This window comes from Nyctereutes procyonoides, unplaced genomic scaffold (assembly GCF_905146905.1).
Source record: "Nyctereutes procyonoides isolate TBG_1078 unplaced genomic scaffold, NYPRO_anot_genome, whole genome shotgun sequence".
Taxonomy (NCBI): domain Eukaryota; kingdom Metazoa; phylum Chordata; class Mammalia; order Carnivora; family Canidae; genus Nyctereutes; species Nyctereutes procyonoides.
In genome coordinates this window covers 67,824,904-67,969,082 of record NW_026575135.1, presented here as the reverse complement: position 1 = coordinate 67,969,082, position 144,179 = coordinate 67,824,904, and the positions used below count along the sequence as shown (strand labels likewise).

At 38.5% G+C, this 144,179-nt stretch overlaps 3 protein-coding genes across 7 annotated transcripts; 1 reads left to right on the top strand and 2 right to left on the bottom strand.

Moving 5' to 3' along the window:
* Nucleotides 1-40,649: 40,649 nt before the first annotated feature.
* On the bottom strand, nt 40,650-52,498 carry CDO1 (cysteine dioxygenase type 1). Its single transcript, XM_055301471.1, has 5 exons — nt 52,123-52,498; nt 49,092-49,169; nt 47,426-47,580; nt 42,374-42,543; nt 40,650-41,427 (listed from the first exon to the last, which is right to left on the bottom strand). The coding sequence occupies exons 1-5, from the start codon at nt 52,290-52,292 to the stop codon at nt 41,398-41,400; spliced, it is 603 nt and encodes a 200-aa protein (XP_055157446.1). The 5' UTR covers nt 52,293-52,498; the 3' UTR covers nt 40,650-41,397.
* Nucleotides 52,499-59,312: 6,814 nt separating this feature from the next.
* Nucleotides 59,313-70,812, bottom strand: ATG12 (autophagy related 12). Of its 2 annotated transcripts, XM_055301469.1 has the most exons (4): nt 70,365-70,803; nt 66,548-66,684; nt 60,848-60,910; nt 59,313-60,240 (listed from the first exon to the last, which is right to left on the bottom strand). In XM_055301469.1, the coding sequence occupies exons 1-4, from the start codon at nt 70,525-70,527 to the stop codon at nt 60,181-60,183; spliced, it is 423 nt and encodes a 140-aa protein (XP_055157444.1). In that variant the 5' UTR covers nt 70,528-70,803; the 3' UTR covers nt 59,313-60,180. The 2 variants fall into 2 exon arrangements, with proteins under 2 accessions (XP_055157444.1, XP_055157445.1); XM_055301470.1 differs by lacking the exons at nt 59,313-60,240; nt 66,548-66,684 and having other exon boundaries at nt 60,849-60,910; nt 70,365-70,812.
* Nucleotides 70,813-70,866: 54 nt separating this feature from the next.
* Nucleotides 70,867-137,599, top strand: AP3S1 (adaptor related protein complex 3 subunit sigma 1). Of its 4 annotated transcripts, XM_055301466.1 has the most exons (7): nt 70,873-71,054; nt 96,126-96,217; nt 99,425-99,536; nt 115,656-115,727; nt 127,761-127,868; nt 130,972-131,012; nt 136,881-137,014. In XM_055301466.1, the coding sequence occupies exons 1-6, from the start codon at nt 70,986-70,988 to the stop codon at nt 131,005-131,007; spliced, it is 489 nt and encodes a 162-aa protein (XP_055157441.1). In that variant the 5' UTR covers nt 70,873-70,985; the 3' UTR covers nt 131,008-131,012; nt 136,881-137,014. The 4 variants fall into 4 exon arrangements, with proteins under 4 accessions (XP_055157442.1, XP_055157440.1, XP_055157441.1 ...); XM_055301467.1 differs by lacking the exon at nt 115,656-115,727 and having other exon boundaries at nt 70,867-71,054; XM_055301464.1 differs by lacking the exon at nt 130,972-131,012 and having other exon boundaries at nt 70,874-71,054; nt 136,881-137,599.
* Nucleotides 137,600-144,179: the final 6,580 nt, after the last annotated feature.

The window sequence follows — 144,179 nt, the reverse complement described above, 5'->3', positions numbered from 1 at the left end:
GCTTAACGTTGAATAAAAGGGCCCATCAAATCATGGACATGTGTATTAGTTGGGTTTCCTCCAGAGAATAGAATCAATAGGAGATTCCATATTGTATGTATGAGATTTATTGCTGAATTTATTTATGTAAGATGTATTACAAGCAAAGTAGAGTATTACAACTAGCAAAGCAACTATGACATCCTAAGGGATGCAGTTAGTGCCATGGTACCCTGAAATGCGACCCAAAAAAGTCACATTTGCTGTGGCCTCAATGCTAGTTCTTAATTAGCTATGAGATTAGCAAAAACACTCACTAGTGTCAGAGAAAGTTGGAAATCATTTATTCCTAAAACTAGCTAGACACTTCCAACTTGCCCTGGAACATTTTACATGATAATTTTGGTTCATAGTGTTTTCTGGTTTTATTTACACTATGAACCAGTGAAACAGCCCATAGATGTGAAAGCCATGTCTTCCCTAGCCTACAGCATTATACATTAGGATCAAAGCCAATGAAAAGATAGATCCTATAGTTATACACTTGTACTTCTAGAAAGCATGGAGTTTTATTTTTTTAAAAGCTTTTATTTAAATTCCAGCATGGAATCTTTCCTGGAGATAAGTGTCAGTGATTGTCAAATGTGCTGAATATCACGTGTTCTCCGTCATCATTTATTTAAAAAAAAGGGAAAAAAATTAATGTTTTTACAAACTTATGAGGTCTTATTGAAAGTTATGAAAGATGTAGAATTGCTAGAAGAATCATGCAGTTTGGTGTAGTATAATGAACTGTCATTTTCTTTTGAAAGGGGGCAGAGGGAGAAGGAGAGAGAATCCCAGGCAGTCTCCATACCCAGTGCAGAGCCCCACCCAGGGCTGATCTCATGACTCTGAGATCATGACCTGAGCTGAAATCAAGAGTCAAATGCTTAACCGACTGAGCCATCCAGGCACTCCTGAATTGTACATTTTCTTAAACACAAGTATGGCTTCAATCACATTGTAAAATATTTAAAAACACATAATGATGAAAAATAAAACATAAAAGTGGGATCTTGCATTTCCATACCTATACTCCCACCTTCTTCTCCAGAGCTATGTGTCCTACCAGTTCTATTTGTAGGCATTAGAAAACAAATGTTTACATATATATAATTTTTCTATGTTTTTAAATATTTTATTTATTTATTAGAGAGAGACCGAGAGAGCACAAGTAGGGGGGAGCTGTAAAGGGAGAGGGAGAAGCAGACTTCCCGCTGAGCAGGGAGCCCGATGTGGGGCTCAATCCCAGGACCCTCAGATCATGACCTGAGCCAAAGGCAGACACTTAACTGCCTTTGAGCCACTCAGGCGGCCACATATATATATTTTATAAAATATCAATGGGATTACGTAGATGTATTGTTTCAAGATTTGTTTCAATCACTTATTAAGGTCTTGAAGACTTTTGCAAATCCATAAACAGAGATCTACTTTATTTTAGTGACTGCTTAATATTCCACCATAAGGAATATACCAGAATTTATTTAAGCACTCCTCTGCTTAGAAGCATTTAGGTTGGTTGGCTGTTACCTCTATTCCTAACAGTGCTTCAGTGTACGCTACATCAATAAGGATACCTTCAGCTGAAAGTGACAGAAACTCTGACTCAAACCACTTTAACAATAAAGACATTTTTAGCTCACAGAACCACAATTTGAGAGACAAAGCAGGCTTTCTTGCCGATGTATTGATGTATTGGCTCAACAAAGCCATCACAAAGCCAGCCTTTCCATCTCTCTGCCTCATTCAGCTCAGCATTCGATTCAACAAGGCTGGCTTACCTCTGCACCATATAAAATAACTGACAGAGCTTACAATTGCCAGTTCCACTTATTACCGCACAGTTCACGACAAGCGTGATTTTCTGGCTGACAGATTGCCCAATAGACAAACAGCGTACTTCTCCGTATAATGCCTTCCTGCTAACAGACTAAACCCTGACACATCTGATAGACTCTAGAGTCTCTAGTCCACGCCTTATTCAGACAAGCGCCAATGCAGATTCGAAGTCGGGATCGGATTGCTCTTATAATAAGATCAACATCTAGCGATCTAATGCACAACAGAGTCGCTTAACCCAGAGATGAGGCTCTCGCTAGCTTATCATGTGTAAGAGTTAGACAGGATTATTGCATAACAGCTGTCAGCACGATGTGACAATTTGTCAAACTCACTACAACGTCTTTAAAATATCGCGAGCGCGATACTATAAACATTCTACGCATATATTTGTTACACTCATGAGGACATGTCTGTTCTCTAGATAGGTGCGAGTCTACTAGGATAACCGTGCTCAGCGTGTGAATACGAAGAATATCACCATACGTACCCTGCCTTTGCCCGGTGCGATGCGCGTGTACTACTCGTGCGTGGAGTGAGCGATTGAGTGGGGGGGCTTAGGGCTCGGGACTTGCAATGAGGCTCTACGCGTCCAACACAGTATCCCTCATTGCCAGGTTTCTATCTCAATCTCGCCCACTCGACACTCTCACATCTAATCGCAATAATATATCATTTATTAGAGGATTAATAGATATAGTGCGATAAGGGGAGGGGGGAGGGGGGGAGGAGTGGGAGGGGGGGGCGGGGGCGCGGGGGGGGGTGTGTTAGGAGGGGAAGGGGGGGTTCCAGGTGTTGGGTTGTAGGGAGGCGCGGGGGGGGAGAGTTGGAGGGGGCAAGTGGAAGCGGGAGGGGAGTGGAGGAGTGGGGGGGGAGTGAGAGAGGAGACTGGCAATAGTATAGAGCGGGCCATCTCCACCAAACCCCCCTTCGTGCTATATTATACACGTAGTATGAAGTACACGTGTTAGGTTCAGTATAGGGGTTTATGTCAAAGATTATGCTCTATTACATAAATGGATTCTATAATGGCTTGATCATACTCTGAGGTCTAACATAATCTCATAAGAAACAAAAGGAACTCTTAAGCGCAAGTGTGTGGACTCACGAGCATGCGTTATTTAGGATTAGCACTGCTCTCAATATCCGTCCTTCATGAGAGTCTGGGTCAGCTGGTGATCGAGCTCAGACTTGATATTGGCTCATGCTCACGTGTACAGGAGTCGAGGTAGAAAGCACAACACATTAGACAATACATAGACAATAAATGTAGATTCTGACATAGCATGATTAGAGCAGGCAGATTAGATATTATGTCTTATGCACAAGGAGTATAGACACATGCTATAGGAACTGCGATGTCTTGCTGGTGTAGGTAGTCTTATGAATCTGTGATTTATGTCTACTATGCATATGGTGTTTTTGGTTGATAGAATATCTTAGAGTTCGCATAAGGGCGGTATATAATATATATGATCATACGGAGTGGATGCGTGATATGGTGGTCTATTGGTGTTATACATAGCGAGTTGTGAAACAAATGTGTGTATTTTAAGGTTTGATGGTATCGGGAAAGATGTGTATTTTTAGGATATAAAGTAAATAATAATTAGTTATGATGTTGATTTATAGTATGAGTTTGAGTTGTTAGTTACGATCATTGAATGATTAGTGTGACGGAGTATTGGTGATAAGTAGTTTAGTGGGTGTATTAGTATTTATGTGTTAGTAGAGGAGTTTTGGTTAAGGTATTGAGGCACTGTGCGTAGTTTGGTGCGTGTAAGGATTGATATGGGCAATGAGGTAGAGTATGAGATTTTGTTAGTGAGAGAGTCTAGGCAAACGATGGAGGGGATTATGGGGGTCATTAGTCTAGGAGGAGTAGAGGGATGGTGGGTTGGTGTGAAGGGGAGATGGAGTCTAGAGGGGGGTGGGGTGTAAGGGACTAGGTAACATAAGTATGTAGTTCAATGTGGATGAGAGGGGATGAGGGTGTGTATGGCGATGGTAGGCTTAGGAGCACGGTAAAAGTGTGTGAGGGAGACAGGTTGGGTGGTGTTGAGGGACTAGTATTAGTGATGTGTGAAGGGTGGATACTAGTAGATGGGGTGTAGGGAGGAGGGGAGAGAGTTTGTGGGGAGGTGTGGGATATAATATGGATTGGATGGTGGTGAAGTAGTGTAATGGTGAGTGGGGGGGGAGGGTGTTTGTGTATAAAGTTTCTAATAATAACATGTGGGAGATAGTGTGGGAGGATGGTGGGGGTGTGTGGGGTGTTAGTAGTGTGAGAGGGATTTTGTCTTAGGTGTAAGGTTGAGTTTTTGTTGTTATAGTAGGTTTATGATTTTTTGGTTATTTGGATTTGGGGGGGTGTATATGTGAGGGATTGTGGGGGGTGGTGTATGTTTGGGGTGTAATGATTTGAGTTATATATGAGTTTGGGATATGGTGTGCTATATTTTTTGAGAGTGTAGTGAGTGTAGATTGGTATGGTATTTGCGAGTGTGAGAGTATGGTTGTAGATTGATTGGGTGTGTGTGTGATGTGGAGTGATTGGTGATGTGTGTGGGGATGTATAGGTGTGTGGGTGGGTGTGATGTGGAGGGAGGGGGTTAGGAGGTGTGGAGTGTATATGGTGATTATATTATGTGGAATTAGTGAGTGTTAGAGTGGATGAAGTATTTTATTGGTGTGATAGTGTGAGAGAGAAATATGGTGAATTGTTGTGGGTTGTGGATAGAACTAGTTGTGGTTGTAAGTGTGAGGAGTTGGTATTTGTGATGGTTGTGGTATGGGTTTTGATGTGGGAGTGATTGTGGGGGAAGGATGGGGGTGTTTGTTGGTGTTTGGTTTATATTTGGTTTTGAGTGTAAGTGTATTTAGTTTGGATTTTTGTTTTGGGGTTTTATTAGATGTGTTAAGATAAGATGGTGATGAGGGTTTGATTAGAGTTTGGGGAGAATGAGAATTTGATATGAACTATGTTAGAAGATGACAGGAGGGTGGATGTAGGGAGTTCTATGAGTATTTAATTTTAGATCAATTATAATTATTGCTTTATATAGAGAGAATATAAGAGTAGAAAAGGAAATTATATATACATAATTTATGCTTCTCTATACGCTTATATTCACATAAAAATGAGGGGAGCAGTTTCTTCTTTGTTAGTCGACTAAACATGAGGTAGACTTCTAAATCTGTATAAACTTGAAGATAGGGTGTGATGCTAGATGGGGTGTGTGGGGAGGTTATTATATGCGTGGAGTAGAGTAAGACTCTATTACTAGAACTGAGAATATTATAAATAATGATATACGCTTGCTTTAATTAATAATACCGTTAATTAAAATTAAGTAAATAATATTTTGTTAGGGTAGCTATTCATGCCGTGGCCGCACCGCCGTTTGACCGCCCTGCACTCTTGCTCTAGGCGCGATCCTGGACGCACACCGAGATAGCGTGAACCCACATCAGGCCTTCGCAGTATACATGAGCTGCTTCATCCTCCTGCCTGAGGTCTCTAGCTCTCTCTCTCTCAATTCTATGCTAGTCACTATCTATCAAAGATAAATGAAACAACAAGACATCTTTCTATCTCAAAGTAACTTTTCCTGAATAGTGTACCTATACTTTTTGAATATTTAGATCTGACTCTGAAGATAATTGAGATACATTAGAGCTCAAAGAGAGGCGTGACAGTGTGAGATTACAGCAGAGACGGCAACGAACGTAAGCAGGGAACGATGTCTATAGCGGCAGTTTTAAGTTTAATAGAAGAATCTGTATATCGCCCATCATAGAGAAGGTGGGCACAAGAGAGAATCTATCAGTAGAGAGTCATGCTCTCCATTCTTCCTGTCTAGCATCCCTTTTTCTCAATCTCATTCCTTCTGCATTTCGATACGTAATCTCAAAATAATATATCGTTTAATATATCAAGAACTAAATCCTCAAGACAAAACACAGTAAGAAACGATATGCTAGAGAACTCATCGACATACCCACAGCTACAAATTGAGATCGATCATCACAAGGAACAATTATATACTGAGCAATTAACGCATTATTCATAGCGAACAGCTCACGGTGATTACGAGATCGTAGTTTCTAGCACAACACAATAACACCTTAGTCCTCATATCCATCTAGACGTCTATGACAGTGAGTACTCTGTCAACTAAAGACGCGTTCAATTCACACAATGTAATGCAACCCTCTGGTACTATCTAGTGTCGTCTCTATAAGACAACTAGAGCAGCAACTTTGTACAGAATCATGCTCAATCGAACTCTCCAATGCATCGGTTCAGTCACTAGTTACACCTTCATAAGTAGACGTTAAGTCATTTGACTTGTCTATTTACCTAAAAGGATAATACATTTGTGATATACTCTAGCCCGTCACACATGCCATATACAAATACGTAAGCTAGTTGAATTACAATATCTTGCTAGTATCATACTATAAGCTTATGTAATTATTTTATCATTATTACTTAAACTCGTTCTCAAATAGTACTTTTGTTAGTAGGCCATTCCTCCGCATCTGAGCACGAGCCTCGTCTACGTTATCCATCCCTAGCCGTTCCCTCCTTCCATAGAGGGCAAGCATCTGCAGAACATCCAAGTTACTATACTAGTGTTAATAACGTCCAAATATCTCATCTAGCCCATCTCTCTTATCACAGACTTAATGCTCATTTATGTCTATGACTCATATAAAGAACATTATTCACTAGAGGTTCTTATTTTCTTATGCGACTAATCTCTAATGATATTGGATCATAACTAGCATAATTGATCTCACATCTGAGCTATATAATTTAGCACGGTAAAATTACCGCTATAAATCTATGTTCCTCTCGCTATTATACAAAGACTACTTCATTAAACTATAGCTATATGAAAAGTCTTTCATTCAAGCGTAGTGATTTTTTTCATTCCTTATTAATATTATGACCTAAGTCACACACACACAACACACACCCAACACACACACAAACTACACTACTTTGTAAACACATGAACAGAAGACATAGCCAGAAGGTCGGGGAGAGGAGTAGGAGAAGACAGCTCACAGAGTAAAACAGAGCTTACTCGGAGCCCGACGATGGCATTTCGCAGCCTGGTCTGCACGCGTAAGTCTCCGCTGGGCGAGCAAAAAAGCTAAACTGGCATACAGAAACCAACTGCGCGCCTCATTGGGATCCTAAAAGTCCATAATGTATGACAGTTTTTTTAGTTGCGTTGATGCTTACTCTTCCCAGTATTACTGCTACAATAGTATACGATTTCCTATGCTAATATGGATGGCATCTATCTTAGTCAAATCAATTACGCTTTCTGTGTATACCACGTCTGTGCGATCATAGGCAACTTTCTGTTCCCTAGCACTCTTCTGCTATCAGGGTTTCGTAAGGGGGAGGGTTCAAGAATGTCGGACATCTTGAAGGAGATCCCCAACAAGCTATAAACATGTCTACCTGTAGAAGAAGTCCTATCTCGTCCTGCTGTAGGGAGATCACGCAGCCTGTGAGAGTACTGCCTCTGGTGTATTATCAGCACACTGAAGACAGTTCCATCAATGGTAGGATCAACGAGCTGCGATTGCTACTGCTCTATGTTGAATGCGGAGCTCGGAGAAAGTAGAGACATAATGAGAAGTCCCCAATCTGCATCCTACGCTAGCATTCTGCACACATGTAAGCTTCCCTAAATCTAATAAACTAGGTATCAGCAGACATCCTCGGTGAGCTCCAGTGCATCTGAGCAATCTCTTTGCATGCACGTCATCGCGTCGCAGGGTGCTGAGATAAGTCTCTATGCATGCAGGAACCATACCATCACAATGGGAGCTACTATCACCTCTTGACCTATGTTGCTCTACGCCTCCCTCACTGTGCTGTCTCTGCATAATGAATATAATTTAAACCTGTAATAGAGAAAAAAAAACTAAGGTCATCCTCCACTGCGGGTCTCTAGTAGCATCTGCAGCTGCAATGGATCTTAGGACAGTGTAGCTCGCCAGGAACTATGATGTCGTCAATTGTCTCACATAAGCGTAATTCAAGATTAGTACAGCACACAACATATTCAATTCCAGATATTATCGTTTCGTATGATAGCGATAAAATAGCGCTACAGCATAGCATATTTAATATCCAAGGACATCTTTATGATTGCATTCAGTGTGAGCTTTAGATCTTATGAAGTCTATTTAAAACTTGCTTTTGCTGGAGCTGCCTAGCGTGAACTACTATAGGATCTAATAAGATTGGCCTCTTGTGTACATGACTATGCTCAGGTCAATTGATACTCAGATACGAACCTGGATCCCAGCCTAGGAGTCAAGGCTTCGCTTTTCCTCCAATTCTCTCCCTCTGCCCCACCCCAGCTGCGTTCTCATCTCTAGCTCTCTCTCAAATAAATAAATATATTTTTTAAAATAGTACAGTGAGCAATAGAATCAATTTTTAATGAAAAAATATCCTACTAATGACACATATGAAATTCCTCACTTACTCGATATGATTAAATAAGGTCACACTACCATTATCAACACATACCTAGTATGGCTCATTAGTATTGTATCTATAGATTATAAGAGAGCAGATAAAGCAGTACTATAGTTATGTCTAATGAAAGGCACAAAAGAGTTACTAGCAGACACAGCAAAAGGTGTTTACGACTGCTATAGTCAGCACTCTATTGTTCTAAGCACACTCTTATCGAGTGTCGAGAACACTTCATCTCTACAACATAAAGAAAAACTACTGACATACCTCTCCTCCTTTATAACACAAAGCTAACAGCATCTAATTGATGCTCTGTTTATAGATATGGGGAATATATCTCTTATATATATCTATCTATTTTTAATGCTAATATTTATTCACAAGATATCATAGAATGTATGTTACTTTTCCAAAGCAACCCGAGGCGATCTTGACAAGTTTATTACATTCTTCTCTTATAAAAATTTTGACTGCAAGTCTTCTTACTCGCGTTCTATAAACTAGAGAGAGCGTAATGTGTCTTGTTATACTATAAAGCTAGTTATCCTGCTCTAGCATACAAACAGGCCCGTCAACACTAAATCAGCTTCACATGTGCTAATGTGTCTATATATGCACTTAGTCATACACTATAAAGTGCCCTACTTAAGATTGCAGGTTGAAACAAAACATTCACCACAAGATTCAGGCGATGGCACTGTGTGGCTCTGTAAGGTACACGTTGTAGAAGTTCAGATAGCTAGTACAAAAGGATTACCTGACTGCATTCAAGGGACGATGATCAACTCAGATCCTGGAAATAGTTCCTCGGCTTGTTACTTATTCCCATTTGTCTAATTGGCAGGGAAGGGTGGGGTTGTCTTTAACATCTCTCTGTGTGTGGAACCCTCTCGCTGATGACAATATAAAATTTCTACAAAAAACAAAGAATTACAAATCTCATGTCAGAAGTGAGACGCTATTCTTTTCATGACCACACGTAATTTGGCTGCTTACACCAGCTTACAAAGTCTAATACTGCATTACCGGCTAGAAACATCTAACACGATCTGAGGCATTTTCTTATAGGTCTCTCCATCACCTACCGCTGTTGGCTCAGCGACGAACCAAGCTAGCAGTATCTTCATGATTGGAACAAGTTAGTTAATCTTCTCGTACTCAAGAAAATAACTATCTTTTATGTTTTTAATATGTTTTTTACATATTATTCTCGAGTGCAGTCATAACAGACGCAGAAAGAGAGAGGCAAGAGACACAGGCGAGTGGACACGAACACCTTCGCTCAAGCAGCTATGCACCGGGAGATCCATAGAACATCGGCGACTTCAGGAGTACTCCCCGAGCTCCTCCAGGATCGTAGACCCAATGAGCGTGCACAAGGCAGGATACAACGTACATGCGGACACCCAGAGATTGTCCACAAGTACATAAGACAATTCTTGAACCAAAATTCCCACCTGTAGCATACAAAAACAGGCACTGTAAACATCATCTAACTTTACTATCAGTTGCACATGCCCAAAACTAACGCGCAATAGCAATGACTGCCTTCACATACCTGTCCAGCTACAACCCAATTTTACTTCTGGATAGGACCTGCCTTCACTGGCAAGTAACAGCTATTCATAACAACCTTAGTATTCCCTAGTGTCTCTACATATAGTGACGCACAATCTCAGCTACACAGCCAAACAGCTTCTGAGAACTAAGCCACGTCTACAGTGATACACACAATCCTGAACCGCAAGTTCGCTCTAGACCCAGATCAACAGAAGTCTGTGACAGTACTATCTATGCGTCTAGACAAACGGACCCCCTATTCAAAGTGTACCTCACTAACATAGAACACATGTTCTCCATAAATGTACATGGTTGAGCTGGCGCAACTACAGCTTGCCTTGCCAGGCATCTCAAGACTCTATATAGCCATACTCTGAGAATTGACTGCCTCATACTAGCTAACATTCGTCTCACTACTAGGCTGAAGCCCACTCAATCTCACAGAATGTCAACTAGTCCTTCCAAACCGCTATTTAAGACCACTCTGGCTTTCTCAGATACAGGTCTTACAGAGCACAGCGACCATATAGTAACAATCCAAGAGACATTTTAGTACAACTAGTGAGTTCTAAATATGCTGTATATTGTACCTTAGACTCGCCTATCGACAACTATGAACAGGCTGAATAGCCTACTGCGTGCCAGAAGCCTTACCTGTTAGTACAGACGAGTCTAGAGGCATTGTAATAACACATATTTTCTATGTGTATGATATACTAAGCACACAATTTTTATGATATTCTTAGCAATAAATATCATATCGACTAGATGAAAACAACTACTTAAAGTCAACACTATAAAGGGGTACTCACATAGCGCTGGCTCACGGTATGCAAGTGAGGAGTGTAACACTTGATTCTCAGGCCTATAGCTTGATGTTTCAACCCAATCGTTGGGCTAGAAAGCAGCATTACTCTTCACAAAATACAAACCATTATAAGATAAGAAAAGAATAACAGCAAAGCACACAAAGGACAGAGATTAATTCATTTACCGTGTCATTCTAACATCACCGTATTTATCTTAGAGAGCCTGGCACTGTAATCATGAGACCTACATGCAGCTCAACCCATACGAATTTCACCTCAAAGGTCACTGTAATCAGCGTAATCTTCTTGTAAGTACGCAACAGTAAAGATTTTAATCCCTCTCGCGATCAGATATCAATGGTGTACATTATTATTTGTTCTGCTTGGCAAAGCCTTACCGAAACCCTATCAGCTGCTGTATACAGAGTCCATGTATTCGTAGTTTAAGCTCATTTTGCTGATAGACCTGCGAATGGAATATGAGCCCATGGACCTCTAAGACTTCACGCAATCTCAATACATTAAATATCCACGCACAGTGCAATCGTTGTCGATATAACGACAAACTATAGTAATATGATCTTAATAAATTATGTCACTTATTCTGTAACCACAAAGCCCAAACACAAAGACTTATGATGAACTTCTGACAGTAGACCACTATTACATGAGAAACTAAAAGTCCTTTGAAGTTTCTGTATGATATCCAACTGTTCATTCAATATAAAAACTGTCCAATATAAAGCAGCATATACTAGCAGCTGAGCTTAAAACATGTATGATCACCTCAATTAGTACCAAAGAAAATGATAAAATGACATTTTTTTGATTTAATGAAATTCAGATGAAGATAAAATAATCACCTTCTACCATCTGTATCATTAGACATCCAGCTTGAATGAGTCTTTAAATGTACTGCTATCGGAAGTATTTTCTGATTTCAAAACTGCAAGCTAATATTCAAATGCCAGGACAAAATCTACAGCAATAATCAAAAGTGTAATAACTGCATTCATTACTACCGGTAATCAAAGATCAAAACGCCTCATCTTTTTGCAGCACAGCCACAGATGCAAATAACCACAATCCGAAAACATTTTCCTTTTGTTTGTGCAATATTTCCCTTGTGAAAGAGGCTTGCTTAGAAGGCCTTTGTGAGTAGAATCCCTTCTAGATGATAATTCATAAACATTAGCAGATTTTAACATGGACTCTCTTATAAGCCTGGAGTTAGTCAGATACGTTGTATTGATCTTGACACACACCAGACAGTTGTGTGGGCAAAGGTGCAGAAAAAGTTGGTTCAGAGCAGAGGCAGGTTCCACAGAAAGCACTGGCTGTCCTGCCCACATTCTGCATAATGCTATTCAAATAGCACGAGATGTTCTTTCTGTTGACAACTATCACGATATTGTTATGAAACCGTTCTCGTACCTCAGCAGTTATCCCAATGCTGTTAAGCAGCATTTTGTACTGGACCATTGAAGCGACTATGCCTATGTTGGCATTATTTACTTCTCTCAACACAGCTCTCAAAACAGAATTATTTAAATCTCTCTCTCTCTCAAAAAAAAAAAAAAAGGCTCTAACAAACCTATTTGAAGGGATTCTCAGTCTATCACTTAAAGTATACAATCACACTTTAATTATGAAGAAAAGGCCCCCCAAATTCTGGTTTGGGTTTTTTTAAAATATAAATATATATATATTTTTTAAATTTTTATTTATTTATGATAGTCACACACACAGACACACAGACAGACAGCAGAGACATAGGCAGAGGGAGAGGGAGAAGCAGGCTCCATGCACCGGGAGCCCGACGTGGGACTCGATCCCGGGTCTCCAGGATCGCGCCCTGGGCCAAAGGCAGGCGCTGAACCGCTGCGCCACCCAGGGATCCCTGGTTTGGGTTTTTATACAGTAGTCCCGCCCTCATCCACGGGGGTTAGACACATTGCAAGAACTTCAGTCGGAAACCTCAAATAGTACCGAATCCTTGGACGATAAAATTTGATTTGTAAATTAGGCACAGTTAGAGATTAACAGTGACTACCAGGGCCCCCGGGTGGCTCAGCGGTTGGGCGTCTGCCTTTGGCTCAGGGCGTGATCCCGGGGTCCTGCGATCGAGTCCCGCATCGGGCTGCTTCTCCCTCTGCCGGTGTCTCTGCCTCTCTCTGTGGGTCTCTTGTAAATAAATTAAATCTTTAAAACAACAACAGCAGCTACTAACAGAACTATCATAGCAATATACTATAATAAAATTTACGTAAACGTGGCCTCTTTCTCCCAAACTATCTTACTGTACTCAACCCTCTTGCGACGACGGGAGGCGATAAAACGGCGGTAAGATACGATGACGTGAGGGAGATGACGCGGCCGACGCGGGGGAATGACGTCACTGACGCGGGGTCAGGCTACTGCTGACCTTCTGACCGCCTTGTCAGGAGGGCCATCTGCTTCCGGTGGGGGCTGACTGCCTGCGAGGAAGGCTGTGGACAGCCGAGCCCCGGGAAGGCGGGCCTGGCGTCCTCAGTGGAAGCTGGAAGCTGCCGACTTCTTGTCCGTGGCCTTCAGCCAAGTGAAAGAAGAGCTGCCATGTTTTCACTGTGCTCCATCGCTTGTTTGAAGGGACTATTTGAGTGCATTAAGGAAAGAATCGATGATGAATTTGTCCTTTTCATTCCCAAGGCTGTTCCTGAAAAAGGCGACAGTACTTTTGAAGAGGAAAAGAAATTCCAGCTGGAAGTAGATAAATATTATGGCCCTTGTTGTGACTTGGTTTTGAAGTCGGTATTATCCTTTGAAGAATTTGATTCGTTTACTGGACATTACAAAATATTCTTCTAGCCCGGGAATAAGTGAATCCCGTGTATCATCAAAGAAGTAGGAAATAAAAATGGACAATTCTCTTTTATAGCAATGGACAATGTTTTTAAAGGTCATTGATCAAAAGATGAAACATAATCTGAAAGAATATAAAACAAGCTCTGGGGGCATCTGGCTGGCTCAGTCGGTAGAGTATGCAGCTCTTGATCCAGGGTGGTAAGTTCAAGCCCCAGGATGGATGTGGAGCCTCCTTAAAAGGCTGCATATAAATATGAACATACGTATAAATATGAATAAAAGCAAACTGTGCCATGAAAGACGATATGTGTTTCAACAAAAGAAATTTGAGGACAGTGGTCAGAATTTTAGTTTTATGCTGGCTTAATTTAATTTTACTTAAATTTTATTTAGCAAGCTGGCTTATAATGCTAATACCGACCATGGCTTCTCATTGATGGATGTGAATGAACAAAAGAATAAAATGAGCTGAATGTGACCACCACTGTACATGATATGTTACAATGTAAATGGAATATAGACTGTAAACACAGGAATTTTATAAGAAAATTTGGCAAAGCAAAGAACTATTAAGGAGAGCCGAGTCACCAGGGATATAAAATTAAAGAAAGTGGTATATAATTTTGATGGTTGTGACTTATTTCAGGTAAATAAGAAATAATTTTATAGTGAGGTGTCTCCCATGCAATATTTTTCATTTATTTAAGTGTAGGCATACATTTAGGCAATTAGACATCAATCAAATTTAAATGGGCATCCTGAGTTCTTATTTGCTAGATTTGAAACCCCATAGTTAGATCAGATTTAAATTTTCATGGAGTTTTATTTTTGTGTATGATATTTACACTTTATAACAAATTGTACCACTTTGTATATCAATGTGTACATTGCAGTTTTGCCCATTTTGGAAGACTTGAGAACACCGCTTATCTTTTTATTGATTACACAGGCTTGGTGTTATTTTAATCTTTGTTCTTGCATAATATCATTAGCAATATTATTATTTTTTTCATAATAGGATATTTTAATAAGAGCTTTATTGAGAGATAGTTGACATATCATATATTCTACCCCTTTAGTGTACAGTTCTATGCTTTTTACAATTGTTATAGATATGTACAACCACAACCACAGTCCACTTTAGAACATTTTCGGCACTTCAAAAGAAACTTTAACCCTTTAGCTATTGTTTTTGTCCCCTATCCTCCCTCACCACTGTCCCCAACCCCCAACTACAACCAGCCCTGGGCATCACTAATCTGTTTCCTGTCTCTATAAGATTTGACGATTCTGCACATTTCATATAAGTGGAATCATATAACATGCGATCTTTTGGACTGGGGTCCTTCATTTAGCATTATATTTTTAAGGTCATCCATGCTGTAGCAAGTATTCGTACCTTATTCCTTTGTATGGTCAAATAATATTCCATCCTATGGATATATCTGACGTTTTGTTTTTCTGTTCATCAGTTGATGGATACTTGGGTTGTTTCCACGGAGGCTGTTACTCAGGACTGGAATTGCTGGATCAAATGGAAACTCCAAATTGTATCATTTGAACTGCCAGTGGCTACATCGTTTCACATTCCCACCAGTAGTGTATGAGGGTTCTGTTTTCTCCACCTCCTTACCAGCTCTTATCATTAGATGATTTTTTTTTAATTCTAGCCATTCTAGTGAGGGTGAAATGGTATCTCATTGTGGTTTTGATTCGCATGTTTCTGATGATTAATGATGTCCAGCATCGTTTCAGGTTTATTGGTCATTTCTCCTTTGGAGAAATGTCCATTCAGATCACTTACTCATTTAAAAATTCCATTCTTTGTCTGTTTATTATGAAGTTCTAACAGCTCTTTATGTGGTCCAGCTGCAAGTCTCTCAACAGATATATTATTTCCAAATATTTTCTTCCGTTCTGTATGTGGTCTTTTCACTTTCCTGGTAATGTCCCTAGAAGCATCGAAGTCTTTAATTCTGATTAAATCCAATGCTTGCATTTTTTCATTTATTGATTGTGCTTTTGGCATTATATCTAAGAATGCATTGCCACATCTAAGGTACTACAGATTTACCCCTCAGTTTTCTTCTAAGAATTTTATAGTTTCAGCTCTGATGTTTAGGTCTTCGATCCATTTTGAGTTAATTTCTATATATTGTATGAAGTACCCATTAAATTTCATTCCTTTGCTCATGGCTATCCAGCTGTCCAGTGCTGTTTGTTGACAATTCTTTTCTCATTAAATAGTCTTGGCACCCTTGTTAAAAACCAGACCAGCTTCTGAGAAGTATGGGGGAAGAATCATATGATAAGAATTGGATTTTAGAGAGAGAGATTGCCTTGAAAAGATCCGTAGCTCTCCACTCAAGAAGACAGACTGGCCAATGTGCCTCCAAGAGGCCAGGAAGTACTGCTAGATACCCTGGGGCAGTTGAACAGAGCACATCCTTCTCTCTCTCTCTCTCTCTCTCTCTCTCTCTCTCTGAAGAACACCAGCCTTTACTGGTAAGAAGAAAGGGAGCAGGAAGCTCGTCTCTGGTCCTTGACCAAGGAAGGAGTCACGGCTTGTCCTCTTGTTCATCACAGTTCTACCCCTGCATCTACTTATCATTTGTGGCTTTCCCTCTGCCTAATGAACCTCCATAGCATAACTAACCCTCAGGGCAAGAGAGAGCCAAGAGTAAACAAAGAAATTCTCTTAATCTTGATGAGCCCTGCAAAATGTACCGAATTGTTGAATCACTATTATACTTTGTATACACTAACATAACACTGTATGTTCATTATACTTGAATTTAAAAAAGAAAGAAAGAAAACAGGGCACCCAGGTGTCTCGGTTGGTTGAGTCAACTCTTGATTTTGGCTCATGTCATGATACCAGGGTGCTGGGATTGAGCCCCACCTGGGGATCCCCAGGGAGTCTGCTTCTTCCTGTCTGCAGCTCCTCCTCCTTGGCTTGTGCTCTACCATTCTTTCTCTGTGTCAAATAAATAAATAAATAAATAAATAAATAAATAAATAAATAAATCTATCTTAAAGATCTTAGGCAACCCACCAGCCAAAACAAAACAAAACCCCCCAAAACAAAACCCAATAAAGAGCCATGGGAACACCTAGAATTGGGTTAACTTTGACTGCATTCATTTACTGGAAGAGACAGAAGAGAACTTTAATAAGAAACACACAAATAATAGATACGCACTCCCTCAAGCACTCTCTGGGCCAAACAAGCACTATTTTGAGGCTAAATTATTCAGTCAAAACATAAAAAGGGATGAAAGATGAAATTGAGAATCTCATTACTGGGGCAATGGTCAAGCAGAAGAAATTTCTCAAAACAAAGAACAAAAGTTTTGGTTTAAGTAAACTGAAGTTATCACCTTGAAAAGGTTTGGCGAGTTCCAGGCAGGGTTAGAAAAATTAATATGGGGGGGAGGGGCAAGATGGCGGAAGAGCAGGGTCCCCAAATCGCCTGTCCCCACCAAATTACCTAGATAACCTTCAAACCATCCTGAAAATTTACGAATTCGGCCTGAGATGTAAAGAGAGACCAGCTGGAACGCTACAGTGAGAAGAGTTCGCGCTTCTATCAAGGTAGGAAGACGGGGAAAAAGAAATAAAGAAACAAAAGGCCTCCGAGGGGGAGGGGCCCCGCGAGGAGCCGGGCTGAGGCCGGGGCGAGTGTCCCCAGGACAGGAGAGCCCCGTCCCGTCCCGGAGGAGCAGGAGCTGCACCAACCTTCCCGGGCGGGCGGAAAGGGGCTCGCAGGGAGTTGGAGCAGGACCCAGGAGAGCGGGGATGCCCTCGGGCTCCCGGGGACACTAACAGACACCTGCGAGCGCAGGAGAGTGCTCCGAGCTCCCTAAGGGCTGCAGCGCGCACGGCGGGACCCGGAGCAGCTCGGAGGGGCTCGGGAGCGGCTCCAGGGAGGGAGCTGCAGGGCGGGAGCGCGAATCCACCAGCGCAGGCCCCGGAGCACAGGGCGCCGGGACACAGCCCAGGATCCCGCCTCCCCCGGGACAGGCAGAGGCCGGGAGGGCCCGAGACAGCGAAGACGCTCCTGCCCCGAGCTGAGCAGATCAGCGGCCCCGCCCCGGAGCCTCCAGGCCCTGCGGACGGAGAGCCGAGAGCCCCGAGCCCCATAGTTCCTGCGGAGGCTGAATCCAGGCTTCCAGAGCTGCCATAGCCACTGGGGCTGTTCCTCCTGGGGCCTGACGGGGTAAACAACCCCCGCTGAGCCCTGCAGCAGGCAGGGGCAGAGCAGCTCCCCCAAGTGCTAACACCTGAAAATCAGCGCAGCAGGCCCCTCCCCCAGAAGACCAGCTAGACGGACCAGTGATACTCCCCCGTGTTCCAATACAGCTTGTTTTTGGCCACTCTGCACTGAGCAAAATGACTAGAAGGAAAACCTCACTTCAAAAGAAAAAATCAGAAACAGCCCTCTCTCCCACAGAGTTACAAAATCTGGATTACACTTCAATGTCAGAAAGCCAATTCAGAAGCACTATTCTACAGCTACTGGTGGCTCTAGAAAAAAGCATTAAGGCCTCACGAGACTTCATGACTGCAGAATTTAGATCCAATCAGGCAGAAATTAAAAATCAATTGAATGAGATGCAATCCAAACTAGAAGTCCTAACGACGAGGGTTAACGAGGTGGAAGAACGAGTGAGTGACATAGAAGACAAGTTAATGGCAAAGAGGGAAACTGAGGAAAAAAGAGACAATCAATTAAGGGACCATGAAGACAGATTAAGGCAAATAAATGACACTCTAAGGAAGAAAAACCTACGTTTAATTGGGGTTCCCGAGGGCGCCGAAAGGGACAGAGGGCCAGAATATGTATTTGAACAAATCCTAGCTGAAAACTTTCCCAATCTGGGAAGGGAAACAGGCATTCAGATCCAGGAAATAGAGAGATCCCCCCCTAAAATCAATAAAAACCGTTCAACACCTCGACATCTAATAGTGAAGCTTGCAAATTCCAAAGATAAAGAGAAGATCCTTAAAGCAGCAAGAGACAAGAAGTCCCTGACTTTCATGGGGAGGAATATTAGGGTAACAGCAGACCTCTCCACAGAGACCTGGCAGGCCAGAAAGGGCTGGCAGGATATATTCAGGGTCCTAAATGAGAAGAACATGCAACCAAGAATACTTTATCCAGCAAGGCTCTCATTCAAAATAGAAGGAGAGATAAAGAGCTTCCAAGACAGGCAGGAACTGAAAGAATATGTGACCTCCAAACCAGCTCTGCAAGAAATTTTAAGGGGGACTCTTAAAACTCCCCTTTAAGAAGAAGTTCAAGTAACTCTGAACGTGAATGGGCTTAATGACCCCATCAAAAGGCGCAGAGTTTCAGACTGGATAAAAAAACAGGACCCATCTATTTGCTGTCTACAAGAGACTCATTTTAGACAGAAGGACACCTACAACCTGAAAATAAAAGGTTGGAGAACCATTTACCATTCAAATGGGTCTCAAAATATACCCTAAAAACTACAGAACACTTCTGAAAGAAATTGAGGAAGACACAAAGAGATGGAAAAATATTCCATGCTCATGGATTGACAGAATTAATATTGTGAAAATGTCAATGTTACCCAGGGCAATTTACACGTATAATGCAATCCCTATCAAAATACCATGGACTTTCTTCAGAGACTTAGAACAAATTATTTTAAGATTTGTGTGGAATCAGAAAAGACCCCAAACAGCCAGGGGAATTTTAAAAAAAGAAAACCATATCTGGGGGCATCACAATGCCAGATTTCAGGTTGTACTACAAAGCTGTGTTCATCAAGACAGTGTGGTACTGGCACAAAAACAAACATATAGATCAATGGAACAGAACAGAGAACCCAGAAGTGGACCCTGAACTTTATGCTCAACTAATATACGATAAAGGAGGAAAGACGATCCACTAGAAGAAAGACAGTCTCTTCAATAAACGGTGCTGGGAAAATTGGACATCCACATGCAGAAGAATGAAACTGGACCACTCTCTTGCACCATACACAAAGATAAACTCAAAATGGATGAAAGATCTAAATGTGAGACAAGATTCCATCAAAATCCCAGAGAAGAACTCAGGCAACACCCTTTTTGAACTTGGCCACAGTAACCGGAGAAGGACAAACAGTGTATGTTCTCATTCATTTGGGGAATATGAATAATAGCGAAAGGGAATATATGGGAAGGGAGAAGAAATGTGTGAGAAATATCAGAAAGGGAGACAGAACATAAAGACTTCTAACTCTGGGAAATGAACTAGGGGTGGTGGAGGGGGAGGAGGGTGGGGGGTGGGGGTGAATGGGTGACGGGCACTGAGGGGTACACTTGACGGGATGAGCACTGGGTGTTATTCTGTATGTTGGTAAATTGAACACCAATAAAAATTAATTTATAATAAAAAAAAAGAAAAATTAATATGTGTCTATTCCTAGATATCTCCTGGTTAGTTTTCTGAGTTGCAAGGATAAAGAGAAATTCCACGTGCTTCTGGACAGAAGACAAAGTATTTGATTGGCCCTAGACTAGGATTCAATGTCAGCAAGGGAAGGTAGGAGGCTAGAATCATATCTACTACACATTGAAAGAAAGGAAGGTCATCTCAAAAGCCTGCTCTCAGCCAAGATGCCCTTGGGCTCCCAGTGCGAGAAGAAACCTCCTGATGAATGTGTGATGATTTACATGATGTAGCCCACATCTGTCCTAGCTGAGGAAAATACTAAGAGCATTTCAAGCTAAGGAAAGCTCAAGAGAAGATGGAAGAGTGATGAACAACGCACTCTGAAGCACAAGCTGTTACGTCTATTTTGTTTAAAAGATTTTATTTATTTATTTAGGGAGGAGGGGCAGACGGAGAGGGAGAGAGAGAGAGAATCTCAAGCAGGCTCCACATCCAGCATGGAGCCCAATCTCATGACCCTGAAATCCTGACCTGAGCCAAAATTAAGTGTTGGAGGCTTAACTGTCTGAGCCCACCCAGGCACCCCAAAGCAGGCATTGTTAAATCTAAATATGTAGCAGCGGAGAGCCTGGAAATGCACAAGTCAGGTGTCAAAGAGTCTTAGGATTAAAGAGCTGAGGCCAGATATAACAAGATCAAATGTAATAGTTCAGAAGTAAAGTGACCAAAGAATCGAAACAGGAAGCAAATTCGGAGAGAGCGGGTCACAGGGAAGGATGAGCATTCTAAAGCTGGCCTTCAGAGTGCAAGGAAGCAAAAACACAAGGATTAGCAGAAGGGCAGCACAACTGTGTATCTCATTTTCATTGAACTGCAGAAAAATATTTATTTTGTTATGAGCAGGAGAAATTAGAAAATAATCTCTGGTGCCATGGAAAAGTAGGAATTTCTAAAATGAAGAACCCCTCACCAGAAGACTTTGGAAAGAGTCTCAGTTTTATGCCCAAGGGCTCGGTTTGCTGGCCATCAATAGCTGAACAGCTCAGCCGGCTGCCTGGATTCCTAGCTGGCCTCCTGCTCCAAGTGTGTGAGAAAAACTTGCTGGGGCAGCACAATGTAGAGCCAGGCAAATGGTCCAGATCATAAATCTACCACTTTGCAGCTTTCTGGGAGGCTTTGATGTCCTTATCTGTAAAATGAGATTGAAAAACACACCGTCACCCTCCCAGAGCTGTTGTGCACAGGGCGAAATCACACTGTGAATATACAGTGCCTGGCATCCGTCGCTGTACTGCAGCAGCGAGGTTGACTTTTCATACTGGTCTTATTATTTTTTGAGGTTATCGCAGCCTGCAGATGCTTGGAGTCCAAGAGTCCAGGGGCTTTGGTTCCAGCCCTGCAAGCCCTCATTTTAGCTCATTCCTGTAGGATTTTGCTCAGCAACCTCTCATGCTGAGACCCAAGGCTTCCATGGGCTTTCACCTCCTGTCTTGGAGGTAGACTGGACTGACCTTCTGAATCTCTGTTTACTTGAATCTCTGAAATATCTATAGATGAATTTAGTCATCAGTTTCTTTACATTTTGTGGAGGGAGGGTAAAGGGAGTAAAAAAGATTATTTTATGGCTATTCTGGAAAAACTCTGTGAAAATTACTCATAAAATAAAAGAGTTCAGGGGCACCTGGGTGGCTCAGTGGTTGCCTCCAGCTCAGGGCATCATCTTGGGGCTGTGAGATAGAGTCCAATATCAGGCTTCCCATGGTGACTGATGAATAAATAAATACAATATTTTAAAAAAATTTTAAAAGAGTTCTATTTCCAGCCATTTTGGACTTTGAAGTTTAAAAAAATGAAGTTAAGTTTGACTTTCCAAGACGAACAATGGAACCTATAAATTAAAGGCAATTATTTTCTTCCAGTTCAGACCACTACACATTCCTGCCTGTGGTCTGGTATGGGTCAAGAAAGAGCACACCAGCATTAAGAGTAGTTCGATTGCATTGATCTTAAAATATTATAGGTGGAAAAAATCTTGAAGTTATTGCAAATTATGGCTGAATAAAATATGCAGACAAATTTGTATCTTGGAGGAAGAAAAGACATAACGACATAAGTAGAACTAGATTTTCATGCAGCATTAAAAGCAACTTTAATGACTCACATGGAGATTTTTTTAAAGACTCGTTATTTATTTTAGAGAGAGAGAGTGGGAGGAGGGACAGAGGAAGAAAGAACCTCCAGCATACTCCCCACTGTGTGTGGAGCCCCATGCCGGGCTTGATCTCGTGACCCTGAGATCCTGACCTGAGCTGAAACCAAGAGTTGGATGCTTAGCTTACCGAGTCACCTAGGTGCCCCTATATTGTACACTTTAAAAAAATTACAATTGTATTCATCAATTATACCTCAGAAAAATTGAAAAAAGTTATTAATAGAACAGGAAAAACAAATTAAGTGAATCTGCACTCTCTTATCTGGCCAATCACACAGAATAGACTGTCCCTATAAAGCATTTTTCATTCCTTCAGTGGGTACATGGATTTTCTTTACCCCACTTCAATCACATTTCCCTTCAGGCTCTATTTTACTGATAGCAGCAGTGCAATTCAGTTTGATAAGAGAATTAATAGAAGGCAGGTCAGTTCATACATTCTATTTCTCTAAGAAACTCCTCAAAATAAAACTTAATTTTAGCTTCCCAAGATATGTTTCTTCCTGACTTGTCTGTGTTAAATACATCCGACACAGAGTAGAGGGTTCAATCCCTCTGATTACTTGCTTCGGGCAGCCAGCCCACAACCAAGTTCTGAGGATTCAACCTCAGCAACAGTTCTTCTGTCCCTTGCTTCCTGTCTGTTTCCATGGCCAACTCCTGATCCAGATCTCCCTGTCAAGATTCTTGCAGGGTCCTCTAAAATGGCCTTCCTGCCTTTGCTTCTCTCCTTCCCCAAGCCCACTCACACCAAGAACCAGGTCAAATTTCCTAATACCCAGCTCTGATCACATAACTATTCGTTTTGGATCACTTTCCATTGCTTTGAGAATTAAGCCTAAAGTCCTCAGTCTTTGCCTTCTGTTTTTTCCCTTGGCCTTCTACTCCCACCCCGCCCTGTGGTCAAATTGGATTCTAAATAGTAAAGTAATTTTCCTAAATAGAAAGTAAATGTATGTAACTCAAAAGGTTGTGAACCTTGGCTATTGGGAAAACTTTCTTCTCCCCAATATACTATCCTCCATTTCTACCTGTAAAAATCCTACCCATCCTTTGGACAGAAGACCTCCCCATTCTCAATTTCCACAGTGCTTGGTTTATATCTTTCATGACATCATTCTTATTAGTTTTATATTTTTTGTGTGTATGTATGTGTGTGAGTTACATACTCCTATTCAGGATAGGAGCTGTGTTCTGTCTGGATTTCCTGCAACTCTTCACACAATGTCTGGCACCTAACAGGGGCCGATAGACGTCTGTTGAATAAATGAATAAATGAATAAATGAATAAATGAATAAATGAATTCATTTGTTGAATTGGGTTTTGCCAAAGTAGACTTTCTTTCTGCAGTTTATTGAATCACACTTTTAGTTTCCTAATAGGGTTTCCTGAAATTTAGGCAACGTTTGTTGCATTATAAAGTAAGTTTTAATTATATATAGGCAGGGTTTTTAAAATATATATATGGGTGGTAGCTATATATATTTTCTCTATTGGTGGCAATCCAAACAGCCAAATTGTGGACTGCCTATGATGATATATGTCCTACTGGCCAGGAAGTGATTAGAGTGGTGTGGGCACCCCATTAGTCCAGGCTCAGGTCAGTGCTTGTGGCTGCCAGGCTGTGTTCTGTAGAGAAGGTGTTTGATGTGGAGGACAGCACTTCCCAGCAGATGCTGCTGCTGACAACCTGGGGCAGGCGCCATTTGTGTCTTTCCAACATGTACAGAGATAGCAAGTCTTTCTTTGTACGCACTGTCATTATTTATACACATGGATGAGAAAGATGCCTACTGATCCTTCAGTCAATGGGAGTCACTCATCCCTTCAGTCCTTCATTCCCTCTGGTCAAAGAAAGAACTTTGTCTGCTCTTGCACTTTGCAGGAGCCTCACCTCTCCGGTTAGCAGATACCATGGCTGAATGTGGTCACTGCTGCCCAACCTGGGAGGAGGTCTCCCTTGTTTGCTGCCCTTGATACTAGGGTGACAGCACGCTGTCCTTGAACAGAGAGAAAGAAGTCAGAGGGATTATCTTGTTTTGACATGATATGATGCCTTTTAGAGTGGAATTGTACCTTTAAATGCCCTGGCAGTCCACTGCACAAAATCTGTTGCCTTTGTCCATACCACAACTTGAAGTAGTTCATCAGGGACATCACTATGACAGGGAGTGGGGGGGGGGGGGCAGGAGGAGACATGGAGGAGAAGAAGTAACTCAAGTAACTCTGGTGGAGACTGAACAGAATCAGATGGACCAGTTTCCTCTGATAAGTAGGCTTAAGTGACTCTTGAGTTGATTCCCTGGTGAGCACTGATCATCACAATGCCCACATCACCCACTCATTAAACCCACTCAGTTTAATAAAATCAGGTATGGCATGGGACCAAAAAGAAAAAGAAATCCCACAAAGAAGGATTAGTGCCATGGATTCCATCTAGGGTTTCTGGAATCTTCTGGAATCATAGGCACCAGAGATCAAAGGGACTCTTTAAGGACCTCTTTAAGTTCTGTGGATTAAAAACAAGAGAAAAGATCAGCAGCGAGTTTTCTCCCTAGATCAAACAAAACTGTTATTAGAATTCCTAGATATAAAGTAGAAATTCACAGCCAAGCTGGTTTGGTTGCTGGAGCAGTTGGGTGTTACAGGGGGAAGGAGGCTGTGCTTAATCCCAGACTATCAGCCTATTCTTTGACCCTCATAATTTTTGCCCTTCATTAAATTAAGTCTGGGAAGGGGTACCTGAGTGGCTTAGTCAGGTGAGCATCTGACTCTTGACTTCAGCTCAGGTCATGATCTCAGGATTGTGGGATTGAGCCCCTCATTGGACTCTGCTCAGCGTTGGGTCTGCTTAGGATCATCTTTCCCTCTCCCTCTGCCCCTTCCCTACTCACCCACTGAAAATAAACAAACAAACATAAATAAATAAATAAATAAATAAATAAATAAATAAATAAATAAATTCATTAAAAAATTAATTAAGTCTGGGGGCAAATCCAGGGATCCTAGGGTTCTGTGAAGCTCAGTATGAAAAAAACTCCTTTCATCAAAAGATATAGAAACTAAGACCCAAAGAACTTGGAAGCCTAATATCCCAGGAGCAGCTGGTAGCAGAGCAAAGTCAGAACCCAGCTCCTGGCTGTATTCTCCTCTACCCAGCAGAGCAGAATACATTGCTCTGTATTCTTTGAAGTTCAGAAAAGTTCCTAAGAAATAGTGAGAAACAATCGTCTAACCCTCTGCCGAGTATGTCCTTCTTGGCAAAGAAAGGTCGGTGGTACAAGAGGGCATTTCGCACCACTGTTTTGTACTTCTAGGGCCTGGCTGGCTTCCAGAGCCCCCCCTCTTTGTGCAGTGAGTCAGGAAACCAAGTGACAAGGACATTCCTGTGTGGGCTGTCAAGATGAAAGGAGGTTATCTTCTCTCTCAAATTGATATTTCAATCACATATGGAAATAGTCCCAGAGGCCACAATTAGCAACCAAGAACACTCTAACCCCTGTCCTGCTGTGGTTTGGTGACTGCACTCTAGGCGGGCACCCCCCTGTCTGGCATCTTTCCCCGAAGGCTCTGGGAGTGAGAAAAAGAAAAAAGGGAGAGAAAAAAAATGGGGCAGCAGTTATTGTCACCAAGGATGACGAGAGCACATATAAGGCAGCAAATTCTTGTCTCAAAGGCTCGTAGAACAGCTTTTGGCACATAAACACACGGAGGTTCAGAATCCAGCATAATCTGAAGACATTCAGAATCATCCCACAATTGCTGGCATTATAGGAGGAATCAGGAGTCTCCTTTTTTTTTTTTTCAAAACTGAGATTTTTTTTTTAAAGGGTTTTATGTATTTATTCAATAGAGAGAGAGAGAGTGAGAGCGTGCATTTACAAGCTGGAGTAGAAGCGGTAGAGGGAGAAGGAGGCTTTTTTTTTTTTTAATTTGCCCAAATGTATAGATTTATTTTTTTTAATTTTTTTATTGGAGTTCAATTTGCCAACATGTAGCATAACACCCAGTGTTTATCCCGCCAAGTGCCCCCCTCAGTGCCCATCACCCAGTCACCCCAACCCCCACCCACCTCCCTTTCCACTACCCCTTGTTCGTTTCCCAGGGTTAGGTGTCTCTCATGTTTTGTCACCCTCACTGATATTTTCACTCATTTTCTCTCTTTTCCCATTATTCCCTTTCACTAATTTTTATATTCCCCAAATGAATGAGACCATAAAATGTTTGTCCTTCTCCGATTGACTTATTTCACTCAGCATAATACCCTCCAGTTCCATCCACGTCGAAGCCAATGGTGGGTATTTGTCGTTTCTAATGGCTGAGTAATATTCCATCGTATACATAGACCACACCAGAAGCAGGCTTCTTGCTGAATAGGGAAACTTACTTGGGGCTCGATCCCAGAACCCTGAGATCATGACCTGAGTTGAAGGCAGATGTTTGACCGACTCAGCCACCCAGGCACCCCTGTTTTTTTTATTTTTTGTTATTCTACTGGGCCAGTGCTCACAGATGAGTGACCATGTCTAATTGAGGACTGGTATATTAGCAAACCTGCTTGACCATAGTTTTCAAGCCGTATTTACCAATCAATGTACCAGTAACAAAATTGATATTCTCCAACTTTGTATGTCTGACTCCTAAGGATATCTCTGGACTGTTCCAAAATCAGGGCCTCTGAAGCCCCACCCCCATCCCCAGTATGTGCAGCCATGAAAGGAATCTCAGAAATAGGGAAGTGCAAATTCTCTTTTTTTTTCTTTTAAGATTTTATTTATTTATTGGAGAGAGAGCACAAGTGGGGAGGAGAGGAAGAAGCAGATTCCTCGCTGAGCAGAGAGCCTGACAGGGGTGTGTGTGGGGGGGTGGATCCCAGGACCCTGGGATCATGACCTGAGCTGAAGGCAGATGCTTAACTGACTGAGCCACCCAGGTGCATGGGGGGAGTCTAAATTCAATGAAAAAAAAATAGATTCAGTCACTATCTGTATATCCAACCTACCAGCATATTTCAATTATTATGGCTTGGTAACAAATTACCCCAGAAATGTAAAGGTGTAAAGTGACTATTTGTTATGTTCACAATTATGACAGTCATGAATTCCAACAGGGCACAGAGAGGATGCTTTTTCTTTGCTCTATGATACCTAGAATCATCTGGAAGCTCAATCACTGATATAGCTTGCTGTTTATGCTGTTTGGGGGAGGTGCTCAATTCCTGTGCACATGGGCCTTCTCCATGTGGTCTCTCTGCATGGGCTGGTTTTAGCTTCCTAGATGCATGGTGGATGGTTTTTAAGAGTGAGCATTTTGAGAGAAAGAGCACGAGCAAGCAGGTAGAAAGTGGTAGTCTAGCCTTAGATAGCATGTGGTATCACTTCTGTCACATTCTATTCATTCAGGCAATCATAGGCCCTGCCCAGGTTTGGGGAGAGGAAATAAGAATAGGTTCTGGAAGAGCATGTAGGCCCAAAAATATTTCTCTAGCCATTTTGGAAAATACAATCTAGCACACAGAGTAGCAGAATATAAGAGAAACTGTCTTCCTCTTAATACATTTAGTGTCTGACTCTTGGTTTCAGTTCAGGTTGAGATCTCAGTCATGAGATCGAGCTCCTCATTAGGCTGTGCCCTGAGCTAAAAAATATATGCCGTTGCTTGTGGTATTGTGGATCTATATAGCCATTCCTGTGTCAGTCTACTCTGAACTGGTATTGTGTGTGTGTGTGTGTGCATTTTTAAAGATTTTATTTATTTATTCATGAGAGACACACAGAGAGAGGCAGAGACAGGCAGAGGGAGAAGCAGGCGGGAGGATGTAGGACTCGATGTAGGACTCAATCCCAGGACCCCCAGATCATGACCTGAGCCAAAGGCAGACACTCAACCATTGAGCCACCCAGACATCCCTACTCCTCTGAACTGTTAATCAACTCTGAAAAAGGTCTATAGTATGGACATGATGGGGCAAGCCACCAATGTGGGTGACTGGGATAATTAAAGAATGCGGCATTCAAAACACCACTGCAGTATGGCAGAGAATATGATGGCATTTGGCCCATGGAGACAGGATGGAGTATAGAAAAAGAATTCAGGGACGTCTGTGAAATTGCCCCAGTGCTGAAGTGAAATTACTGTAGGATCTGGATTTGCATATTGAAAAACTTTGCGTTATTTATAATATCTTTTTTAAAGATTTTATTTATTTATTTGAGAGAGAGAGAGAGAGAGCACAAGCAGGAGGAACAGCAGAGAGAGAGGGAGAAGCAGACTCCCCACTGAGTAGGGGCCCCAATGTGAGATTTGATCCCACGACCCTGGGATTATGACCTGAGCTGAAGGCAGCTACTTAATGGACTGAGCCACGCAGGCAGGCTTATAATATCTTTTTTTATCATGTATTTTTGCCAATAGGCAAATATTTTGCCAATATTGCCAATATGAAAAATTAAAAACATATAGCCTAAAGTAATTCAAACTTTTTAATTTTTTTTAATTTATGATAGTCACACACAGAGAGAGAGAGAGAGAGAGAGAGGCAGAGACATAGGCAGAGGGAGAAGCAGGCTCCATGCATGGGGAGCCCGATGGACTTGATCCTGGATCCCCAGGATCGCGCCCTGGGCCAAAGGCAGGCGCCAAACCGCTGCGTCACCCAGGGATCCCAATTCAAACTTTTTATAATTAGAGTTCAGTATTTGTTTCAAATCCCCTTTGAAGTCAAATTTAAAATCAATTTGAGTATGAGTTGACTTCTTTTAGTGCTGAGATACTACTGAGACCATACTCAAGAGATTTAAGAAGAGTAGTTTTATCCTTGCTCAGGCCCAAGTACAGAAGAGGGAGAGCCGCATTCCTTGGGACCAGGCTTGAAGGTGGCAGCAGGAAATTGGGATGGAAGAGTCTTGCAAGAAGGTGGGACCAAGGACATGGGATGACGGCTCCTTGGCCAGGTGGCCTCACCAAGAGATACTGCTCAGGCAATAAGCCCACAGAAGCTCTCAAAGGCCTGCGACTATAACCTTAGATCATCACATTTCTATTAATATTCCCAGGAAGGAGATTCCAGACCCCACCAGCATGATCTCAGACCCTAGTTTTTGCAAAGCAACCCCCAGGCATGTTGAAGAAGCTGTGGGATGCAGAGTGCCTAGGTGGTACAGTCAGTTAAGCATCTGACTCGGTTTTGGCTCACGTTGTGATCCCAGGATCCTGGGATTGAACCCTTCATTGGCCTCCATGCTCAACTCAGAGTCTGCTTGAGATTCTCTCTCTCCCTCGACTCGTCCCACTCATGCTGTCTCTCTCTCTCTCTCTCTCTCAAATAAATAAATAAATCTAAAATTAAAAAAAAGAATGTGTAGGATGCTATCTCATGCAGGTGTGACACACCTTCTTCATTCTTCCTTGCTGTCTTGCCTAATGTTATTGCCCATGATTCTTGGGAATGACTCGTCCTTGGGTTTATCACAACATCCCCAACTCTGGCCTCAGATCAGAGAGAAATCAAGCCCTTTTGTGAGTCTGACTCAAACCTTCCCTTGGTCCCTTACAGTCCCTCAAAGACTAAGTTGAAATGAAGACGATGTCTCTGAGGGTTTGGGTACAATGAAATGAACTTGGGTTAGGACAGAGCCTCATAGTCCTGCTAGCTGTGGCTTCTCTGAGAACTCACATCTGCTCTGGGATTCCTCACAGGGCTACCTCCTGCCTTTACCCGGAGGGTATAGCCCTGCCTCTCCTCCCCAAAATCTCAGAACTGCATCACATTTTGCAATGTCTGCTGGAAAAGGAAGGGACTTTTCTGTCCCCTTCCTGTCGTTCACCTCCTCCTTCCCTCAGCCAGAATCTGCCTCCTCCCAGAATGACGGAGAGGAAAGCCTGCTTGTCTGCCACCCCCTGCCTCCTGATATGATTGGCCCTTTGGCTGGAGCAGGACACTCAACAGAAAATAGCTCAATAGCAATACCTTACTGAAGTTGGGCTTTACTCTTTCTTTCTTTCTTTCTTTCTTTCTTTCTTTCTTTCTTTCTTTCTTTCTTTCTTCTTTCTTTCTTTCTTTCTTTCTTTCTTTCTTTCTTTCTGTCTTTCGTTTGAAAGATTTTATTTATTCATGAGAGAAACAGAGAGAGAGAGAGAAGCAGAGGAAGAAGCAGGGTCCCTGCGGGGAGCCCAATGGGGGACTCGATCCCAGGACCCCAGGATCACGCCGAGCCAAAGGCAGACACTTAACCAATGAGCCACGCAGGTGTCCCAGGGCCCACAACTTTAAATCATACTTTTACCCCAATGTTTTTGTTATTAAAGTTTCTAGAAATAGTAGGGCATCCCATAACATTTATTCATCTCCTCCTACCTGAGAAATCTTTGAAAGCTTCCATGTGTCACACATATTTATATAGGAAGTACCTAAACCAGTATTTTATTTGTGGGTGATGATGATCAGAACCTCTTATAAGTGCCTGTTGCCTGCCAAGGACCAAGAATGACTATTTTATGAGCTGCCATATTGCAAAATGCACATTTGCAGAAGGAAAGCCAAACAAAGTGCATCTCTCAGCTCCACAGCTTGCAGGGCCTCACTTGATCCCTGAACAACATCATCTTCTATTCTTATACTATTTACCTGCACTTTTTTTGCTCCAGACTTGAACTGTTTCTGGATTAGAAACCCAGGTGTTCTTAGCAGATTCTCCCTGGGGTCCAGTGCAGTGCAAGTCAACACATAATGATCCTAGCTTAGAGAAAACTCCCTTTTGATTCAACATTTGGTTCAACAGCCAACATAGAAAGCTGTATTATTTTATTTTTCTGTAAATCAAATTAATTCCAACTCTTGGCCAATATCCTACCAGGGTTTTAGCTTTTATTGGAGGGAGTTACTTCCCCTCTGAGGATTACAGAAGAATTTGAGAACTTGAATGCTGACAATAGAAGTATCTCTAGTTCATCCTGGTTATCACTGATACGCTTGTTGCTTAAATCTGTAAAATCCCTGGAAAGGTCCTGCTTTGTGCCAAAGCTGGAGACACTAGTTCCTAGAGTCTGGCCTTTTTAGGTGCACCATAGACTTACTCTTTTTTGAAATATTTATAGGGAATGAAGTGCAGATCCTACTCAAAGAAACCATGTCCTTTCCATTAAGCTACTGTCCACAAAGAACTTCTAAGAGCCTGCTTCCCGCCCTACTCAACCCCCCAAACACCCACCATCATCTCTTCAATCAGTTTAGCCTTTAGGGGTAGAAAAAGGCCAGGAGGAGAGGTTGTTCAGAAGCCACTTCTTTAGTCTTTGAGGCAAGAGTTTTCAAAGGCAACTACTCTCTTGGAATGAGGGAAAATAGAATTAAAAAAAAAAAAAAACAAAACCAAAATTCAGCACCTGGTATTCTCTCTGATTTCTCTAAAGTAGCATAAGCAAGACACAAATTAATACTCACAAAACAAAACAAAACAAAACTGTCTTGCTACAGCTCAGTACAAGAATAAGCTGGGCCCCGCTGAATAAGGCTCTACCTTAGGGGCTGTCCAGCCCTCAGGCGGCCCTTATCTGGGAGTAGATCAAACATGAATTCCTGTAGCAGAGCAGAACCTGCAACAGCTGCCAGGAAGTGAGAGTGAAATTCTATGGAATCCCAGAGATGGAGAGAGAGTCCTTCCCACAGGGGGAGCTTCTGAAAGACATGATACTTGATACTCCGAGGGGAGTATCATACTTGATACTCCGAGGGGAGTATCACCTTGGAGAGGAGTTGCTATTTCTCCCAGATGGCAGGGTCCTGGGACAGGGCGCATTTCAGGCAAGAGACAGGAGAACAAAGCTAGTGAGGCAGGGAAGTATGATGTGGCCAAAGCTCCAGGATGCCTAAGATCTAAATGGAAGACCTGGTTCTGTTGCGGGTGGGTGAGGGCCAAGTGTGGCCACAACAGGAGCTGGAATGTGTTTCTTACAGACTTACTATAGTCCTAATTTGGGAATGAACATTGAACACTCCCAGTGAACATTCCGAAGAGTGATTTGACCAACTCACAACTACAATGTAAAGACTCCCAACTCCTCCACCCTATTTTATGAGACTGGGGAGTAGAAGGGATAGGTTGTTCTTAGGACAGCAGGATCTGCCAACTCCTGATAAGCTCTGAACAGAGATGCCTGACTCCAACCTCTTAGTGACTTTTGTCTGTCCGCTTTTGAATATGAGAGTACTTGATACCTTTTGTTTTGTTCTCAGCCTTAAGACCTGGGTAGATTCTGGGACAATGAAAAAAAGCCCACTTGCCCCCAATTACACAAGGCTGCAATTCTGGTGGAAGAATTTTGATATGGGCTTGATGGAGGATATTTAATTATCAGAGATTTTCTTGGACAACACCTATGAGTCTATCTGTAAAGTCCACTGTCTTTGGAGCGATGGAGTGTTTTATAAGTTTCACCAGTAAAAGAAGAGAATGAAAAACAACTAGTATTACATTCTTTAAAATGGTGTTATCAGGGCAGCTCGGGTGGCTCAGTGGTTTAGCGCTGCCTTCAGCCCAGGGTGTGGTCCTGGAGACCCAGGATCAAGTCTCACGTCAGGCTCTCTGCATGGAATGGAGCCTGCTTCTCCCTCTGCCTGTGTCTGTGCCTCTGTGTGTGTGTGTGTGTGTGTCTCATGAATTAATAAATCTTAAAAAAAATAAAATGGTGTTATCAGGGGTAAAAGGTAATGGTGATTTAGTTGCTGTGATCTTTCGTTCATTTCTTCACTCATATATTCAATATCTAGCTATCGAGCTTCTATGTTGTGGAAACCCATTGATTTTCTGCCTACCATGTAGTCTCCTCTTTCTTCTTTATTCTTATAACAGAATTGTCATTTTCCTTGATGATCCCAAGCCCCACACCAATCCATTTGATTTGGTGGAACTGACTCCAGCCTTGACTTCAGAGGCAGACACACGACTCAGGCCAGGCAGAGATCCTACCCTGGCAAATGGGTCAGGGATGGGCATATGATGCAACCAAAGCCTGTGTAGCTGGAGCCCTTGACTTCTATGGACAGACTGTGGAGAAATAACCCTTTATCTTACCAAAATTCAAATTGGAGCTGTACAAGGGTAGTCTTTAGAGTTAAAAAATATGGAGAGCAAGAAAGTCCTAAAAATCAGTTTGGATCCCTTGACCCACCCTTGCCTGGGAAGCCCCTGGATTTCACGGTTACATGAGCTTGTTTTCTTCAAGTCAGCTTGGCTTACATTTTGGCAATTGCATTTGAACGAGTCTTAAGGGGCACCTGGGTGGCTCAGTGGTTGAGCATCTGCCTTCAGCTCAGGTCCTGATCCTGGGGCCCTGGGATCAAGTCCCACATCAGGCTCCCCACAGGGAGCCTGCTTCTCCCTCTGCCTGGGTCTCTGCCTCTTACTCTGTGTCTCTCATGAATGAATAAACTCTTTTTTTTTTTTTTTTTTAGTAAATGAGTCTTAATGGAAACAACCTGGAATCCTGGTCTGGTGCCATAGGGTCTAACTATGAACATAGCTCTAAAGATTATAATCCTAAATAAGAATAATGCACAGCCCAGTCTCAACCTTTGCTATGACATAGTAACTAATTGGATCCACTTGGGAAAAAGAAGACCCTTCACTGGCCCATTGAGACTGAGTTCCTCCTGTATATATATTTTTTGAAACTATGATGTCACAACCAGTTGGCAGATTTCATGTCAAAGTACTAAAGTATTGTGCATCACAAGTGCAAAGCCATAGGGTCACTGCTGCGTGGGGCACCTCATTGATTTTCTGTCCTTGCTCAATCGTTTTTCTCTTCTGCCAACAATCCATCATGTCCTGAGCAGGACAGATAGCCAAAACACCAACCAGTCTGGTTTGTTTTTTCCATTACGTAGCTGGGTGTCCTGGGGCAACATATTTCATCTGTGTTGTACCTAAATGTCCTCATCTCTGAAATGGGAGAAGGGAAGAAATAATATTCCTACCTTACCTTAAAGGATTTCTCTGAAGTGAGAAAAATAGATCTATGTCTGCAAAAGCAACCTAAAAATTTAAAAGCACAGTAAACATAAAAGGGTGAAAACACATACTTGCATAGTCCAGGCAAACCTTGTCTTTATTTTGAATTGGCTGAATAGCCTTAGATACAGGCAAATGTTTAACAGGGTCTCTGGGGGAAGAGAACCACCCTGATTTACAACCTCGACAGATTCCCACGGTGTAAACACTCCCACTGTGATCACTTTGCATCTACCGATCAGCTTGCAAAATCACTGAGTCTCAGCTCCCGTGTGTGAACCTGTACAGGTGCAACATTGCTCAGGCATCCTTTGCACCTGCTTCAGTGTCATTTATAATAAAGTTTGTTTGGCTAAATGTTCCCTGAAGTACATTTCATCTTCATGATGGCACAATCTCATTATTTTATCTTTATCTGTGAGATGAGTCCTGCGTAAACATATAATACTACGGCTCTTGCTGAAAGGTACATCGCGGTGATCTGTAGTTGTGATGACACTTTTTGTCTTACCTGAGCGTGCTTAGGAGGGCTCTTGACATTGAAGGCTAATCAATCCTTAATTGCATTAATTTCTAGTTCTATAATATTTCGACCCCTCTGGCGCAAGGAATTTTTCTGTTTGCACTTTCAGGTAAGCGTTACACATATCACTATAGTGTATGGATATATAAATATAAATATTTAAAACAGACAGTCACTTCCTGAGCTGGTGGAAGGATGTCCCTCAGACCACCGATCTAGGTTTACATCAGTGTTCAGAACCATGCTCACTGGGTCTGAGTCTCTCACAGTTCCTTTATGTCTTTTTGTAAATTACTTGAAAAACAAAATGCCCCACATTAAGCAACTGTGAGGCATGTTTTCAAAGCTACCACATCTTCTCCTGTCTTCCCAGCTCTCCTGCTGAGCATGGACAGATTCTAAACTGACCGTGACTAAGTCATTAGTTTTCTCATGAGCAGGTGGGCTTCCACAGGCTTTCTTGCTTGTGATAAGGAATCTCTGTGAGTGTCAAGCTTCTGAAAGTGCTGGAGGCTTCACCTGAGTGCATTTGACCACCGAGCAGGGCAGAAACACTAAAAGGAAAAGTGGTGACACGAGGTGACAGGTTCTGCCCCGGGAGGGGTGCTCTTCAGCTATGGCGGTTTGCCCTGACCTTGTGCTGTTGCCTCATTTCCGGGGGCTGAGGTATCTTGTTTGTTTTATAAAAATGAAATGGGTCAGCTGATACTTGTGAAATGACATTATGCACGTGGTTATTCATTGGGATTGTATGTAATTGTAAGAGTCTGGAAATCATATCAAAGTCCACCAACTGAGGACTGATGAACTAAACTATGATATGTTCGTACAATGGAATACCATGACCCCCTCTGTACGAAAGAAAGAAGGAAGTGTTTGTGTTCTGATATGGAAAGCTCTCCTCGTAGGTGCGTAGCATGGACTGCAAAACGCTACCCTCTGTATAAATAATAAAAATAAATAAATAAGCAAACACAGAGAGTGGTAATATAGATTACATCTAGAGAGGGGAAAAAGAGAGCCTGGGGATAGGAATGGGAAGGATGCTCTTCATCATATGCTTTTTATCTTGTGTTTTCTATGACAGTACGTTTCACCTATTCCAACACACACACACACACACACACACACACACACACACATACTTTTTTTTTTAAAGATATTGGAGCTTTCAGAGAAAGACAAATCCCTATGATTTCACTCATATGTGGAATTTAAGAAACAAAACAGATTAACATAGGGAAGGAAAGGAAAAATAAAATTAGATAAAGCAGGGAGGGAGACAAATCATAAGAGATCCTTAACTCTAGGAAACAAATTGAAGGTTGCTAGAGAGGAGGTGGGTGGGGAGATGTGGTAATTGGGTGATGGACATTAAGGGGGGCATGTGATGTAATAATCACTGGGTGTTGCATACAACTGATGAATCACTAAATTTTACCTCTGAAAGTAATACTCCACTATATGCGAACTAACTTGAATTTTATTTAAACTCTTGAAATCTTGAGTGGAATAAAAAAAAAGATATTGCAGTTTTCCTTGGGGAACACCCATGAGTATCTGTAAAGTCCTCTGTCTTTGAAATGATGGTTTTGTAAAAATCGAAGAATTGAAGAATAGGATAGCCTGGCTATCCTCAGTAGAGTATGCATCTCTTGACCTTGGCGTTGTGAGTTTGAGCCCCACATTGGATCTAGAGATTATCTAAAAATAAAATCTTTTGGTGCCTGGGTGGCTCAGTCAGTTAAGCATCTGCCTTCAGCTTCTGTCATGATCTCAGGGTCTTGGGATCGAGTCCCATATTGGGCTCCCTGCTCAGTGGGGAGTCTGCTTCTCCCTCTCCCCTTGCTCTTGCTCTCTCTCTTTCACAAAGAAATAAATAAAATATTTTTAAAGATTCAAGTATTAATAAGAATAATAAAATTTAAAAATCCAAGTATAATTAACATACAGTTCAGTATAGCTCAAACATAAACATAGTTTCAGGTGTACAACAATTCTATCCCTTACTCAGTGCTCATCATGATAAGTGTAACCTTTCGTTTAAACTCACTCCTTTACTGTCCTCTCCCCAACAACAACCTCTCCATTGTCTGCCATGATAAGTATTTTCTTGTTTGTTTCAAGTTTCCATTTAAATTCTGTTAGTTCACATATAGTGTACCACTGGTTTCAGGAGAATTTAGTGATTCATCATTTACATACAACTACCCAGTGCCCTCCTTAATGCCCATCCTTCATCTCGCCCATCCTCCCACCCACCTCCCCGCTTCTACCTTGAGTTTGTTCTCTACAGTTAAGGGTCTCTTTTAGTTTTCCTCCCTCTATTTTTCTGTTTTTTCCCCCTTCTCCTATATTCATCCGTTTTGTTTCATGATAAGTATACTCTTAATACCCTTCTCCTGTTTCATGATGGAGCATTTTATAAGTTTTACCAGTAAAAACATTTGAAATTGTGGAAAAATATACAATTTGGTGACACCAGATACACCATTCACAATGCTGTATACCTATCACCACTATCTACACCCAAATCATTTTCAAGACCCTCAACACTGTACCCATGAAACACTAATTCCTCCTCCTCCCCACCCCCAACCCCCTGGGAATTTCCAGTCTACTTTGTGTCCCTATGAATTGGCCTAGTCTAGGTACCTTACATAACAGTGGAATCATATAATACTTATTTTTTCTGTGTCTGGCTTCTTTCATTATCCCATAGCCATTTTCAATTTCTTAAAATTTTTATTTAGTTATGATTTTCCCATGTACACTTTTTAAAGGAAACATCTACCAATTGTATACATAAAGTTGTGAAAGTCTGAAAGTGTACTTCATGTCAGTAGACACACAAGAGAACAGACCTTGTGAAATACATGGACGTGCCTGTGACAAGGTAGCACTAGTTTCTGGTGTTTCCTGGAAATCCCTTTGTAACTTTTAAAAAGGTTAACTAGTAGCCGAGCTTGCTAATGCCCTCCCATCTCAAAAAATGAACTGATATGGCCACTACTGCCCATGAGTTTTGGCTCACATAAGACAGGGTTCTTTAACTAGGGTTCCCAGGGACCTTTGGAGGGTCCAGGAGTCTTTTCTGAAACTGTATGCAAATGTGTAGTGTGCTGGCATTTCTGGAGAGAATTTGAGCATTCAGAGATTTTCAAAATGCTCTGTGAGTCAGGAAAAAAATAAAAAAGGCTAAGCTCACATTGCTAAGTGGGATCATTAATGCTGTCCCCTCCCAGGAAACACATCTAAAAACTCCTCCTTCATCAACTGGTTTGCCTAAGTACGTGATCACTGAACCCACACCAAAAGGTAAGCCATTGACATGAGCCTGATGAATGAAGTCTCTGGCTTAAAAATACTATCCTCAGAATTTCCATACTTAATATATAATAGTATGACACAGGTGATTTGGTGACACAAGGAAAGGACCGTAGCATCAGGGTATCTGAATACAAAATTGTTATGAGACTGAGAGCTTTTTTCATTCACTTCATCAGTGGGTACTGAGTACCTGCTTTGTTCAGATCTAAGTGCTCAGGATAAGGCTGTGGATGAAATAATGCTTCCACCCTATGGGGCTCCCATCTTACTGGTAAGATTTAGAGAATTAAGGAGTGAAAAAAGGAAAGTACTTTTCAAATACTCTTACATGCTTCAGTGAAATCTGAGAGTAGCTGGGTGTTTGCTTTTCTATACGGTGGTTGGGGAATTCCTTTCTGGGGAGGAAACATTTGAGCTGACTTCTGAAGGCCATGGGAAGGGTGGGGAGGAGGGCATGCCAGGCAGAGGGGACAGGCAGTGCAGCACCTCAGGCTGCAGGTGAGATGGGAGGTCCTGAACACTGAGATGGTTCGAGGGCCCAACAGCCAGCCCTACCTTTCCTGGACTCCTTACACAGCGGCTCCTTCCTCCTCCTCCTCCTTTTCTACACTCAAGTCCTTACCCTCATCCATCATATCCCATTCATCTTCCAGCAACCAGTACAATTCCTGTCCTCAATGTTCCTTCTTTCTACAAAATCCATCTGGGTCCGTGATGGCTTCACTGCCTTGCCATCTGTGCAAACACCTCATTGAGCCAAGAGAACTTTGAGCTCCTGGAGAAGCATGTCTGCTCCTTCTTGAACAGTCGTGGTTGATAGACAACATGGCCAATCTCAGAGAATAGGGTGGACAGGATGGCCAGGATAGCCACAGGCACCAGAATGGTCTTTAAATGAACCTCAGATTTATAAGTATCCTCAAATTTAGATTTGGCCATTGCTTGCCACAAACAAGGTATTACTCAATTTGTGTATTAAAAGTACTATCTATTAACCACTTATACCATATATATAAAACACAGACTCTCTTTTTTCTTTTAATATAGTAGAAAACACAAAAAAAAAATGGACATGGCCCAGGTTGCTGTTACCCTTAAAGGCTTAAGTATAAAGTGACCAAGTTCCAAAGGAAGTTGCTTGGGGTCAAACCCTAGGTCTGTAATATCTTGGGCAGATAAATTTGACAAGTTTCTAAACCATGCTTAACAGTTCTAAATAGGGGAAGAGTGGTGTCCCAGACCTAACTTACATGATGAGATCTGGGGCTTTCAAATTGAGATTTGGGCAAATTTGGGACTTTCTGTTGAAACTGATGAAGACTTTGGGGACCCTGGGATGGGGTGAATCTCCTTTGCGCATGGGATGGACATGGCTCTCTGGCAGCAAGAGGGTAGATGGGGGTAGAATGACCCCCAGAATCTATGGGTATATCATCTCACACCAAGAGACTTAACAGATTTAAGAGTACAGTGTAGAGATGCAGGTAATTTCTAGTTGCTTGAGTCCTTCCAAGGAGCAAACAGAAGCCAAGGATGGATCAGAGTGCAGACATTGCTGGCTTGAAGATGGACAAGGGGATTCTGAGCCAGAAATGCTGGCAGTCTACAGAAGCTAGGGAAAAACACCAAATAAAACAGATGCAGCACAGAACTCCACAGAAAGGAAACGCCAGCATCTTGATTTTAATGCCATGAAACAGACTTCTGACCCATGGAGCTATAGGAAAATAAGTGTGTTGCTTTAAGCCCTTATGTCTGTGGTAACATGTGTTAAAGCAACAGCAGAAAACCAACACAGGACCTAATTCATGAGGAACTTTTCCAGAAGTTAGTGCATCAAAACAACTTGTAACAATGCCTACTATATAGTAGGCACTCAAATAGTTAACATCCTTTTCAAAGATGAGAGGAAACAAAGATGTAAAGATAGAAATAATTCTACCAGATGGTGTGAACAACAAAACAATGACCTACATAGAACCATCTTCAAAGGTCTTGACTTTCTCATTAAGTTTCTTGAGAGAATAAATTCCAAGATTATGCCGGGTATTCCTAAAATGATTGCCTGAAGTAGGAGCAGCAAACTCTAATACTATGTGGTCTTTGAGGGAACACCAACAAGACAGACAAGGGAGTTGGACATTAGCCCAGACTGGAAAAGTGGCCCCAACCAAGGGGTAGATCTGATCCCAGCTAAGTGACATCAATGGAAATGCAAGACAGGGACTTCAGACTTTCAAGAAGCTTGAAATCTACACCTTGTTCTAGGACATCTCCTGTTTTTAAATGCTGGAAGCCGATTCCCATCAAAACACAGACAGCCCCACCTGTAATTTTCAGGCAAAACTGCTTACATTGGTCAACCACACCAGAGCCAGAGGCCCTTCACTTGGTACCTCTGGCCACTTAGTGAACATACGTGAAACACAAAACAGTAAGCTGCTTTGAATGCCTTTTTTTTGGCTCTCTCACCACCTTACCTCATAAAAGCATCTTTCACAGCGCTTTTGCTGTTCCATCTAAATCTAAGGAAGTATGAGTTACATGAAATTCTCAAACAGCAAGACAACTTTGAATTGTATTCAAATCCAGTTTTATTAAAATCATTTGGCAATTTTAGTGGCAGTACAGTCTTCCACCATGACCACTGGACATATTAGATAGGAGGAGTATCTGGTTTTGGTTTGGCATGGGTTTAGGGGTGCAGGTACTGTTTCTAATTCTTCCACCCTCCCTTTTATTATCAAGTGGCAAAAGTGCCTTAAGTTTCTCTGCCTACAGTATCCTGCTACTTATAGGACAGGAATTTGTCAAGTAAGACTGAAAAAATAAATTCCATAGATTCACAAAATTCTCTGCAGATATGAAGAACATACAAAGGATACTAGTGACACCCACATTTAGTCCTCCAAGTAACAAGGCAAGCATCTGACATCTGGGGTTTCTTGTTTTGGTTTATTGCTAATTACAATTCAGAGACCAAAGGGTTTCCAAAAGCTCTAAAAATCTTCACTGATATTCCCCCATATGGTTCCATTGAATTTAGAGGAGAAAACCAGGAGAGTGCTTGAATTGGCCTTGAAAATTCTGAGCCCATTTTTCCTTTACTGGGATTTTTCTTCTGCAATAGCTTGGGGCACTATTGCTTGCTCAATGCTTTACAATTAGCATCTGCCTTTCAAGAGATCTAAATATTGGCTTCATAACTATTACTGGACAGCAGATGGTAGAGGCTGTTCCTATCCAGGGCAAAACTTTTTTTTTTAATTTTTTTTTTTTTTTTTAGCAGACCTTAAGCTAAAACCTTAAAGGATCTGATGCTCCTTAGTTGTTCTCCAGTGATCCTGAAGCTGTCTGTAAGAAAGAAAGAAAGTTGTGTAAGCATCTTTACACGAGAACTTTCAGCTGGTTCCTAAGGCGTCCTGCTTTTCTAGAAGTGTATGAAAATTTGGCTTTGGCAGAGGAGCCCAGTGTTTTTGTTCCAGTGATAAGACTATCTCTTGGGGATCAGAATGCAGAGAACGAGGCAGGGCAATCACCTGAGAAAATTCTGCCCCTGCTTCCCTCTGAGGCAGTACTTTCTTAAGATTTGTGAGGATAGTTTCAGTATCAGTGGACACCCATTGTCTATTCCTGGATATTCTCATTATTAATTTGAGACTGTTCCCCTTAACGGCCAGTTTATTTCACTAGAGGGAGAAGACTGGCCCTACCATAACAGTGTTGTCTGCCTAATTATTTTCAGGAGGAAACTCTTATTCCTCTAGTGGGGGAACATGTTATCAGAGTCTATTCGCATTGATTTGTGGTCTAAACAGTATCACTACTCCCAGAAAAAGCAACTTGGCAATCAAAACAGGCAAGTGTATTTATATCCTCAGAAAAGGGCCTTGACTTTGCAAAGGTTAACTATGCAAGTGGTTTGTGTTGTTCCAGTCACTCAGGCCTAAGAATATTAAGTCACGGCAGCAGCAGTTACATAAAATAATATAGTTTTAATTCTTATTAAATGAAGAAACATTTTCTTTTGGATGAGCATAACATTTTTAAGTTTCTCAAATAATTCTTAGCGTCTAATTTATGTTTTTAAAAAAGGTCAATTGAAATTATCATCGCCAAAATTAAAGAATTAGGATATAAGGGTCCCTCTCTCATGTTAAGGTTTTTCTCTCATTCTTCATTTCAAGAATACTTACAATGAGACATTCGAACAATATCTGGAACAAAAAAAGCAATGCATATAGTGTCATGTTGCCAACCCACAAAGCACTTAATCCTAGGAGAGGGGAATCATACTTACAAATGGAGTCCTGATTCCAAATTTGCTATGGAATGTCATGGTGACTTTGTTTTTATGTCCTGTTCTTTGATCAAAGGCATGGCATGTATCAAAAGGTGGGCTGTACAAGTGAAGGCTCACGGCAGGTTCTGTATGGCTAATGTTCTCTACTCGATGTAAGCCAATGGAATCTAGACAATACCCAAGAAGGAAAAGTGGAGAAAGGGGCTTAGATGATGGGTATAGGTAAAAATTTTGTCAACCACCTGAGATCATCAATCAATCGGATAGAGACAGAAATTACTTTGGAGTGACTTTCCAGTGAAAGACAGTAAGCAATATGTACTCGACTCTTTCCCAAACCCTCATCAATCAATCGGATAGAGACAGAAATTACTTTGGAGTGACTTTCCAGTGAAAGACAGTAAGCAATATGTACTCGACTCTTTCCCAAAACCCAAATGATTTTTACCCTAGTAAAATCATTTTTAAAAGGCATCAACCCAGGCACCTGGGTAGCTCAGTGGTTGAGCGTCTGCCTTTGGCTCAGGTCAGATCCTGGTGTCCTGGGATCAAGTCCTGCATCAGGCTCCTTGCAGGGAGCCTGCTTCTCCCTCTGCCTATCTCTCTCCCCCTTTCTGTGTATTTCATGAATAAGTGAATAAAATCTTAAAAAGAAAAAAAAAAGGCATCAACCCACAAAGACAAAAAAAAAAAAAAGGAAAAGAGAAAATATCAATACAAGTTTGAGAGTTTGTAAGTACATGAATAGTTTTGCCAAGGATAGAAAGCTAAATCCTTAGCTACCCAGGGGAAAGCCAAAAATTAACCTTTTATCTTGACATGATACATATGTGTACACACACACACAGATCTGAACAGCTCAGGGATTGGCAGTAAAACTACTTCTGGAAGTGAGGGTGAAGATGGGGCTAAAAATCCAAGAACTGGTTGAAAGCCAGGCTCAAATTCCTTTTACCATTTCTTTCCCTCATTCCCCAGAGTACATGTCTGAGATCTATATTCTAGAAAGAATACAATACACGAGCTCAGGACTGGCAGATACCAGGCGAAAAACTGGTGACATGAGTCAACATTTACTTATTGAATGGTAGAATCCCTGCTTTCTTTTCCACCTAGCTGCCAGCATACTACCAGACAGGATTTTCTTTCCCCTCGGACAGGAGATGGGAAACAGCTTCTCAGGGAATCTGATGAGTTCCAGGACAAAGCTCTTAAAGATAGCACCATTGGCTGTTCCTCAAGGAAAAATGTCTGCCAGATCATCCCAGAGTGAAATCCAGTTGACACACACCATCCATATGTTCAGAGCCACCAGTTAACTTTTTTTTGTCTCTAGTTTTCAAATATTAGCCTACAGCCAAGTTCACTAGACATTGGGGGAAGTATTAAATGTGGGGGTTGGGGCAACACCCCAAAATGCAGACACTTGAAACAGACACTTCTCAGGAGGAGACTAAAAAAAAACAAACAAAAACCCCCAAATAGAAAGGTTGGAAGAAAAACTGAGGAAGCTGGAAAAGACTCCAATAACAAAGGGACAAAAACAGAAAATAGGAAAGGAAAAAAAAATCAGACAACTAGTCCAGGTGGTTTCATATCTGAGCACTAAGAGATTCAGAAACAGAACCAAACCAAACAAAACAAAACAAAAATCCCAAAGAAATACCTTGAGAGTATTTTCTTGAATAGAAGGATACAGATTTCCAGAATAAAGAACCCACAGACTACCCAGCACCATGAATGAGAGTCATGAATCAAGGTACAGGACTGTAATGCAGAGAAATGCAGTTAGAAAAGATAACTAAAAGGGGACATTCCAAAGTTTCAAGAAAGAAAAAATAATTTCATAGAAAGATTTGAGAATCAGAATGGTACCAGGCTTTCAGAAAGAGGATTGGAAAAGAAAAGTCAAGGGGTTACCTTCATAGCTCTGAGAGCAGATCTGAGGTCCTAATTCCACATCCAGCTAATTTTTAGATATATGAGGTCTCAAAAACTTACTGTTCATGAACCCTGTCTCAAAGCCAGTGAAGATATTTTCCACCAAAAAAGAGTAGGAACCAGGAAGGAAGCAGACAAGAGATGAGGAAATAAGATCAGTAATGGGAGGGAGCAAAGGGAAAGCCTGCATGATGTGAGGGAACCCCAGGATAGCAGGTGAGCCCTGACTGAGAGCCTGACCAATTCACAATGAAGCAAGTCTAAGGGCCCTGGGGGAGGGGGAGAAGGAAAGACAAAATACTCAAAACTACGTGAAGAAATTTATAGTTAGGAGAGAATCTGAGGAATAATCAAGAAAGGAATTCAGTGAAATTAGTGCAGTTAATGTAGGCACCAAATTAGGATTTATGCTTTATGATCTGGCTCCATGAGCTTGCATGAGAGAATAGTGAAGCCTAGAGCAGAAGACAGGTTCTGTCTCAGCTATAGTTAGACCACCTTCCAACAAGTCACAACTTCTGGGATCCTTAGCAGTTTTCCTCATTTCCAAAAATGGGACGTAATTCTCAGTTATGCAGACTCTGATTCCATAGCTTACTTACTGCTCATCATAGACTGGCCTTAAGCACAATTTTGAGCCTAAGTTCCACCTTCTTAAGAACTGACTGCCTTTATACAAATTATTTGTTTCTCCGATTGCCAGCACATACACTACCCAATGCATGCTGCACAATCCTGCCAGCACAGACCCCACAAAACCTAGTCACCATCCTTTAGAGAAGCCCCTGAAACTCTTGTCTGAAATCTGCTCTTAATAATCCCAGCATCCATCCATCTGTCCATCCATGCAGCCATTTGTTCATTTGTCTTTGCCTCCATTTCTTTTATGCCCATGGTGTACCATCTTTCACAATAACCTTGGACCTTTCTTGGTGATGCTCATGGATGCCAGTTTGGTCCAGGCATGTCTACCATTTGCCTTTACGTTAGGTAATTTGGTCTCCTTGTCCCAATTATCTTTTTTCTTCCACTCTATGTTGCACACTGCTATGGGATCCATCAAGATACTCCCAATAAAATTCTACGGACCAAAGCAAGTTCTTACCTTCAGCTGGTTTTGGAGTCCCAGGCCCTGATCTCACTTCACTATTCTACTAACTCGTGTCCAAGCCCATTCTCCCTTCTCTCCAGCCAACTACTGAACATTTTTCATTCTTTGCAAGGATTGTGCCTTCCCTTCCCTCATGCTCTTCCCTGCACTCGAAACGTCCCTCCTACTGATCCCTATCCATCTGCACTCTTCTTGCATCCGTAAAAATCTACAGTTGAACTTTTGAGGCTTTTGATCTTACAGGCAATTAGTCTACAGAAATATTTAGCTTATCCTACCCGACATTTTGCTGATTGGCAAAATCCACATTCTCCCCCAGCTCCCCCACCCCACCCCAATCAGAATTTCTCACTTCAATGGAAAAAAGAAATTTGAGCACTGTGGCTGGAACTGAGTGGCCATTGCTGCCCCTTAGACAGTGTGGCTTGCACACAGCAGTCCCTGCAGCCTTATTCCTGGCCTGAATTTCTCAATTGCCTTACCTGCTTGGCTCCTGTAGGTTCTGCACGGACGACTCTTGAGAAAAGCTTACCTGTTCTTTAAGACCCAATTTAGTTTCATAAAGATTCTGGGCCTCTAGCAGAAAGCAATTATTCTGGAATTGGCCTTATTGAGAGTGATACAGGCAACAAAACTGTTCTTAGAAATTTGGTGTGTCTAACATATATACAGCAACTTTCAAATAAATGCTTTCTGCCACATAAGAAACAAATACTTTTTTGTTTTGTCAATGGAGGAAGAAGCCTTGCCATACTATCTGACCTTTGTAAATGCCTTGCATTCTTTTCTTTTATTTTGTTTTATTTTATTTAGTTTAGAGAAAGAGAGTGAGAGAGAACACAAGCAGGGAGAGGGCAGAGAGAGGGAGAAGCAGACTCTCCGCTGAGCAGGGAGCCCCATGTAGGGCTCCATCTCAGGACCCTGGGATCATGACCTAAGTGGAAGGCAGACACTTAACTGAATAAGCCACCCAGGTACCCCAGTGCCTTGCATTCTTAAACTCATAAACAAATTTAGGACAAGTATCAAAACTAATAAGGGACTTTAAGATCTAAGAAGAAAGTTGCAGGACCAGAAAAAAAAAACTCTCTGTAATATTTTATATTACATCAGAGGGATGGCATCCCAATTAAGGGTATGGGCTTTGGAACCAAATGGCTTGATTTCAAATCCTGACTGGCAATTAAAAGCTGCGTGACCTCAGATGTGTTATTCTTCTGGTGTGTTGGCAATCTCTTTTATAAATGGGAATCAAAAATGATCTATAATCTTTAACAGGCTTTTTGGAAAGTTATTCTCCCTTTTAGAAATGCAGATGTTAATCACAGCCTCTTTTGAAAAGCATCTGGCTCTCCCATATTACATTTAGGAAAAAGAATGAATTCTTGGTAGGGGATCTATAAGTCACTGCTAAACAATGGGCTCTCTAAAGATTCTCTTGAGAATATTCTTTTAGGTATGCTGTGTGCATTTTATAAAAACAGGGACCAGCTACAATTCTTAACCACTTCCAGAACATTTCCTTACATTTTTTAACACAAAGACTAGTATTTCCAACCTGACTTCACTCCCTTATTAAAAGGATCCACTTTTGGGGTGCCTGGCTGGCTCAGTCAGTAGAGTATGCAACTCGACCTCCGGGTTATAGGTTCGAGCCCCAGGTTGGCTGTAGAGATCACTCAAAAATAAAAGCTTTAAAGAAATAAAAATAAAATAATCTACTTTTGTAAATTTATATTCAATGCTAACTGTCCTCAGACTTGGCAGGAAATGACTTTTCAGTGCATGCCAACCAATGTGCATGCATTTTGAGTGATTCTAATTCAGACGCAAAGGTTTAAAAAAACAAAACCCATTGCTTTAGATCATTTTCCAAGTATCTGAAATCATGACTCCATGAACCAAATTCTGCTGGACATATAAATATGCAAGCAGTATTTCAAATGGGAGTTCAAGGCTTTTCCCACTTGCCCTAAGAAAATGGTATTCCATGTTACCGTTGATGTAGGCACACTGGTTTTCTCTCAAGGTTCTTTCAGACTTCTTGATCATCTCATTGGATTTTTTGTCAGGCCAGGCAAATAATGTCTCCTTTAGATTTCCCTGCAGCATCTTCAGAAAGCAGTGGGAATCCGTGTGATCATGGATACTGCTATATATACACAAAAGACAATTCAGCTCAGTGGACAGCCCAGTACTCAGAGCTCAGTAACACTCTGCCCAGACCTCACTACCGCTGCATACTGTCCAGAGGACTTGTAAACGTCATCAGTTTGTAATTAACATTGTTCAGGGCAACATATAAAATACCAGGTCTTCCATATCAATGCATATACATGGTGCAATTTTGGTGCATAACTGGAGTACAGTTCATTTTTAAAAATTGGGTTGTAAAAAAAAAGTCATGTTGTAACGCTACTTTGGTAACAAACACAAAACCAGCAACCTTCTTGTCTTTTGCAAGACACAGCTTTGAATAGCTCAATTAAGCTGGGCTATAACTGGATTATAAAACAGCAGAGAAATTTTAGAAAGGATAAAGATAATCATCTCTAATAATTGCATCACACATGTAAGATCACACTTAACATATAGTGGGTTTTTGTTTCCCCTGCAGGCCTTTTCTCTCTTTTCTTTCCTTTGGGGGACAAAAGGTAGGTGTATGTGTGTTAGCATCCAAGAGTTGTACTGTAATCTTGTTAACATTTTGTAGATTTAGAGTACTCCACCTGTGATTAACTCCCAAGAATAGTGGGAGAAAGATAGTACACTGGATTTGCAGAAAACATTTATTTATGGAATCTTAGAGTAAATGGTATAAAAGGTGTGAACCTGTATATGTTATTAGCATTTATCTTCTACGTTGAATGCATAAAACCTTAAGAACTCATCTTCTAAATCCACAGAGCCTAGTTTTACTCTTGACATGATCTGTTCTCAAATAATATTGAAAATGAACAAAAACACTACCATTCCATATGAGTAAATAAAGTCCTCTATAGACCTAACTACCTCCAAATCTGATAAATTCGGGTTTCCTCTCTCCCATCAAAAATGGGTCTGCAAGTACTGCTTTTACCACTCTCAAAAGCCTGAGAAGGATCACAGATAACAATACTCACAAGTTTGTGAACTTAGGATAAATTAAGGAACCAAGTTTCAAAGAACTGGTATTAGTTTAAGTTGCCTTATCCTCTACATAAAAAATTGAAGAGAAAATTAAAAAAGTAAAAGTCAGTTAACAATAAACTTGAAATAGCAAGAAATTTTCTGAATTTGTGAATTGCTTTTCTGGTTCCAAATGAGCACACTTTGGTCTTTGGTCCTGCAATTGTTTACAGACTTCAAAGCACCACAAAGGTCAAATTTTAGCAAAATTCCACATACATTTAGCTCCACAGAAGACAGAAAATGATTAAGTTAAACTGGCTACTTACCTCCTTTGATTTACTACTCATTTGTGGGGCTGGGTTTGATGTACATGGTATATGCCTAAACTCTTAAACTAATTCCCATGAGAACTTTTGTTGGAACATTTTGAACAAATAACTGTAACATGAAATTTGTTAATGCTCCCAAGACCTGTAGCCATTCTGGCACTGAACTTTCCTTATGCTGGAATAGATCATCTAATAAGTATCTGCAAATGAATAATTGTATTACCTGCCATGTCCTTCACCCCAACATAGAATCATTAGATTAAATTTTCCATTTCCTTCATCCACAAGATTTCGAGTATACCTGAAAGGAAGGTATTCAGAGATTTGAATCTGGTTGACGAAATATGCATTAGGAAAAAGAACTATGTCACAAAGCATGGTTCGTTTACAAATGTTAACATTTCTCCCTCTAAACAACTTTCAATGTGGTTTTCTAATTAGAAAAATCCAACACAAATGGTAACAATTTTTCACAGTTAATTATGGACACTTGGATTTTGTATCACGTTTATAGCTGCTGCATTTTAATTAGTGGCACAAAAAGGGGAACAGGAAAAAAAGGAAATTCCTTGATTCTCTACGTGACAGCCTCAAACTGATAAAAAGTACGTTTCTTACAGAGGTATTTGCAAAGTTCACTACTGCTCTAGGCAAGAATGTTGCTGTTGTTTTTTCCCTCCTCCCTGTAGCTAAAGCTAAATCAAAACATAAGAAACAAGGTTTCATTAAATAGCTGTTTCTAGAATTCTCAGTTTTTGCTATAGCCTAGACACAAACTACATTTGAAAGCATACATATTGAAAATTCCTCCACAAACAGGGTGGGAGTTAAGTAAAAACAAAGGAAATGTCTTAAGGAAAGTAAATAATACTCTAAACCTTTTCCAGGAGTAATTGGCCAAAATAAAATAAAATAAAATAAAATAAAATAAAATAAAATAAAATCCCAAATCAAAATAACCACAGAAAAAACAAACCTACTTTTAAAGTTTCTATTAGTCAAAGAGATACTATCCATACCACCTAATTAACAAAGCTTGATAACTATGACATCTGTTTAGGTTTTTTAGGACGAGGAATCTTTATCCCATATTTGGGGGAGTGTTTGATCACATGGTCATCTGGTCATTTATGTTCTGAGTGCCCCTTCCTCCCCTTGCCTCCCCAGGCAGGAGGCCAGGTGCTGGCAGAGCAGGAGCCCTGAGAGAGTTGATTAATAAGTGCTTTTTAGATGTCAGTCATCATTACTTTGTAGCTCTTTCTGAGGGGGTGTGCACAGAGCCTTTAATTCCCCATAAACTCCACTCTGGTATGAGGATACTCTTCTTCCCTCTACCAGTCTTAGAGCCTTAGGGTCGCCCTTCTTGCCTTTCTCTGCCCCCCCCCCCCCAAATTTACTGTCTGGCTCACACTGGAACATACTCTGCCTTGGTTTTTCTGCACTGGCTTTCCCAAGGTCAGAGATCAGAATCCTCTGCAGTGCGACAACACCAATTGCATGTAAAAAATTCTATCAGGATGATTTCTGCTCTCCTATGCTCTCCCTCCACATTCCCCCCCCCCCCCAACACCCAGGACTGCATCATTATCTGCATTAGTTGCATGTCCGGACACCTGTATAAATAGATCAACAGAAATCCTTCCATGTCAAGTGACTTGGAACTTGTCACTCAAGATGAATTCAAAGCCCCTGGAAATGCCGCTGTTCTTCTAGCCCACCATGGTTGATGAAGTCCACCTGAACAATGATCTATCTGGGCCAAGAGCAAACTGTTCTACACCATGTGTCGGCTGGAAGTTTAGTGGTTGTTTATAGTGAGGGCTTAGAATGACCATGCTCATTTGCTCATCCTGGAGCGGGACCTGATAGAAGTTTGACCTGGTGCAGGTAATCCAACCTTTTCATTGCCTAACATTCCTCATCTGGCGGTGGTCGGTGGGTAAGGAACTGTACCTATCTCACAGAACTGTCAATGAGTTGCTACACCAGTAAAGTGACTGGATGGGTACTGGGCCCCTAATAAGCCCTCACTTGAAGCTAGTGGCAACATTAACAAGTGGGCTCTGGTAGCTTTATTGGCAGCCCCAGAAGGACAGGAACCAAAGGAATTTCCTGGAGCCCACTTGCCAGTGGGAGATGGGATCTTAAGCAGGCTTCACTTGTTAATCTCAAATCTTGAAACACAAATGAAACTGCCCTTGTCGACAAATACACCGCCTATGTTTAAGTGAGGTGACTAACCCCAACTGCTCCCAAGGAAAACAATCTCTGCTTATTCTTATCTTCCGAGTGCTGCCCTTCGTAGGAAACAGCCTCACCCTTGGGGGGGGGGGGGGGAAATCAAGTTTTACTCCTGTCGCTAGAGGATGGGTAGAGAGATTCGTTTTTTACTTATATCACCAAGGCAGAGCCTCAAAGGACCATCTCACTCCAGCACATGTGGGAAGCAGCGGTCTTCAATTTACATTCCAGAGCCTCAGAACCGAGGACAGGAGGAAGCATATTGCTTGGGGGCTGAAAGGGAACCCGGTCTTTAACTCACAACCGTGACAGCGAGTTGGAATAAACCCGCAGTCCAGGAAGTTCAATGGGTTTGGGAGGCTCAGTTTAAGCCGAAAACAACAACAAAAATCAAAAATCAAAAAACGCCAGCAGCTGACAACCCTACGATGCTATTTTATATTGGCAAAAATGCCTGTTGGCAGGTGCCCGCCGCAGGCGACCGATGGATGGAGAGCTAGGGGGCTTGTGTCCTCCACCGCCACCCCCTTTTTTCCGGAGGGCTGGTGGAGCGCTCTCCGGGCAGCACGCTCGTCAGTCCCGGCGCTCAGTGCCCCGGGGGCGGCGGGCCGGGGGGAGGGAGCCTGAGCGCGCGGGGCCCCCGGGGTCACCCCGCACTGCCGCGCCCCCGGAGACCGACCGCGCCGGCGAGAGGAGCCTCCGTTGGTCCCGAGGCCACGAGGAGGAGCGGGGGTCTGGAAGCGTTCGGGTGGACGGGAGAGAAGAGCACGAAACGCTTTGCAGCCGAGCGCTGGCCTCGGCACCCGGAGCCTCCCGCAGCCTCCGGCCAGGCCAGGATGACCCACCTCGGGGCCGCGGGGCCGGGGCTGCGGGCGCGGCGGGCGCTCCCGGGGGACCGGGGGCAGACTCCTCCTCCCCACGCCCGCTGCTCCTGCGGTCCCGAGCCCGCGCCGTCGGCAGGGCTTCGGGGACCCGCGCCCCGGCTCCGGCGGCCGCGGCGAGGGCGCGCTCACCTGTACTGGTCGAACTTGGCGTACGCGGCCCACTCGGCGGGGTCGCTGTCGTAGGCTTCCAGGACCGCCTGCACCTCCTCTACGTTCACCTCCTCGCCGGCGAAGAGCTGGTGCAGGATGCGGATCAGCTCCGCCAGGGTCCGCGGCTTCAGCACCTCGGTCTGCTCCATCCCCGCGGAGCTGGCGGCGCGCGCGGCTCTGCGGGGCGGGAGCTGAGCGCAGCGGGGCCGGGCGGCGAGGGGTCCCGGCTGCCCGCGGACGGGCGCGCACACACCGGAGCCCCCGAGCGCTCGAGTGCCGCAGGCCCGAAGCGCCCCCGGCCGTGCCCCAGCGGCGAGGCGGCGCGCGCGCGGACGGGCACCGACTTGGCTGGGCTCGGCGGCCCCGGCCCCTTTTAAGCTCTCGGAGGCAGCGGGACTGTACCAACGGCCCGCGGAGGGTGGGGAGAGGCGGGGAGCGACCCGGGAACGGCGGCGGAGGCGGCGGGAGCGTGCGGACAAGGTCCAGGCTCGCCGCCCCGGGTCCCCCCGCACCGCGGCGCGCCCGGGAACGCCTGCGGCCGCGGCCCCGCCTGCCGGGGGCTCCGCGCCCTGTCTCCCCCCGCTCGCCGCGGCGGGTGGTGTCTGCCCTTGCCAGCCCCTCTCCCCGCGCCCCTCCCGCCCCCGCCGCGGTTAGCCACGCGAGGACGCCGGCCCGAGGAGTCCGGGGCTGGGGGGCGGGGCGGGGCGGGGCGGGCGCTGAGGAGGGAGCCGGGGAGGGAGCCGGGGAGCGAGCCGGGGAGGAAGGCGGCTTCCTTCCAAAGAGAGCAGGGGAGTGGTGCAGAGCTCGCAGAGGCTGGGGATGGAGCCTACTACCCGGCTGGAGAGCTACTGTTTCCTCGATTGAAACTACTCACAGCAGGCTCCAGCCTGGCTGGGGGTGGGGGTGGGGGGAAGTGGAAGTCTTTCTTGAAAAAAAATTTTTTTTAATGTAAAAAATTTCAAAACAAAATGTACTGTACTGAACAAGCATTTTCACAAAGGACACTCGGGTCTCGAGCAGGACTAGTGAGACGAGGGAAGGCCAGGTACCCGCTCTTTGAATTTAAAATCAAACATTTCCTTTAAAATAGCATATTCGGTGCAAAGACCTGTTGTAGCATTAATGTCCCCTAAAGCAATACTTTAAAGCGTTTTAATTAGACTATCAAGATCAAATCGAGGCGTGTACTTGAAGGAGCCTATTGGTTAGGGAAACGCATTTCTAGGTCTACGCCGAGCAGGGCACTCAGCACGAACCCTTCGTGAACAACACAAATTGTGAATGAAAATGTGTGAGGGACAGAAGAAATGCAAGTATGGATTCACTCTTATTGTAAATGAACCCAGGGAATAATTCGAATTCAGGGTTATTAAAGGCCTGAATTTTTGAAAGACGGGTCTTTCCCTGCTCCCCTCAGCCCATTTTGCTTCAATGTATGTGTCTGTATATTTAACCAAGCCCACCCAAGCGCCCCAATGTGTCTATATGTTTAAATCCTAAATTCATATTTTAAACATCCGTTTAAACATCACACTGTATTCTAACGTGTCAAATCAATCACCATTGTGCAGAAGGAGGTAGAAAGCAAGCACTCCAGAAGCCAACCTTTTTTTTTTTTTGATTTTTTATTTATCTAAAATAGTCACACACACACACACACACACACACACACACAGAGAAAGAGAGAAGCAGGCTCCATGCACCTGAAGCCCGACGTGGGATTCGATCCCGGGTCTCCAGGATCGTGCCCTGGGCCAAAGGCAGGCGCCAAACCGCTGCGCCACCCAGGGATCCCCAACCTTTTGTGATATATGTTGTTGTGAGGTGGTTAATTGTACTAGTCTGGGACAGAGTACTTTGTATGCTTTTGTTTACTTGAAAAAAAATTTTTTTGTTCTTGTGTTTTCTAATTGAGTCTCTTAATTATTCCATTTCAGCTCTCCTAATCTAGACTTTCACTGGCTCTTCTTGACTCTCAAAGACTTGAGGAATCTTACCTAGTATACCCATATTCACACAGTTCTATTAATTGCCTCTCTTCTCTAAATCTTCCCAGAAACAATTTCATTGGTCATTACTATGTAGATGCCTCCCACATCTCCCTAATTTTACACACTGAGAGCAATCTCTAACATCCTTTGGCACCCAAACTGGAACATATTTGAAACTCCCTTCAAGCATTCTTTTCAACTCCTGGAGGTTCTATTTCTGCAGGGAGGCTATGGAGTCTCAAAAACCACACCCACCACTGCCTCCTTTCATCGCTTCATTCTCAAACCCTTCTACCAAATGCCAAACTTTGTACCTCTGTATCTTTTATGATTGCCTGCTTTTCTATACCTATTGCCACTACACTTGCTCAAGCCTCTATTTTGGCTGGATTACTGTAAACTTCCTAACTGGATTCCTTGGTTGCAGTGCCCACCCCCGTGCCCTCCCCGCCCCAGGTGAACCCTTTATTCACAACCACTAGATTTATTATCCTAAGGCATCAACTAATGATATCGTTTCCTAGTCAGATAACTTTCAATAACTCTTATTTCCAACACACAAGGTTTGTCAGTCTGGCATTCAAAGTTCTCCATCTTTGGGTTCTAAATTAGTTTTTTCATCTTTCACCTTTTGCCATTCTTGGTTTTTATTTTTGTTTTCCAAATGTTATGTTCCAGCAAAATGGGATTATGATACTTTCTTGACCTTACCCAATTCATTCTTTTGCTTAAGCTTTTTATTGTGACTAGATTCTAGAAGGCTATTTCCATACATCCAAATCTTACTTTAAGGTCTTAGCTCAAATGTTTTTCTCTCAAATGAGCTGTATCTCCCCCTGAACTGGGGCGGGAATCAGAATCCTTCTTAGGGCACTTACTATGGCAGAACAAGTATTGCAGTTGCTTGTGTGAATCATCTTGACACAGAGAACCTTTAGGACAGGCTCTGCTTATGTTTTATATCTCCCAGTGCCCAACACACAGTGCCTTGTGTATGCATGAATGGCAAAGTTGGGAAAAACGGAGGTAATTGGCTAGAGTAATCCAATTGCTAGGTTTTCTTTAGGGATCCTGGGGTAGTGAGTTCAAATCCAGAAGACTTCTCTCAATTGTTTTTGGTTTCTGTGCAAAGAATACCTGAATTCTTCCCAGAACAGTTGCACTACTGAAAAGGAGGAGGAAGAGGGAGAAGAAATTAGAAGAGGAAAATGATGGACAATTCAGAGTCTATTAACATAAGCAGAATACCTATGTTAGACCCAGAGGTAGTAGCTCCACTCTATTCTGTACTGCCCAGGGCAATGACTATCACATTTTCAGACACTGACATAGGGTAGATATCCACAGGAGGGAACAAGAATTACTGAAGGTCTAGAAAAATGGTCTATCCATCCATTGAACACATTTTAAGAAGCATGTGCTATATATATGCCAAGCACTCTTCTCAAAACTAAGTCTCTGTCCTTACAGGGCTTATGCTCTAATGAGGTGTGGGGTGCAGGGAGGAAGGTAGACACGCCAACAAATATTACAGTATGCGGGGAGAAGTGGACACGTAATGTACACAAATATATAATGGAGACAGCAGAAGCTGGGTCAAGGGGTGATGAGAAATTGTCATGTTAGAGGAGTTCAGGGGAACACTTCCCTGATGAAATGTTATTTCAGCAGGGACTGAAGGACCTTAGCATGACTTGTAGCTGTCTGGGATAAGTTTCCGGGTAGAGGAAACACTTAAGTGCAAAAACCCTTGGAGGAAACAAGTATTTGGTGAATATGGATGTGGGCGGCAGGGTGTGGAGGTAGGGACTACAAATCACATAGGACTTCACACAACAATGGAAATCATTCAGGGATTTTGGCCAGAGAGCAAGCACATCAAGGGAATCCAAATAGTTGGCTGCTAACAACAATCTGAGGGAGAGATAATGGTGGCTTTGGCCAGAAGAGGGGAAGGAGAGGGGAGAAATGATTGCTTTCCTAACATGTTTTGAAAGTAAAGCCGTCAGGATTTGCAGATTTGGAGACGGGCTGTTAGAGAGGAATCAAGAATGAGTCACAACAACTGCAATAACATCTGCCACTGACTAAGGGAAGATTTAGAGGGTCTGGGGTTTGGAATGAGGAAAAGATAAGCTTTAAAGATCGAGATAACTAGAACGGGAACAAACAGTAAATAGTTGGAAGTAGCAAGGAGAAAAGGAAGACCAGACCACTGGAAGACAGTTGTATAAGGACTAGACCATTCAAAATGGATAGGGCCTTTTTCATGGAGATCACTACAAGTCATCAATATATAGTCTGAATCCCCTATGAGGACACAGACTGTGGATTTATTCTTCTAACTTGAGAATCCGCCCACACTCAAACATACATATTTTTTTTCACTAATATTATGTAAGAAAACAGAGGTAACTCTAGTATCTGGTACCAAAACTTTTTGCTTTCCATTATTTCTAAAAGTCAAGTTAAAAAATTCAAAACTTCAATTTAAATCCAAAAATCTGCCTAATTAGAACAAAGGTGCTGAGAATAGCAATTTTGTCTCATTCCAAAGCTGAGAGCATAACAGACACTTAGTATGTGAATGAAAAAATGGAAGGTACAAATAAAAGTTGCCTCAAGGCTTTTGATAGGTTTTGTCTAACTGTCCCCTGAAGATTAGTGTCCATTCACGTTCCAAGCACCACGAATATGACAGGACTTAATTCCCCACAACTCTGCCCATACTGACAGGTAAAGTGCTTTCCATGACTGCTATTGTGATAGGTGACAATTAGCATCTCATAGTTTTTATTTGTATAACGGGGTTCTGCACTTGTTGCACTTTTTTAGCCATCTGTATTTTAAAATTTTTCAAATTTTAATTTCATATAGTTAAGTGTTATGTTAGTTTCAGGTGTACCATATAGTGATTCAACAATCCCATATATTGCCCAGTGTTCATCACAAATGCCTTCCTTAATCCCCATCACCTATTTCACCCCCGCACCCACATTTTAAGCCACACATATGTTGCAAATATTTTCCTTTATCTTCTGCCATACAAAAATTTGAAATATTTCCTTTAATGTTGCTTTGCTAATAACTTAAATGTTTTGCAAACCACATTTAAAAAGTTCATTCATTCAATATATAATGAATTACTGATGATATATATATATAAAATGTACTAAATATTATGTGTTGGTACCAAATAAAAAACCAAAAAGCATCCTATTTTCAGGCACATTACAATCATGAAAGGTTGTTACATGCATGTTTATAATACAGTATACAGTAGGACTGTAATAGTGGAAGCTTGCTGTGAGTGTTCTTATGAAAGAGTATCCCGAATGATTTGGACAGGCTTTAAGGAAAGTTAAAATCGGAATTAGGCAAAGAGGTAGGATTTGAAAGGGGGTGGGGAGTTCTAAGTACACTTCCAGAAATAGACTGCATGAGCAGGTGTCCAAAACAAAGTACAAGGCATATTCAGGGAACAGTGAATAGTCCAGCATGGGTTGGATAATGCTGTAGGGAAAGAGTAAGACTACACCTGCTGAACTGTTTTGAATACTTTCCTTTCCATTATGTGGTCTATAGCTGACTCCCCCAGTGCCAGAAGTTTACCCAAGGAAACGAAGCTTAAGCTGCAGGAAAGGTGATTTTCATTTTCAATCCCCTTGCACATTGCAGACCCGCCCACTTTGGGTTACACACAGAAGAATCACATTGACTAATACCATATAATCAAGGCATAGTCCTCACTTTGAATTCTCTGAGTAGAATAGGTAGTTATGGCCCCTTGAGGGTTAAAACTAGGAAATCACAGATTCCACGAAGTATCAAATCTAATTTGGATCACAGATAAACATTCTCAGCTTACCTTACACCTAAGTATGAAGAACTCATTATGAAATCCTTGGCACTGTAACGTCAAAAGTAGAAGCACAGTATTCCATTATTGTGTATGTTCCATGGGCTGTGGGTCATCGTTGTCCAGTAGGATAAAGCATGACATTGTGGACATCAATTTTCTCATAAACATGGAAAACTTAGAAATATAACTGCACCCCCCAGGTTCAATTAAAATTAAGACAATTTAAACCAGATAGCTGCAAAAATATTTGTGAAGTGTATTTTTGTTTCTAGCCACTCAGTAACTTGTGAGATCCAGGCTTAAAAGTTAATGCTGCAAAGTTAGCAAAGAATGATTAAATCCTTTGGGTAAGGATTTAAAAGATAAAAGCATAAATAAAGTTTGAAAAAAGAGTAAAGCCCTATATATTTTTCAAGGTTATTAGAGATGAAAACAAATCAGGTATGCATATTTGGCTAACCTTAGATTTAATATATTTAGATAAAAAAAGAACTAAGTTGATGTCACAAATTCAAACTCAAGCAGTTTTGGTTGCTGAGGTAGTAAATATTCTATCACCTGAAACCTCAGTGCCAAATTTAATATAAACACATTTTTGCTACATGTTAAATATATATAAATACACATATAAATCTATTCACGCCCTTCAATAAACTGTAAGTGGACAAAGCTGGAGAACAGATCTTTTCCATATCCAACTTATTTGACTCAAAAATAATCCACTTCCTAGCTCTGAACATATATATATAAATTTCTTACCTAGTCTTACAAGATAAATTTGCAGAATTCAACTTGTATTATTCCAGGGCTAATTACCTGCTATATTAGTTTATTACACAGGGACATCAGTGTTAGGGGACTTAACAATTTATTTTTGGGCAGAAAAATGAGAACTGAACAGTGATTTCGACACTGTAAACTGAATTGTTCCTTAGCATACCCTAATGCTAATATAGGGCAGATCATTAACCATAAAGTACATTGTGGGATTTAAGGGACAAAAGTGTAGTTCAAAGTCTTTTGACAAAATCATACCATTCCTATTACCTTTGAAAATTAAACACTCTCAGAATTCTTGTATACATCTTAGATGTAGATGTCCTGTTTGGACATTCCATTTATTGGAATGCTGTTGAAATGCTGCATCACCATTATAATACACAATGATATAATACAGAATCTCACTTGAAGCAATTACCAAACTAACAGCCATCAGGGGAAAATGGGACTTTTAGCCATAGCATGAAACACACATAGAATCTAAGAAAATCCAATTATTTGAGGGTTTTCAAGTTAGAAAACAAATTATAAAAAACTCAAAAGATGTTGCCAGGTTTACTAGTTGAGTGCTTTTGACACTGTAAAAATAAGACACAAAACAACACCATAGTTACAATCATTAGGACTCACAGTCTTTTAAATGATTATAGGACTGAAAAGAATTGTATGACTCAATTATCAAGAATTTCTAAAATTCTTTGTTTCCCAATAAAATAACTCTAAATCACGCATATTCTCTAAAGCAGCTTTCCAGTGCATCAACATGTGTGCTCTCTTAGCTAGATGTTTGCTAGAAATTAGCAAGAACCACTTTTTTCCTCCATGATCATCTGGCAAAAACCAAACTGCTTAACTCCTTCTGCCGGCTAGGCTGCCCCCTACTGGACTGTGTTAAGATACAAAGCCAGCAGGTCAAAGGCCTGTTTCCTAACATTGTAGAGCTAAATGTACATGAGAAATCAGGCATATCCTATTCTTCAAACAAACTGAACTGCCTTGAATATGCACAAAAAGAATACTTTCCACTGTAAAAGTCAGTGGAAAAAAATCAGCAGAGTGTTCTTTCTACAAGTAAACAATTTCAGTCACTAAGAACTGGTAACAAAGAAGCTTTCTACAGTCTTAGTCTCCTTTTTCAATACCTTGGTGGCCAATCTGGGGCAATTGTTGTAGTAATGGGTATTCTGTAAAGCCAACCTTTGATGATGATTTGTGTATTAATACAAATCACATTTTTGTGAGTCCATCTACTCTATGAATTTCTTTATGCATAAACACGATTCATAGTAGATACATGCTGAGTAGATCACATACACAAGTCTCTTGTCACAGGATGAAAACTTTTCCCAGAGCGGTTTCCTTTGTGAAGATTCATTTGGGTAGCAAGAGCTTTTTCTCTGCACTTCATCCCCATGCCTGAGATTTGCAGTAATGTAGGACCAGTTTACCATCACTGCCAAAACACTACAAAAAGATAAAAGGCAGTAAGTTAAACTCAATTTAATTTTTGTTATTCTTAGATGAAACTAAGAAAAAAAAGTTTTATATATATATCATAATATCCTCATACATGTAAGTATCTACAAGACTATTTCTTTCAACAGATCTAAGTTACTCTTGGACACGTATCAGTAACCATAATAAAACCCAGCATTTTATGCATGGATGGGCTTGCATATTATCTTGTGCCTTTCCTACAACTCTTAACTATAAGGTATGTATCGTTTTCTAGTAGTGGTGCTAGTGACTACATTCAAATGATTATGACCATTAAACTATTCTAATGTTGAATAAAGTCATTATTATGCAGCCTTCCTTTTCAATGTCTTGGGAGGCAGATCTGGATTACTGTACTTCAAAGTCATCTTCTGTTCGTATTATTCATTTCTTAATTTTTCCATCAGTATAATTTGAGATCCGGCTATGTTCTAAGTGTTAGATGTAACAAAGTAATCTCTTCTTTCATGACAGCTAAGAATGGTATATCATTTCTAAAAATGCTGTGAGTTTAAGATCACATTATACACAGATGTGGATACTCCATTAAGAAAACAAAGCACTAATGTGTTACCTCATAGAGGGTTCCAACTTCCTGGTCTGGGGAGGGGGCAAAGGACTGATTCACATAAATAAACTGCAAGAAAGAAGAAAAAAAATGATTCATTTTTAATGGTATCCTGATTATTTTGCACTTTTCTGGATTTAGTCAGCTATTTCAAGTTGTTTTCAGAATTGAAAAAAAGTTTCCCTGGACTCCTAATTCTAGTAAGTTACTCAACTAATGAAATCTCAATTAAGATCAATCATGTCTTTCCTCTAGAAGACTAAAAGTAACAGAATTTCTGGTCCTAGAACAGGGGTTCCAAAATTTTTATAAATAAGAAATCTTTAAATATTGTCTTACAAATAACATTCGAAAGTTTACTCAAACATTTGAAGGTAATTACTGGGGGCACCTGGGTGGCTCAGTCGGTTAAGTGCCTTCTGCTCAGGTCATGATCCCAGGGATTGGAGCCTTGTGTAGGGCTCCCTGCTCAAGAGGCAGTCAGCTTCTCCCTCTCCCTTGGCCCCTTCCCCTGCACATGCACTCTCTAATAAATAAAAAAATCTTTTTCTTTTAATAAAAAAATCTTAAAAAAATACTAGAAATATTAATTTTCCCATGTACTCATATTTAAAGACAGAATTTCTCCTAATGAAATTCTACAAATAGCTTCAAATCAAGAAATCTAATATTTGAACTTGTTTGTGCATTTTCTGGGTGGGAGTGGGGAGTAAATGACACATATGGTTGATTTTTTTTTTTTAATCTTTATTACTTTTGACAACTCTCAAAGGTACTGAACTTCAGGTAGAGTACCTCTATTATTAAGTCACTTTCAGCAAAGTGAGGTTAAAAAAAGTAACAAAGTAGCTTGTTCTTTAAAAGGATTCACTGTTCAATGTTTCAGTTTAGTCTATTTTTATTAAAACATTCCTGACAATACTGAAACAAAAGGTCACAGTATCAAAGTGGCTTTTGATAATTTTCTTTTCATAAAATAAAGAAACTTTATTTGCAGGGAACATATGCAATTTTCCTGTGTTATCAAATTCTAAGACTAAAATTTCCTGGGCTTAAATTAACATAGTACTAAAAGAAAAGCAATATTGGAATAGTTGGTTGAGAGATACTACATGGGTCACCAGCGACAACAAGCTGGTGCTTCCATTTCTTGAAGCAATACAGTGTGGTAATTAAAAATAGAAGCTCTACTGAGATAGCTCTAGATTTGAATCTTGGCTCCAAATACAAATAACCTCTCAATTTCAGCAAATAGTCACTGTTTATTATGTGCTAGAAACTGCACAAAGTGTGGAACTATAAAGATTATTATGATCTCTTCTCCCAAATGAGTTTTTGATCTAATGGAAAGGCAGACACACAGATAATATAGATGGGAAAAGTGCATGTGACAAGGTATACAGTACACACAGATGAGGCATTAGTTCAGCCTAGCAAAAAGGCCAAGGAAGTTTCCTGGAGGAGACCTGAGAAATAAGATTTAACTAGGTGAAGAGAATAGTAAGGGCTTTGGGGGCAAATGGGGTGAAAGTAAGGAGTGTCAGAGTTGAGGGCGCAGTAGATATAGTAGAGAACTACAGGATCTCAACATGGTTTCTGTAACAGGAGTTAGCAATTGAGAATGACTAATAAAAAAAGGCAATATAGCTTATTTAAAATTCCATGAGAGCAAAAGGTTCACTATGCAATCTTGCTAAATCCTGCAACGTGGGAAGATAAAATTATTCTAAAAAGTTATTTTATTTATTTTTAAAGATTTTATTTATGTATTTTGATTGCAAGTGGAAGGGAGAAGGGGGTGGAAGGGAGAGTGTGTGTGAGCTAGCATGCACCAGCAGGGGTAGGCGCAGAGGGAGAAGCAGAAACTGTGCTGAGTGGGGAGGCTGATGAGGGTACTAGATCCCAGGACCCCGGGATCATGACCTGAGCTAAAGGCAGATGCTTAATGACTGAGCCACCCAGGGCACCCTGATTTTGTTTTTAAACCACTAGTTTTTACTTTCATTGTTATGAAGCTCTTTCTCTAGTAGCTTCCTCTGGAAGGGCTCATGGGAACAATTCCAAATTCCTGGACATTGCTAATAGTTTATGCCTATTAAAAGTCAGTTTTTGGGAGCGCCTGAACATCAGCGCTCCAGTGTGGAGTTTCCTTGAGCTCTCTCCCTCTGCTCTTCTCCAGGTAACATGCACTAGCAAATAAGCAAATAAATAAGCAAATAAATAAATAAAATCTTTAAAAGGTTTGTGGCATATAAATTCTCATCTCACACTTTCCTCATCACTTTGCTTTTTTCCTTATAATTTATAGGTTTCCCTATAAGTTTGACAATAATTTAATTTTCTTTCAAAGTCATGTCCTTTTTTCCCCCTCTATGTCCAAGAGTTTTTCTATTTCAAACCTAGTTAATCTAACCAGAATATTTATTGATGCTTGCTATTTTGTGTTGATATTCTTAGGTACTTTTTCAGTATATAGTTTTTAATCTTATTAAGAAATTTCCCTTGATTTATACTTTTAAATATTTGTTTTGATTCTTTGCTTTTTCAAGGACTCCTTTTTTTTTAATATTTTATTTTTATTTATTTTTTATTTAATATTTTATTCATGAGAGACACAGAAAGAGAGAGGCAGAGACATAGGCAGAGGTAGAAGCAGGCTCCATGCAGAGCCCGATGGATCGATCCTGGGTCTCCAGGATCACGCCCTGGGCCAAAGGCAGAGCTAAACGGCTGAGTCACAGGCTGCACAGGGACTCCTTTAATGTGTATGTTCACTTTTCTTTGTTCATAATTATTTGCCACCTTTTCTGACATCTTTTTTATCTTTCTTTCTGATTAAAAAAATTTGGCTTTTATGGGGTGCCTGGGTGGCTCAAATAAGCATCTGGCTCTTGATTTCATCTCAGGGTTGTGAGGTTGGGCCCCGAGTCTGGCTCTGCACTAGGTGTGGAGCCTGCTAGATTCTCCTCCCTCTGTGCCCTCTTAAAAAAAAAAAAAAAAAAAAAAAAATAAAATAAAATAAAATAAAATAAAATAAAATAAAATAAAATAAAATAAAATAAAATTGGTCTTTTTGCCTTCTATTTTTCCTAAAGCTTTACTGGTTATTTGCTCTTAGGTTTTTTCTACTTGAATCTCCATTTCCAAAATAACTTTTATTTATAATTTTTTTCCTGAGTTCTGTCACTTCAATGGAGTTTTACTAATGCTGATTAATGTTATTCTTTCACATCTTACATCATTTTCTTAATGTCTTTTAGCTCGTTTTAAAATACTAAATTAGTTACCTTTATCAGAGGCGCATCTTTCTGGCATTCTTTCATTGTCTTTAGGAATGTTACTTTTCTTTCTTATAACATTGTATGGAATTTGACCTTGATACTTCTCTGTTGCTTATTAAAAAAAAAAAAAAAAAAAAAGGATTTCTTTATATTATTTGAGAGAGAGCAAGCACAGGTGGGAGGGGCTGAGGGAGAAAGAATCTCAAACAGACTGCAGAGTTAAGAGCCTGACCTGGGAATTGATCTCATGACCCTGAGGCAAAACTAAGAGTCAGATATTTGACCAATGGGTGGGGAGGGGGTACTGAGGTGCCCCTCTGTTGCTAATTTTTATATGTAATTAGTTTTCTTTGACTTAGCTTTCTACCTTCTTCCCCTTCACTTTGATCTGGTCTTTGTTTCCTTCTCTCATGTTTCTAACCCTGCTCAATTTTGTTTCACTTCCAGAAGTTCCTTCTCAGTGTGGGGTCTTGTCCTGCAAGGAAGCCCTTCTGTGTCTGTTTAGAGAGCTCTCTGGGGCTAGACTGCCCCAGCAATTCAGTCCTCCTTAGGGGAGATACATTGTAATCATTTCTCAATTTCAGCTATCAAACTAACTTGCTCTACTTCCCAGTGAATACCTGGTGGCTATTCAGGTTTTCCTCCTCTCAGTGTTGTCAGCTACCAATCCTGTTGCTTCTTTTAGCCCATTTGGTGATACCATGCATTCCAGGGTTCATGAGGATGCTCCCTCATCTAGGTTTGTTATAAATACTGATCAACTGTTTTTTGGTTTTGCTGTCTAGTCAGCTATGTTTTTTTGGGAATGTGAAGATCCAATCATGCCTCTGACACCACTGCTATCTTCACAGAATCCCTAGCATTATATTTTCCTTAACACCCACTTTGCTTAAAATATGTGGAGTACAACTAGATGAAAGTCAGATGTGGACTCTAGTTCAGTCTAGGAAAAGTGATAAAATGATCTACTCTCGTTTCTTATTGCTTAAACAAGAAGAATTAGATTCATTTCAAAGGTTAAGTTGAACCATATGAAATTCCTACTTTTATGTGATGATGGTTGACTGATGGCAATTTTACATGGTTCAACCTAATACATACTGCTATCAATCAAGTCATTTCAGATTACTGAATGTAGGCAACACAAAGAGTCAAGACTTTAACATTAACATAGAACGTAGCATTGTTTCATCTTCTCTTCATATATTTCTAACATTAATGCCATATTGGTTTTCTACTTCACCATCTCTTGAGGCTGCACCTTTAGCAGAGACACCTCTGCTCATTTCTCTCAAGTCTATGCCCTCAGTCCTCTAACTTTGCCATTCAGATTTGATGCTGGGCAAGTCCTCTGCTCCTGAGGTTTTAGCTATCATATGCATGTGGATGACATTATAATCTTCTACCCACCGCTGGCATTTATTTAACTAGATTCTATATGGCATTCTTATAAAACATGCTTTTCTCACTCTGATTACAAAGGCAATTTCCTCTGGAGGAATCTTTGGCTCTATGCTATTCCTGCCTCAAATACATTCTAGTGATTCACCTACCTTCCACTTCACTTACTTTTGTATCTATAACCCTTTCATGAGAGTCACTGATAGTCAAATTCTTAAATCAGTACCTTCCTCAATGACAGAAAAATAAAATCCAACAGATTCCACTTTAATAAATTCACTCATTTTATGCCTTCTTACTTCTAAGTTCACAAGCAACTTTATCCCTCCCCAGCACTAACACATATAAACTCTTAGTCTGTATTTTAAAAATACTAAGTGGTTCTTCATTTCCCTATCCACTCAGATACTATCTGTGTTAATAATGACCAAGACTGTGATCTGCAAAAAAAGATGACTGATACATTACCATTCCACATGACAAAAAAATACCAAATACATGTAAGCATTTAAATTTCTACAGTCAAATACCAAGTTAAAAACCAGTGGCATTTAAAATATTAATCCTTACAACTGCTACCACAAACTGCTTACCATATATGGTGTATTATGAAATAAGTACCTTTCTTAATTCTTCCATGAATATGGCAATATATATTGCTTACCTCAGGAAGACCGGGAAGGAACAATGATAGCACAACAAAATTTTAAAAACCCAGAACTTTTCTGTACTAATGTTCTAGGAGAGATCTTTCTGCATGAACATTCAGTGACTGAAGGAAAAAAAACCAAAACAGTAGGTAAAATACAGTTTGCTATAAAAGCAAATCTAAAAATCATTTCATTTTGGAGTTCCCCAGAGAATTTAATAAAGTACAGAAATTCCATCAAAAAAGGCAATAAAAAGACATTACTAAAGGAACGCATGTGGCTCCATACTCATTTCTATGTACAACAATTATTCATAGTTGCCCAGAAAACTACTGTGAATTTATGTAGGGAAATGATCACTGTTGCTTTCATACCAACTGTTCAGAGGCCACAAGCTTAAGGAATTTTTTGATGAAGTCAATGAGTCCTTGAATGGTTCGGGTTCGCTCTACAGCCCACTTCTTTGTTTTCATTATAGGGGTGTCTCCCACAGCCTTCAAGAGGACATCAACTGTCAAAGAAAAAAAACACTGGCTATTACACTGAACCATCCAAAGAAAACATGATATTAAAGACTTCAGAAAACTTAAACTTTAATTGATATACAGTTTATGTACGTATGATAGTGGAGGCATGTCCAAGATGTAGAAATTTTAGGTAATACTCTTTCTCATCATGCTTTTGTGAAATTTTCCCCTTGATTCTACAGTCCCACAAAAGTCTCTCCATGAAACTGACCTTTAAAATGCATTTGGACATAACAGGCAATTCCAAAAAGAAGAAATGAAGATAGAAGAAAATAAGAAAAAAAAATGTCATGGCCTTTTCATTGACTAAACTAATAAAATTACAATAATAATAGTGTAGACAATATTACTGTTGGGAAAGTAAAATTGTATACTTTTTCTGGTGAGCATTATAGCAATATATACTCAAATACTTCAAGATATACTTTGACTCACTTCTAGAAATCTAGTCTAAGAAAATATGAGATGTGAAAAGAGTCACTTAGAAGGATTTCATCTTTGTTGAAGAATTTATTTTTACAAGGGGAAAAAACCCACCTTGGTAAATCTAAATATCCAGCAAGAATATTTAGAAGAGATTGCTTAAAGGACATTACATTCTATGATAGAATTTATACAATATAGTAAAGCACAAACATTTTACACTCCCTGGGTTCCAAATCCTGACTCTGTGACTTGCTAGGTATATATATCTGGATAAGCTTTAATCTCTCTGTGCCAGTTTCTCCATGTGTAAAATAAGGATAATATCTACCTCACAAGGTTGTTGTGAGAATTAAATTAGTTAATACACGTAAAGTACTTAGAACAGTAACAGCTCATAACTCACACTTACTGAACCTTAAGTTATTAAGCTGCCACTAGAGAAACATATTATTAAAGCATACTTAACAGTATGACTAAGTTATAAAAATGTACTAAAAACAAAACAGCATGTATAATAGGATACCAATTTCATTAAAACCACCACAAACATATATTCACATAAATGTGGAATATGTGCCAAAATGCTATTTCTCAGTAGTGACATTACAGATGATCATTTGATTTTATTTGTGCTTTCTGTAACTATGAAGTTTTCTACAATAAACTTAATAAAGGAAAATAATAAAAATATTAAGAGGAAAATACGACTAGGGACCAAAAGATTTGAGATAGAGAAATCAAGTTTCAATAATCCAAAATACAAGGATACAAATGCAAAGGCTGAATCTTTTCCTTTAAGTTACTTTGGAAAAAAAAAAAAAAAAAAAAAAGCAGACATCTACAAATTAACACTGAAAGCAAAATAGTGTACTGCTGCCCCCTAAAGTTAGCTCTATGCTATTACATCCTTCTTGTCTCATTTTTTGGTATTAAAAATTGAGATTCCCATCAGGTCACTGCAATCAATTTATTTAAGTTTGCCCCTGGAATGAAGGCACCTAGAACACAGGACACAAATTATCTTCCTGCTGAAATTTATATTCCTTTCTCCATTTAATAATTATAGCTTCAGTTATTTAAATACGAATGAACTGGGAGATAACAGAAAATTATCTTCAGGTACCTCTGCTAATCCCCTTGGACCTGTCAATAACTTAGTTGTAACTGGGTATTTCAGTAAAGTGAAGCAGAAAATATTGTGAATTATATGTACTACTGAAGGCAGAAGAGCAGGAAGGCAAGAAGCTAGAGCTACTGTAGTTACAACTGTAACTATTTTAGAATCAACATTTACAAGAATACAGGTATCCATATCAATTACATTAGTCTTCTGGAAGTAGGGCATTGGTAGGGTCAAAAGCTCTCCCAGGTGATCATAATTAGTTCCTAAGGCCCAACAACCTTGGTCAGCTTAAGGAATCTTTATTCTTTTGCAGCTTAAATTAAAGGTGGGTCATATGAAGTATTGGCACTTCCTCCATCAGAAGAGATCAGAAGAGATCCTCAAAAAAGGAACTACTTCAGGGTAGAAATTTAATGGCTAGAAACAAAGTTTTTCATCACAGAGGCAAAGTCAAATATTCTCAAGGACCAGAAAATGAAAATACTATTTTTCAGTGGTGGTTTAAAGAAAAAAACTATGCAGACCAAGGAAAACATGGCTTATAACCTGTGGTCATATCTGGGTTATGAGCCATTCATTTTTTTGCCTGTTTTACTCCGCTATCTTCAGGGTCAAGTAGGAAGCTTTTGACTACGGCTGTCAAAGCCAAACAAAAACAAAAACAGAAAACAAAACAAAACAAAAAAACCCACCCCCAAAACAAAACAAACACAACAAAAAATCTTTGGAAAGTCTGTTTCTGTTTGTAGTAAAATGAGAGAAAAAAAATGAACAAGAATCTGTAAAAATCCTGGAATTCTTCAGTAAGACTCCAGTGCTTTTCTACAGAAACAATACAGGTTTCTACTACTCTATCAAGTGGAAATGATAGAATGAGTTTCCCCCCAAATATAGGGGTGGTCTGACTTAAAAGGGAGAAAATGCCAGGAAACAGTTCTCCAAAAGCTGCAAAAACTCAAATTCTATTGAAAGGCTGTGAGATCATGGAGGAGAAAACATGCCATACCTATACTTTAAAACTCTGGATTGAGAGTCTGAGGCCCAGGGTCAACCAATCCGAATTGCAATCTCTGGCTTGAGGCTTTTCTCAGAGGCAAGTACACAGAGTGCTCAAAGACAAGTGATTTCCTTCGGATTTTCCGTATTTTACGATGGCTAACCCATTCTCAAGCAAGGAAAGGTTGAGGACTCATTCAAGCAACGAAAACGACTCGCTTAAAGACTCCAAAATAGCTGGGGGGGGGGGGGCGGTGACAGGGAGAGGAGGAAGGAGGATGCTTATGGTTTTCTCTCAACATTCTTCGTCCTTGATAAAATTTCGGTTTTTTGATACAAGGAGTGAATTCACACGCAGTTAATAGAAAAAAAACAGCGAACTAGTCGGAAAGCGTGGATTCTAAACCAAAGTTGCTACTGAGTATCCCTATCACCTTAAGTCACTAGTCAAATAATTATGTCCCAACGTTAAGTACCTGGAACTACCGAAGTCCCACTCAGCTCCCACTTTCTTCTTTATTTTAAAACGATTTTATTTGAGAGAGAGAGAGAGAGAGAGAGAGCGAGAGAGAGCGAGCGCGAGCGCACAAGCAGGGGACGCTCAGGGGAAGTGGGAGAAGCAGGCTCCCTACCGGGCAGGGAGCCCAACCTGGGGCTCGATCCCAGGACCCCGGGATCATGCCCTGAGCCCAGGGCAGACGCTTAACCAACTGCGCCACCCAGGTGCCCCTCAGCTCCCACGCCCCGCAAGCCCGCAGTCCCACCAGCTCCAAAGGAGCGAGGAACGCGGTGTAGTAAGTACTGCCCCGCCCAGGCGCCCGCCCCGCCCCGCCCCGCCCAGGCGCCCGCCCAGGGGCCCGCCCAGGGGCCCGCCCGCCCGCCCCGCCCCGCCCGCCCGCGCCGCGCAGGGAGGTCCAGGGACGGCTGTCCTGAGAGTCACCCAACTCAAAGGTCTCAAAAGCCGAAAACTACACTTCCTCTCTCCTGACTGGCCAGAAGCCAAGGCTGGGACCGGCCCTCCTCTGAATTTTGCTCCTTTATTGGCCGCCAGGGACCTAGTCAGACGCAATCTAAACAAACCTCCCGCCTTCGCCTAGAAATTGGCTCACAAAAAATTACTTTTTTTCTTGGTGTCGCCAGCAGGTTCCTCTGTTCCCGGGGAGACGGCGGCGGAAGAAGGGGGCTCCGGAGTGGCTGTTTCCGGGGAGACCTCCGTAGGTCCTTCGCCCTCAGCAGCGGTCGAGGGAGGGAGCTGCAGCCCCGACTCCGACTCCTCAGCCATCTTGCCCAGCGGAGCGCGAGGGCGGAAGTGGCGGCTCGGCGCGTGCAGGGGGCGGGCTTTACGCCAGGGGCGTCGCTAGGGAGGCGCCGGAGGGCGGCGCGGGGGTGGGGGGGCGGAAAGCCACAGAGCCCTGACTGTGAACACCGCAAGTGCGGTTTGGCCAGAGTAGCCTCCCTCCGGAAGGAGTCTGCGAGCCCAGCGCGCCGCCGAGGGCGCAGCCGCCTACCGGACCGGCGGGCTCGGGGCCGGAGATGTTTCCGCTTCCCTTCGCGCCGGCCCCGCCCCGGCCCGGCCCCGCCCCCGCCCCGGCCCCGCCCCGCCCCGCGACGCGGGGGCGCGCGCGCGCGCGTGCGGGAGGGGGCGGGTGGGGAAGGATCGCCGGCGAGATCCCGAGGCGAGGCTCGCGCGCCCGCCCCCGCCCCGGCCCCCAGCGCCCGCCCGGTCCGCCCGGCTCAGCCATGATCAAGGCGATCCTCATCTTCAACAACCACGGGAAGCCGCGGCTCTCCAAGTTCTACCAGCCCTACGTGAGTATCCCGCCGCCTAGCCGCCGCCTAGCCGCCGCCGCCGCCGATCCGCGTGAGGGGGAGTCGTTGGCAGCCTGGCAGCGCCCTCGGGGCGACCCCCTGAGGCGCGCCGCGGCCCTTCGCGCTCCCGGGCTGCCAGCCTCCGGCTCGGGTCCTCCGACGTGGCTCTGCCGGGCGGCCCCTCCGCCTGTCTGTGGGCTGGGCGGCTTCCCGGCTGGCGCGGGCGAGGCTCCGGGGGACTTCCCGGGGCGGGGGCCCCCGGCGGCCGGGCGGCCGCAGCCCACCTGCCCCCGCGAGCCCCCCGGGCGCCCCGGCCTTCCGCCGCCCGCGGCTCGCAGCCCCACCTCCCCGACTCGCCGCCGCTCCGGGCCGACTGGCGTCTGCCCCCGTGGACACATGGGCTTCTGTTTTTCCCGGGGATCCGCTCGCCGCGCAGGAACTCGGGCTTCCTTCGTTCCGCCGAGCTCGCTCGCTCCGTACGCTCTCTCCTGGCTACTGCCGTTGGGCCCTCGGCCGCCCGGTGCGACTTTCAGGTGTCTCTTTAGTAGAGAAAAGAAAGATAAGTGAGGACCTCACCTTTTTCTCGGGCTTTTCCCCTGGTGGCTGCAAAGGGAGACCTGCAGTAACTGGCGACGTTTGGCCCATGACAGCTGTGACTCTCTCCACCTGAAAGTTAACGATGGCAGCTGCTGGTTTGGCAGTTCTCTACCTAAGGGAATTGGGTCTCGTGTGTAGCTTTTCTTTTACTTAGAAAGACACTCCGTGGAGTGTAAGTAGTGCTGAAAAAATGCAGGTGTTAAGGGGGGGGGGTAAAGATGAGCAGTTTTTAAAAAAGATTTTATTTATTTATTCACGAGAGAGGCAGAGGGAGAAGCAGGCTCCCTGCAGGAAGCCTGATGCAGGACTCCATCCCAGGACCCCAGGATCAAGGCCTGGGCCAAAGGCAGATGCGCAGCCACTGAGCCACCCAGGTGCCCTTCTCTCTCATTTGTGAGGATCATAGAAGAGGGTTGAATAAAGTGAGAAAATGAATTGATGATATTGACACATTGCTTTTATTTTGCGTGATCTTTTTTTTTTTTTAAAGATTTTATTTATTTATTCATGAGAGGCACAGAGAGAGAGAGAGAGAGAGAGAGGCAGAGACATAGGCAGAGAGAGGAGCAGGCTCCCTGGGGGAGCCTGATGCGAAACTCAGTCCCAGGACCCAGGAATAACCACCAGAGCCAAAGGTGGAGGCTCAACCCCAGAACCACTCAGATACCCGAAGATAAGTAATTTGTTAATGACTGAGCGAGGGTTACAGACATAGGTGCCTATCTGAGGGCAAAATTCATCACTAGGTAAAACGTGGAGCTGTCAGTATAAGGATTCATGTAGAGATAGAACTCTTGGCTGGAATTGGGGCATTTTGCTTACAGTCAGAAATGAACATTCAATTAAATACTGAAATTGTGCCAACGCTAGCACTTCTGTGTGGATAAAGCCCAGATGGAAGTGATGCCTGCCCTTAAAAAATTAAATGTGAAAATGTCACTTCACTTAAAACGATAATGCAGTCTGTGGAGGTGTTAGTTGAAGTATGAAATCTTGAGCTTATTCTTCATTTCCTTAAGTAGCTTTGCTTCTGCTGGTGATAAAGAATATTTTCGTCTGTTCCTGTTTGGTTTTAGTATAGTATAAATCAAATACTAATGCTCTTGTTTACGACTTTGGTATCATTTTTTAACCCAGAATAAAATCGTATTTGATCCTTCTGAGTGGGGGGAAAAAATGCCCTTCACTATACAATCTTACCCATTTACCTAAAGTACTGTAGTGGTCATTATTGAAGGAATCTTTTTCTTAATCGTTGCCTGGTCATCCATTTGTGGTAAAGAAAAGGTATTTTGTGACACTGAAACAGAAATCAAAGATGTGTTTTTTTTTTATCTACATTTTTTAAGAAGATTTTATTTTATTAGAGACTGAGATAGTGACAGAGATAGCGAGAGAGAGCACAAACTGGGAGGAGATGGAGAAGTAGGTATCCCCACTAACCAGGGAGCCAGATCCCAGGACCCTGGAATCATGACCTGAGCCAAAGGCAGACATTTGAGCCACCCAGGTGCCCCTCATATATTCACTTAATAATCAGTATTCAAAACAGTAAGTTTCCTGGCTAGTTCATAATATCAGTGTAACCACTCATGCAGCGTGGAATTTAAGCATTGACAGAAAAATGTATTTTTTTTCTTAAGATTTTATTTATTTGAGAAAGAGCAGAGAGCACAAGAGGAAGGGTGGGAAGAGGGAGAAGCAGACTCCCTGCTGAGCAGGGAACCCATTGTGGGGCTGTGTCCCAGGACCCTGGGGTCATGACCTGAGTCAAAAGCAGCTACTTAATCCACTAAGCCACCCAGGTGCCCCAGGAATAGAAGTACTTTTTACCCTTACTTAGAGGTAGCAGTGAAGGTTACTGTGGGAAAAGGCAGTTCCGGCAGCAGCGGCAGTTGCATCAATGACAGTGTTATTAGGGGCAAGGACCTAAGAGGTGTAAAAAAAAAATGACCTAGTGTTCACTGAGTATACAGGAGTGAGGATGCCAGAAACTCTTTCTGTGCATTAGTCTTTTTATCAAGTTGGGTTTTGCCAACCATATATTTTCATTATTCAAGAGTAATGTAACATATTTACTTCTGCTAGGTCATACATAACCTATTTGAGGGCAGAATTCTTTTCCATTCCTTTATTCCATCAGCCAGTTAGTTTGTCAGCATATATTCATTTCATGCCTATCATGTCCAGTGGAAATGAACAAACACAACCTCTCTTCTGGAGGGAGATGGACAAAGCTAATAAGTAGAATATATAACATGTCAGAGACTAGTAAGTGCTGTGGAAAAAAATAAAGCAGTGTAGGGTGATAAGGGAGTGTGAGGATGACAATTTAATATAGAACGGTCATGTGAATTCTCACTGAGAAGGTGACATTTGAGCAAAGACTTGAAGTAGGTAAGAAAGCCAGCCTTGAGGGTAGAACATTCCAGGCAGAGGGAGCAGCAGATGTAAAGGCTCTGAGGATGGAATGCCCCATTTGAAGAACACCAAGAAAGCTGGCATGGCCAAAGCAGACTATGTAAGGAAAGAGTACTTGGAAATGAGGTCTCTTTGTATAGGGCTTCAGAGTTATTCTGTTCTCATTGCCTGGAATGTCCTTCCCTTCCATTGCCAAATGTCCAGATTTGACCTCTTGTTCCACATTTAACTCGAACATCACTTAAACATTTCCTGAAGCTTTTTGTCTTTGTTGGATGACTCCTCTTGGTTCTTAGGATTTTATTTTTATCTTTATTATGGTACAGTGTTTGGTTTCACAGCCTAAAATTCCTTGGGGCATCCTATAGATTCCTTGAGAGAAGGTATTGGATTTTAGATATATTTATGTCACCCCTCGCAATCAACATTAAATTTTGAATATAGAAAGCTCTCGAAAATCCTTGCTTAATGTAGTCATTAGATTCTCCTAGCTTAATAGGCAGTTTGGATTAGAAGTGACTTCCTAAGGCTCCTTCCACCTTTCCACCAGATCTTATCCTTCATTAACTGGAGGTTTTAAGAATTCATGCCTTCAGGATAAAAGCAATGGTGGAATAGCTATTACTTCAGCTGTTTCTGTTTTAAGTTGAAGCTCCTAAGAAGTATATATTCAACAAGATTAACAGTTTTGATTGAAACTTATTAAGAGCACCTAGTGGTATGGTCCTGATAAGGTCCTGAGATTTGAGTCCAGCAATAATGGTTTAGCACTGAGCAGTTTGAAAACTATTGAACCATTTGCCAACCAGTTTCTTTTATTGCATTGGATTCCTATTCCTCATCTATCCTTCCTTTTTTAAAAAAAAAAAAGTTTATTTATTTTTTAGTAATCTCTATACCCAACATGGGGTTTGAACTCAAAACCCTGAGATCAAGAGTCTTTCTTAGATGATCTTCCGACTGAGCCAGCAAGGTGCCCTTATCCTTCCTCTTAATAGAACAATTTATATGTTCTTCTTTACCCTTTAATAGTGCAGATTTCTGTTTCCCACTGTAATAGATTTTTAGATGTTTTACATTTGATTGTGCCTCCCAGCTGCTGTGAGATTTGATATATATGAAGTCACACATCTATTTTGCTAAACTGAAATTTTTGGTTCATTCTGCTAGAGTCAGATATTGAGAATTCAAGGATGGACTCAGAATGTCATCACCTCTTGTGTTTTTGCCCTCTCTTTCCTTGAGCTATGACGGCAGAAGTTCAGTTGTTTTCCCTGGTTTGTTTCTTTAGTTGATGGTTAGCCCCAGCAACTTGGCCACAATAAACTTTAGTCTTTTAATATTTGCCTGTCAATACTTCTCTATTACTATAAATGACTAATGAGACGTACAGTTCATAAGCCAGATATGTTTTTTACATAGCCATCAAACAACTTGAGTTTTGATTCCTGTGTTATTAATAAACCATGACATACCACTTTAAATAAAGTGAACATGTTTTTCTTTTATATGAATTAGTTGTAGTTGTTTCCATAGATACAAAAGATTGTATATGTGTAACATGCACTGTTCATACATGAGAAACCAAACTGTTATATATGTGGGTTGCCTCAATTTTCTTATAAGCTAAATCTGATTATTCTTGTCAACTAAATGCACACCCTAGAAGGAACTTAAGATTGTTCTTTCCTTTTTTGAATTTGTTGACATAAAAAGCAAAAAATATAACTATGTATACTTTTTTTTTCCTTTAAAAAATTTTAAGAACAATGTATCCATGTTTACTAACATCTTATCTTAGTGACTCTTGGCAGATGGGATAGTTCAGCTTCTTTATATGATCAGAAAATAATTATCAACAGTTCTAAGGATTAAGGTGTTAACACATTGCAACATACACCATTTGAGCTGTTTTGTTAAGAGAATTCCTAACGATTTGATTTCTTTCCATATTAATTAGGATGCTTTTGACTACATAAATAGGGTTTTGTGTAGCCTGACTTAAATCTGCTTGAAAAGAACCTTATTAGGATACATAGTAGGAAGTGCAGAATAGTAATTCCAAAGTTATTTGATTCAGCAAATTAATGACCTCATCACAAATCCATTTTCTTTCTCTTTCTCTGCCTTCTTCACAAAGTTGATATCTAGAGGCTGGTTTCCTCATGAAATTGGTGATAACCAATTCGGTCTATAAGTAGCTTGTGATCTGTTCCTGCAATCCTGGAGTATGTCTTCCCCTTCAGTATAGTTAGTTCTACACAAGATAAATAACTGCTAATACTAATCAGAATCCACATTTGGAGCTGCGGGTGGAAACATGAATGAATTTACTGTTCTGTTGGAAAGGTGTAATAGAGGAATGTATGTTGAGTAGGCAAACAAGTTGTCACTATCCCCTCTTGAGTAGTGCATATTATTTCTTTTGAATAGATACTATTTTTTCTTCCATAGTTTTAAGTTGCTTCTAAGGTTGTCAATATCAGGAAACACATATTGTTAATATGTGATTCTGTGCATGTACCACAAAAGATCTTAGCTCAAGATAAATTCCTTATGTTAAAGGATCATTGAAAAATTTAAATTCTAATATAGTCATGATTTTTGTAGGAAGTATCCTTAAAGTCTTGCTTTTTAAAAAATTGATATTAAACCTGTTGAAAATTCTAAACCAGGAAATAAAATGTTCAGAGTTACAGTGATTTTCAGTTTTTGTGGAAAGCTTATAAAATGACAATATTAGAAATCATTCCTATGCCTTTCAAAGAAACAGAAGGCTTTGTATAGAGTATTGTGTTTCTTTAGTAAAGTTGTTGACTGTTAAATTATTTATTTCAATTTTTAAATACATTTCCTTTTTTTGTGATTCTGTGGAAAACATTTAAGTATTGAGTTCACTAAGGTCATCTTTATTTCACCATACATAGTTAACTATTAACCTTTATTGTATTTCTTCCTATAATGTCCCAGTGCAGAATATACATTTTTAAGACATTAATAACATAAAATGAATACATTGAAAATGTTGGTAGATTTATAGAACATTTATGGTTTTAAGATGACCAAATATGTTAATGTCTGGCTATTGTTAAAATGTTTAAAAATAAATTAATGTAAATAGCATTTCCATAATTTGCATTCATTTTTTCCCTCTGTGTATGTCTTTCTTTTTACAGAATTGAAGTTATATATATACCTGAGTGTATGGAGGCCCTTCTGTTTTCTCATCCTGAAGGGAAATTCTTTCTTTATCACTTGGAGTTGTCTTTGTACTTGTGAGTTGTGGATTTCTTCACTGTTGCTGCTAAGCCACGATTTTGAGTTGTAGTCCACCTAGGGGAGCCAGTCTTCTTCCAGCCTCTTGTCACATAAAACTCTCATATTGGGATAGATTACACTTGTTCTTGCCTTGCCCATTCTGCCTTATCAGTCTTCCCCTTACCAAATCCTTTGAACTGAAGTGAGGATAAACAAATTTTTCTACCGGAAGATCAGGCAAATCTCAGAAGGATATTACAGAGTAGAAGAAGTAAAGACCATCATCCTAGTTAAGTTCTTAAGACTTCAAGGGGAGGCACTTCTAGACAAGGCTTTCACAGGAAGTGGTCTTCTTGGATACTCCTCGACCTGTCCATTGTACTCTCCTCTCTCTTGCCAAGCTCATATTTCTTCCACAAATATTTGCTGTTCGTGTGGCCCTTTTCTAAGCACAGGTAATGGTGTAATGAGTAAGATATCATCCTTGCATTAAGAGTTTCACATGCTAGGGATAGGAAATAGACAATAAACAAATTGTGTAAAATTGTGATCGTCGAAAGAAAAATGAAACAGTGAAAGGAGTTAGAGTGATGGGGGAGAGACTATTAGATAAGATCATCAAGGAAAACCTGTTTCAGGACATGACATTTGAGAAGAGAATGAGATGAGGTCAGGGAGTGTATGAGAACAGCTGAGGAAAGAATATTTCAGGCAGAAAATGATGCGAGATCCCTCAAATGGGACCACAGTTGGTGTTGAGGAATAGCAAGAAGTCCTGCTGAGTGATCACAGGGAAGAGGGGGCAAGAGATGAGGCTGGAGAGAACACTGCCATATCATGCCTGCATGCCCAATCATACAGCCCCTTTTTCACCTCTCTCAGGCTGATGACATCATCCCCAACATGCTCTCGATGAGAAGAGGTATTTTTTGCCTTGAATCCTACTTGTAGTTTGCACAATTGAGCAATGCCTCTGACCTCTACAGGATAGGCAGGGGTGCTTTCTTCTGCTTATTTTCTTCTCTACCCCAGCTAATCCTTAAGCTCCAGAGAGGTGGGAATGCTAGCTCAACAAATGAAGGTAAAAGTGACTGCCCCAGTTCTGTGCAGCCTCTATACTAATGAGACCTGTGATCAAGCTGTTTCCATTTCCTAAGTCACTTGTGAACTCATGAAGAAAAGCATTTATTTTTCTCAGACATCTCACAACCTTAATTATAGATGAGCACAGTTGATGTGAAGCCCAGTAGACCACCTCTATTATTGCGCTGAAAAGCATTTACATCTTTCCTGCCTTGTTTGAAGGCTGGTGTAATTCAAGAATCTCTGGCTGTCAGTCATTGTTCTGTGTTAACAGGAGGAAAGGGCTCTTTTGCAATGTGCCAGACCCACTGAATTGTTTTGATTTGTGTGCTATCTATCTAATTAAATGGGGAAGATTGTCAGCTCATCTCACAACAAATATATTCTGCTGCTTCCTGTCATTAATATCTTAGTGTGATGGTTCCAAGTTTTTTAAGATGAAAAAATATACATAATATTTAGCATTTTCAGCATACAGTTCTGTGGCATTATGTATATTCACATTGTTGTGCAACCAACACCACTATCCCTATCTGGAGAACTCCTTTGTCTTTACAAATTGAAACTTTTACACATTAAACACTGACTCCTCATTCTCCCCTTCTCTCAGCCACTAGCAACCACCATTCTATTTTTTTTTGACTCAGTTTGACTACTCTATGACCATCATAAAAGAGGAATCATATCCTATTTGTCCTTTTGTGACTGGCTTATTTCACTTAGTATGATGTCTTCAAGGTTCACCGATGTAGCATGTGTCAGAATTTCTTTTTTAAGAGTGGATAATCCATTATATGTATGTGTACACTACATGTTATTTACTTGGATTGCTTTAACTTTTTGGCTGTTGTGAATAATCCTGCTATGAAAATGGGTCGTTAGATATATTTGGGAACATGAGTGTACAAATATCTGTTTGAGTCCCTGCTTTACTTCTTTTTCCACCCAGAAGTGCAATTGCTGGATCATATGATAATTCTGTATTCAATTTGTTTTAGAATTTGCTGTACTGTTTTCCATGGTAGCTGCACCATTTTACATTCCCTCCAGCAATGCAAAAGGGTTCTAATTTTTCCGCATCCTGCTGATACTTGTTATTTTCAGTTTTTTTTCATCCTGGCTTTCCAAATAGTTGTGAAGTACTATCTCATTGTGATTTTGTTTTACATTTGTGTAATGACATTGATGTTGAGAATCTTTTTTTTTTTTTTAAGATTTATTTATTTATTCATAAGAGACAGAGAGAGAGAGGCAGACTCCCTGCCCGTAGCCTGATGTGGGACTTGATCCCGGATCCTGGGATCATGCCCCAAGCCAAAGGCAAGCACTCAACTGCTGAGCCACTCAGGTATCCTGATGTTGAAATCTTTTCATGTGCTTACTGACTGTATATCTTTGAGAGAATGTATATTAAGTCCTTTGTCCATTTTTCAACCCTTTGTTGTTATTGTTGTTGCTGATGATGAGTTCTAGGAGTCCTTTATATATTCTAGATAGCTGTCCCTTATCAGATACATGATTTACAAACATTTTCTCCCAACCCATGGGCTACCTTTTCACCTAAGCGTCTTTTTTCAAAGGATAACAACATCCTTTGATGCACAAGAGTTTTTAATTTTGGTAAGGTCCAGTTTATCTTTTGTTGGGGAGGGGGTGTCTCCTGTTCTTTTGGTGTCATATCCAGAAAGTAATTTGTAATGACTGCATAATAGTTCATTGTTTAATGTGTCATAATTTATCTAGCTAGCCTACTACTGTGGACTTTTATTTCGGATAAGGTTTCTTTTTGATAAAGATTAAATAATAAGAAAATACTGGCAGATAATACAGGCTAATAACAAAATTGATAATTACAGTTACTTTTATTATTACTACTACATGTTACTTTGTACTGTTGGTTGGAAGATTATGTAACTAAGGAACTGTAGAATATTCCAGAGATTGTTGTCAGATATTTTTTATGTTTCTGCAGAATAAATTATCTCTTTGTAGGCTTTGTTTTGAAATGAACTTCTTACTTACTACAGAATACAAAGTCCTCCAAAATTCTTCCAGAGAACAGTTTCATAAGGAGACATTTTTAGGAGAAAGTTATAAAACTTGCCCCAGCTATTTTTTTTTTTTTTAAGAATGACCTAATCTTTAAAAGATTTAATTCACATGCTATAAAATTTACCCATTGAAAGTGTACTGGGTGTTATTCTGTATGTTGGCAAATTGAACACCAATAAAAAATAAATTTATTATTAAAAAAAATAAATAAAATAATATAGATAAATTTTAAAAAAAAGTGTATAGTTCAGGATGCCTGGGTGGCTCAGCAGTTGAGCAGACATCTGCCTTTCGCTCAAGGCGTGATCCTGGGGTCCTGGGATTGAGTCCCACATCAAGCTCCCTGTAGGCGGCCTGCTTCTCCCTCTGCCTATGTTTCTGTCTCTGTGTCTCTTACGAATAAATAAACTCTTTTTTTTTTTAAAGTGTACAGTTCAATACAATTTATTGTATTCACATTTGTGCACATGACTCACTGTTAATCTAAATTTAGGACAATTTCTTTCTTTCTTTTCTTTTCTTTTTTTTTTTTAAGATTTATTTATTAGAGGGAGCGAGGGAGGGGGCACAAGCCTGAGCAGGGGGAAGGGCAGAAGGAGAGGGACAAGCTGACTCCCCCTGAGCAGGGAGTTCTTACATTTAGGTCTATGATCCATTTTGAGTTAGTTTTATATATGACCTAAGATAGGGATCTAACTTCATCCTTTTGCATGTGGCTATCTAATTTTTCCAGCACCGTTTGTGGAAAAGACAGCTGTTCTTTACTCATTGCATTGTCTTGGTCTCTCATTGCATTGTCTTGGTCTCTTACTCCAACCCCCGTGCCCCCAATTTTACCTTGTTCTTGAGTTCTCAGACCTTTCAGCTGCCACCATGGTTCAGACTCTCTCTTTAAATATTTTAAACTCAGTCTGTCACTTCTCAGCTGTATGTTATTTAAGTAAAAAGAAAATATTGGGCTTCTGCCACTGAAACTGGGCAATATCTTAGTATAGTGAATGCTAGTTTTAGAGTGTTAATAATAGCTACCATTTATTGAGCACTTGCTTTGTTGTGCTAAGCAGCTTTAATACATTTTTATACATTGTGAGGGAAGATGCTAGAGGGGTTTTCTCTAAAGAAATTTAATGAAGGATCTGGGCCAAGTACTAATACTCTACCCTTAAATTTGGGATATAAGGGTAGATCCATTCTCTTTGCTTTTTCTTTATGCACTCAGGCTAAAATGAGGCCTACTCAGGTAACACCAAGTCTCTAGTCAGACTTCCTGCTTGGGAATCTGGGAAAAAAAAAAACAGACTCACTGAACTTTTTTTGCTGGGACCTTTTCTTTTTCATGATTTCTAAATGTTGGGGTGGTCTGAGGCTTAGTCTTCATACCTCTCTTACTTTTAATGAAAGTGAACTAATTATTTCTTATATATATATTTGCACCTTGCTCTCCTGATTCCATGGTTTTGTTAGGGATTTTTTGTTGTTCATTTTGTTTTTTTCTGCTTTGAATGCTATGCAACTTCACATTCTCTATTCTCTGAATTTCTAAATTCTGCTTATTCTATAAGTCACTTTCTGGATATCTCTCTTTGAAGATGATCTTGCTATTGAAAATCAGTGTTCTCTTTTATCTCTTATAGTATATTATTTGTATCATTCTTATGTCAGGAATTATTCTCTTTTATTATAAAGACATCTGTTTCTCTTTGGAAATATTAAAAAGCAAGATACAGAGCACTAAATAAAAGTTTTAAATGATTATATTCATTTTATTTCCTGTTTTAAGCTCTCTGAGAAAAAAGTCTTTCTCTTTCATCTTGGTAATACTTGATATTCTAGCGTCTAGCAGAGTCACTGAATGCTTTGTAAGAAAAAAATTCTCTGGGGACGCCTGGGTGGCTCAGAGGTTGGTCGGCTGCCTTGGGCTCTGGTTGTGATTCCGGGATCTGGGATCGAGTCCCACATCTGGCTCCTGTAAGGAGCCTGCTTCTCCCTCTGCCTGTCTCTCTCTCTCTCTCTCTCTCTTTGTCTCTCATGAATAAATAAATCTTTAAAAAAAAATTCTCTGAGTGTATGTGGAAGGGAAGGAAGGAGGAAGAAAATGACATATTTACTATTTGATTAGAGGGACATTTTGGTTTTATAGTTTATGACATATACATAAGAACAGGAAATGAACATAGGTAAAGAAAGTTTTGTTAGTGGGTTACTGAATATTCAAAAATTAATTTTCATTAATGCATTAAGAGAAGTATTTAAAATAATAAAAATTGTTGCCTTTATGTAACTATAGTTGTCTTTAGATTGAAATATTATCTGTTGACTTCTATGATGGAGCTACAGTGTTAGGAAGTCTGATCAGCCTGAAGCAAGCTCCAGGCTTCTTTATGAAAGCTAATGAGTTAAATTGATTGTTAGAAAAAGGGAAATTGTCTTATGTCAGCAGAGACTTGATTTGTTTAATCTTAGACTTTGGATGTTTGATTACAATTTTAAGGCATTCTTTTCAATATTGATTTTCTTAGATGAGTATTGCTGGCATTTTAAGAAACATGATTATGAATGGTAGTTTTGAAGTTTATACGAGAAATTATTTTCACTGATAGAATAATAAAACATAGTTAAAGTTTAGCTTTCATAATCCGTAACTTGTTTATAAACAATAGCGTCGTACAAAAAGATAACTTTCCTTAGGAGAAAACTCCTATTAGATCTTTATACCTATCATTAGAACTCTGGAGCTTATTTTACAGACAGTCCCAGAGACAGATATTTTAAATAAGTCCTTGTTAATCCATGCTTATTATCTGCCATGTATTATTTTTTAAGCAGTTTTATGTATTTTAACTCAGTCCTCCCAACAACTGTATGAGGTAGGTATTGTTATTTATGCTATAAATATTATGTTATTCAACCTGTTATTCAGATTAAGCAACTTGTTCAAAGTCGCACAGTTTTAATAAAGAACGTATGCAGGAATAGACTGATATAGTCAGTTGCGGGTTTCATACTCTCTTCCTTTCCTTCTTTATTTTTCCTTTGTTTAACAAAGTTATACAAGCACATAGGTTAAAAGAATCTAATAGTTCTTCTGTAAGACTTATTATGAAAAATAACATTCTTTCATTTCCCCCTTCCCACAGGTAAGTACTTTTTAGCTGATTACTCAATATTTACGTGTCTCTGAATAATGAGCTTATTTTGCTGCCTGATTTTTTTCAGTTGCAGGCATAATCTATTGATTTATGCTATTGAAAATGCTTATTTAGCTCTCCAGCCTATCCCACCCAACATCTATATCCTTCTCAGTCTTCTCATTGTTATTTCATAATACTGGTTAGAGCAGTATCTGGTGTTTTCACTAATTTACTATGTAAATGCTTTTCTCACCTGAACCATGTTGTAAATTTTGCTTCGTTTTTTCTGTCCTGACAGTTTATTTACCTTGGGAAAAAAATCGCCTTTTTCTTTGACCTAGTCTTTTATTTACTTCTCACTAATTCAGGTCTTTGTCAGTTGTCTCAATCATATGCTGCTTCCATCAGTTTCATGTTCCTGAAGACATCTCTTCTGAAATCTTTTGAGTAGGCCCAATTTAGACCTGTTGGATGGTTTATGTCTCTGTTACCTTTGGAATATCTTTAGCCTGTTTTTATGTTGGATCTCCTATTGCTTTTTTGCATGGTTTATTACCTTACTGTGGTAGAACACATCCTCCGGTGATTTCCTGAGCAAAGCCATATAAGGAGATACGTTTTTTGAGAGCTTGCTTGTCTACAGTGTCTTATTATAAATTCACACTGCCTGTCTATAGAATTCTGGGTTGGAAATAACTTTTCCTCAGAATACTGAAGGCAGGGATGCCTGGGTGGCTCAGTGGTTTGGCGCCTGCCTTCGGCCCAGGGTGTGATCCTGGAGACCTGGGATCGAGACCCACGTCAGGCTCCTTGCATGGAGCCTGCTTCTCTCTCTCTGCCTGTGTCTCTGCCTCTCTCTCTGTATCTCTCATGAATAAATAAATGAAATCTTAAAAAAAAAAAAAAAGAATACTGAAGGCATTGCTCCGTTATCTTTTAGTTTCCAGTATTGCTATCAAAAAGCTTGAAGCAATTTTGAATACTTTTTCTTTGTGTATGATCTACTTTTACTGTCAAGAAAATATGTAGACTTGTTTTTTTTTGCAATTTCTAAAGTGTCTCATATCCTAGCTCTGAGGCTGTTTTTATCAGTTGTGCTGAGTACTTGATGAGCTCTTTTATTCTGGAAATTTTTTTTCTTTCTGCTTGAAAAATCATTCTGTTGTCTAGTTTCTTTTTTGAATCTCTTTTTATGCATTTCCTCTGGACTGTTCTGTTTTTCTTATTCTTTTTCTTCTGTTTTCTGTCATTTTGCCCTTTGGCTCTATTGTGTGGTTGATTTTTTTCTAAACTTTATTTTCCAGTCTTTCCCCTGAATTAAAAAAAAATCTTAAATTTTTAATTTTCAAGAGCTCCTTTGAAAATTTCTGCATGTTGTTATTTTATAGTATGCTGTTCTTGTTTCATGGTTGCAATTTCTTTATTATTTCTCTGATATTAATGATAAATACTCTACAGTTTCTCTGCCATGCTTGGTTTTCTCTGAGTTACTTTCACTCCATATTTTGTCTTTAGTTTTTATGTGAGAGCTGTCTTCAGATGTCCAGTAATCCTTGACTGACTGCTCCTGTCTAAAGGTTGTATTCTAAAAGCTAATTAGAAGCTCTGAATCGATGATCACCAGTTGCCTATATGAGCTGTACTTGATTGCTAGGCAGTTTAGCTGGTGTAAAAATGACAATTGCTGTTATAACAAGCCCCTAAATTTTAGTGGCTTACCACAATAAAAGTTTTTTTTTCACATAGATTCCAATTTGGTGATCCTGATCAGCTAGAAACTTTTTCGTGGACATTTGTTGTTCCTGAGGAAAGGATCAAAGGAATTTCTGCATCTAGTTAACATGGGAAATTGTGCAGAAATTGTTATGGGTGAAGCTTGGATGGTATATTTTTCACAACCATCTCACCTGGGAGGAAAAAATCTATAATTTGTAGCATTTACTACATGGTGATAGTATACTCATAGTGGCCAGTTTTCAGGCTTTCAACATCGTTTCACAGAATGTTGAGTTGTGAAAATAAGCACATTTGTCTTTCAGTTGTAGCCTTTGAGGTATTCCACTGGCCAGAACAGGTTTGTGTGGGTCTATGTTAGTTAATTCAAGGAAGAATGAAAAATATTGTTGAATTGTGTGTCTGGGAAGTAAAGGAACTACTTTCTGGTGAACAGATAACAGATTCTGCCATTGTTGGAACTTTGAATATCATTATCTTTAGACTAGGTAGAGATCCTGGAGAAGTTTGGCTCCTGCCTAGAAGGTGAAGAAGGCCTGGCTTAGGTATTCTGGGAACCGATTGAAAAAAGGGCTAGCATCAGGCATGTGTACATTTTCCTAAACTCCCTGTTTTTGGTACAGTGTCTGTATTTGCTTTTTATTGGTGCTCTGACAAAAGACCACAAACTTGGGGATCCCTGGGTGGCGCAGCGGTTTAGCGCCTGCCTTTGGCCCAGGGCGCGATCCTGGAGACCTGGGATCGAGTCCCACGTCGGGCTCCCGGTGCATGGAGCCTGCTTCTCTCTCTGCCTGTGTCTCTGCCTCTCTCTCTGTGTGTGACTATCATAAATTAAAAAAAAAAAAAAAAGTAAGACAACCAAAAACCCCTTAAAAAAAAAAAAGACCACAAACTTAGTGGCTTAAAATAGTACAAGCTTGTTATCATACAGTTCTGTGAGTTACAAGTCTGATATGGGATTTACTGGGCTAAAATCAAGTATCATCTCAAAACTATAGCCCTTTCTGAAGGCTCTTATGAGAGAATTCATTTCTTCACCTTTTCCAGCTCCCAGAGGCCGCCCACATTCTTTGGCTCTTGGCCATCTTCCTCCATCATCATAACCAACTGCATGGCATCTCTTTGACTCTTCTCACATCTTCCTCTGACCGCAGCCCAGGAAAGGCCCAAGCCTCATGATGAGATTAGGTCCAATGGAATAATCTGGAATAATCTTCCCAACTCAAGGTCATTACTTGAATCACACCTGTAAAGTCCTCTTTGGCATATAAGAGGGTATATTCATAGGATGCTGTCATCTTTGGTGAGCCATTATTTTACCCACCATGGTACCACATGCTCTCCAAAGACCCTCTGTTTTATCTACTGCCTGAAATATGTTTACAGACTTTTCTTGGGGATGGTAGAGGGAATTTAGTGGTCCTTCTACCTCTGAAACAGTCCTCCTTATTTTACACTCTTTGCATCTTCTCTTCCACAAGTACCTAAAAGCAGTAATTCTTGAGCCTTTGGCTATTTTGTGATACAAATTGGGTTAGTTCTTGGGTTTCCCTGTCACCAATTTGGAATTAAGTTTTCTGAGATTACTTAATACTTGACCACTCATTCAGGCACTTACTAAATTTTGTTGCCCTGTCTTTCTTATTTTCCTTATCCTCGTGTTCCCTTAAAAAAAAAAGAAAGAAAAGAAAAAAAAATCTTAATATTGTCTTAGCTGGGGTTTGAGAAGGCCACAAAATAATAGATATTTTTGTGCATTTAATCTACTGTCTTAATTAGGACAGAGCTCATAGCTTTACCTACCACACCATAGCCGCTTAACTTTATTGTCCCCTTTTTTTCGAGTGTGTCATGTAACCCAGATGTTTGATAATATATATGGATATGGATCTCATCTTCTACATTCAATATTCATTTATTCAGTGTACTTATATTGATGACTCTATGCCAGCCACTCTCTTCAGCATTTCAGATTTAAAGAAGATTTGGAGAGGGTTGGAGTCTGATAGAATTCAGATATTTACAAAGGAAATTTGAGCACACTGTCAAAAGTATATGTTATGAATAGAAACAGTACCAAGGAAGCATAGAGGATCAAGGAACTCATTTTTCCTAGGAAAGTAAGAAAAGACTTGACAGAAACCATCATCTTTGATCTGAGTCTTAAAAGAGTATTGCTAGAGAATAGGGTGAGAAAGTAGGAAAATAAGAAGGGAGTGCATGGTAAGAAGTTCAGTGCGGTTGAAGCACATTGTGTAGGGGAAAAGAAATAGATGATGAAAGCTCAGAGGTAGATCAGGATTCAATTTTGGAAAGTTTTGTTTATGGCCTGTTAGGAAGTTTGGATGTTAGGTTGGATGGAAACTAGAGGGCTTTAAGAAAGGAAGTAACAGGAGCAGTGTGAAGAAGAAGAGGCAAGACGACCCCTGGACTGGCCAAAGCCCGCCTGACGCTGCATCCCCGCGTCCAGCGCTTACATCCCGCCGCTGTCGCCACCACGCCCAAGGGAAAGGCTGAAGGGGATGCTAAAGGAGATAAAGCCAAGGTGAAGGATGAGCCACAGAGAAGATCTGCAAGGTTATCTGCTAAACCTGCTCCTTCAAAGCCAGAGCCCAAGCCTAAAAAGGCCCCTGCAAAGAAGGGAGAGAAGGTACCCAAAGGGAAAAAGGGGAAAGCTGATGCTGGCAAGGATGGAAATATGCAGAAAATGGAGATGCCAAAACAGACCAGGCACAGAAAGCTGAAGGTGCTGGAAATGCCAAGTGAAGTGTGTGCATTTTTGATAACTGTGTACTTCTGGTGACTGTACAGTTTGAAATACTATTTTTATCAAGTTTTATAAAAATGCAGAATTTTGTTTTACTTTTTTTTTTTTTTAAGCTATGTTGTTAGCACACGGAACACTTCATTGTTGTTTTGGGGGAAGGGCATATATCACTAATAGAATATCTCCGAAGCTAGATTGATAACAAGAGGGAAAATCACCTTCCCCTTCTAGTTTTGATAAACTTCCTCTTGGCTCCCAGGAGGAGGGATTCCTTGATGTTGACACACATGAGCCACCTTGGTGGTGTGGAAAAACTAAAATTCATTTTTTTATGTCCTCTTCTCCCTCTCTGCCTTCAACATAGACTTTAAACCCAGAGACCTATTGGAACCTGACCCCATGAAATGGTTCCCAGTATGTCAGGCAATCTGGACTTTACAGTGTCACCACTGAGATGGTGTCCCTCAAAAGAGTTCCTTTTTTTAGCTTGTGGATCTTCAGATTGATAATTCTGCCATTTTCATTTCATTTCCTGAAAGTCAGGGTCAGCTTGTGAAAAGTTGTTAAACAGCATGCTAAATGTGAACTGTCAACCCTCACTCTAAACTTTCCCTGTTCAGAGCATCACATGAAGACTTCATTGGGTTTTATAGTGGCTTTCTGATTTTGGTAGTCCATTGAAGAAGGGAGTTTGAAAGTTGTTGTATACTGTTAATGATCGTCTGCCCATGTCCTGCTTGAAATACCTTGATTGTTTATGAAAAGTATCTTTAATAAAGATGGATACAGTTTAGCTTGGGGAAAAAAAAGAAAGGAAGTAACAAATACTATTATTTAGGAAGTAATTCTAGTGACATGAGTGGGATGATTTGGAGTGGAAAAACAGATGGCAGAGTATTTAGGTGGTTCTTAAATTATTCTGGGTTAGAATAGGAATCGGAGTTGAGATACTATCTTTGAATCCAAGTTTACTGTTGTTTCTTCAGTTGAATTAATAGGACTTAGTGACCCAATAGACATGGGAAGTGAAAGAAAAGGAATCATCAAGATTTTGGGCTTAAGAGATGGGGTGAATGGTAATGCCATTAACTGAGATTAGAAATATCGTAATGAAAATGGGTTTTGTTAAGAGGTACATACTAATAGTTAGAATAAATACATCACAGAGATGGAAAGTACAGCCTATGGAACATGGTCAGTATCATTGTAATGGTATTGAATGATGACAGATGGTGACTACGCTTAATGTGCTGAGTGTTAAACAATGTATAGAATTGTCAAATCACTTTTAATATACCTAAAACTAATATAAGATTGTTCAATTATACTTGAATTTAAAATGGAGAGAAAACAAGTTTTAGAAGAAATGTGATGTTTTTAGTCTTTCACATGTAAGTTTTAATATCCCCTTATGGAATATAACTGGAGATGTCTGTAAGCTGGAAATATCTGTCACCAACTCAGAAAAGAAGATAGGTTTCGGGGATCCCTGGGTGGCGCAGCGGTTTGGCGCCTGCCTTTGGCCCAGGGCGCGATCCTGGAGACCCGGGATCGAATCCCACGTCGGGCTCCCGGTGCATGGAACCTGCTTCTCCCTCTGCCTGTGTCTCTGCCTCTCTCTCTCTCTCTCTCTGTGACTATCATAAATAATAAAAAAAATTAAAAAAAAAAAGAAGATAGGTTTCCTTTAAGCGCTAGGGATATAGGAGAATGGAAGATTAGGGAGATAACACGGTTGAAGCCACAAGAGGAAGTAAGGTAATCCAAGGGACACCTTTTAGCTCTAGATGAAGACTAGAAGGAGATGGAGATGATCAAGCAAACCTAAAAAGGAAGAGGGCAGCTTTTTTCTTCCTTCCTCTCTGCTTTGCTCATTTGAATATTTTTATGAAATATTAAATAAATGTATATATTGAATATCTGCAAGGTGTAGGAACTAATACTTGAATTGCTGTGTGTTCACTATCTCCTTTGAAAAAAAATTACAAGTCTTTCTGAATGTCTCATATTCTATTCTGTTCTCTTTGTACTTAAGAGATAAGCACCATCTTGAATTTTTAAAAATCATTTTCATTTTTGTTTTACCACATTTTTGTCCTCAAAAAAACAGTTTACTGTTTAGTTTGACGTATATTTAAACTTTTAAAAAGTAGAATCATAGTATTTATATTCTTCTGTGACTTGATTAAAAAAATTCAACATTTCTAAGCTCATTTCTAGTATTTATATAGTTACAGTCCTTTTTATTGCTTTGTAATATTCCGTGCAGGAATGAAACACAGTTTATTATACAGTTTACATTGATGGACATTTTATATTGTGACTTTTTTGCTGTTACAAACAGTGCTGCTATAAGCATTCTTGCAAACATCTTTTTGAATTTCTTTAGGGTGTAACGGAGTTGAATACCTTTGTCCTTGGGTATGTTTACGTTCAGCTTTTACTAGGTAATGCTGGTGTGTTTCCAGAAGTGGTTGTACCAATTTACAGTTCTTTTAGTATGGGTGCTTTGTTGCTTCATATTCTTGCCAATACTTGATATTGTTAGACATATATCTTCGCTGGTAGTATGGGTACTTAATGTTGTCATTGTAATTTTTAACTAGTAGGGTTTTTTTTCCTTTTTTCTTTTTCTCCTGTGTGAAGTTGAACCTCTTCCATAGTTTATTTACCATTCTAATTTCCTTTTCTTGATGATTTCCTAAGTTCTGTTTTGCCAGTCGTTTTTATATTGAGATGTTTGTCTTTTTCTTACTGACGTCTAAGTGTTTTTTATATACACAGTATTATTCCTTTGTCAGTTTTTATGTATTGCAGCTATATTCTTTGTGTTCATAGCTTTCACTTCTTTTTCTGGTGTCTTTTGAGCATTAGAAATGCTTGCTTTTGATATGATCAAGTTTGCCAGTCTTTTTCTTTATGGTTAGCCTTATTTTGTGTCTTATTTAAAAGTCTAGCACGATTACAAGGTCATAAAGATACTTCCCTATTATATTTTTAAAGCTTTATAGTATAAGCATTGACATTCATTTTTAACCAACCTGGGAGTGATTTTTTAGTATAACATAAGAGATCTAAAACAGAAAGAAAACAACAATTTTTATTCTGGCACCATTCATGGAAATGTACTTCCTTTCCCTTCTGTTCTACAAAGCCTACTGTATGTTTTAAACTAAATTACCTTATATTTGTGTGGGTGTGTTTATGGTTCAGTTCCATTAGTCAGTTTCCCTATTTGTGCACCAGTATCACTTTTTGTATACCAGTATCATGTTATCTTAATTACTGTGACTTTATAATAATTTTTACCTGCTCAGCAGACCCTCTTACATTCTACTCGGGAGTGTCTTGTCATTCTTGTCTTCTGATTTAATATATATGTGTTGGAGACAGATTCAGGTTTTCAAGTTTATCTGTATTGGAATTTTTGAAAAGATTTTTAAATACTTATTTATGAGAGAGAGAGAACAAGCAGGGGAGGTGACAGAGGGAGAGGGAGAAGCAGGCTCCCCACTGAGCAGGGAGCCTGATGCAGGGCTTAATTCCAGGACCCTGGGATCATGACCTGAGCTGAAGGCAGACTCTAACCCACTGAACCACCCATGTGCCCCTACATTGGGATTTTGATTAGAATTACTTTGATACTTCGGAGCACTTTAAGGAGATTGGTATCTTCATAATATTGAATTATTCAATCTAGTCACCATACATTTTTCCATTTACTTAGCTCTTTAAGTTTTTTTGATAAAGTTTTATATTTTCTTCACAGAAGTCTTGCATGTTTTTGTTTCACTTATTCCTAGCACTGTTTGTTTTTTGAGAGTATTGTATGTGGTATCTTTTTAAAATTAGGTCTTCCACCTGACAGTTGGAGACAGTTGGAGAAGTTTAGAACTGCAATGGAGTTTTTGTGCTGGCTCTATCTTGTTATATTAATTTTAACACTTTTGTGTAAATTGTGTTAGATTTTCTACATGGAAAATCTTGTGGTCTGTGAATGACAGTTTTATTTCTTTGAAATTCTTTTATCTTTTATTTCTTTTTCTTGTTTTTCTTGTATTGATGACAGCTGATATGGCATTGAATAGGAAAACCATTACAGTTAACCTATCTTGTTTCTGATCTTAAAAAGAAGAAACCGTTTACATATTTTGTTTGTGAATATGTGTACAAAAGATGTCTTTTGGGTAGTCTTTTTTTTTTTTTCTTTTGGGTAGTCTTAATTAGAGAAAGTTCTCTTTAATTTACCAAGAGTTTTTTTTTTCTTTTTATTCAAGAATTGTTGTTTAATTTTATCAGATGCTTTTTTTCTGCATCTTTTAAATGATCTATTTTTTTCTCCTTAAATCTATTAATGTAGAAAATTAAAATTACATCAGTCTGTTTTCTAATATTGAATCAACCTGACAGTACTAGGATAAACCCATTTGGGACATGATATATTAATTTTTTTATTTTAATTTTTGTATCTATGTTTTTTGGTGAGATTGGCCTGCAGTGTTCATTTCTCATATATTCCTTGTCTGATTTTGTGTCAATATTGGCCTCATAAAATAAATTGAAAATGTTAATTCTTTATATGTGCTTTGGAAGAGTTGTGTAAGATTGGAGTGGTCTCTTTCTTGAATCATTGGTCACACTTAGTGTTAAAGCCATCAGGGCTTGATTTATTTTTGGTAGAGAGATTTAAAATTACTGTTTATTCTCTTTATGGTAATAGGATTATTAAAGTTTTCCTCTTTCTCCTTAGAACCATTTTATTAAAATTTTTTTAAGGAATTTTGCTACTTCCTCTTAGATTTTTTTTAGCTTACTGGCTTATTATGTTTGTCATACTAACTTATTACCTCTTAAATTTCTGCAGCATTTGTGACTAAGTCTCTTTTTGGATTGTTCATTGGTTGCGTATAGCAATACAGCAGATTTTTGAATGTTAATTTTGTATTTTGAACTTTGGTAGATTTGTTTATTAGCTTTAACAGTTTTTTAATGGATTCTTTAGACTTTTTTGGATATATGATCAATCTGCCACAGATATCGTCTGTGAATACAGGTGGTTTTACTTCTTTCCAATTTAAATGCCTGTTTGGGATTTTTAAAAAATATTGTTTTATTATTTTTTTATTTAAATTCAATTAGCCAACATATAGAACTTACTTAGTTTCAGATATAGAATTCAGTAATTCATCAGTTGCATGTAACAGCCAGTGCTCATCACATCACCCCATCTCCCCACCCATCTCCCTTCCAGCAACTCTCAGTTTCTTTCCCATAGTTAAGAGTCTCTTATGGTTTGTTTCACTCTCTGATATCTTCCCATTCTGTTTTTCCTTCCCTTCCCCTATGATTCTATGCACTGTTTTTTATATTCCTCATATGAGTGAAACTATATGATAATTGTCTTTCTCTGATTGATTTCTTTTACTCAGCATAATACCCTCCAGTTCCCTCCATATGGATGTAAATGGTAAGATTTCATCCTTTCTGATGGGAGAGTAGTATTCCATTGCATATATGTATACCACATCATTTCCATTCAACCATTGATGGACATTTCAGCTTTTTACATAATTTGGCTATCGTGGACATAGCTGCTATAAACATTGGGGTGCAGGTGCCCCTTTGAATTACTACATTTATATCTTTGGGGTAAACACCTAGTAGTGCAATTGCTGGGCCATAAGGTAGCTCTATTTTTAGCTTCTTGAGGAACCTCCATACTGTTTTCTAAAGTGGCTGTACCAACTCTTTACCAGTTAGAATAGTTAAAATTAACAAGTCAGCAAACAACAAATGTTGGTGAGGATGTGAAGAAAGGGGAGCCCTCTTACACTGTTGGTGGGAATGCAAGCTGGTAAAAAACATCCTTTTAATTATTGTTTTTTTTTTTTTTTTACCTAATTGCAATGTGCTTAGAGAATATGGTCTTTATGAAGCCAGTACTTTGAAAATTGCTAATCATTCCCTGGATTTTCTATGTTTTATTTTCATTTTATATATATATATCATTAATATATTACTTTTGCATGTTTTTGAAATTTATGTTAGTGGAATGATTACATGTCATTTTGTTACTTGCTTTTCTCCCTCTGCTATAGACTGAGTTGTGTCTCCCCCTCCCCTGCCAAATTCATATGTTGAAGCCTAACCCACAATTTGATGGTATTTGTTTTGTATTGGGGCTTTGGAAGATACTTAGGTGTAGATGAAGTTACTGAGGGTGGGGCCCTCATGATATTAGTGCTCTTCTAAGAGACACCAGAGAGCTTGTTCTTGTTCTCTCTTCCTACCATGTGAGGACACTATGAGAAGAAACTGTCCTTAAGCCAAGAAGAGAGCACTCACCAGAGACCAACTATGCTGGCACTTAATTTTTAATTTTTAATTTTTTTTTAAATGCTGACACTTGGGATCTTGAATCTCTAGCTTCCAGAATCATGACAACATAAATTTCTGGTAGTTAAGCCATCTAGTCTATGGTATTTTGTTAGGATAGCCCGAGCTAAGATACCATCTCTTTTTCACATTAAGTTTTTGAGACTCCTTCATATTGATGGGTGTAATTTACTTCTTTAATTTTTACTTATGATATTTCATTGTATGAATATACCATAATTTATCCATTTTATGATTGGTGGACTTTTGAGCAATTTCAGGTTTTTTTGTTGTTACAGTGCCTTGATGAACATTCTTCTACATGTCTCTGGTACACAGGTTAACAGTTTATTATGTGTATGTAATTGCCAATGTTCTGTTATTTTTAATCTTCAAAAACCGTGGTTTCATGTCACTTAGTATAGTATATAGGAGTGGGAATGCTGGATTATAAAACCATTTACCGAAATGATTATATCATTTATCCTCATACTTGGTGAGATGAGTTTCTTTGGCTCCACATCTTTATCTGTGTTTGATATTGTCAGATTTTTACACTTTGCTAATGTGATGCATGTGCAGTTACTTCATTGTTACTTTAATTTGTATTTCACTTAATTACCAATGAGGTTTAACATCTTTTCATTTTTTTTAGGGGAGGAGGGGCAGAGGGAGAGGGAGAGAGAGAATCTTAAGCAGGCTCGAGGCTCAGCACAGAAGCGGGGCTCCATTTCATGACCCTGAGATCATGACTTGAGCTGAAACTGAGAGTCAGACGCTTAACCAATTGAGCCACCTAGGTGTCTGCAGGTCTTTTCCATTTGTTTGTGAATAATCATATTTCCTTTCCTATGAAATTTCTATTTGTGATTTTACCCAGTTTTCTATTGCAGTGTTTGAGCCGATGTTTTTTATTGGGATGTGAATTGCTTGGTGAATTTAATACTTTTTTTAAAAAAAAGATTTTATTTATTCATGAGAGACACAGAGAGAGAGGTAGAGACATAGGAAGAGGGAGGAGAAGCAGGCTCCCTACAGAGAGCCCAGTGCAGAACTCGATCCCAGGACTCCGGGATCATGCCCTGAGCCAAAGGCAGACACTCAACCGCTAAGCCACCCAGGCGTCCCAATTTAATACTTATTGAGCCAATTTTTGGTCTTAGGCTATGTTTATACAACTAATATGGATACACTCTTCTTAGTTTGCATTTAAACTTAATTGGAAGCTCTAAACTTCCTGTATTTTCCATCCAATAAAATATGGATTAGCTACATGAATTATTTATAACTTTACTTCTCTGTTTCAGCTTACTCATTTATAAAACAATGGCCTTTGACTAGTTAATATCTAGTGTCCCTTTTACTAGTGTCTTTTATTCATCTGTCTAATATTTTTCTTTTTGGTTTTGGAAACTTAGAAATGTTAGTTGTAGCAAGCTATAAAATGTTGGTTTAGTTTTGGCTTTGCTTTTTGTTTTTTCAACAAAAAATGATGGGTTTTGTTTCTGTGAGATGTGATATGTTAGCTCTTCACGGACCTCTTTCTTAGATTAATTTCCCTGACAGATATTACTGCCTTATACTTTTAAAATTCTTAAAATACTGTTAAACCTAGAAATTTAATTCTAACATATATAAATTATTCTTTCTCAGAGTGAAGATACACAGCAGCAAATCATCAGGGAGACATTCCATTTGGTATCTAAGAGAGATGAAAATGTTTGTAATTTCCTAGAAGGAGGATTGTAAGTAAAGCATTTCATGGACATTTCAAATCTTTGACTATATGATTAAAATATATACTGTTTAATTGGTTATGGTAAAAAATTCCTAATTTTGATGAATTTGAATTAGATTAATTATCATCTATGTGAGCTATAAATCTAACTTAAAGAAATTTTTAATATATACAGTCCTTTTAAAAAAATGTTACAGAAGCATTTTATATAGAGTTCATATGGCAAAAATGCAAACATTACAGGGATGTGTAAAATTAATTATAAACTCAGTCTCCCTCTCCTGACTTTTTACTTTCTTGTGTATCCTTCTAGAAAATTAATTTTTCATTGACTAACATATAAAAGTATAACCTTAAAAAATTACCTACAGGATCACACTAGGAATGCTGGTTTACATGTTGGTCATTTTCATGTAGTATCTTTTTTTTTTAAAGATTTTATTTATTTATTCATGAGATACACACACAGAGAGAGAGAGAGAGAGACAGACAGACAGACATAGGCAGAGGGAGAACAGGAACCTGATACGGAACTCCATCCCTGGACTGGGATCACGCCCTGAGCCGAAAGCAGATCCTCAACTGCTGAGCCACCCAGGTGTCCCTTTCATGTAATATTTTAAAAAAGTTTTGCATATAAACACATTTAGAATAACCTCTTCTTTTTCATGACTAAAGGTTATTGCTTGGGGTAAATGGACCCTGTTCATAAAAATTTAGATTACATTCTCTATTATTATAAATAAGAATGAAATTTGCTTTCTGATACATATCTGTGCGCATGTATATATATACAAATGTATATAGGCAATCTGTATATAGGTAGAATTCAGCTAATAGAATTTTCTATTTTTAAAATGAATAAATAAAAACTAGTTATAATTAGCTTGCCAATTATATTATTTATATTTAAACTATTATAAAGCAATACTTTTAAATTAGAGTTCTATGAAAACAGTTTGCTGTCAAGTAGTTTTATAAGTGTTCCTACTCTTGTTTATATAATCAATTTCTTAATAACATATTTCCTCATTGACGAGTCAAAAACTAAACTTTAGCTAAGCTCCATTATGAAAAATGACAGATTAGTCAGAGAGACCTACACATTTCTGTATTTTAATATATATGATAAATATTATGAAAAATAGTTTGGATAATAGAAAATTCATTCTTACTTGACCATAAATTACTGTTTATCATGTTGAAAGTTTACTTGCATTTCTTATAAGGTTATATCATGCTGCAATTAAATTTGCAAATACATACTTAGAATTTATAAATTTTGCTATTAACTCCAGACTGCCCAATTTAATAGTTGAAACAGATATACCTGCTTTGTGTTTTTATTTTAATTATACTTTATTTCTATCACACTTGTGCAAGAATTGAGTTGCCTTTTCCATTATCACTTTTCTATATCTTAATATTTTAATCTCTCTTAGGGAACTTGTCATCCAGCACAGTGGTATGTGGTAGTCATGCAAGAACCTGGCTCTTCCAACCAGGATATTGTGGGAACTAGAAATTAGGGCTTAAATTTGTGATGATTACTTTCCAAGCTTAAAAAGAGTAGAGTAGAAAGCAAACATTGCATCAGAGATGAGGCTACACATCTGATTCAGTCCTAGTTTTGTGACTAACAAACTGGTATTCTTGGTCAGATCATTTAACTTCTTATACCTCAATTTTTCCCTCTGTAATATGAGATATTTAAAGTAAGAGGATTTCTAAAATAGTTTAAAGATAAAATTACATTTTTAAAGGCAAAGTATGTACTTATCATGTTATATATTAAAACTCTGCTTTCTTTTAATGGCATTGATAGTCTTTTTGAAACTTACAGTTTTCAATAGTTTGGTCTTCTCTTACAATAGAGCCAAACAAAAGTTTGAGATAATCACTAAATTGCTGATTCAGGATGAAGTGAATCCTGCTGTTAGTGCTCTTTTTTGTGGCTTTCCAGGAACAATTGCATTCATAGTCTGCAAAAATCATCTGGTATTCTTTAAATTGCATATACGTATTTTTAATTGAATATCTTTTCTAGAAATATGTCTAGCAAAGTAGTAACTTTTTTTTTTTAAAGTAGTAACTTTTAATTCTCGTCAAAGATCCTGCCCACGTTTGCTATAGGAAGACTTGACAGAAAGCTGTTTCTCTGAACCTGTGAATTCAGTGTTACTTTTACTGAGTTAAAAAATAGATGCTATTTTCCTGTGTCTTGTTTGCGTCTTCACTTAGCTTTGATTACATTTGGCCTTGATTTTTCTATATTATGTGTTAAGGATGTTTTAAGAAGGTGAACTAATTACTGTAAATATAACTATGAAATAGCTAACCTAGAAAAATACAAGATGTTTGGAATGAGTCCGAAATTATTATTTTTAAAATGCTGAAATTCCAGTCAGTGTAAATAAAAATATTTGATGAAAAAGTTGAGTATTTATTATCTCAGTCTTTTATATTTATATTGCAAAATAAACTGTTTTTGGAGGAGATTTTTGCGGTAAATTTTTCTAAAACTTAAGAAATGTCATTGTTTTTTCCCTCCCCTGTTGGTAATCAGTCTTAAATTGTATCACTTACTATGACCCATGGAGTTAAATCCAATAAGCACTTAAAATGCCCTGTGACCTGATTCCTGCCTACTTTTGTTTGTTTAGTAATCTTTTCTTGTCCATGCACCCTCTCTCTCTTCCTTGAACATATATATTCTGTTCTTGATGACCTGGCCTTTTTATTAGTTGTCACCTTTTTATGAAATACTCTTCTGTAAATGTTTTCATGGCTAACTCCTTATCATTAGCTTTCAGCCTGAATGTCACTCTTAAGGATTCATCTTAGATAGTAGATTCATCATTAGGCATCATCCTATTTTGAATCTCTGTGTAGTGCCTTCTACTCTGATCATTTTTTCTTATTTGTTTACTCTTCCTTACCCACTATCAGTACCTGGCAAATGATAGGTACTCAGTAGATAGTTTAATTAATGAATGAACTAAAATTAAGGACCAGCTCCTTTTACTTGTTATTTCTGAAGAAAACAACCATGTTAATTTGCTAAATCTCTGAGTTCACTTGAATGCTACACCTTTAAATTCTATGCCCAAACATCTTATAAAAAGGTTTTACACAAATTGTCAGTTTGCTTGAGCTTACGAAAATTTGTTTCATTTTATTCCTATAACATTCCAATTTTTGTTTTGTCATTTAGGTTAATTGGAGGATCTGACAACAAACTGATTTATAGACATTATGCAACATTATATTTTGTCTTCTGTGTGGATTCTTCAGAAAGTGAACTTGGCATTTTAGATCTAATTCAAGTAAGTTAACACTATCTAAATAACACTTTTGGCATTTATATATTTTAGAACTTGTATGTTAAATAAATTTTCTAAAATGATGTTCTGTTTGGTAAGAAATAGTAGATAGTGGATGAGTAAAACAGGGATAAGGGATACTGAAACACGTTGGCAAATTTAATCTGATTAAGACTAATCACAGCTAAATTCATCATGTATTTTTTTCCTGTTCTTATGAGTCATGCAAGTCCAGGAGTCGTGGATCTTTTACTGTGTACATCCAGATCTGATTCCCAAACCCATCCCTCCCTGCCTCACAAAAATCTTTCATAATGCTCCTGGAACTCAAGGTCAGTCATAACCAAATTCCTCTTTATCTTCAACCTCTTTGTTAATATTGCCTGCACTTTTTTGCTTTAAATTGAATCTTGCTTCCCTACTGACACTTTCTGTAACCATCTCAAGTAGTAGCAGTCCTCCTGCCTTCTTCATATTGCTGTCCCTTGAGGTATGTTCTTTGCTTTTCAATGCTTTTTCCAGATCATTCTCTTTTAAAATGCCTCCAGACTTTATTTCTATACCACCTTCTACCCACCTGTTTCAGTCTCACATCCCCACCTCCTATTCATTGAGGATTTTATCAAAAACCTTCAAAGGTCTGAGGTTTACCCTACTTGCAAACTAACAATTTAACTACAGAGTGTCATGGATGCTGAGAAGACTCAAGACTTCTGGGCTGGAATCAAAGGACTTATTCTGAACAGTGCAAGCAATAGACACAATAACAGCATTTGCTTACTAACTGGTTCCCCAAGTCCCAATTTCCAAAGTCAACAAAGGGTGACTTTAAGAGGATCAGGTGATACCTGTACACATAGTGTATTGAGTTATAGGAGAGGACCTGGAATCTTTTATATTGGACACTAATCATGTCTGTCCATGTCCTGGAGGAAGAGCATATCTTCCATGGGTTTAGATAAACCTACCCTTTGCTTTGGAGAGATACTCTATTTTCCAGGAGTGTTTGCTTATATGAGCTTGCTTGCAAAGATAGTCTGCAGTGATGGCAGTCTGTACCTCTGCTCTCGTTATATGCAGAAATGGCAGACTCATGGGGAATTGTCTCCTAACAGATTTTAGTCGTAGTTCATTGGCATTCACTCCAGTATTATCTTCTAATTCTTGGTGGGGATCCCTGGGTGGCGCAGCGGTTTAGCGCCTGCCTTCGGCCCAGGGCGCGATCCTGGAGACCCGGGATCGAATCCCACGTTGGGCTCCCGGTGCATGGAGTCTGCTTCTCCCTCTGCCTGTGTCTCTGCCTGCCTCTCTCTCTCTCTCTCTCTCTCTCTCTCTCTATCTCTCTGTGACTATCATTAAAAAAAAAAAAATTCTTGGTGATTTCAATATTCAGAATTCATGGGGATAATTCTTCCAGTACCCCGGTGTCTTCAGAACTGGAGTTCTTCTTCATTGAATCTTTGCCCTCTACCCCCACCTCGATGCTCATTTCTAGACCTTGTTTTTGTCCAAACTGCAATCACTCTATAATCTCAATTGCACAGTTTCCCCTCTGTCTACCATGTCTTATCTTCTCATATCACAATTTCTTTTTTTAAAAAAGATTTTATTTATTTATTCATGAGAGACACAGAGAGAGAGACAGAGACACAGGCAGAGGGAGAAGCAGGCTCCATGCAGGGAGCCCGACATGGGACTCGATCCCGGGACTCCAGGATCATGCCCTGGGCTGAAGGCGGTGCTAAACTACGGAGCCACCCAGGGATCCCCCTCATATCATACAATTTCTATTACTCCACTAATTCCTTGAGTCTGTTGGGACCTTCAGTCTTTCGAATCTAGCATTTTTCACTCTCTCTCGTCCTCCTAATGTCCTCTACTTTTTTTACCCAGCCTAAATTCCATCAATCATGATAGTCATACATTGTATAATTGTATACATTCAGCTCCTTCTTTGTACCCATACTTCTAAATGTACTTAGAGAAAAAAATGTAACCATACTACAGGTCTCACCTCATATTTATGATGTCTAATCTGGATGAGTCCTTAATGCTACCCAGTAATCCTATTCCCCTGGTCCATCACCCTCCCAGACTCCAAAACAACTGATACGTTCTCCATTCTCAAACCTTTGACACTTCTAGTGTCTTGCTTCCTCCTTCACTGAGAGAATTGAAGCCATCAGAAGAGAACTTCACCCACTTATGTACTCTCTTATGGCTATAGCATTTCTCCCTTATTCTTCTGTATCCTTTTCCCCTTCGCTTCCTGCTCATTCCTACTAGCTGTCATATGTTCTGCCATCTTAAGAGAAGTTCTGTCTTGACTTCCCTCTCAAGCCACTGCCTCATTTCTTTCCCTCCTTTTATGTCAAAATACCTTTAAAAAGTTTTCTGTACACACTCTCAAATTTTTCTTGTCCCATTTGCTGTTAAATAAATTCCATTCAGGTTTTCAGCTCTGTTGCTGAATCCAGAGGTTCTCATCAGTCCTGCTTTATTTAAGATCCTTTATTTACATTTACATTTTGAAATACTTTTCCCCTGGGCTTCTAGGACAGCGTACTGGTTTTCGTGGACCTCTTCAGTTGCTTCATTTCAGTTTCTTAGTCTTTCTTCCTCTTCTTCAGCCCAGACTATAGGAGATACAGGATCTGACCACATGCTGCTCTCTGCACTGCTCTGACCACACTGGTCCAAGCCACCATCAGCTCTCATCTGGACTATTAGAACAGTTTCCTGACTGTTCTCTGTGCTTCTACTATCTTTTCCCTTTCATCTTTTCTTAGTAAAACATCCAGTGATACTGTTGAAATAGATACTATCTCACATTCTGAATTCTTCAGTGGCTTTGCTTCTCACTCAGAGTAAAAGCCAAATTCCTTACAAATGACCCATGAGGCCCCACAAGCTCTCACTCCCCCTCCTACTACCCTACCACTTATCTTGCTCCATCTACTCCTTGCCCTTTTGCTCCAGACCAGTGGCCTGCTTGCTGTTTCTGAAATACAGCAGGCATGCTTCTACCTCAGAGCCTTTATATTTGCTGATCTTTGTGCCTAGATTGTTCTTCTATTTGGTATTCCCATTATTTCCTAGCTCCATCATTCTTTCAGGTCTTGACCCAGATGTCAGTTTTCAATTGGTTTTCTTTGGTCCTTTCTAAAAATTTTCCCTCTCTTTGACTGACTGCCTTTCTTTTTCTTTTTTTGTAATTTTAAAAAGATTTTATTTATTTATTTGAGAAGGAGAGGGACAGAGGAAGAGGGAGAAGCAGACTCCCCACTGACCCGGGAGGCAGACTTCCTGTTTTAACCCAGGAGTCTGGGATCATGACTTGAACTGAAGGCAGACACTTACCTGGCTGAGCCACCCAGGTGTCCCTCTTTGACATTTTCTAACTCTTTTCTTGCTTTTTAAAATTTCTTTTCCTTAGTATCACCATCTAACACATTATATATTTGACTTAGTTTATCTTATTTGTTGTCATTTACCCTTATAAGAGTATAAGCTCAGTGAGGGCCAGGTTTGGTTTTTCTTATTTTGTTCACTGGTTTATCCCTAGGGCATAGAATAGCACCAGGCACATGGTAGATCCCCAACATACAGTTATTGAATGAATATATTTAGTGCCTAATATTTAGCATTCTGTGTAAAATAACTGACAACAAAACCCAAAGGCCAATTAGAAGCAGGAGAGCTAGACAGAAAAATAAAATATAGTTGGATACATGCTAGTAATATTTTGTTTTTTGTTTTTATTTGAGTACTGGTTATATTGGTGAAAATCATGAAGCTCTGTATACACTTGAGATTTGTATGCTTTCTGTTGTTGATATTTCCATAAAAATTGACAATTAAGCTCTGACAAAATAAATATAAGTGCTACAAATATAACTGCTGTTGGGTTAAGATTATCATGAGGGAACCCTCTGAACTTGTTTTCTTTCCCTTCCTTGACCCTAGGGAGAGCAAAAAACATAGGTGTATGGTGTAGCACATTGTAGCAGATCGGAGAGAGCTGCACATAAAAAGGAAGTTTTTGTACCAAACAAATTCCGTGGTTTTGAATTTAGCACGAAGGGGGCATGCTTTGAGATCTAATTAGTATAATAGAATGAGGAATTAAGACAGAAAACTTAGATAGTAATTCTGAGTACCGAAGCATAGAAACAGTAAAATTGGCTAGATTAAGGCTTTTGGCATCAAATATTGTTAATAATGAAAAGAAAAAAGTGATAAATGGAGCTCTTAATATGCCAGATTATTCTTGATCCATAATTCTTAAACTAGATTTTGAGGAAGAGGTAGGTATCTGAGTTACATGAAACCATTAAGTAATCATAGCAGACATTCTTGCTATGTTTTTCATCATTTAATTGGTGATGAGAAAATGATACCTTTAAGATAAATATATATATATGCATATTTATATATCTGGCATGTATATGTATGTATGAATGTGTGTGCATGTATATATATATATTTATCAGAATATATATGTATATATAGGTGTATATATATATCAGAAACACTGCTAAGTTTTATTGTGTTTTGTTTTCCCAGAGGCTTTTCTAATAAAGAAAAAGAAGCAGACTTTTACTTAAGTATGGATTAGTAACATTTAAGGGTTGATCAGAACCCTATATTGCATCCTTTTACATTTGTTCATTAACACATTTCATGGTTTATCTCATATAGGTAGTAGTTAATTCATTACACCATTATTTCATAGAAGCTTTGTATTTTTTAGAAAATGATTTTTAAATATGAAACTGCTTTCTGTTTCTCTCTGAATTATCCATAGCTGAAGGGGAGTAGTGGGCATACACATTACATTCCAAAACACTTTATTTTTCTTAGCTAGCTACTAATGTTACAAGAGGAAAAGAAGAAAAGTAATCTGTTTAAAATTCAGTCTGTGTTGAAGAGAAAGATTACAGTTAAGAAAGACTAAAACAAATGTGAATTTTTCTAGAGATGAATTGGCAGTATTTTATGCTTGAATCCTGGGATTTAAGCCATCGTCATTGATTATTTTTTTGATGCTGTGGCTGATCTTAATGGTTATCATGCTTAGTTGTTAGACCTCAGAAGAGAATTATGTGGGGGATTGTCAAAGAACAAATATCTTACATTATATCTGAGGTAAATTCTATCATGTGTTTGTGGAATGTGGAAATTAGGTATTGTGTCTTGTAAAATATTTTAGCCGCTGCTGTCCAAATGTTGATGATTAGTCTTGATATTGGGTAAGACACAGAAAAGAGGATTTCAGGAGAATTGTGTCATCTTCCATTACTAATGTAGGCTAGAACTATTTTTATAAGAAGATCCCATTGAGTTATCACATGTTGATCTATCATGTCATAAAAAAAAGTTCTGTAGTTTACCTTACAGGGACTAATTCTACCACTACCACAAACATGTTGGAAGTTCTGTAGTTGCTGTCTTTCCCCTGCGATCACCATAGATGATTAAATACTTCAGAGGGAGTACTGAGCATGCCTGAGTCAGTCACTCAAAAGATAGTGGTTGAGTGAACAAAGATGGAAGGGACTAGCTCATTGTTTCTGCTTTGGTTTCATGAAACAGCTAATAGAGCTTATTTAGAATTGATTTTCTTGCTTTGTCCATCTTCTAGCTTTTAGGAAGGCAAATAGAAAGTAAAAAACTGAAATGGAAAATTATAAAGCAAGAGAGTTTAGATGATAACCTCTTGGTCTTGCATATTCTTGAAAGAATGAATCTAGAAAACTTAAACATCAATATGTAATTAATAAACATGTTTTACCTTTTTTGAATGTTGGAATGATACCATTCAAATGATCATTGGAAGCATGTATTTTTTGCAAAGGTTTTGTGTTTCTAAGGTATGCGTATGTTGTCCCAGATGTGACTTTATATCTTATGTGAAATCTGAGAGAAGGCATCATTAGTAAATTCCATGTGGGATTTGTACCACACTGTCGCCCAAGTGAGTAATCAGCTTGTGTTTTCTTTTGTTTCTTTTTAAAATTCTTTGTAAGTAAGTTTGAAAAGAAGTGATCCTTTTTTGTTTCTGAGATGTACAATGTTGGTGTGATATTGACTGCCATGTAAGCACATTTCAGAATTGATAGATGGCTTTCTTAGTCTTCCTGTTTGCAGCATGTCTTCATTGGAAGTGTTAAAATATTTACAGAGTGAGAATGAGAAGTTCATTAAATATTAACATTGGTTTTTTGAGTTATTTATAAGCAATCATATTGTCCTCAATTAATTTATTATGCTAAGCTGATAATAAAGAGAGGCATAGAGATTCACTGGATAATTCCAAATTCTGTTACAGTTTTCTATAGCACATGTAGCAGTCTTGTTCAGTTGAAGTCAGGAAAAACTGGAAAGCTAATAGCTGAACTTCTCTTGAGGTTTAAAAAGATGTTTGACCATGGTATTGCCATGTGTATATAAACTAGAGCTCCACATATAGCATTTGTTATTACTATAATCCTGAATGATAAACTGGCTGTTAGGAAATTATTTTACTTATTGGCTGCAAATGCTAATTTAGTATAATATTAAGCATGTCATTTAATCTTTATAGACCTTAAATTTTTTCACCTGTAGAAAGTATTCCTTTTTCACTATGATGCCTATAAACCTCATGGAATTGTTAGATCAGTGAATCAAAGTAAGCTAGTCATGATTAAAACCATTCAGTCTCTGCTTTGTATTGGCTGTGTAAATTTGGGCAAGTTTTTTTTACATCTTTGTCACTCATTTTCCTCATCTGCAAAATGGAAATGATAGTAATAATACCAGCTCACAGAGTGGGTGCAAGCTTTAAAAAAGATAGTGTACATGAAACTCAGGGCTGAATGACTGACATGTAGCTGTCAGTGGTTTTTAGCTGACATTATCTTTAAAGCAGTTTTTATAAGGAAGGTGTATAAAGTATATTTCATTAGTATGCAAACTAAGTTGGATAGAGAAGCCTTTTAGCTTCTTCATTTTTATGAGAATTTATTACTTTTCTTATCCTCTGTGTTGTGTAATGGCTTAGGATGAATTTTATATGCTAATAGAGTTATCTGCTAAGAAATTGACCTAATCGGAGGAACTTGTAAGCCAAGAATTCTTAAGAAAGATCCCATGATCTTTCCTTAACTGCATAGGAAATTATGCTAGGTGGGTGCTACTGGATGTAGAATGGTGTGCCAGTGGAGTTTTCACTGCCTTCCACCCTGCATCATTGTTCTCTTTTGTTATAAGAGTAGGTTTGAAAGCCTTGTTAGTACACTGCTTAAAAATTGGGCTATATTGGTTATTTTTAATAATTATCTGGGAAGACCAGTGGACTGGCACTTGGGGACCATGGGAAGCTCCAGCTCCCCCATGGAGGGTGGGTTGGGGGAAATAGACCCCCTGGTCACATGGGAGGGTGAGTTCTGATGCAGTTCCTCTTGCTGGCAAAAGAGGGAGCCCTGACCCACTTGGCTCATTTTCCAGGTGCTTCTGAGTGAATGCTCAGGATTACTTTAGGAAAATTCTACCTGTGACACCACACTGTTACCAGAATATTAAAAATTTCTGTTTCCAATAAGATTCACTTCTTATATATATGTGGGAAACCAAAGAATATTTCTACAATTTGAATCAGACACTGTTAGACTGATTCAGCACTCTTGAAATTCTTTTCCTGTCTTACTTTCTTTGAGAAGTCTATTTTCCAATAACTGCAAATATAATATTCACTTTGCAGGTATTGATATTGCTACTTCATGATAAATCCTTGTATCATATTTGATGATACTGTTCTAATCTACACATTTTTAAAAATCTCACAAGTAGCTTTTGTGCACAAATAATTCAGAAGTTACTCTCGTTTTCAAAATTAATATTTGATTTAGTAGCCTTATGCATTCAAAACCCTGGTTCTTCCTTAGACTTCTAAGTCCAACATACAGATGATACTAAGTCCATTTAATGGAGAGGCCCCAATGTAATTAAATATCCTATAGTGCAAGTAGTCTCTGCCCTGGTCAGTATTGTGTTCATGTGGGTGTTGGAAGTATGGAAAGTTAAAATTTTTGTTTATATTATTCGATATTTTCCAAATTTTCTAAATAACCATTTTAAAAATAAAGTACTATTTTCTGTTGTTGAAGGCATTATGCCTAGTGAATAAGAATTTGGATTCTGCAATGAGACTTTCTCCTATCTCACTGTGTTAGCAGTTAGTTGACTTTTTGCTTTTGATTACCCTTTTGCAGGTGTTGATAATAAAAGTACCTGCCTTATGAGATTATCATGAAGGATTAAATAAAATAATATATTTAAAGCACTCAGAGAAATGGTAGTGCCATAGTAATATATATTCAATAGATTCTAGCATTATCATCATTAACCTTTTCTAAAAAAAATAGAAATAAATTACATAAAAAGAATCATTGATGTGTGAACTCTTTCAGAATCATTTGACATGAGTACAGAAGACAGATTGTTCTCTCATCCAACTCTTAGTTTCTTCATGCTGAAATTGAAGGTTTAATATGTGTAAAGTGCCTGGTACACGGTAAATGCACAATAAATGTCTCTGTTTTTATTAAGATTGTCATCATTGACACGTTAGTGCCCAGGACAGATTTTGTTGGAAATTTGGTCCAGAACCCAATCATATGCTGAGTTGAGCGCTGTTTACACACCTTAAGCACCATACCTTAAAGATTGTGAGTACTACATTCAACAGTACATATTGGAGAGCATACCTATGCTACATTCATCACTGCTCCTCAAAGGCAGTTGATCTGATTTTAAGTTTAGTCTGCCTTCCCTAGCTCTTCTGGTACATCTTTAGTGATATTTTTTGATTCTTGGCTTGAGTTAAATCAGTATCTCTCTAGAACATCTTACTGCTGACTAAAAACAATTTTTTTTAGATCTCCTGGTATATTATTAGTGTTTTTAAATTTATGCTTTCTATTTTGGGGCTTAAGACTTTTTCTTTCTTAAAACATGTCAGTTTAAGGCTTACGTATTTCATTTAACATTATAGATTTCCTCCTAAAATTTAGTAGAAATCCCCAAACTCAGGAAAAAAATGATATTTTTACATAGAAACTCTAAAGGGGTGGGGGGGTGAGTCTGCCATATAAGTGATACTGCTTCAGGATATTTTGTGGCATCTGTTTTACTTGGTTCATATTTTTATTTCTCCATAGGTATATAATACTAGTCAACATATATATTTTTGGCAGAAACATTGTTCTAAGCCCTTTATATTTATTCATTTAATGACTAAAACTACTCTATGGCATAGGTACCATTATTATTATGCCCAAATGAAGAAACTGAGGCTTAGAATGAAATAATTTGCCCTAGATTTCATAGAGGCTAAGCTGAAATTTTAATAGAGACATGCTTACAAAAGCCTATGCTCTTAAGTACCCAGCACTGTTAAATACCAAGCAGCCTCATTATAGATTACTGTTATTGTTATGGCCCAGATGCATAGATCTGTAATTAAAGATAAAGGAAACACAAGAAAGTTTTGTTGTTAGAAGGGTGCTGGGAAGGGAGACTGTCTATATGTGGTTGTGGCTTTTTTTTTTCAGAATATCTCTCTTTATTTCTTTTTGGAAAACTAGATAATCATTGAAATGAAGGAAATCTCAAAATATAATTTTCTTAAGTAGATTTTTTTCCCATTAACCTTTGCGTTTCTGGAGGCCAGAGATTAGTGAGTTACTACTTAGTAGATAACTATTATATTGAAATTGACTTTAAACTTTAGATCTTTCTTTTAAATTTTTATTTATCTTAGAGAGAGTGTGTGCATGCTTGTGAGTAGGGGGGTAGGCAGAGAGAGTGTGACAGGGAGAATCTTAAGCTGACTCTTCGCTGAGCTCAGAGCCCAATGTGGGATTGGATCTCAGGGCATGATCTTGGAGATCATGCCCTGAGTGAAATCAGGAGTTGAACACCTAACCAACTGAGCCACCCAGGTGCCCCTGAACTTTATATCATTTTTAAACTGAAACATAAGAGAATGCTATTTACCATGTCACTTTTAGTACTTTGCTATTTTTATCTTTCTCTTTGTGAAATATGATGTAATAGCAACTTTATTATTTGTTCTCGCTAGAACCCCAAAGGCCCATTAATTTGTTTTTCTTAATTTCTTTACTTCAGTTTATAGATAATTATAGATAATTAGTTTTGCCTTGGCCATGTCCATATACCACATCAGTGTGTGTATCTACCCACAAAGCTCTAGATTTCTGATTAAGAATTTTTGCTAAATCAAAAGAAAACTAATGGAAACTATTTTTTTTAAGATTTTCTATTTTTTGAGGAATCTCTACACCAATTGTGAGGCTTGAACTCACGACTCCGAGATCAAGAGTCGCATCTATGTGACTGAACCAGCCAGACACCCAGTGGAATTGTTTTTTGAAGAGAGTTTTTTATTTTTTTAGACCAAGCTTAGCATTTGAATGTCTTTTTTTTTTAAGATTTTATTTATTCATTCATGAGAGACACACAGAGAGAGAGAGAGAGAGAGAGGCAGAGACACAGGCAGAGGGAGAAGCAGGCTCCCTGCAGGGAGCCTGATGTGGGACTTGATCCTGGGACTCCAGGATCACGCCCCAGGCCGAAGGTGGTGCTAAACCTCTGAGCCACCGGGGCTGCCCGAATGTCTTAATCTTAAGAATTATTTTCCTAAATTAGAAAATGTATGGTGTTTATGATATTTTGCTGCAGGACACTTTTTTTAAAGTATTTACTTTTTTCAAAGGTGGCTTTGTTCTAGTTTATTTTTTTATTTAAAAAAATTTTTTTTTATTTATTTATGATAGTCACACAGAATGAGAGAGGGAGGCAGAGACATAGGCAGAGGGAGAAGCAGGCTTCATGCACTGGGAGCCCGACTTGGGATTCGATCCTGGGTCTCCAGGATTGCGCCCTGGGCCAAAGGCAGGCGCCAAACCGCTGCGCCACCCAGGGATCCCTGTTCTAGTTTAAATATAGGCAACATTTTAATTCCTATATATGTGTGTGTGTGTGTGTGTGTGTGTGTGTGTGTGTGTGTGTGTGTGTGTGTTTGGGTTGAGTTATTTATTTGAGATAGAGAATGTGCACATGCATATTAGTTGGGTGAGGGGTAGAGTTGGGGGAGTATCTTTCAAGCCAACTCTCTGCTGAGCACAGAGTCCTGCAGGGCATGATTCCAAGACCCATGAGATCATGACCTGATCTGAAACCAAGAGTCAGACGCTTAACTGACTGAGCCACCCAGGTGCCCCCCTTTCTGTATTAATGAGCACATCATGAAGGCCTGGCAGCTTCAACAGGTAGTTACTTTGCTTTTATATCAGTGTTTATTAGCAGAATTAGAATTTTCTATTTTATTTTGTAATCCTTGGATGTTTTAAATAGCCAGATGAACAATACTGATTCCATTTTATTAGATGTGTTTTTGGCACTTTATCTAATTTTTTTTTTATTTGAGAGAGAAAGAGAGAGCATGTGAGCACAAACAGGGAGGCGCAGAGAAACTAGCAGACTCCCTGCTGAGCAGGGAGCCCAACACAGGGCTTGATCTCGGACCTCTGAGATCATGATCTGAGCTAAAGGCAGGTGCTTAACCGACTGAACCACCCAGGCACCCATAAATTATTTACCTAAATCTTCTAGATAATCTAGAAAGATAGGTAGTTGTATCACTATTTTATAGTTCTGAGATTTGGAGAAGTGATGCTCAAACTCACATAGGTAGTAAGCAGAGTAGGAATTTGAAGCTAGATCTTTTTGGTTTCCTCACCACAGACCATACTTTCTCTTTAGCAGCCCATATTTTTTTGCCACTCTGTGGTTCACTGGTGGTGCACTTAAAGCTACCAAGAAAATTCTTTATTGCTTTGCTCAGCATTGTCTGTACATTGATTCAGTGGGTTCCACTGATCTTTTTATAAATATACATAAGTGATGGGAAACTATTTAGATAGCATTTTCACCAAGATACTCATCTTCTGATGGTTAACAAAGAATGTGTAGCTATAATATATGGATAATCAAACCAGTGGATTTGAAAAAAGTAAGCATGGAAAAATAAAGGCATACTAGAAACTTTATTCTGATGAGAAAATCTCATAATAATTTAATTTTTTTTTATTTTAAGTGGACTCCATGCCCACGTGGGATTTGAACTCATGACCCTGAAATTAAGAGTTGCATGCTCTACCAACTGAGCCAGCCAAGCGCCCCTAATAATGATTTTAATTTGAAGACCAACTTACCCATACACAAAAATAAGTTCCACTAGTCAGTCCAAACATGAAAAATAAAACAGTAAAGCTTTTGTTTACTTGTGGAAAAATATCTTCCTAGCATTGCTGTAGGCAACGATTTCTTAAATTGGACATTAAAAAAATGATTAATCCTAAAGAAAAATGATATTAATTGGAAAATACTGAAAATTAAAACTTCCAAGAACATTATTAGGAGAATAAAAAGGCAGACAGAATGGGAGAAGATATCTGTAATATGTCTAGATGACAGGACTGTGTCTAGAATATGTGAGGAATTTCTAGACATGGGAAAGAAAAGACCAGTACAAAAATGAGCCGAAGTCTTGAGCAGACATCCTGAAGAAAGCTATCTCAATGGCTGATAAATTTGAAACAATGCTGAGTCTTAGCCATCAGGGAAAATTAAATTGATATTATAATGACATACCACCACACATGCATAAGAATGATTTAAATGAGAAGATTGACAGCATAAAGTGTTAAAAAGGATATATAATTATGGGAATGCCCATATACTGCTGTTTGTGGAGTATAAAGTTTTATAATTGCTTTGAAAATCTATATGGTAGGGGCGCCTGGTGGCTTGGTCAGTTGGGCATTTGACTTTGGTTTTGGCTTGGGTTGTGATCTCATTGTCATGGGATGGAGCCCTGTGCCCGGCTCCCTGATCAGCTGGGAGTCTGCTCTAGGATTCTCTCCCTCTGCTCCTCCCCCAATTTGCTTTCTCTCTAAGGTAAATAAATAGATCTTTAAAAAGAGAGAGAAAATCCATTTTGTGCTATTCATTCAAGCTATGTGCTACTCTGTGACCCTACACTTCTCTGTGCATACATTCATTAGGTATGTGTGCATACACATTCAGTAATAGACATGTATGCAAATATTCTTAGAGTGCTAATTGTAATGGCAGGGTAATGGAAACCACCCAGACTTGTGTCATCAGGAACATGGGTAAATACACTGTGATATATTCATGCAATAGCATTGCTGTAAATGAGAATAAATCAGCTTTTTTATTGTATAATAAATGACACAAAATGTCACAAAAATAATGATGAATAAAAGATGAGACTCACAAAAGGTTACATATTGTATGATCTCATTTAACATAGTTGAAAAATGGGCAGAACATACTTGTAGTGTTAGAAAGCAAGGTAGTGGTTACTTTTGATGGTGATAGTGGCAAATGAAGTATGAGGGGCTTCTCATGCACTGGTAATATTCCAACACTTGATTTGTGTGTTGGTTACACAGATGTCTTTACTTTATGAAATTCATGACATTATACATTGTATGATTAGTGTACTGCTTTGTAGGTATGTATGTACTTAAGTAAACATTTTCTGAAGGGGGCAGAACTTAAGTGGCTTTACTTTTTGTAACTTATTTATAAGTTGGAAATCACACCATGTCCAACTTAAACATGCAGTTTCAAAAGCATTTTCTTCTTTTTCAATGGAAAAGTTTTTATCTTCTTCTCACATTCTTTCTTTCCCTACGAAGTTAATGTTTGTTAAGCATGTTCAATTCTGTATTCCAACAGCATTGTCCCATTCAGTATAAATACTGAATACAAGAATCTGTTATAACAAGAAAGAAAATGAATCTGAATTAGTTTCCAGCAGAATGAATGGAGTCATTCCAGGGTCCATGTCACCAAGGCCTTGAGAAGAAATAGATAAAGTTGGGAGTTTGAGTGGGTATTACGTTCTACCAACCTCAAAATTGAAATAAACTAGACACTCACTTGAGGCTGACCTGTGTATCTCCACAGTTGGTTATCTGAATAACTTGCCTTCCCATGAATGAAGTTCCTGAGTAAAACTATATATTCTTGGTTATTTATAGACCTCTTATTTCTACTGACTTTGGTCTAAGCCAGGAGCCAAAGGACTACAGCAGGTCAAATCCAGCCTGCTACACCTTTTTGTTAAGTTTTATTGGAACAGAGCCATGCTCATTGTTTATCTATAGCTGCTTTTTTGCTGCACTGTATGTCCCACAGAGCTAAAATACTTATTCTCTGCCCTTTGCAGAGAAAGGTTGCCAGCCCATGGTCTAAGACAATATTGATTATAGTCATACAGTTCCTGGCCTACATTGCTTCACTTTGTCTTCCCCATCTACACTGGTGGAAGGAACCTTGGACTGGGGATCTGTGTAAATTAGCCTGTGGTAGGAGCAGTTTAGCAAGAAGCCTGCTCTTCCCATTTTACTCTTGGTCCTATAGGATTACAACCATACATCTCAGTTTGCTAGGAACAGTCCTGCTTTGCATCTTTTGTTCCAGGCTGTTATGAAATTATGATAACATTGCTTACTATTATAATAATCATAAAATTTTAGCTGCTCCCTTTTACTCTTCATGCCCCCAGTTTGTATGATAAATTGTGTGGTCATTCTCTCTGTGAATTACCTTTGTGAAGGGTAGTGGGAATAGCAAAAATAGTGACAACCTATGCAAGGTGGAAATTTTTTTACTTTTTTTTTAAAAGATATTATTTACTTATTCATGAGAGACCCACAGAGGCAGAGACATAGGCAGAGGGAGAAGCAGGCTCCTCGCAGGGAGCCTGATGTGGGATTCGATTCCAGGACCCTGGGATCACGCCCTGAGCCGAAGGCAGACGCTCAACCACTGAGCCACCTAGGCATCTCTTCCAAGGTGGAATTTAAGAGATTAAGTTTTGAAACCTTGTGTCAGGGGTCTTCAGGATGACCTCACTGATTCATTAGGTTTCATAGGGCTCAAAAGTTGCTGTGCTCATGGTTAGGGTTTATTACAGTGATGAGAAACAGTAAGATCATCAAAAGCACATGAGGAAATGTCTAGAGAAAACCAGGTGCAAGCTTCAATGTGTTCCTTCCCACTGGAGTCATGCAAGTTATGTTTAACTCCACCAGAAATGACATGTGGTGAGATGTGCAGTTTTTTACAATCAGGGACACTCACCCTAGTCTGCATGCCCAGGATTTTTGCTGGCGCTCAGTCACATAGGCATGTAGCACCATTGTGACTGACCTTTCTTGCTTGCTTAAGCTCTAGAACCTCAGAGAAAAAGAGATGTTCATTATAAATCACATTGTTAGCATAAACTATTTGCCCAGACTGGTGTATATAGTGCAAGCCCAAGGACTCAGGCATACCAAAACACTCTTACCAGACAGAACTTTGCAAAGGCACGGAGCTCAGTTCCCAGGAGCTCAATTCTCAGGAGGTAGTCCTGGGCTAGTCTGTAAATAGGCCCTTTGCGGGGGGAATGTGTAAGTTTTGAGCATCCCAGGCCTACTGAGTTAACCCTTTCCCACACAAGGTCCTGCAAGCTATTGAAGCCAGAGTCGGAACCAGGTACGTCTGATTCCAAAGTCGTTGCTTTTTCCATAAATCATTTTGAGTCATCTTTCATACTGAATTGCTAATTGAAAATTCTGGCTTCATTAGATGTGGTAGATACTTGGACTGTGCCCATCTACGTAGATAAATATTTCCACTAAGCTTTCCTTTTTCCTCACATGAATATAAGGAGACTGATTTGAATATTTTTCAGTGCTTTTTAAAGTAGTGGTGCTAAGAATTTCTTGTTCTTAGCTTTTTTCAGCAAAGTTTATTTTGTTTTGTATATTAACGTATTGAAATGTAGTTACATGAAGAATAGTCTATAATTACTCCTGTTGCACTTATTACAATGTTTAAAACAGAAATGTGATAATAGAGTTTAGAAAGCGTTATTTCACAATTAAGGATTGTCTCCTTTATAGATGAAGGGTTTGATTGAATTTATACAATTCTCAAGAGCTTTTAACCTTTTTTTCTTTTCTTTTTCTTCAGGTATTTGTGGAAACATTAGACAAGTGTTTTGAAAATGTTTGTGAACTGGATTTAATTTTCCATGTAGACAAGGTACTCTATGTTGTCAAATCTCCTAAATGTTTTATCTGAGGAAATATGTTAATTTATATTTGCCAAAGTAAAACTGGATTTAGTGAATAATACTATTTTATTCTTTTATGTATTTATTAATTTAGTATAACTTATAAATATTTACTGTGAGCCAGGCACTGCATTTGGTGAAGATTCAGACCCTGCCCAGAGGATCCACATCTAGAGGAGGAAACAGTGGCATTAACAAGTACAAGCGTTGTGTTCAGTGTTAGTGGGAACACAGCCAACCCACCTGCTCTGCCTAAGAGGGTGTGAATGGGGGAAATTACATTGAAGTTGGATTTTTTTAAGGATTAGTAGATATTTCACTGACAGAAGTGGAGATGTTGGCTCTAGAGGCAGAGATAAAAATACAGGCTTTGGAGGGGGATTGGTTTTGATTGGGCAGCCTAATTTTAAAGTGCCTTTAGTAGCATGAATTTTTTTAAGAATTAATTAATTAATTTATTTATTTATTTATTTATTTTAGAAAGGGAGACAGAGAGCACATACATGCGAGTGAGCGAGCATGTGCACACAGCTTAGGGAAAGAGAGGGACAAGCAGACTCTGCACCGAGTGAAGAACCCGAGGCAGCGCTCAATCCCACGACCCTGAGATCATGCCCTGAGTTGAAATCAAGAGTCATACACTCAACCAACTGAGTTACCCAGGTGCCCAATGCCATGGATTTTAGACATTGTACCATTTTAATAATCAGGTGCCCAGTGCCATGGCTTTTAGACATTGTAGCATTGAACCATTTTAATATTTTTAATAAAGTGTTTATTGACATTTATTGTTGCTTTGTTGAACATTGGTGGGTTTTGTGTTTGTTTGTTTGTTTTGTTGCCACATCATTTTTTTCTACTTTATGAAGATTGGATTGGTAGGTAGAGGATTAAAGGCAGGGAAATTAATAAGGAGTCTATTGCAGTAGTCCAGAAAGACGTGAACTAAGGCAATACAGTAGGGTTGAAAAAAAGTGCGTTGACAGGACATGGTGGTCTGCTGAAAGCTGGAGGTGAGGGGAGGGAAGGATGACTGAACTTTCTAGCCAGTATTACTGGGTACTAGTGAAAAGGAATTTTTGGAAGAAAAGAATCCACTTTTACCATATACAGATTTTTTTTTCTGTATTAAGTTTAATAGATTGTTTTGAATGATTAAGGCATAAAATAGTCTGAAATAATATGCTGGAAATTTTAGCAGAAAATGTGATTTTTAAAAATCAGCTTTATTGAGGTGTAATTTACACACATTAAAATTCAGCAGTTTTAAGCATATAGTTAAGTCTTGGTAGATGTATAGAGTTATATAACTGCTACTACAGTCAAGCTGCACAAGGAAAGAATGTATTCTATTATTTGTGAACCATCAAAAGACATACTTTTATTATTAGCCAGTCCTCTAGATTATATTTTTCATTTACTAAGTGATTTGATTTTATGTATTAACTCATTTTGGACAGAGAACTTAAGCTTGATATTTTTAAGAACCTATTTTTAGTTTTCTACTGATTTTCTCTAATTACTGTATCTTATGCTTTTTCACACTTACAAACACTTCTGTTATTTTTAGGCATTAGGGTTTGCAGTATTCAAAATTATGTTTTGGTACATGATTAAAATGCTTTAAAAAGGTCTTTTTATAAAAAGACCTTTCAACTATTCAAAGATCATTAGCTTATGTCATCTAGCAGTTTCTTCAGAAAATTGAGGAATCTCTTGTAAACGTTATACTTAAAGTTCTCATATTTTTATTAGAGAATAAAAGATTTCTTTAATAGAGAATTAAGTTTCACTCATCTACAGCTTCCATACATGACACACAGTGTTTTTAAAATTTCTATTTTACATTGATATACATTCATTTTAGAAAAATCAGAAAATACACATAAGTGGAAAATAGATGGAAGTCATCTCAGTTTCAGAGATTTCCTAATGTTAGCGGAAAAGCTGAGGCATATTATAAAATTTTTTTAATTTATTTGAACAAAAATTGATTCAGGTTGGGCAGTGCCAAGCCAGAAGCAGTTAGGAGTACTCCACCAACGGGAGCTAGGGGAGAGGCTTTTATAGAAAAGAGGCAGAAGCAAAACAAGGAGATTATCTGATTGATTATAACTTCCACAATTGTATTATTTGGAAAAGCTTAATTGGCTGTGATTGATTTTCTTTAAGTTTTGATTTCTTAGCCTCTAGTCCTTTACAGGCTTAGGTTTTGGTTTGCTTACTTAGGCTGCTAAGGTATTAGAACCACTTCAGTGTTCTGTTTAATTAACAGAAGTATTGTTTAATTGTTTAATTAACATTAGTATTAACATTTTAGAACATGTGTATTTCTAGATTTTTTTGTACAAGTAAGTACAGAAACAAATATGTTTTTAAGAGCAGAAATGGGATCAGATAGTCTGTAGTTTGTATAGCCTGTTCCTTTCACACAATAGAATATCACTATTTTAAAACCTGCCAAAATTAACTGTATGTCTTCTTTCTGGGATAAGTATTTGTTTTAATTTTTTTCAATGCAGTGAGACAAAAAGGTTCAGGATAGCAAGAGTCAGAGACAGGTTAAATAGACATTTCCAATCCCTACATTTTCTGTCCAAAACAATGCTAGTCTTATTTTAAGCCCTTCTGGGAGAGTAGGATTATTTTCAACTCTTTAGCAGCCCTGGACCTTCCAGCAGTTGGGAATCTCTTAACTGGCTCAGCTCATTTTTCCTTAGGGTGAGGTACAGAATTTTGCCCACAACCCTTAGCCTGCTTTTGGACTAGATTAGTTCAAAAGTCACCCTGAAGCGGTAGGACAGCCTCTTTATGCAAAATTGGTTTGGATGTGGAGACTGAAGGTGCCACACACACACCAAGAAAATCTGATCTGAAAGGTTTTTCACTCATATAAAAAGGTTTCATAAGTAATAGTAAAGTCATACTTACTTAAGAGAGCAAGGAAATAGATTATAACCATTAATGAGATTATAAACAGAATCTGTGATTTAAAAGAAGGTAGAAATAAAATGTGATCAACTTCATGATAAAAGTGAAAGTACGAGTTTAAAATTGGTCTATTATTATTCAGTACACTAAATGTGAATTGAATGAAACTATTTATTAAAAGACAGAGATGATGGGCTTAAAAGATACAGTTTATATAGGAAGGACAGGATAAATTCTAAATTATTTCCCCTTATTGTCAGTTTTCCTAAAAGTTCAGTTCCCTAATACCCACTAAAAAATGACTATTGTTGTGTTGTTTTGTTTTAGTTTTTCATGACATAGGAATTTTAATATGCTTGATTTGTTTTAACCAACTGAAGATAGTACTCTTCTGGGTGCTCCCATTGCCCTTTCTTTGACCAGGGGGAGCCCCTTCAGGTTGTCTTCTGAGGCCTTTTGCCATTCCTTCCCCTTCATAGGTTTTGATAGCTGTTTTGTGTTCTGTCACAACTAGTTGCTGCAGACCCATATTGTAAATATCCTCCTCTAACCATGCCATCAGCCATTCCTCCTAGGAGCCCTGATTCTTTTTATAGTGGGAAATGGTATATGGAAGCCACAGTGTGGAGGTGCTCCTAATTATGAGGCTGGTTATTATTTCTAGGCTTTTTCTATGGACAGAGCATCTTACATATTCTCTATTCTGAGTCAGCTGTTTCTTAAAGGAACCCTGATTCCTTTTCACAGACAACGATATTTAGAAACAACAATCTTGGTACCATGTTTGTTCAAGGGTAATATTACTCCTGGTTCTCTGAACCAAGCTGGCGAATAAATGTAGGTATGTGTATGTGTGCACATGCACCCCCTAATCTATTTCTATATCTGTATATATTTCAAAAATCATTGAGTTCATCATAATACCTCAGAGTATAGTGCAACACTACAGATTTTATTCTACCATTTTCCTTTTCCATATTTGCAATTTGCTACTCTGACAGTGAAAGATTATTCTGATTATTCTTTATTATTATTCTCATTATTCATGATGCATTTATTTATTTGCTCATTTCTTCCTTTCTTTAACCAGACTGCTGGCTGGGCTATTGGAAAGCTAAACCCCAGACATGCCAGTCTCCACTCTACCCTGCCAGCACCAGCCAAAAATTGGCCCCAGACACACCAGCCTCTATCCCATTGACTGAACAGGTTGTTAGACGATCCTGATAAAAATTTGGAGTGAATCAAGTATTACAAAAAACAGCCTACGTGATTTGAAAATAACCTCAAAAAACAAAAAACAAAAAAAAACACAACCTCAATAGAATTTCTAGAAGAGGCAAAAAAAAAAAAGTCAAAATTAAAAATTTCAGTGAATGAATATGTACTTTAATGTCGATTACATGTATCTGAGTAAAAGGAAAGATAGAACACTGTCCATAATGCAGCTTAAAAAGATAAGAAAGAGTGAAAACATGGAAGATGGTTTATACGATCTAATCGTATAAGAAGAGAGCAAGAAAGATCTAATGAACATTTATTAGTCTCAGAAGAACAGGAGAGAAGGAACAAGGCATGCTCTTAATATCTGGGTATCTAATGGCTGGGAATTTACCAGAATTAAAGAAAGATACCAATCCACAGATAAAAGAATCACAAGCAGAATAAATAAAAATAGATCTACATTTAGATTAATGGCAGTACAATTGAAGAGAAAGAGCTTTTAAAATCATCCAGATATAAAAGAAACATTTCCCAATTTAACCACTGCTCTTAATGAAGGTAATGATTTCTCAATAGCAACCACAGAAGTTAGAAGACCTAGCATTGAGAGAAAATAACTACCCAACTGGAATTCTCAAGTCAACAAAAAAATCTTACAATAATATGGGCAAAATAGACATTATCAGAGAAAAATAATGAGAGAATTTGCTACCAGTGAGGCTTTACTAAAGGAAATTCTAAAAGAAGATAGATTACACAGAGAGAAATGTGAGATATAAGAAGGAATGAGTTAAATAAGGAAGAACAACAAAGAAAGATGTAAATTTGTGAGTAAAGATAAAAGAACATTGTTAAAGTACTTGTGGGACTAATATGAAAAGAATTTGTAGCACTAAAGTACAAGTCACCAGTAACACATAAACCACGAAGGGGAAAAAGGGAATTGGAATATTCTAAGATCTTTTACTGAGCAACTCTGATTTCTATAATAAGCAGTTTTTAAAAAGGATTTCTTGATATTCACCCGGGAATATAGAATAGAAAGTAGAACAGCTTTCTGGTTTTTAAATCAGACTTGAATATTTTGAATTTTCAGATTTTGAGACATTCATATTCAGTGTTAGTATATAAAATGCATTATGTACCAAAATAGATTTAGCTATTGGAATTACTACATCCCTGTTGCTTTTCATTGGTTAGCAATTAACAAATGTCTTCATTATTATTAATATCTTATATATTTTCCCTTTCTATTTTTGTCTTGAAAATTGTATCAAAATGTTGATAGACTAACAAAATATAATCCTAATTCCTTTCAGAATTATTTTCAAAATTGTCATAGTTTAAGATTTTCTTTCATGATATATATATTATATTGCTATATTGATAGGTCATTATAATGATAGGTCATTTTGACAGCATATTAAGAAAAAAATCAGTAGTTTTGGGGGAATAGTACTCTTTAGCAGAAGAACCTGCTCAACTGGCTCAGTCTCAAGGTAATAGTAACCAAATGACGGTAAAACTGGTTTTCTTAGCAAACACTTTCCTAAGGCTAATAACATTATCAACACTAGTTTTGATTTAGCAAAATTTAAAAATATTTTTAGACTTAATGAAATTATGGTAAATATCTTTTGAAAGGATATATTACTGAAGATAAACTTTTTATTTTTCTTTAATATTGGTAGTGACACCAATAAACCCCCAAAACATTCATTTTTTTACTTAAATATTTTTATCATTGCTTTTATTTTACTTAACAACATGTGTAGGGCTAAAAATGGTGAGAAAATACTATAATTCACTGACTCTAAAATTGCAGATTTCTCTCACATTGTAACACTTTGAAATTGGGATTAATGGTACATTCTATGGCTTGTCATAATTTAATTGACTGTTTTTCCTTTTCAGTAGTATGTAAAATGATAGTTTTTTAAATAATCAGTTGTAGCTTAGATTTGAAGAAATGTCAAAATACAAAGAGATCTATTTACCACAGATAGAATTATAAATACAGGTATTAATAGATTACATTAGGTCCATTGTTTAAAATTTTTATTAACAAATATCTATTAAAATATATCTATTAATGTTTTATTATCAAATTAGTAACAACATGACCTACAGAAGTACATAAATTAAAATGTTCTAACATACTTTAAAATAGTTGATTATTGGGGGACCTGAATGACTCAGTCAGTTAAGCATCTAATTCTTGATTTTGGCTCAAGTCATGATATCAGGGTCATGAGATGGAGCCCTCCATAGGCTCTGTTTGAGTTTCTCCATCTCCCTCTATCTGTTTCCCCACTCTTATTGCTCATTCACTCGTTCTCTCAAATAAATAAATTGAAAAAAAAAACTAGCAAGAACCTACATTAATTAAAAAAAATAGTTGATCATTTCATTGTAAGGACAGTTCTGTCTTAATAATTTAAAAAATGATGTCTTGGGGTGCCTGAGTGGCACAGTTGGTTAAGCATCTTACTCTTGATTTTGGCTGAGGTGGTAATCTCAAGGTGAAAGATCAAATCCTGCATGGGGCTCCACTCTCTGTTGAATCTGCTTGGCATTCTCTCTCCTGCTTCCTCTGCTCTTCCCACTGATGCTCAGCTTGGCGAGTGTTCTCTCTCTCAAATAAATAAATAAATCTTTTTTAAAAAATCAAGTAATATGGTATTACAATTTTTAAAGTAGACTGATAACTTTGCTTTGCACCTCCTGCACTTATATTTTAAATTCCTGCTTAGATTCGTTTGCTGCAAGCAGAGATGAAGGAGGTGTTCCTTGCAAAACACATTTTACAAAATATTTATTGAGTGCTAAACACCCTGTAGGGTTATATGAAGAATAGTCCCTTATCCCATTCCTCAAGTAGTTTGTAGTTATTTTAGAAGGATATGTGATACCTGTTTGTGTCTGTGTGTCTCTGACAGACGTACAACCATTAAAGAACATTATACCATTATCCATATAAAATATTTTATTTTAAAATTACAATAATACCACTTACCTTTCTTTAGAAACAAAAAAGTCAATACTGAAGGCTATATGATTAAACACTAAGTTCTTACCTTGTCCTCTTCCTTATACCCACTCAGCCCCATCCCACACTGTTTAGCTGAAGTAATTGTTTGGGTAGGTAGGCTTCCAGACTTTTTTCCTGTATATTTTTCAAAGATATGCAGAGTTTTTTTGGTTTAGTGAGTGATTGAGTTTGTTTTTCGTGTTCACACAGTGATTGAGGTCACACAGTGTTCTGTGCCTGGCTTTATTAACTTCATCTGTCTTTAAATGAATCCTATCAGTACATACATATCAGCTTTATTCTCAGGTGAAGAATTAAACAGAATGTTATGTCATATTTTATTTGACCATCCCTATAGTCAGATATTAATATTGTCCAAGTAAAAAATACTTGGTGCAGAGGACTTCATTTCCAACAAGTTATAGCAAAGTAACTTTTACACTCTACAAACAAGTGACTAACTGTAGAAAGGAGTCTGTGAACTCTTTGACATCCTTTCCTTTCCTTATCCTTTTTTATGTTTACTTCAGTCTAATAGAAGGCTTGTTACTGTTAAAAAGTGAAATATGTTTGATTTAGTCTTCATTTTACCCTCCACTAATTACGTACGCTCTACTCAAACCAGAATGCTGCTGACATAGTATTTGATAAACATGTGTGATGAGCACTGGGTGATGTGTGGAAGTGTTGAATCACTCTATTGTACACCTGAAACTAATATTAAACTGTAATTTAACTAGAATTTAAACAAAAACCTTAAAAACATTTAATAAACATGGTTCACTAATGGGGTAGTGAAAATTGCTTTAAAAAACCACATGGCTGGGATCCCTGGGTGGCGCAGCGGTTTGGCGCCTGCCTTTGGCTCAGGGCGCGATCCTGGAGACCTGGGATCGAATCCCATATCGGGTTCCCGGTGCATGGAGCCTGCTTCTCCCTCTGCCTATGTCTCTGCCTCTCTCTCTCTCTCTCTCTCTCTCTCTCTCTCTCTGTGACTATCATAAATAAATAAGTTAAAAAAAAATTAAAAAAAAAAACCACATGGCTTGTTCTTTAACTTTTGAATTTCATGATAATTGAGATAAATAATTTTGAAGAAAAAATTGTATATAATCATTAGATACCTACAATTGTGCAATATTTTTATAAACAGTAATAAAATAAAATAAAGACCATTTAATTTTAAATAAGAGTAATACTAAGCAAAAGTCTCCAAGTTCTGCATTGACACATACTATTTACTACCTAAATATATGAAAGTGCAGCCACTCTGGAAAATTCTCTTTGGATTTCATTCAGTTAGCAGAAACAGGTATGGATGTAGTTCTTTTTTTTTTTAAGATTTTATTTATTTATTCATGAGAGACACAGAGAGAGAGGCAGAGACACAGGCAGAGGGAGAAGTAGGCTCCGTGCAGGGAGCCCGACGTGGGACTCGATCCCGGGACTCCAGGATCACATCCTGGGCCGAAGGCAGGTGCTCAACCGCTGAGCCACCCAGGGATCCTGGATGTAGGTCTTTTTTTAAAGTGAAGTGAACTTTCAGAAAGTGGTGGAAACCTGTTTAAGATACAATGAACTGTGATTATCCCTGGATCGAGAGACCTAGTAACAAGTAGAGGGTGGTGGAGACTTCTTGTTCATGTGTAAGTTTCTATATAGCTTGAACTTTTAACTATTTGCTTATAGCATGATTTTTAAAAGTAAAAATGAAATTAGCAGTTATGGTGTATGTCCATAAGAAGCTATGTGGTTGAGTAGATGGGGCATATATAGGTAAAAACAAACAAAAAAGCAAAAATACGTTACTAATGTGGTATTTGCTATTTTTAAAAACATTTAAAACCTATAAAAATTCAAGAAAAGGGGATAAAAACCCATTGAACACTTAGGTAAACATCAAGGGTTTAGTAGATGAGTTTTATTTGAAGCATAGTTATCACTCTTTTATTTCCACTAAAATCTGTTTTAGGTAAGGGACCCTGGGTGGCTCAGTTGGTTAAGTGTTCCACTCCTGATTTCAGCCCAGGTCACCATCTCAGGGTCCTGAGATCAGCCCCATGTTGGGCTACTTGTTAGGTGTGGAGCTTGCTTAGGATTCTCTCTCCCTCTCCCTCTCCTCACTGCCCCTCACATACTCTCTTTCTCTCTTTAAAAAAAAAAAATCTGTTTTAGGTAAAATTTATAAAACAAAATACTAGAATATGTCAGCTATATGTGTTAGGGCAAATCTGAAAGCAAAGCTTTTATCATCTTTCTCTTATGAAGTCTGCCAAAAATTCCTCTCAATTCTTGGAACATGAAGTTTTCTGTCACTGGACAGCTTCTAAATGATCCCTCCATACCTTATTTGAACGTCATGACCTTGATAATTTTGGACTCATCTCCCAATTAATGACTCATCCCATACTATTAATCTCCTACGTAATATATCTCCTCATCTAGAATATATTCTTTAGGCGTTTATTATATTTCTAATAAATGAGATTATGCTTAAGGATTTAGCTCACAGGTCTCATTTGTATTTTTTATCTTCTCTGGATTTCTAAATTTGGTTTCATAGGAGTTATATTTATTTTGAGGACAGATTTACATCCTAGTCCTTCTTGTATTGGCACATATGTTCTTAGAATTTCTTGGGTATGACCCACATTTGTGGGCTATTCATTTTAATACCTCTAAACTTGGTAAACATTTCTAAAATACTGAAATCTATGGCTTCCACTGATCTGATTGTGTTTCTGAGATATTTTTGAAAAGGCAGTAGTAAATGCATAAACCTGAGCAAAGTGGGGTTGGTGGAGTTGCTATACTTTTATCAGCATGTATTACAAATTGTGCTTTCTCATGAGAATTTGTTTTAAAAAGGAGAGAGAGATTCCACTGCTAAAACAGAAGTTTTAATGAATTCTTCCATTGCCTATGGCCTTCCTTTTGGAACACTTTTCCTCCATATATTATATGTTAGCTATTGTAGGGTAGTTATAGTTTATCATCCAGTAACCTTCTTGATCTTTAATTGAATCTTCATAGATTATGACTAAAAATTAATTTGCTGTATCAATTTCATGTATTATTGTTAACAGAAGAAAACAAGGAATTGGACTTGGATCACTCAGACTTAGGTTTTAATTGTTCATTTGCTACATACTAGTTTTTGTGTCTTGAGCAAACTGGGCTGGCTTATTCTCTGAACTGTAACAAAGGTTGATGTGAGAATTGAATTAAATACCATGAGTGTAGCACCAAAACATAGTTTTAATAAATGGTATTTAGTTGCAAAAGAGTTAGCACTTAGAAATGATGGTATTTAGGATTCATTTTTATTTATTTTTTTTAGCACTAGTTTTTAAAACAATTGTGGCTTCTGGTTTTGTTTACAAGAAAAGTAATTTCTGTGATCCTTTCTTCAAGAGTTGTACATGAGGTGTCCATCTTTTCAAAATGAAAAATTAGTAAATAATGATAGGATTTAAAAATCATGAATACATTTGCAAGCAGTCTTATAAAGGAATGAAAATAAAATAATATAATTATGTATTTAACCAAAACGAGTTTTTGTTTAAAATAAAACTACTTGGGGTTCCTGCGTGGCTCAGTCGGTTAAGCACCTGACCCTTGATTTGGCTCAGGTCATGATCTCAGGGTCGTGGGATGGAGCTCTATGTCTGGCTCCATCCCTAGCAGGGAATCGTCTTGGGATTCTCTCTCAGTCTCTCTTTCTCTCTTTCTCTCTCTCTCTCTCTCTCTCTCTCTCTCCCTTTCTCCCCCTCCCTTCATGCTCATACTTGCTTGCTCTCTAAAATAAATAAAATCTTAAAATAAAAAAATTACTTTATAATATCTTTTAGGTACTATAGTACATACTTTGCATGAATTATTTAATTTCTTATGATGACTGTATGAGGTGTACTTTGCATGAATTATTTAATTTCTTATGACTGTATGAGGTGTCTATATTATTTTTATCTCTATTTTACAGATAAGGTAACAATTGTATGTGTACTAAAGGACATACAACTAATATGTGGTAGAGTCAGTATTCATACCTAATTTCAGAGTCTCCATTCTTATTACCACATTATTTTAAAAAATTATAGCAAAGTATGCTCTTCTGTGAAACCCTAATTTAGCTTTGAGTTGGTAATTTTTGATTCAGTAAACACCTATGAAAAAACAGCTGGATTATATTTTTTCTTCCCAGTGGAAGATGCTATTTTTAGTATTGTAAGATATATTTGATTATATTTTTAAAACAAAATCTAAGTATTGCCTGTATGAAAGTATTTGGGATAAAAACATTATTAAAGTACCTACAATAAAAAAGAAATTTTACTTTATTTCAATCAGGAGCTTGTTATAGTGCCACATAACTTCATTAAATGCCTTGAGCATAAAATAACTTTATGATTATTGGCTAAGAATATGGCATAAAAGGCCATTGTAGATAATTTTTTTAGCATTAACCTAGTTATAGTAATAGGTTAGGTAGTGTTTATTGATCATTTACTTTGTTCTGAGCACTTCCATGGAGTGGAATCCTTTCAACAATCATTGAATCCTTTCAACAATCTAGGAAGAAGGCACTATTAATACCTGTTTTACAGCCTATTAAACTAAGACTTAAAGAGGTTTTGTAACTGTCTCAGGCTGATTAGTAGTAGCAGACATATATTAGTAGCCCTCTAAATTATTTTTATTTTACACTTCATACTTATGAAATAGGCATAGCAGTGTTTGAAACAAAAGCTGCTGGAGTCATGAACGTTTTTGTAGTGAATTTTTTTTTATGGGCGTGTATTATTTTTCCCTTTAGGTTCACAATATTCTTGCAGAAATGGTGATGGGGGGAATGGTATTGGAGACCAACATGAATGAGATTGTTACACAAATTGATGCACAAAATAAACTGGAGAAATCTGAGGTAAGAATGGAAAGTGCTTTAGTTAATGGAGGTAGTAAGCATGATCATAAATTATGCATGATGTGTAGCTTTCACTGTTTGTCCTTCAGTATCACCCTTTAAGTACAGCTGATAGGCTTATTCAGTTTTTTAAAAATGGAATGTACATATCTTAGTATGTTAAATGTTCTGTGACTACTATCTACCTGATAGTTTTGTGTATTCTTTTTTTGGTTATGGTTGTAACTGCCTTGGGTAATAAACACAATTCTAGATTCTTAACAGCTTAAAAAAGAAATGGCCTGTTTGAAGAATGAAATCATTATTTGCTTTACAAAACCTTAGTAATCATCAAGGAAATCTCAGACTTGATATTTTAGAGATGAGTTTAGTGTCGCAGAACTATTTCTGGAAAAGGATAAGAGAGGAAATTACTTCTCATGAGGAAGTAATGTTACAAGTTACAATTGGTGCTTTGCAAGCCTCAGTGAACACTGAAAAAAAGAAATTAATTGCCTTAATCTTTGAATTCTGGATCCTTCCTGGAGGTCACCGACAAGTTGGCTGTTTTATACAGTGATACATACATTCATGGCTTTTTCTGCATTCTAAGGAGTAATTTAGTTAGCTACACATGTCTAGCTTTGTGCTACTCGATTAGGTGCTTGAGGATCAACCAGCACTTTAGCATTGTATAAAATCCTACTTTAGAATTTTCATGAGTCTTTCCTGAAATATTAGGCTGAGTGTCAATAACAGGTACTTTAGTTGAGCCATTGAAGCTCACATTGTTTTGGTTGTTTCTTATTACTATAATGGAGGTTTAGAAAGATGAATAGTTTTGATATGTCATTCAACATTATACTTGTTACTTCTGGTATTTATAGTCATAACTCAGAAAAATAACTTTTATTTATAATTATAAATACAAGTTCAGGTGTTTGGTTAATTTAAAGTAAATTATACTGCAAAAGCAGCAAGATACTAAAAATATGCTAGCATTAATTTATAGCAGACAAGTTGTAAAGAATTCTTATCTTGTTGGCACTGCAAAGGATCGGTTTAAATATAATACTATATTCATTGGAATTGAATGAAATATAGGATGGTGGATATCGAACATCTGAGGGTTGGAAACAGTTGAAGCTTTGTATAAAAACATTTGCCAATGCTCTATTTTAAAGTTAAATAGTCCTGCATTTCTCTTTATCTCACTTTACCATCCCTATGAGTTGCCTAGAGAAGAAGCTTGTAATTGTGAAGAGCTTATAATTAGGACTCTTTTAAATACCAACATAGTTTTTATGGGTTCTACAGCCAATTTTTAAAATACTGGTTTTTTGAAAAGGGAAAACAAACTAGATTACAAAAAGTTTTGTTTTATGACATGGAAAAGAGCTCAGAATATTATTTAGTACAGTTGGCTTGCCTTTTATTATTTAGTATAGTAAAAGATTTACTCTGACCTCTAAGCTATAAAGTCTTAAGTGATAACTCATAGTTCATGTAATCTGTTAAAACTTGCTTTACAAAAACCTATAGATATAGATCCTAAATGCCAAGAGGCAAACAGTGACACAATCCATTAATAATCTGTCAAAAAGGAGTGGATATGTGGTAATTTATGACTTCTGTGTAATCATTTGTAAAAAATATATTGACCTTTTTGTCTGGAATGTTCATATTCCAGGTTTCTAACTTCTTTTTATTGATGTATCCCCCCTTTTTTTTCTTTTTCTCCTTGGTTTGCTATTTACAATACTGACAGAAGTCATTAAGGACCTATAATAATTGCAAAATGGATATTTGCTTTCTGATTGTCCAGTAAAACTTTGTTCATGAGGCAGTTTTTCCTTATCTGTAAGGAGCAGTAAAATACAGAGTTTACATTTTCAATGGAAGTAGTTCAAAGAATACTGTAACTTAACTCTTCACAGAAACAATTCTGCTTAAAATGATTTAAAATACTGGTGGAAAAGCTACTAGTATTTTTCATCCACTGATCATAATTCAATTTGTATAGTCAGGTATTATCTGCTACAAATTAGTTTTTCTCTTTTACTAGAAAATATGTCTAAAGTTTGGGAATAAACCACAATATTATGTTTTTTAATGAAGTGTTTCTCTATATGTGATGTCTGCTAATATTTTAATTACAAAGTAGGATTTTGAATCAACATGAGGCCATTTAGTCCTGATCATATTTTAATAGATAATGCCAAAAAAATGTTGACTTTGTGTAATTCTTCAGTAACTTTCATATTATGTTTGGAAGAGTACCACCTTTATTCCAGACACATTAAAATGTTAGACTTTTCATATGGGTTCCATTTCCATGTTACTTAAACTGGATATATATACCAAATATATAATTGCAGAATAATCCAAAATTATTTGGTCATCTATAAGCTTTAATAATCTCTTACTTAAATTTTAGTTAAAATTTAGTATGCAAGCAAAAACTTGTCAAGAAAAATTTAAAATTCAGAATATCATGATTGATGAAAAAACATGGCTATCATACTTTTAAGATTAAGTGGTATTCACAATAGCATATATCTTTTTAAAATCAGCCTGGATATAATTAAGATACAGTTTTTAAGATATAACATGGATTTAGCTAGATGCCTTTACTCTGTCAGAAATCAAAGATTTTATTATTTTGTCTTAAAGGTAGTGTATTTCTGGTGATAGTCGAAAGTGAACTAGTTTAATTCCCAGTACCTAGACAGGTAGAAGCAAAGACCTCCCAGACCTTTAAAGAGAGGAGAAACAAAGATATGCTCTGAATGTATTTTCGTCTATCCTGATTTGACAAGAAAAATGGTTTACTGTGACACTGGGGTCTGGGAAAAGGAGGGTTTAAGCTGGGAGGTTGGTGGGATTTGGGGGAAGTATAAGAGGCACTTAGGAATCTTCTTAGGAATAAAGGACTCCCTGGGGGTGGAGGTAGAGGGGTGGAGTTGGGGAGACTTATTAGCTTTTATGTATTTCATGTTATATTTAAGATGAATATAAATGAGATAAATGAGTCTGAATAATAGTCACTACGTTTTTAAAGTCAGTCTTCTTTTTTTCTGAACATCCTGATCTTTCTAGCTCTTTCCATTCTTCTCTCTTACAGACCTTTATCTTTCAATCTCCCAGACAGGACAGGTAGACAAGGTATTGCTGACTTTGAGAAAACTGTACTTTAACAAAGGGAAAGCAAAATGATGTCAAAGGCAATTAATTATTTAGGCCAGACTCAAAAATTCTTTGTGTTAATGAACCCATGTAGTCCCTGTAGCCTATTTTCCATTCTAGTTTCTCCTTGTAGTTTCTTCATCTTTTATTGGACTTACTGTATTTTACTAGTGTTTCATTGATGTCATGTTTGTTCTGTTTTGTCTGCCTGCATTGTAAAAAGAAAGTTTAAATTTTTTGTTCTTTTTTTAAACATCGTCATTTAACTGACAAATTACATTTGTAGAAATGACAGTTTACTTTGTATATAAAAATGTAGAGTTTATTTCAAACATCATATGGTAGAATTAATCTTAATTTAACTCTCACAGATAGGTTTTTTTTTTTCCATCTTTCTAAATTAGGAGTCTAACATCAAATTGCCTGCTGGATTCTGGAGGCTATGAATTTTAAAACCAAATACTGAACATTTAGAGTTTTCCATACAAAGTGAGAAGCAATGAAAGCTTAGATAGAATAGTGACGGTTTAAATAGTATTTTCCCCCACATAATGGTTTTCAGTTCCAAAGTCTTAACAGAATTGCTTTTATGGTTTTGACTAATTAACATGGGCATGTTAAAAGTGGCCAACAAAAAGCGTAAGATAACAAATCTTCTAAAATTGAATTAAATGTTCTAGAAATTGTAATTAAATATTTTGACCAAAATAAAATGGATTTTCAGGGTAGCAACCTTCTGACATCCAAACTTTATACTAAGACTCAATAAAATATTGTAAACCTTGGATATTTTTACAAAACATATTGCCACATATTGAAAATGTTTTTAATAGTTTCCTAGCTTTATAAAACTAAATTTTCTCTGGCATTTCCTATGCATTTTTCTTTTCTTTTTTTTTTTCCTATGCATTTTTCATACCCAAAGTTAACTGTGTAAATTATTTTTAAAAATTTTGAATCTAAATGGTGAGCGGCTTTTTTTGTACAAAGCTGTGTAAAAATGAAAACTGAAAATGCTTATAGGACTCCATTTCAAAATTTCAAAATGAAAATACTTTATTGAGTCCCAAAGAGGAAAAAAAAAAAATATATATATATATATATAAATTCAACAAGTTGGATTGCCCACGTTACTAATTAGAAAAAGGCCACTGAGAATTTGGCATTGCTCTTTAGCCACTGATTATTACTTTCTGTATGTTTTTGAGAAGCAGCAACACACAGGCAGCTTTTTAATTTCTTATCCCAAGATTGTAGGCTCTGTCACAAAACTGAGAGTACCATTTTTGGTCCTTAGATCTATATTACTTCATCCCTAGAATAGAAAATACATAAGGGTCTCATTTATTCCACTGATCCAGGTCACTGCCAATTTCTGTGTTCTAGTCTTTAATTTATGTCAAATTGTCATTATCTAGCAAAGAGCCACTTGGGTCTGTTAACTTCCATCACTGGAACTAGTAATTAGCTTTCTTCTCTTTTTAAATCAAATACTTACTGTCAAAGGACAGAGAATAAGAAAAGTGGCCCTAACATACAATGATGCTGGAAAGTCAGCTTGTGAGTTGGTTCTGCTTCTTACCTTGACAATGAAGTTTACTCTGTTCTTCTACAAAATTATGATGAGGACCCTTGAATTCACTTATAATGGTTGGCAAATAAAATCCATGAACTGGACATTAGTCTGCTATATTTATTTCACACAGGCAAAGCTGTAGTAGAAATTAAAACTAAATTGAATATTATATTAAATGGATTATATAATTTAGAAGGTTTTAAGATTTTTAAATATTCTAATTTTGATAAAATTTTTTATTAAATGTTATAGTCCTTACTAGAGGGTTATCATTAGCATTTCTAACCTGTTTGTTTATAATTGGAATATTAAAGCACTGCTTTTAAAAGCAAAGAGCAAACCTATTACAAATTCCCAGATTAAGAGTTAGTCTACCTTACATTCAGAAATTAAAATACTGACTTTTTCCGTTTTGCTCAAAACATACATTCAAAAGCTGCCATTATTTTGTTAATGATTTTGAGTCTGAAACCATTTAATACTGTGTTTATTAATGTTGATGTTCTTTCACTTTGCTGTTAGGGCAAAATTATGAATGTGCATATAGCAACTTCAAGCAGGAAGGGTGGGTAAAAGGTTTTAGTATGTATGGATTATTTCCACTACCATCTTACTCTATGTAAAGTGTGAAAAAAATATTTTAAGATGGTAGGATAGTATTTTATGTATTAGATGAAATAAATATCTAGATTCTTTCCTTTTCCCTTCGAGAAAGTTAATTGCTTATTGCATGAGGAAAAGGGAGCCTTCCGATTCTTTGAAATATATTTTAGTAATGCTGCTTTTTCACTTTTGCTTGCACATATTTTGTTTATTTTTGGGTCTGGCAATTTAAAAACAAAATCAAAAACAAATCATATCCATCCATTACTATCTTTGTGATTCAAGTGCTTGAAATTTCCAAGAGTATGTCTGTATAAGTCTTCTATCTGTTTGGCCTCATTTTGGTATACTTGCAGACTTCATTTTGTTTTCTTTCTCTTAATTCTGTTAATTTATTTAAACTCATGGGAGAGAAAACATGACCATTTTTTTATATACTGTACTTCATTCTTTCATCCAGTTCATAATCTTAAATGCTTTGGATTCATATATTTTTTTTTGTTAGTGGAGTTGCTGCAGTTTACCTGCCATGGTGGTGCTCGAGTATAACAACATAGATGGAAACAAGTTATTTCTCCAGTAGGGTTTCATTCTTTTTATTTCTGCTTGGTATCAACTGTGTAATCTTAAATCTTTAGGAGTTATGTGTACTGTCAGAAATATCTTAATTTTACTTTTTAAATTGTACATACTACTAACAAGTCAGGTAAGCTTCCTTTCTGTAAATTTTAGCGTTCAAAAAATTAATTAGTAAAAGTTGTTGCTTTGAATATAATATCTTACTGAAAAAAATCTTAACAAAATGAAAATTATTTTATACCTCTCTGTTGGTAAACTGATCTCCTAATGGTAAATTACCTCTTTCATATTTTAATCTTTAATAAAAATGTTTCAGACTTCACTTTAATGAAAGTCTGAAAATAAAATTATAGTAGTTCTGGTTTTGGCTACCTGAGAAGTCTTATTTCTAAGCCCTACGTTTTTAATATATAGATATTGATAGCTCATTTAAGCATCTACTTACTGACCAACAATCTTTTTAATATTTTTTATATATTCTGTAAAATCTGATTTCTTAAAATGTTAGTTTAATTAAAACTTAATGAAGTACGCATTACAGGTTTTTTTTTATTTCCTACCATTTAAATTTATGACATACTACACAAAAGTATTGAACATGCTTGAGAAATAATTTGATTCTCTTAATTCATTTGCGTGTTCTGAATAGTTACCATCCTTTGCATGTCTATGGCTTGCTGCTTATGTTTAGAGGAATTGTAGTTTGTTGTACTTAGAAACTTCCTTTGGTTTTACATAATAAGAACTTGGCACATTATGCTATTTAAATCAATTGCTATATTGACTTTATGTATTCTCATTAGCAGCCAACAGTCGACACCATCTTTGGTCACAAAGAAACAACTTAATCTAAAGAAATTTAATAACAGGATGCACTTTTATTCTCATTTTCTTTGCTTAAGTTCAGTTTAGCTGTTCAAGAAGGCTTCTTGACAATGACATTTAATTTAATACTAAGAAAATTATTTTTACTGTATTTAAAAGTAAAAATCATAGTATCCAGTAAAATATACATACATATCTACCCTCTCTTTCTCTTTCTGTCTCAATAATAAAAATCCTCTAGTAATTTGTGTCCTTTAAAATATTTGTATTCATATATCTTATCGATACTTTTTTATAGTCTACTAATCATTTGTATCCTATATAGACACATCCAAGTAAAAATAGTGACAAATTGTTTTTTTAATTAGAAGAATTACAAAATCCTTCTACCTGGAGAACTGATACTAGCTCCAGGATGTCTGTAATTTTGTATAATAATTTTTGTTCCTTGGCAGACAACATATTTTTGGGTAAAAAGAAGAGAGCCTACAAGATGGTGAACTTCTTTGAATTGGATCCTTCTTTGATCCTAAATCATTTTAAATTTTGGTAGCTAGACGTTAAACTTGAAATAATCAGGTTAAAGACCCTTTTGAATATGATACATGCCACCCTAAACAATATTTATTCATATCTCCAGTATCTTTTGGGGGGTATAAAAATAACTGCATTGTTTCAGGTAGGTATAAATGTAGAGGTAAATCAAAAACAACTTTCCTCCATTAAATTATAAAAATTGAATACTCCAGCCCTATTCATTCTTTAATTGGATATGGAGTGTTTCATTTATATTATTGTCTGTGTGGACCATATCTATTATTAATACTATTTTACTGATTTTTCTATTATTTTCCAATTCTGACTTGATAATCCGTGGCTTTTATTTCATTGCTTAACAATGTTTGTATCCTTTATTCAGCAAATAGTTTACACTGGCCTATTTTGTATCAGTCAAGATTTTTCTCAGGTAACAGCTTTATTATTATTATTATTTTAATTAACAAAAGAGGTAGGATTACATAAGAAAAAAACCCTAAAATTTCAGAAAGGGACATTAAAACTAGTATTTCTAATTACACAGACATTGTCTTATATATGTGATCTAAGCAAAGTGGAAGATTTGTTTTTGTTACCTAATTGTCTCTGCTTTTGTCAAGATGATGTATGCCACTGAACTCAGATGTGTTTGTTGGCTTTATTATAAAAATTGATGAAATATTAATCTAACTTAAACCTTAAAAGTATGAAGACTGTTGTAGCTATTTGAAAAATATGACATATATGCGTTTTTCTTTTATTTTTAAGCATATGTTTTTCAAAATTATTTCACAAATGATAAATTTCCCTATTAAGATGAAAGTGAAATATTGTGACACTAATGCTACTGGAAGTTTTAAAATTCATTTAATTATATAAATACTACCTTTTGCATTTAATACTATTCTTTGTCCAAATTTGTATATTGTAAACTGAACATATGTTGGATATACTTTATATGACACAGTACTTTTAATCATTATTTTTTTTTAATATTTTTTCTAATGCATGGAAGAGTTGGAAAGATCCTCTTGTTACAGTTTCGTTTTTAGGAAGAACTCTTCTCTGGATTGAGGCTTACTTTAAAAGCCTGATTTTTTTTTCAGTGTTTCAGAACTTTCGTAGAAAAGTTTAGAAGACCCTCCATAATTAAAATAATTTAAAAAAAATTTGTTGTTTTGAAATGTTTCAAGGGGTTGGCCCTAAGAAAAGGAACTAAATGAGTTTGATCTATTACTTTCATTTTTTATTTCACAGCACATTTTGATAATAAAACGCTATTTTAAAAGCAAAAAAAAAAAAAAAAAACAGAACAAAAAGCCAAAAACAAAACCCCAAATCTATCATGACTATTGCAAAAGATGTTTAAAAAGGAAACTAATGTAAAATATGCTTCATGCTTATATCATAAGTCAGGATATAGGTGAAGACCTAGTTTTGTCATTTGAATATTATATATGATATCTAAGTAGTACAGGTTAATTTGTATCTAAATCTTTATGTTCTTATCACTGCATGTATTCACTGTATTTTTTAATGTGTCAACTGTTTTTCTCTTTATAGATTAGAATTTCAAAGTAGCCATCCCATACCAATTCAAACTACCATCTGGTCTCTGAGCTTGTTATATGAGAATCTTTTATCATTGTTCTCCATTTTTAGTGTTTCTTGATGAGCTACACCTGAGTTGTACATTTTCTTTTTCTTTTATTTGCTTCTGTATACAGGCTGGCTTAGCAGGAGCTCCAGCCCGTGCTGTATCAGCTGTAAAGAATATGAATCTTCCTGAGATCCCAAGAAATATTAACATTGGTGACATCAGTATAAAAGTGCCAAACCTGCCCTCTTTTAAATAAAAAATTTAAAAGGCCACTCCCAGGTAAAATCCAGGGGGAAAAGTCATCTAAGTTTACCATGCACTTGTTTACCAAAAATAGAGGAGGAGAGTCTTAACTTTTGCTCTTGGATTTAAGTCAAGGTACTGTATAAAAGTTGTGTAAAATCAGTATGAAAGTTCAATGTTGCTTTTCTTGCTCAGTGATTTTGAAGAAATTGAGTAGTTCCAGTATGATATTTCTCTTTCTTTTCTAAACTGCATTCCTGTGCCCACCTGAAGGCATGCCTCTATGTATTGGCTACTACAGTATTTCAAAGAGTATTTGAGACATTTCTTTAAATTATGTACAATCCACAATGTTGGTGTTTTGTATGGATCACAAGTGCAGCATTCCATAATTCTTTCTGTTATTTGTCATGGTTGTTATTTAAAGAACCAAATATGTATTGCATGAAAACATTATGACCTTTCCTCTTAGTTTAAATAAACTCCAAGGTAACTGGACTTCTAAAGTACCTTTCTGTTTGCCTGATATCTACTTTAGCAATAATTTTTTTACGACCTTCTGACTCAACAAAGTAAATAAAAGTATATTTTATCACTGTTAAATAGTTGTTGATGTTGATTTATTTAATTAATACTTAATATTTTACTTTGAATATTCAAAAATTCACTAAATTGTTCTAAAACTCAGTTACTTCACAAGTCAAGATGAATGTATCAGGTAGTGTAGTTATGTACAGATCTGAGGTGGGAGATGACAAATCTTTTTCTAAAATCCATATTGAGAAATTACAAAAGCTATTTTTTATAAAGATAGGTGTAAGTTTTTCACCTGGTCAATTCTTGCTCAAATGATGAAAACTAATTTTGGCAGATACCTAGTTGCTTTTGAACACAAAATCCTGTTGGGCTTCACTTGAGTGTTCCATCCCAAAGTCAAAGCTAAATTGTTTTCTTAAGTTTTAACATTCTCATATTCTGATTTTTCATTATTGGCCCACATTTTCGTATTTGGTCTTATCTTCTGAACTGTGGATGAGGTTCCTCTTCCAGTTAGACCAAGGTTGGTGTTTTTGTTTTTTTGCTTTGTTTTGCTTTGTTTTTTTAACCGTTCTAGTCCTCCCCAAATGTTCTTTTTGACACATTTCCTTAGATTTGTGGCATGTATGAATTTTACCTCATGGGCTCTGGAATGTAAGAAAAATCACTAATATTTATCTAACTCTGAGCTTCCTTCAATTGAGGCCATAGAAATTCAGTCTGTGATTATTAGGATTTCCATCAGTTCAGAGATGTGTAAAAGTTCTACAAAGCAGAACATTTAGAGCAGTCCTTGGTCTTCAGTCATTTGACAAATGTTCTTTAAATGCCTACTGTGCCAGCTCTCATGGAGCTATAAACAGTACCACACAGAGTGCCTGGCAGTATTTTTCCCTCTTTTTCTTTTCTCTTTGTTTTGGGGCTGGGGTGGTGGGGTGTGTGGCTATTGAAAGAAGGTTAAGTTTGAGTTTGGTTAGGATGTGCTAAAATTAGGGAAGCTTCTGGGCCAGTTAATAGTTTCACTTCAAGAAATAATCAAAAGGGTCTCATCTCCCATTATATTTGAGTAAGAAAAAGAAAACATTGTGCAAATGACAAAAAGAGGCAAGTCATGAAAACTATATCTCAGTAGCCAAGGAATAGGTAGAGATGCTTAATTTCACTAGTAGCCAGAGAAAGCAAGTTAAAAGAACAATTAAATTTTATTTTCACTAATCATAATGAGCAAAAATTTAGAACAGGTGACATGCTGAAGAGGATGTGAGGAATAAGAAATGTCATATATTGCTGGTGGGAATGTAATGTACTGTTAACATTTTTTTAAAAAGAATATGCCAAGCTTTGTGAAAAAAAATTTTTTTAAGATTTATTTTAGAGAGAGAGCATGCGAGCAGGAAGAGAGGCAGAGGGGGAGAAAGAGAATAAGAATCTCAAGCAGATTCCACACTGAGCAAGGACGCTGATGTGGGGCTTGATCTCACAACCCATGAGATCATGACCTGAACCAAAACCAAGAGTCACATGCTCAACAGACTGAGCCATCCAGGTGCTCCAACTTTGTGAAATTTTTTAAAATTAAAAATAGACATTTCATACATACCCATGACCCACTCTCAGGATTCTATGTATGTAGTATCATTGGTAAAGATACCAAGATACCAAGGTTCTCCAGAGAAATAGAGTCAGTAGCATGACTGTGTATTCATAGATCTATCTTCCTCAATAAACCAGTTGTAAGTTGAGAATATCCTAAGTCAAAAATGCATATAATAAACCTGACCTACTGAACATCACAGCTTAGCCTACCCCACCTTAAACCTGCTTACATTAGCATATTTACATTAGTTTACAGTTGGGTAAAACCAGCTTACACAAAGCTAATTTTATAATAAACTGTTGATTATCTCATGTAGTTTATTATTCACACTGTACCAAGTGTGAAAGACAGAATGCTTATTTGGGTGGAATGGTCCTAAGTGTATTGTTGGTTTTACCTTCATGAATAAATAGCTGGCTGAGTGGAAGCTGTGGCTCGCTACTGCCACCCAGTATCACAAGAGAGTATTGTACTGCAAATCACTAGCCTAGGGAAAGATAAACATTCAAAATGTGTAGTTTCTACTGAATGCATTGCTTTTGCCCTATCATAAAGTCAAAAAGTTACAAGTTATGTCATTGTAAGTTGGAGACTTAGTGTATAATAAGATTAACATCATTTAAACCAATAGGCTGAGTAAAGCAAATTGTTCTTCCTAATGTGGGTGGGCCTCATCTAATCAGTTGAAGGCCTGAATAGACTAAAAGGGCTGATTCTCCTCTAAATTAGAGATTTCCGTTTACCCAACTGTCCTCAATTTGGAATATCAACTTTTTCCTGTCTTCAGAAAAAGTGACACATTAGCTTATCCTGGGTCTCAAGACTGCCATCCTTCAAATTGGAATTATACCATTGGCTTTCCTGGTTCTCAGGCCTTCCTTCAGACTTGGACTGGAACTTCACCTTTGGCTCTTTTAAATCTCGGATTGCTGTCTCACTCTGATCTTGGGACTTGTCAGCCTTCATAATCATGTGGGCCAATTGCTTTTAATAAATCCCTTTAAATAAAATCATGGTGTTGGTGATATATTTAAAATAATGTAAGAGATTTATTAAAAAACTCAGTTCAATCCTGACAGCAGGAAAAAGCCAGTGTCCCAGTTTGAAGACAGGCAGGATATTCTTACTTTGATGAGGCTCAGCCTTTTTATTTGACATTTGTAAGATGTCTTTGACTGATTGGGTGAAGCCCATCCAAATTGGGGAGAACATCTGCTTCACTCAGCATTCTGATTTAAATGTTAATTTCATCCAAAAACCCTCACAAACACACCCACAATGCTTAAGGATATGTCTGGGCACCCCTGTGGCCCAGTCAAGGTGACACATAAAATTAACCAGTACAATAGGCTACCAATTATCTAAGAAAAAGAATGAGTGTGTGAGTATATAGTGTGTGCACATATTGTTTATATTTTTAAGTGGAAGGATATACTATATATATTTTTTTAAATATATCTATAGGGAGAGGGAGGAAACAGCACAAATTTGGGGATAGAAGCTAGACTTTTCAGAATGTTCTAGGGTGCACCCTTTAGGGCCAAAACACACATTCTCTCAGCTGCCAGCAGAGTTGGTGGCTGAGCCCACTCAGCAGAGTTGCTGTTAGAATATCCATCAGCCTAAGAGAGTTAATTCACCTCAGTCCTGACTCTTCTCTGAAGACCTCGTACATCCAAGTTATGAAAGCCCAGCCCTAGCCTGAGGCTGGACAACTCTGAAAGGCCATCTCAGCTCCAGTGATACCCTTGAGCTCAGCAGAGGCCTTTGTTGTTACTGTATTGCTCTTTTAACTCTTCTTGTCTCATCCTACTTCCTATGGACACTCTCAGGTTTTGATCCTGATGGATACCACAGTGAATACCCTGCAGGTAAGTCTCCATCTCAGTCTGTTTTTCAGGGAAGTCCACCTAAGGCAGCAATAGCCAAGAATGGTCTCAGGAAGCAGATTTTTTTTTAAATTAAGTAATTTACTTATTGTATTTTTTTTAATTGAAGCTCAATTTGCCAACATATAGTGTAACACCTAGTGCTCATCCTATCAAGTGCCCTCCTCAGTGCCCGTCACCCAGTCACTCCATCCCCTTGCCCACCTCTCCTTCCACTACCCCTTGTTTGTTTTTGGAGCTGATCACTCACTGGCAGGCTGGCAATGGAGGATCCTATTACCAGTGGCACATGGAGCATGGATCACCACCAGCAATGTAACTGTTGAAACTTTCAGTGGTGCTTAACCAGAATGGGATACAGGGAATGCTCTGGTAGGGACAGTGTCTCAGGCTTTTGAGAAGTTCTAGAGAAGAGTAATTAAAAAGACTGTGGAATTAGATGTTGGTTGTTGGGGGCAATGAATGCTTTAGAGAAATGCTGAGGGTGATTAATCACTAGTTAAAGGTTGTTTATGAAAGCCAGAGGGCCTCCTTGACAGCGTATAGAAAGACTCGCCTCATGCGGCTGGAGGATGGAAAATGCTGAGGATCAGGGCCAAGACTTTAAGATTGGCAGAGCTCAAGAGAAGATTGGATTCCAGCACCATCATGTCTGCTAAGCCAGGGTCAGGGACAAGGTTGGAAAGAAGTAAGACCTGAAACTTGGAATGAGGATATCTCGGTTAGTGCACCTGAATATCTTAGCTATGGACCTGCAGAAGTAACCCATTTCTTCCTGTTAAACTACCACTCACTGCCTTCCTCTCCCTTACTTGAAGAGGTTGCGTTTACTTCTACCTCTAAGGATCACATGTACCCTCCTCAGGATACATGTGATTCACCTGCTCTGACACTAAGCTGATAATTAGGGTGAAGTGTTGTGCCCAAGATCGCGAATCCGAGAAACCACCAAGGAGCCGACACCGATGCAAACACACGAGGGTTTATTTACAAGCTCCAGCCTGGGTCCAAGTATACCCGACGCAGCGGAGCAGGGACTTGGACCCCGAGACTAAGAGGCGTAGCAGCTTTATAGGGACCAGTGGCCAATGGGATACGCAGAAAGTTGCACAGTCTTGCTGGTCCACTCACAGGTGGCCGATTGAATTATATTTTACCCTAAAGTATCCATTTGAACTGTCCTATCACTGAGCCGGATTTCCGGTTAGGGTGTGACCTGGGCTTGACTAGGGTGGGGCAGTGCCCTAAGCAATAAGCAGGTCAGCACAAGGTGGGTGCAGCACAAAATGGAGTCAGTCCTGCTCTGCTTGTCCAGGGGTAGGGGATTTTGTTAAATTTCCTGGGTCCCACATGAAGAAGACACAACACAAGGCTCAAGTGCTGGGCCTGCCAAAGTTGCTGTGGAATCTTGCTCAAATAAACTCAGAGGAGCTGATAAGAGAGTGCAGATGAGCCTGGATCCTGGTCAAGGGAGAAGGAACATAAAGTTGCATGAGAGTTTATTCACATGTAAGCACTTTTCGGATTTAGCCCTGGCAGACGCCTTGGGAGATTGTGTCGATACAGGGCTAGGGTAGTTCTTGGACACTTGGATAAAGCCTCAGCCACTTAGCTTAGTCTAGCTAAGTACCACAGAACTTCCAAGGCAGACGAAGGGAAGAAGGGATCAAGAAGCTCAGGGAAGTAGGTCTGTTAGACTGAATATACTGTGTAATGTAAAACAGTACAGAGAGGTTCCTCCATTTACCAAAACAACAAGGAATGCTCTGTTTAAAGGAATACCATCATTTAGAAGCTCAGTACAAGCTGTCTCCTGAAGACCAGGGCTGATGGTAGGAAATGCTGTTATACCGAGTTGTGTGCCCTGATAACAAAGAGGATGATGAGATCCTGCAATAATAGATTCTAGACTGTGGCACTTAACTGTCAGGAGCAACATGGGTAAATTATCTTAATGAACTGCAGGATCAAGGGGGCAGCCAAAGGTCTTAATTAGTGGACAGCACATTTATCTCTATAGAAATGGTTAATGGAACATGGCTTTGGTAGGTACAAGATAGATGGTCAGCTCATAAGGGCATTGGCCAATCTACATAGTCAAAAGAAATACAAAAGGGATGATCAGGAGGCCGAGAGCAGCCACCACAAGAAAAAGTCATGAACTCTTGTCCAGATTCTGGTCCTGAGTCACTTCTCAGATCCAGAGCCCACTCACTCACAGAAATACCAAGTCCCCAGGAGGGAAGGACCTAGTTTACCATGGCATGTGCCTATGGTATGCTTCCCCAATGGGACTTAGTTGGTAACCATATGCCAGGAAATGGAAAATAGCCAATATTCTGAGTATAATTGGGCACAGTTTCCAAGGTGACAATAATAACTAGGGATCAAATATGCACCCCTGCCCCCATTATAGTGGGGTCATAATAAGGGTTAGGTAATAAATTAAGTCCTGGCCCGAGTCTAACTCCTAGTCTACCAGTTTTAAAAATCTACCTAGCATCCCTGAATATATTTAACTGGCAGGGATGCAGTGTTTGGGAAAAAAATACTCATAGAGGTTCCTTAGTCTGTGGAGTAAGAGCTGTTGTAGAAAGGAAGACGAAATGTAAGCTTTGAAATTACCTCCACTTTCAGCCAAGATAGTAATATTACATACATCTTGGGTAGAAGAGAAAGATTAAGTGCCACACGTAAAGACCTACATCATGCAAGAATGGTGGTCTCCATTGCATATCCACTGAATAGTCTGTTCCATACAGATGGATCTTGGTGGTTGACCAGGGGCCACTGCAGACTTGACCAAGTTGTACCTTCAGTTGTAGCTGCTGTGCCAGATTTGGTATCTTTGTTAGGGGAGGTTAACAAGGCCTCATGCAGATGGAATGTGGCTACTGATCTGGTAAATGCCTTCTTTTTCACCCCTACTAGGTGGGACAGAAAGTTGATGTTACGGAATACATAACAGTGTACCATAAATGTTAACTCACCTGCCCTCAATAATAATACAGTCACAAAGGGTCTGGGTCTCATCTGACATAATATCACATTGGTTCACATATCGATAACATTGTGTTACTTGAGCAGGATGAACAAGGAATTGTAAATACATTGAAAGCCTTGAAGACACATTCTCTCAATGGTGATAGATAAGCCCTAT

Coding starts and splice junctions, on each gene's coding strand:
- ATG12 (XM_055301469.1), bottom strand. CDS start 70,527: ATGGCTGAGGAGTCGGAGTCGGGGCTGCAGCTCCCTCCCTCGACCGCT. Junction 66,685..70,364: donor TGGCGACACCAAGAAAAAAA/GTAATTTTTTGT, acceptor TTTCTTTGACAG/TTGATGTCCTCTTGAAGGCT. Junction 60,911..66,547: donor TTGTGGCCTCTGAACAGTTG/GTATGAAAGCAA, acceptor TCTTTCTTGCAG/TTTATTTATGTGAATCAGTC.
- CDO1 (XM_055301471.1), bottom strand. CDS start 52,292: ATGGAGCAGACCGAGGTGCTGAAGCCGCGGACCCTGGCGGAGCTGATC. Junction 49,170..52,122: donor GCCAAGTTCGACCAGTACAG/GTGAGCGCGCCC, acceptor CCTTCCTTTCAG/GTATACTCGAAATCTTGTGG. Junction 41,428..42,373: donor TTGGAATCAGGACTCCATTT/GTAAGTATGATT, acceptor TCTTTCTTACAG/ACAGCTTCAGGATCACTGGA.
- AP3S1 (XM_055301464.1), top strand. CDS start 70,986: ATGATCAAGGCGATCCTCATCTTCAACAACCACGGGAAGCCGCGGCTC. Junction 115,728..127,760: donor TAATTTTCCATGTAGACAAG/GTACTCTATGTT, acceptor TTTTCCCTTTAG/GTTCACAATATTCTTGCAGA. Junction 127,869..136,880: donor ATAAACTGGAGAAATCTGAG/GTAAGAATGGAA, acceptor TTCTGTATACAG/GCTGGCTTAGCAGGAGCTCC.